Raw genomic sequence first — 141,192 nt, forward strand, 5'->3', positions numbered from 1 at the left:
CACCAGCCACCACGTCCTTCTCTGTAATTTTGCACATCCATGTGATTTCCTCACACTTTTTTTGGGAACATGGACAAAATAGTTGTTCTTATTGCTTGTGGATGCTTGAATATAGTACAGCATTTAAGTTGTACTATCGTCTTCTTGAATGGTGGTCCTGTGTTTAGCTGCATGCTGAATGTTTAGCAGGTCTATCTAGCAAAACCATTTACATCCCTGAATGGTGCCATTCCAAAGCATTCTGACATGACGTTTTCAAACCTCCCCCTATTTATTCTCTGTATCAGTGCTTCCTTACTCAGGTCCTGGAGGCCCACTGCTCTGCTTATTTTATGGATTTCTCTGCTCCCAACACACCTGATCTAACGAATCACCTCTTTAACAGATGCTTATTGGGCTAAATTGGGCAGGTTAAAGCAGAAAAGGCATTAAAATGTACAGGTCAGTGGGCCTCCAAGACCAGGGTTGGGAAATACTTTATACACTCTATACTTTACAATGTTTTTGGAATTCAGAGAGATAAAGTCATTACGTTTAATATTTTTGCTCTTGAATCTATAAGGCAGTTTTATCTGGTGCTCAGCTTGGATTTTCATGAAATAGCAATTTTCATTATTAATGTAAATTAGAAAATTTTCAATGTTTCTAACACATGATGGGTTATACTTAGTCTTCTATGAGGCCTTTTGTTTTATCAAAGAGTGTGTGTGTGTGTGCGTGTGCGTGTGCGTGTGCGTGTGCGTGTGCGTGTGCGTGTGTGTGTGTGTGTGTGTATGTGCATGTTTGTGGGAGGTATCTGCAATTTAGAATCTAGTGAAGAAAGCAATGCCACATGTGGTTTGGTTTTGCTGGGTTGAGATGTTAGCTGTGCATGCACTTGCGTGTGTGTGTGTGTGAGAAACTGTTCATTCTTGATGATCTGTGAGTCAGAGTGAAACCCGCTTTGCTTATCCAGAGCCTCCTGGCCCATCTTTCACCCATATGCCCCTTCTTCATCCATCAGTAAAACTCTGTGCACCATCACCACCAAAACACACATGTTCTCTGCACCTCACGCAAGCACAGCATCATCTGTTATTCAATTATGTTCGATTATGCCTCAACTTGAAAGTCGAAGCCTTTGAAACCTCTAAATCACCTCCATTTGTAGTGCATTACCTAAGTAGCTCACATGCTACAAATGCAGCATGTAGCAAGAGCACATTTTGTTCTTTAAACACAAGCAGGATTTGGCTTGGCCTTTCTCAGCTTCTTTGTATTTCTGACTTTGATCTCAGAGTCCCTCATCACTACATGATGTGTTTGTGTGTGTATTTGTGTTTGTTTGTGTATATGTGTGTGTGTGTGTGTGTGTGTGTGTGTGTGTGTGTGAGAGAGAGAGAGAGAGAGAGAGAGAGAGAGCGAGAGAGAGAGAGAAATGCGGTCTTATAGGCTGCATTTGAGGTCAGCAAGGCCATGGGATGTTGCTTTTTCTCATTTTACGATGAACGTCGTACTCATGTTCATTCTGTGTGCCCTCGGTGCAACTTGGCAAAGCTCACACTGATGCAGACCCTTCACAAAATTCCTTGTGATTCAGGCTATGACCAATTGCAGATATGGTTGTTTATACTTGACCAACATGCAGCGAAGATGATAAAGTGTTAAAATGCACTTCTTTATTAACCTCCTAAACCCAACTCTGGGGGCCAAGAGTTCATTTCTTCACTTACCGCTACATTACGTACATATTAGTTTGATAGTAGTTGCCAAATAATTCATAATAACACAATAACATAATAATTACCAAATAACACTTTATTGAAGAGCAGCATCCATAAGGCTACATGACACCATAACCCTTTCAACTCACATAAATCTACATAAATATTTATGAAGGCTTATTCCAACAAGTGTTAGTCGTTATAAAAGCTGCTTTTGTCATTTTGATGTCATTTAAGCTCGACGAGCTTTTTTGTGTAGGAATGAAGTAACAAGGTTAAATAGTAAATGTGATTTCAGGTTAACTTTAACCCCTTCAAATCTCAGGCTTATTAAATACAAAGGCTTATTATTTAGTAACTACAGGGACTTTAATGCAAACTGGTTGAGCTATTTTTAGGTTATAGAAGTGTACAATAAAACTTTGGGCCATTAAAGGGGGTTATTAAAGGGGTTAAATGTGATTTTCTTGGGTCATTTAATTAGGTCATCGGCAAATGCACTTGTATTGATACATTGATGCATTTGCATCTATGAAAGTCATCCATGGGATCACAAGACAGGAATCTGTTATATGATGCAGGTAGATCAGTCTTAAAATAGTGTATCTTGTTTGGCCAATTTAGCTCTCTCTTTTACTGCTGCCACAAATGACACATACGGTCGGTTGTCTTTCTGTTGTTGAAATGCTGGTTGAAACGTGGAGTCAGGGGCCACTGAGAATAGATGGGCTACAGATTGCTAGTATGTACAGTGTGTTTAAAGAAGGTCTTGTATACCGTAAGCTAATGAAGCGCTGCTTTGCTGTTCAGTGGCGCATATCGGAGAGCCTCAGAAAGACTGTATATGCTTTACGCTTGTTCTCGTGCAGACCGAGTTAGACCATTATCACTGAGATCTCAACGCGGTGTGTTGTATAAGATTTGGAAGAGTCAAGCTTCTCATGTCATCACTCAATGCTGGACAACATGTTTTACATTAAACTCCACTACCAACATGGGGGTAGCTTTACAGTCAAGCACACTGCATGACTTTTTCGCAAAATAAACTGTACTTAAAGTTTAAAACGTGCCCCAAAGTGAGTTTGTTTGTGTGTACATCCAAGAAAATCAGTTTCATGCTTAAAATGTGTTCCTTACTGCATGCACAAATCTAAACGACTGCACAAGACTCCACACTCAGGACATCAGGTCAACAAATCATACAATAAAATCATGCAAAATGGATGTTTTAGTGAATAATTTTCATTGTGGGGCTTTTTTCCTCTGAGACGCTTCCACCGCCTGCCACAAAGGAGCTGAAGCGTGCAATAGCAATGAGACAGAAACCAGAAACTCCTCAAAGCTCACAAGCAACTCCTACCTACACTCTGGTCTTTGCTGGGTGATGATGTTACACCCTCCTGAGCCGATGTTTCAATGGTCAATCAGGCTGTCATATCCATTACTCCCATGACAATTACTCTTACTTAAAGTTGGGGCTCTGGTGACGTCATGACCCCTGAACAAAGCTTGGAGTTCTTGTATGTAACTGGCCTGTGCCATGTGCAAATGATTTGCTGCTCTTTTTCAGTTTATGTAATGAGTAGAAAGTTTTGAACCTTGGGTCAAGCAACTGCTTTGGGAAAATTTGGACACAGAGGTATCAAGATGATGCAATATGAGAATAATCACTTGCAAGTTACATTCGTAGCTCACTGAAACAAACAAATTTTGTAAGAAGTCTGCATTGGAAATTTTCGATTAATACCACATTTGTTTTTTGTAGTAGGAGGTATTTTATTATGACTTAAATTTGATTAAACATCGCTATTGTGGATTTACTCTTGTACTGTGGTAAAAAAAACTGTTTCTGTCATTGTTTAACACTGAAAGAATTGTCAGAAGAAAAATCTAAACCAACTGAATGAGAATACAATGCATGACATTACTTATTATGTAATTAATTATGTCATTATATAATTACATACAAATAACTGTGTAATGCACATCAAAAAGCATCAAAAAGCAGTTTTGTTTTACATTTTTTGCATGCTTCCTTTTCAGTGCTTCACATAAATTCAAAATGGAATGGGTAAGTCTTCTAACAAGAGAAATTCTCTCATTTTCCCTCTCGGTGCCGCCCCACTGTGACCAGATGCTGTGGGTAGTACCCAGCATTCATCACTGCTACCAGCCTCATCTACATAAGCAAACAAACTCAAAGCTGCAAAAGATCACACGGTGGGAACAGCGATGCCGTCTCAAAGGCTGAATCACACGCTGGACCCTCTCGCTCTCTGAAGCCCTGATTTACGGCCCTCGTAAAGGAGCCCAGGCCGGACATGAAGAAAGGGAGCGAGAAAGAGGGAGGGGGCGATCCGGTGCGCTGGGAGGCCGCGGTCTTTCTCCCTCGCAGACACCTCTGTCATGCCAACTATTGTTTGTGGAGATTTACAGGCAGAGTGAGCGTCTGTTAGCGCTAAGTTCAGCACCACACACTCCCCTCCAGCTAAAGCACAATGAGCTCTGGAGATCCACGATTGGATTTGAGTGGTAGCAGAAGCAGGACAGCCAGCTGTTCAGCAGTGAATAGAAAGTGTTTTCAATGCATCTAGATCAACAGGTGTCATAGGCTTTTGTATTCATCACTGATTTGTGATAATCATAACTCCAAAGCCATTTTAACATCATTTATTGCTTTTTTTAGTAAGCAAACATGGATCAGTCATGGATTGGCTCTACATTATAAGAAAAATAAAGTCAGGTTTTGAAATTTTAGGTCAACTTTCTGCATAGATTTTTTTTTCTTTCTTTCTTTTAAGTTTAGTCAAAAATTCTCCTAATTTACATTTTAGTACTGCATCCAAGTTAGGGATAAAAATTACAGTTGAAGTTGAGCTTCCTAAAAAAAAAAACAGTGAATTGCCTCCTTAGAAGCTGAACTTGCATTGAATTTTTGGTGAATTTTTGCACTGGCTAGGATTCCCCCATATCACACTGCATCCTCAGCTTCGGGGGAGAATGCACCCCCTCTGACTGTGGAGGGCTGATGAGATTCGAATGCATGGTCTCTTGTCTCTATGACTAAGCAGTTAGACAGTCACATTACTCTGAAGCTGTAAAATTAATGGAACCGTCTAAGTGTTGCCCCATCATTGAGAGATCACAAGTTCAATTCACAGTGATGCCACTGCCATCTGTAGCCAGGAGTCCAAAAAAACATAAGTGGCCTCGCTGTCCCTGGGTGGGTAGGAAGGCGCTCTTTTCCCCCAGTCACCCAGCATGATGCTAGCCAATGCAAGTGTTTGGCAGTTTGGCATAGCTAAGTTGCAAGTTGAGACAGTACCTTCAGTGAATGGTGGTATTATAAGGGGGGAAGCTGTAATTAAGGGAGGACAGAGAGAACTCTGAGAACTGGGTTGGAGTTCTGGGCGGCTTGAAGCTAGAAGGCCGGACCACCCCTTTTGATGTATGAAGGTAGCAATGACAGAGGGCTGAGGAACAGGGAAGAGATGGAGTAGTGGTGGGCTGTGAAAACTTCAGCACAGCAAACAAATGGGAATTTATAGGCCAGTAGATTGGAAGAAGAACAGTTTTCAGGCATGGTCCACACCCCAAGCTCCAGTTATTGTACTCATAACTCCATATAATTACCATATCTGCTTTGTGAAGGATTATGCTAATTCAGCCCTCTATGTGTGATTGAATGTTTGAATTTGAAAACATTCAAAATGTGTAAATTAACTGCCAAATATGTATTATGGCAGAGAAGAACTGCAGTGAAATCTATCCAAGATCAACATTGTCTATTTTCCCTCATTGTCCTCCAATATGCACAAAATTGCTTTGGACCCTTAGTTGTTTTCTTGGAGAGTGATTTCTACAAAGCTAACATCTGCCAGAGGATATTAGTGAGGGAACCAGAAGGATTGAAGAACTATGTTTTAGATTTCCGAGCATCTGATATGTTATTTCAAGTTGTTCTTTTGGAGGAAATCTAGTGCCAGGTGAGATCATGCTAAATGGTCCACACTTCAAATACTGTAAGATGTATTATTTTGTGTAGAACATGCTGTGAACACAAGGCTTCAAGATTAATCACTGTGAGAGTGCAAGCCTGCCTGAGCTTTGCATGGTCCGTACACTGCTTGTCATATTTCAGAACACAATGTGGTTTCTGAGTTTCCTCTCGCCAACATCTCGCCGCACAAAAATTACGCTCAGTTTAGCTTATCATCATTCCCAGGAAAAAAAAAGAAGTAAGAAGATGAAAATGGTCAAGACCAAGGTTCTCAAAAACAATGTTCTTTGTACAGCTCTTCTGGAGAACTGGGCTAAGTGTTAGCTCTCCTCCCTGGGGGAGCTGAGCAAGTGAAGAAAAGAGGAAGAGAGAGAGAAAAAAAGTTGAATAAAGTTGAACAAAGCAGATGAAAGAATAATGATCTTGCTTTGTTGCAGGGGGTCTTAGCCGATCAGAACACTGGCTGCTTTGGATTACGGTGAAGGGTGTACGGACCACCTCGTTCCTCCGGAAAAACAATGAGGGGAGGCCAGTGTCCAAAAGCTCCAGCACCCCGCGTCCAGCAGGATGGCTGCAGCAGTGCCTCCCCACCTCGCTGTTTATCTGCCTGTGTGGGACATGGCATATCTCCAATCAACGGGCCTTGGCTCAAGCTCCAGAAGCTGCTGGAGGTGGTTTAGAAGCACAGGTCAGCTGCTTTTGGTTAGCGTGCAAAGCATCAGGAGTCTTCAACATCCCAGCATCCTCTCTGATAATCCAGCAGGTCCTGGCCTCAGGCTGTAACTGATGGAGAGCTACCCTGCTGCCCAGGAAGTAAGGAACCTCCTTAGTAGTTTGTTGTATGTATAAGAAAAAGAACATGAGAAGACACAATATTGCATTTTTTTGCTTTCATATAACAGTTCTGTAAGGTAAACAAGTGAAACAATGTCCCAAACATTGCTTTAAATATGGATTAAATAACTACTTCTGCAGCAGTGCCTCTGCACCATGACCACATCCTCTTATCCCCCCCTACATGCAGTCTATTATAGTTACCATGTGTGGATGCATGTTTTTGCGATGACTAGAAACACAGTTTATCTCTATAAAATACACTGAGGCTTAGCTGAGAACTGTAGTGACTGCAAGTTACCTAGCTAGTTAGCTAGCCAGTGTGTGATAGCATGTTAAAATGAAGCCAGCCATCTGTAGCCTTTGTGTGTAGCGCTGCTGTCGAAAGAAAACCTCGTATCTCCATTTTTATCGTTTTTCAGCTTTTGACATAATTTGAAAACGCCTGTTGGCCTTTACATTGTGTGTAAAATTCAAGATGAATGGATCAAAAGAAATGGCCCAAAATGCCTTGGACAAAAGTCTGGCTCCACTGACTTATATTAAAAGTAAAGTAGGTTTTTTCCTTCTCCTGTAAAGTTACCATTTTGCAGATATGAGGTTTTCTTCTGACAACAGCGATAGGTAAACTAAATAAACTTACCACTCCTGCATTTTGGCCCTGCAGTTTCTCACTCTGATATCCAATCAAATCCTGTATTTTCATTTCTGTATTTTTTTGCATCTTGTTTAAGTAACTTTCTGTTTTTTATCATGCACCCCCCTCCCCTGATTACACTTTTTTTATCTCCACCTCTCTCTATCTAGTCTTCTTGGTTTAACTTCCTGATTGCTATCATTATGCTTTGTTTTGGGGGTGGCGACATTGGCGTGATCGATGGACACTGAGAATGCAGTGGGCCACTAACGTATGTAGAAATGTACACTCCAGTATTTGCCCAGCACATACCATTTGTCCTGGGTGTTCTCTATTTATTTTTATAGGACTACCATAGAAACAACCATGCAATCTCACTCTTTTAGCATCCCACATAAATAGCTGCCCACCAAGAATTGTCCCGGTCCTCTCAGTGGCCCATCCAATAGCCAGTCCAATCTAAAGCATATGTTCAGATCACACTGTTCAAGTGGTCAAATCCTCCTGTCAGTGTGACCTTTAATACTGGCAAGTATGAAGTGAAATTATTGAGTGTTATAACAGAAGCGATTCACAGTTAACAAGCCTAAAGTTTCTAGTCTATTTTTTGCTTCTTACCATGAGCTGCATAGCACTAGAAACATACAAAGTACTCCCATTTATCATGCACAGCTGACCTTAAATAAATTCTGATCTAAATTTGAATAACTTTACAATAATAATGTCCAAAAAATGTCAATTAAATATTTTAATGTGTTCCACACTGAAGGTAAGAGCTGACTGAATCACATGTAAACATAGAACAAATACATGTTGTCATTATTTTACTATTATTCCTTTATTTTTATACTTTATGATTCCACAAAATGTGATAGTTAGTCCTGTGCAAGTTTCAGTGTTTTTATCATGGTACGCTATTGTGTTTGCTTACTGGATGAACAGTATATTGGTTGAAAGTGAGCTGAAAGCTTAATGACTGATGATGTTTATGTCTTCATAAAATATTTGATATGTCTTAGGACAACCTACCTCTACATGTAGCTACTACCTTTAATGACTTTTTCAACCTCTGGTGTAAATTTGCAATTTGTGGCCCACAAAATAATATAGATATATTTTTAAAAAATGCTATTATCAGAAATAACAACACAGCTAGAACACTTTTCAGATCGAGTGGTCGGACCTAAATATTAGTTGTATCGTTGGCTTCATCCTTCAAGAAGTAGAGATGAGTCTATCTGTTTTACCTTTATTGTATATTTTATTTTATTTCTATAGTTTGTATTTTTTTATTTTTTATGAATACATGAGTTTATGAATACATATCTTGTACTATATGTCTATAACTAAATGTTATCTGCTGCTGCTTGCCTTGGCCTGGATACTCCTGTGTCATTTCAGTGAAGTTTTCCTTGTGAGAAACAGTCAGTTGGATCAACAGCAGTTTCATTTACAAGATTTTTGAGATAGGGAGATTATTGAACCTCCACTGATCCATGTAACTTGGGAAGAATGCATATTTGATGTTGCTTTTAAACTTCACAAACAGAAGATCTTTGGCAAGAGTTCTGCTGGAGAAAGGAATTCACAGCCACGAGTCTGTGTCACAATCTAGTCTCAGCCAGCATTCTCAAAGTCTAATGGCCAAATACCAGCGGTCTAACCAGTGTCAGCAAGCCAAGTTACATGTGAGCAAGACACTTCAGCTTAAAAAGGTCCATAATGCTGGAATGGCTGCAAAGAGAATTAGCTTTGTGCTAAAAGCAAAGTATATTTCAGTTGATGAAATACATTCATTTTGGTCCCAATAAAACTACATTCAATGAAAGCTAAATAAATTGCACTAAAATGTTTCTATTTGGGGAACCAAAGTGCAACATTTGTGATGGGCTTAGGGCCAAAATACAAAATACTATACAAAAAGATTTCAAATTGAGCTTCAGATGACAATCTACAGATTAATATGAAGCAGATACGCACATCTGAGGTTATCTGTTAGATACCTGAGGATGTTTGTTGATCCTAACAGTACATTCCATCTCTCCTTCTTCAGGTCAGTGTGTTCCTCCTAAAAAAACACATTACCCCATCACATAAACACACATACACTGGGAACCTTTGATGCTCATAAGCATCATTTATCAATAGTAATTGTCTTGATCAACGAAAAAACCAGAAGACTGCAGGTTCTCTTTCACCACACTTCAGTACCTGTCTGTCTCTGAAGGGGAGCTCCTCCAATTTTTCAAAACTTGCGCATAATGAGACAGTTAAAATAAAGTCAGTCAAAGTAGTTTGATGTGAAATGGTTCAGTCTAGAGAAACTTACTGACTCAATGATGGTGATAGAAACCAGAAGCCGATGTCTGCAAAACAAATATAACCATTTTATTTACTATACAAAACCACCAATGAACCTACATTCTGAAAAAAGATGGTTCTTCAAGGGTTCTTTAGCAAAGACAGTAGTTCTACATAGAACCATGAACACTCAAAGAACAATTTGCATGCTAAAATGATTCTTTGCATGGTGAAATTGTTCTTTAGATTGATGGAGAAAGTGTTGTATGTGGTTCTACATAACACTGAAAAGGGTTCTGCTATTGTTACAATGTCAAGCTTTGAACAATAGAAGAACCCTTTTCAAAAAGGTTCTATATAGAATCGTATACAACATATTCTACATCAATCTGAAGAACGATGCAAAAAAACCCTTTACGCCTGCAAATGGCTCTTTGAGTGTGTGTGGTTCTGTAGGACCATTGTCTTTACAAAGAACCCTTGAAGAACCATCTTTTTAAGGGTGTACAAGTGAACCTACATGGGTTTTTTATATGTAATGTCAATAATGGTAAAATTGTGGGAAAACATATGTTTTCTTTGGAGACTACTGCCTTACAGCACCCTGCACGAACCTCTCCAATATCAATGAAATTAAAAATATGTTTTTAGGCCAAAAAACTTCTCAAAACTCTTCAGGCAGTGCATTCATGACCACTTCATATCATAACTTTCTGTGAGGGGGCTTTCAGAGGTTGACTTCTCGTTCCTATCACCATCACTGTGAATATTTCTGACTCAATAAAGTTGTTTTCAATGGTGTATTTCACATCAAACCACTCTGAATGACTTCGATTTCATCCTAACCATTTAATTATGAAGAAATTCTGAAAAATCATTGGATTTCCCCTTTAAGACACGCACATGCTCATCTTAGAAAACATTTTGGAAAGCCACATGTCTCTAGACTTTTGATGGGCAGTGTACATTTGCATAAGTTCAGACTTCATGGAGATCCGAGGCAGTCATGACTGATGTGTTCTAGAGCCGAGGGATGAAAGAGAGTGAGCGCAGAGCTCTGCTGAAACGTGTGCTTGTGTATTTGCGTGTCTGTGGTAAGGAGAATTACGGGAGAATTCCTGAGTTTCCTCCGGGAGCGCTTGACCCCGGCAGACCCCCAGAGACAGACAGTGTTGGGATAAATAAACACACATAAATCTGACTCCCTCAGGTCAGCCATGGGGCCATGCGTGTGTGTGCGTGTGTGCTGTGTATGTGCTGAATAACACACTGAACAGAGATAACAGATCGAGCATGCATTAATATTATTTTGACAGAAATAATATAATGTGTGTAAATTTGCAACAGTGCTGCATTAGGAAGAATACTAAAGCTCTCGCATTTTATCCCCTAGTTGTGATATAATCAGCTATGAAATCTAGTGGTTTATGGCCCTACAAGCTGCATTTTTTTGTATGCATGTTTATGTGGGTTTAAGTACCAAAAACACCGCTCCAAGCTATTTTCTAATTGAACTGTTTTTGATACTGTGCTTTTAAGGCTAATGTAAATGACCTCTATTCTCACCGGCTGCCCTGTATTGTGCCACATTCAAAAAACGGTCCAGGTCAAAATGCTCCTTATAACTTCAACAAGACTGCTGTAGACAAAATAGGTGGCTCACAAAACAATGAACTCAAAACTGTCTGTTTTTGCTGTTCAGTTGTCATGTATGGGCTGTGTGGGATGGAGAGTGAATGATGCATTTTGAGACTTATTTATAACCATATTTACATACTACATCAAACTGTTTAAAACCATGAGAAATTTGGTTACTTCTTCTTCCAAAATTATTAATCATTAGATACAATTATTAGTCATTAGATACTTTTTGTCCTGAGAGCAGCGATATAACATTTACTATGCATTTTCTATGGTCTGTTTAAGAAAACCATGCTGCAAAAATTATCCAGTTTTGAAAGCATTTTTTTTTGCTATTCTCCTGTTAAAAATCTTCAGCCGTGCAAGCGTACAGAGCTTTTTTTGGTCATATTTCGAGACATACATTTTCAATGGGAGACAGTTCTGGACGTGCAGGCAGGTCAGCCTATCTTCCACACTCTCTGATTATGTAGCCATGCTGTTGTCACACATGAAGAATGTGGCTTGGTGTTGTGATGTGAAAATAAGCATGGGTGTCCTTGAAAAAGACGGCACCTAGAAGGCAGCATATGTTGCTCCAAAATGTGCTCAGCATTAATAGTACTTTCACAGTTGTGCAGGTTACTACTAAAACCCCCTCATAATGTGACAGAGGCTGGCTTTTGAACTTATGGCAACGATTTGGATGGTCCTTTTCCTCTTTGGCCCAGAGAACACAATATCTATTATTTCCATAAACAATGTGAAAGGTTGACTTCTCAGACCACAACACACATTTCCGCTCTGCATCAGTCCATTTTAGATGAGCTCAAGCCCAGAGAAGGCAGCATTTATAGACGCTGTTGACATATGACTTCCACTGTGCGTAGTACAGTCTTGCATTTGGGAATGCAGCAACGGGTGTTTATTGATAACATGCCATCAGAGAGATCAAAGGTCATGGGCATTCACAAGGCTTTTGGCCTTTTCCTTTTGCACAGAGATTTCTCCACATTTCTCCTGTTATTATAAACTGTAGAGGCTGAAATGACTAAAATCCTTGCAATCCCTGCTGAGGAACATTATTTTGAAACTGTTGGATTTTTTACTGATGCCTTTTTAACAAAGTGGTGAGCCTTAACCTATTCTTGCTTATAAAGTATGAGGCGTTTCCTGGATGCTCCTTTTATACCCAAGCATGACTGTATCACCTGTTTAAGATGTTTTTGAACATTTGACAATGTTCCAAATTTGTCCTTGTCCCAACATTTTTTTGAAAATGTTATAAGCATCAATTTGAGAATGAACGTGATGAAGCTGATAATGTAAAACAATACATGTCACGTCTTTGTTCTGTATTTGTTCAAATACTGGTCAAAGTACATTCATAAACAACTTCTTTCTGGTTTTATTAGCATTTTACCTATTGTCCCAACGTCTTTGGCATCAGGTTTGTATTTAAAACCAGACAAATGTTATAAGTGGACTTTTAAAGTAAAAAGAAAAAAACATATACAAGAAACATGTAGGACTCTGAAGTGTTGGTTAGCTTTGTGTATAGTGTTTGCATGTGTGTGTGGGGGTTATTAGGCCCTTACAGGAGCAAAAAAGAGAAAAAAACAGATTGCACATTGCTCTCTGGAGGGTCAAGCGCAGAGGAGGTCTGTGGAGAAGGCTGTGACTGGAGAAATCATTGGAGGAGAGGAGAGGAGGATACAGATGGTAACACGCACTCACATACATAACATTCAGTTCACCCTGAATACTCGGTAGACTTGTTTCATATCAGGCAGTCACAGTGTAGAGACAGTTTGGATGAAGTTCATGAGAATTTGAGTTGGTCTCTCGATTGTGTTTGAGGTTTATGTGGGGCTTTGACTTTCTATGTGAGTGTTGGTGTGGGGTGAACAATGCCTGCTGTTTGTGTCAGGCTGATATAAAGGAGTCTAGTGAGCATTTATGGTTAAATCCTCCACATTCACATAAACTCTCACTCTTTTCCCACCAATTGTGGTCAGTTTCTTGCTCAATTCAAGAGAGCCTTGTTGTCTATGTGTTGTGGCCTTTTTCACCAATTCTGCAGACCCACTGGGAGTGTGTTCCTGGGAAAACTTGTGAGCATTAATTTTAGTATATATAATCACATCTAACTGTAACAGCAGTTCACACTAAAAACTAAACTAAGAACGAAACAAAAAACCCTAGAGAACTAGATATTAAGCTGAAAGAAAACAAATAACTGGGTAGAGCAGAGAAACTGAACATCCACCACAGCTCCAGGAAACAAAGCCTGTAAAACAAAAACACCAAGAAACCACAAGACAACAAGCAGGGGTATAAATATAGGGGAAAGGAAAATAAGAAACACCTGAGCACAATTACAGGGCGAGGTAACAGACAAGACACAGGTGAAGGGAAGGACGAAAGGGCGGAGCCAAGGAGAAGTAGGAAAACCAAAGCAAGAAGAAAACCACATTGCCAGAGACACTAGGGAGACTGTAAACAAGAAGGGAAAACAGACAATACTTGTAGTTTGTTTCTCTTGATCTGGACCAAAGCAGAAAATCATGCATTGTTGTGGTTTGTTTAGAGTTCACACTGACACATTTAACATCAAACCAAAAGAAGCAGAAACAGAAGTCATCAGAGGTAAAGATCACAGCCGATCGGCCAGATTTTATGATGTACAACAACTGTGATAGTGTCCACTAAACTTCATGCTATTCTCAGTTCTATCTGGGCTTGTTGGTTATATTTATGCTTTGTTTTACCTGTCTTTTGATATTAGAAAAAAAAGCTACAAGACTTCTGGCTCCCTGTAGTTTTTTGCATGACACAAAGCAGGGTGAATCCCTGTAACAGCTTTGAGTGGCTTACTGCTTTTGCAAAATGGAGAAAACTTGCCGCTTTTATACATAATTCATTTGTGCAGTCAAATGTGTATATCGAGTATTTTATAATGACATTAAACATGCATCAGCCTCATATAAAACCCAATCTATACATTCTAAAGCCTAATTACCAACTCAGAAAAAAATTCTGGAGAGAGTAAATGATGGTTCTGTCTTTGGTCTGTTTAGACATCTTGGTTTGTATTGCATTCACCCTTCAAAAAGAACCACACCAGAGGTAGTTTGAAACAAACTGCGACCGACCTGATGAGGGGGTATGTTTATTTGGTGTGCAGAATTTGAATGTCAGCGTTCTCACTTGCTCTGATTAACTGCACTTACACAGCAAACACACTGGGATTTGTTTTAATCTAACTAAAAGCTGTCAAGTCTAAATGCACCCTAAAATGGCTTAAAGAGATATTACTGAGGAGATTAGATACAAGATAATACACTTGAGTAAACAACTGTGTAAGGCCTGGTAGACTGGTCACCATCAGATAAACAGTACGTAAAGCTTTCATCTCTGAAAGAGAGGAGAAAATCAAGCTCCTCTTGCTTCAGATTTGAAAAAAATCCACAGGTGTTTCTGTCCATCCTTCCACTGTGAGAAAACAACTGAGCACTATGGCTCTGAAAGGATGTGCAGCTGTCATTAAGCCGTTACTGAAGAAAGCATCATTTGCACTAGAACACCAAAACTGGATATTTGAGATGTGGAGGTTTTATGGACTGATGAGTTTAAATTTGTGATGGGGACTGGGGACAAATAATGCAACCAACTTCTAGGACTACATTTTGGAGGTGTGACAAATATCATTGCAAATTTCTTTGAAACACTGAAAGCAAGACTCTCTAAAAGAATGGAGGCTGTAATAAAGGAAAAGGGTGGTAAAAATGGAAGATTTAGATATTATATCTAGTTATTGAGACTTGTAAAATGTAAAAAAAATAAATCCTGAAAAGGAATAACTTGTACTAAGTATCTGTTGTGACCAGAAATTAAATAAATGGAAGGGTGGTCTGTGACTTTTGCACAGTACTGCATGTCTCATATGTAAGCATCTATTGGTAATGAGAATGTTCTGAGCTGAACACTAACATTGACCTTGATCTTAGTAACCAAAATGTTTAGTAACCAAAATGTATTTTTTTTTTATTTTTGCCCTTTTAAGTTCTTTTTAATGAAATGTGTAGCTTTAGGAAGCACTTTACAAAGTCAAGATCATTTGCTGGTCCTTGCATTTTAGGTTAGCCCTGTTTTGTCATGACTTTTTTTTTTGTCCTGAAAATGTACAAAAACAAACACACACCACGAACAAATCTGTACTGGTCTTGGAGGCACAATATTTCCCCAGTAGTGCTGATTCTCAATAGTGCTAAGTTGTTTAGCATGAATGAACTCACTACCCTTCACTCATGTCTAATCACTGTACTTTAACCAGAAACTAAAGTGAGTTTATAATGAACACAGAAAGACCATGAACTTCTATACCACTCAGTTCAAAATCAAACCAGGTGGACTGACACAAGCCAGAAGAATCAAGCCAGATTAAACAATACAAGCATGACCATGGGGGGGCGTAAGTGGTAAGATATTGAATTGAGGCCTCTTAGCACTCACATCTCTGTGAGTGAGGCAGTGAGCCTGTTCCCCTCTGCTGCGTTTTCATTCCCTCTCAGTGTGTTGCACAACAGTATCACCAAGTAAATGCTGCATATGACATTTTGAACACTGGGTTCCTGGCTAATGCGTACAGGGAGACAGATGTATTGAGGTAATGGGAGTTCATGCATGTCACATTTGTGGTGCAGTAATATGTTTTCTGTGGCTGAAATGGCCAGCTGCCATTATCAATACTGAAACGCTTCTCTCACAGATACTCTGCTTCCCCCTAAATGTGTTTAAGGCATTCATAACCAAGAATTTGTACTGGCATTGAGGATCAAGGCCCCATGTGTGTTTTGAATGGAACGCACCACTCTTCAGTCTCTTTTCAGCATTAATCAGTGTCAGTGCCAGGTCTTTGGAATATGCGTGACTGTTGGAGTTCAGTTTTATCCTCATATTCGGGCCTAAATTGGACACAGGTACTTCAGTTCAGTATAAATGACTAACTGCTGCCTCAGTTGTATGCATGTATGTGCAGAGAATGAGTTTATGAAGCTTGAGTGATGCCAGAGACCATGTCCTGGTCTAGAGGAAAGTGAGGTGAGCTAGCAGTTAGCTGGCTTTAGTAAATGCCCTGAGGGCACAAAGAGCATTTAGTACCACTCGCCTATAATTACCTGATCTCACTGGACTGTGATTAGCCCTGTCAAAAACAGTGATTAGAGGAAGCCTACACACAAACACACAGCAAGAGTGTATCTGTGACCTGTGGCACCCTAGCCGAGGTTTGACCCCAAACTTCCAACTGTATGAATTCATGAGTGCATATGGGGAAATCTAATAAACGGTGCTGGCTGTCAAAAAAGGCACATAAACCAAACCCACTAGCCTGACCCCCTGCAAAAGGGTAAAGGTCAGTTTTTTCCTGCTGCAACATTATTAGATAAAAACCTTTAATAGATACAAAATTACAAGACAGAACCTCTGACCACTTGATGGACAGCTAGATATTTTTTTAATCCCAAAGGCAACTGGATAGTCACAGCCACATAATAAGAACCATACAAATCATACATATCACTATTAGAACGAAACATTTTAATAGAAACTTGCAAGATAAGGAAAATGTTAAATAGATGTTTGTTAATTTTGGACCACTTCTATTGGTCCGTTCATCATGAAATGTTTACACGGTGTAGAGGTCAGCTAGCATTTTCAAATGTAAGGAAAAAAGAAAAAAAATGAGATACATGGTACGAGTGCTGTTGGCACTGTCCTGTCTGTTTACTGTTTTTGCTGTCTGTTTAAATTATCGTATTGTATTGTTTCTAGTTTAATGTTTTGCACACTTACGTCTGCACGTTTGCACTTCGTACTATTTTGTTCCATGTTGCACCTTGTTGGTCTTGGAGGAACATAATTTCGCTCCACTGTGTACTTGTACATGGATGGAATGACAATAAAAGCCTCTTGACTTGACTTGGTTTTGATTCAACAAAAACAATATACTATGAAGAGCTCAAAAGTGTATACTGTGAAATAAACCAAACAAAAACAAAATAATAAGGAATCGGAAAAGGATTTTTTCAGCGAAAAAATAAATACAATTGTCCACTTATACTAGATGTAGGTGACCAGTGGAAACAGGTTTTGTTCTTTAGTTAGTGCTGAAGCTACAAGGCAGACATTGCTAACAAACGTCACCCAAATCTTTTCTGTAAATAGCTGCCTGCTGTGTTTAGCTACACAGAGGTTCTGTTCATTTTAAAGTTCACAGTAAGACACAGTGCTTCCTAAACCACACTGACAACTCTGCCTGACCTTAATCAAGACCTGGGTGTAGTTTGAGCAGGTTGAGAGAAGTTTTGGGCATGTACTTACAAAAGAAATTCAACATTAGTTTTGCAACTCTAGTGCTAAAAAAACCTTTTTTAGTGCTAGAGTGATACCATTTTGCTGTACTGTAGCCTCTGTACCTTTTCTTACGTGTTCTCTAATAGTGTGCAAGTTACAGTCTGGGGGTTTCAAGCAAAGCTAGTTTCTATACTTGCTCTTCTCTGCAATGAATGCTGAATGTTTGATAATCCAATAATTGTCAGCCAATTAGACCTTTGGATCTCTGGTTACTTGTGCAGGACAAGATCAAGCATGTGAGACAGAAAGACAAGTTGCCAGGTCATATGGCAACTTTATGATTGCCATAATGGACACTTGTGGTCTTGGCTTAATAGAGAGGTTTTTAAAAGCCTTTTTGACTATTGCAACAAAACCTGCAGTTTTCTCATGGCTGCTACCTGCCTGTGCAGTTTTGCAACAGCTAGAACTGTTATACAACCCCTTGAGGTTCAAGATGGGTTTATCTTGATTTGTTCTGTGCTCTAGAGGAAAGAGCTTTAACATGCCATGCATCCATATAGTCTCAGCGGTAGATAAGCACCTCACCATACATGGTTCTGAATTGCAGAGCACAGCTACCAGTCAAAACAAGGTGAAAGGTTGGGAGAAAAGTAGTGTAGGGCTTAGTCTGCCACCTCCTGGTGAGGTGTACAGTGCAAGAGAAGACACTTCTCATCTTAGTTTTAATGTTATTTTTTATTCTTCACAAAAATCAAAACAAGTGAGTGCTTTTTGAAAAAAAAAAAGAAATAAGCAACAACAAAAACAAACACAGAAATATTTGCACTTCTAGTCATAAAAAATGAACATCAGTCACTAATTTACAGCCTATTGAGGAATTTATAAATAGAAAATCAGACATTAGGTGAGCATTTAGTCATGCTTTATGAACCGACTATGCAGTCAATGACTGGGCTTGTTTTGTCACGACAGGTCTTTCTTATTCCTTCAGTATATCTGTCAACAGCAGGATCACAGCATGGCACTGATATGTGAACTTCAAACACTATATTCCATATTGTCCATGCTTTACATGGACCACTGTGGACACTGCTGTGGGCCCTTTCCACAAAACTTGTGAGCCAAAGCCAGAAACTGTGATAATCATCAAACTATATGTTTCAAAAGACCGTTAGTGGTTTGGTGCATTTTGGGCTCTTACTGTAAACCAACTAATGCTAGAAGCAGCAGCTTGCTGGGGAGCCTCCTAAAGCAGACAGGGCAGATGTGTTCTTTGTGGGCCTTCATTTCACCACAAACAATTCACCGCTTCTCTAGTTTCTTAAACTTGGCTTCTGTAAATAAAAACAAGAGACATGGAACACTGAAACAATCTGTTTGAAGAAATACTACTCAAATCTTCATTCATCTTCAATCATCATTAGAAAAATACATTGTATAAATAAGTTACAAACACTTTAATGATTTAATAATTAAATCGTATCAAACTGGAGATCATACAATGTGGTCATTATCCAGTCTGAGATCATATGTGAAGCATGACCAGAGTGCAATGTTTGGTCTCACTGCACCATCTAGTGGTACAATTTGATAAAGCAATTATTTCAGACAGAACCAGAAATCAACTCATGCGTGTGACATTTAACTAGATAAAAGTGGCAAATAAGGCACGTTAAACATGTATCTGCATTACTGAGACATTAACTTTAAATATGTAGGTCAATGCATCTCATTGCCCTTACCCAGTTTTTTGGAATATGTGTCCAGTTTATATGCTGCTTGCTCCAGAGCTGTAACCTGTTCCTCAATCTGGTTTATCTGATCTAGATATGGCTGCAAGCTAGCATCTACAAAAACAGAACAAAACCTGTGATCAAAACGCAGTCTAAATGGTGAACCATGGGTGATAAAATACCTAGAAAATACACGTTATAGCCAGTGTATATACACATCTTTTTGTTTTGATACTTGAAATTTGTTGCTGTTAAAGCAATGAAGTAGATGCCATTTGGTTTAATGCAGAATATAATAAATAGAAATAAAAAAATAAATAAAGAAGTCAAAGTCTCAATTAAAGGACTCACATTTCTGATTGAGGTCTTGTAGGTTGCGACTGATGTTGATTGATATGTCCTTCATCTCCATGTACTTTAGACTGGTGAGTTTGTTCATATTCTCCAGAAGTTTATAGTCCTCGCAGGTGGCTGGTAATAAAACAAACAAACAAATAGTTTTTTTTTAATTTTATTTTGTGAATTATGCAGAGAAGTGTACAATCTTGTGTTATTGTCACTGTGCAAAAAAAGTATAAATTTGTGTATAAATTGTGTAAAGAAATTTACGATGATTGGACCAATAGAAATGCTCCAAAATTGCTTGGAAAAAAATCTTCTTACATCAACTTACATTGAAGTAAAGAACGTTTTTGCCCTCTCCCGTAAAGTAATCATTTTGAGGATACTTGTTTTGCTTTGGGCGTTACGCTATGATTTAGGGATGCTCTGCTATGGGAATTCAGACAGATACTAATAACCAACACTTTTTATGCATCTATCTGTTGATGGGGACACTGATGCTGATATATAAACATTTTTAAAATGTAGAACTGGAGACTAGATCCATCTGGAGTAGCATCACAGAAAAACAGAAACACTTACTAAAATTAATAATTATATTAAATAAAATAAAATTTAGCATAGTAAATCAAGCATCACCTAAACATATAGAACATAAAATAAATCATCAAACGTAAAATATAAATATCTGTCCGATGCCAGTATTTTTTCAAACAAATATCTGCTGGTACTGTTAAAATTCCAGTATCTTCATGCGTCCCTACGATGAACCGATATCTATGCTACTGATTGACACCAAATATGCAGACTCTTCTGGTGCAGAATGTTTTTTGTTTTTTTAAGTTTTTAAATCTCACAGTTAGTAATCATGTAGTCTTCCTCATCATGAGAGGCCACATTTTATTGCTTTGCTTTCAAACCCTTATCAAGATGATTGGTGCAAATCATTAAGGTAACACAAACAAATCCTTGGATCCCTTGGAACTTCTCTTTCAATGAGTGCCTTTACATGCACTTAATAATCTGATCTTAATCAGGCTTTGGCAGTTATCTTATTGTTCAAGTAGTCATGTAAACAGCATAGTCTGATTTCTTAGATTGGATTAAGGCTGTTATTGGATTTCTAGAAATCCGATTAAGAGACCTGGATATTAGCTCAGTAATCAGGTAGGTTTTTAGTGCATGTATGCCGTCAATCTGATTTCTTGCATTTTTTCCAGTCTGCACAAGTGTGAAAACAAGGCGCTGTCTCGGAAACAGCAAGCAGTGTTTACACAGCACCCAAAAGATGGCAACAAAACACTTTTGGAGAGATGCAGAAACCACCTACAAGCCTGATGAAATTAAGAAGTTGAATATTCTTCATCTTCTAGATGACTTATATTTGTACTTTCTGGGAATGTATAAAAAAAAAAAGCTGCAGCATGACGAAGATTTATACACTGCATTTATGTCGTCTTCTTCTGTGACTTGGTGGGTTGCAAAGCAGAAATCTTATTACTGCCTGACTCACGTAGACCTGGAGTTACCCAATTATCAGATTACTTAAGTGCATGAAAACGCATTGAACGGATTACTGACAAAATCTGATTTTCTGCAGTTGTTAGACTAGGTGCATGTATATGCCCTCAGTTTGATGGACAGATGTTAAGGAAATGTAAACCTGTTGTAATTTACATTGCAAATGCAGTATCCCTTAATTACACAGCATACATATCATTACTGTGTACCTGTGAGCTCTCCTTGCAGAAAAACTGCCATTTTGTCGAACATGTCTCTGCAGAGTTCATTGATGTCAGGTTCAGCAGGCTCAGTAGCTTCTTCTGCTGTTTCCACACCACCGTCATCTGCAACAGACATTCACCAAAGGATCCAGCGTTAGTGAGTCAAGAGGCTTGGCTCTCATGGGGATTTGAAAAACATGTGGTTAGTAAATTGAGTAATGAAACACTACCTGCGTACATTCACATGTGTCTCGTTTCACAAAATTGAAGGCACTCTGAAGTTTACCACAAGGTCTACATGTACAGCCATGGTTCTCAAAGCTGTCCTCAGGGACGCCCCCTCGGTCTATGGTTTTGCTCTCCCTATGTTTTAGCAAATGTGTGGACCGTCTGGGGGGTCCCAGTGGACTGGTTTGAGAACCACTGACGTCTGTATGCAATCTCCACCCACAGACCTCAACAGTTCACTTCAGTTTTATTCATTGCCATTTGTAATTGTAAACATACCTACAATGGAACTTAAATGTATAGGTTACATCCTTCACATTAAAAATGCATCGTCAACAATGACCACATTAAATACTAAAAAACACAAAATGTGTTACGTTACATCGTATTTCACACAGACTCCAGTCACATCTGTCTAAAACAGCATGTAATTTTATATTGCAGACTGCCTCTATTAACTAGCTGATCACAACACACTATTTTAGGAAGCCTGTAAAATAAAGCTGCCTGCTAGCTAGCATGAAGCTAATCATTAAGGTGAAGCACTCACTGTTATTGGTGGGCTTTTTGGGTGCAGGCCCCACGTTTTCGCTCGCACCATCATGGCCCACGTCCTCCCTTTGGTCAGTGTCGGTTCTGAGGTTGAGCACCGCCGGAGGTGAAGCTACTCTAACAACACTGTCCAGCGCAGCTGCCTCCTCTCCTGCGGCCGCCATCTTCACTTCCACTATCACATGACTAGACTTGATCAGCACGTGACTCACCACATTCTTTCCTGCCACACCCTTATTTTATTACGGCTACATTCAATAAAATATACAACATATTTTAATACATATACACAATATGAAGAATAAAGAACATGAGAAAAAAAATATATTAATAACATTGCTGTTATAAATATATTTTAAATGATCGCCCGGCTTGTTTTAATGTCAAAATAACAAATATAATTTGAGGTCACTGTTACTGTTTTGCATCTTTTGTAACAACTGAAGGTGTGTATATATTTTTCTACCACAAGATGGGTGGGTTGGAGAGGCACAGACAGGTTAGACTTTGTGAAGTCAAGATTAGCAACACTGCTGATTCACGGCCTCAGTATTTTCAAAATAAAACTCCTCTCCCACTTTTATTTTTTAAAATGTACGGCATCAAATTCTGTATAAATTAAATTCGGTATAAATATAAATAATTTAATATTAAAATTAAGCATTTATTTTCGCCCTGACAGTCCATGCAACCTCTCCTAATAAAAATAAGATAATAATTGACATTGTAATAATTATCATAATTACATAATCATCTTATAAAAAGCTATTAATGCGAATAAATACATATATTTAAAATGTGCAATTTTGATCAATATATTTATAGAAACGTTTACGATTAATTGAGCTTTTTGCGACTTGTTGACTGCACGAAGATTCAGCAGTAACGGAATAAACCGGCAATTTCAGGTAACGTTAATGAAGGTTTAACATCAAGGAGACTTGAATGATTTTGAAAATGCAGATTCCTCTTTCATATAAAATGTTGACTTGTTGAGAAATTCACACATGTTGCTCTCTCTCTCTCTCCTCCGCTGTGTAGCGACGATGATGATGGGACTCCTCTCTCTCTCCATCGTGACAGGACACCACCGACTGTAAACATGGCGGCGTGCACAGCCAGCGGTCTGCGCGCTTCGCCTCCGTACTGAAGTCCGCAGAATCCACACAGTTTCATCATGGAGACCGAGGAAGAGCAACACATGACGACGCTCCTGTGCATGGGCTTTCCAGACCCCGTGGCCATTCGGAAAGCCCTTCGCCTGGCCAAAAACGACATCAACGAGGCTGTGGCTTTCCTCACGAACGAAAGCCCCGGACTCGGCTATGGCTATGAACCGATGGAGAGCGGCCCCAGCCCGGGTTCCGGCCCGGGGGGAGAAGGCGACAACAGCGGCAGGACCGGGACGGGCGGCTTCGACCCTCCGCCCGCTTATCACGACGTCGTGGAAAGCGAGGTAAGACCACAAAGCTAAAGCCTTACTGCGCATATTTATCGCCCTATTCTGAAAAAAGCGGGCTTTGCAGCTGAATCTCGCAGTGAGTTGAGTTAGCATGACTGCATGTCTAGCTTGGCTAACGTTAGCAGACTCGCAGTGGAGCGAACTGCTCAGAGTGGCTGTCAGAGTCTGGAGGGAAAGTGGCGGCATGCTGCTGCCGGCTGGCGTAGTGGTAGCTGCCCACCCGCCCAACATGTGGCAAATACAGCGCTTCAAGTGATTATAGCCGGCAGCAGGCCCCTGAAGTGTTAAAAGCAGTCATTAGGATTTAATTGTGCCAATAAATGTAGTGAGAAAACGAGTAGCAAGTTTCAGGACTGAAAAGGCGTTTAACGTTTGTAGTTAATAGTTGTAGGTTAGCTAACCAGTAAGGTTTTCGGGGAGGGGGTTCTCATGTTTGCTAGCGAGCAAATATCTACTGGATAAGCATTTTGCACCTGTTACAGTCGAGTAATTGCATTTTTTCGATCGTTGGCACTGTAGTAAGCTAGATAACCAGCTTGAATGTGAAGACCGCTGAAGCGACGGTATCAAGACCATCTAGCTAGCTAGCTATCTATAGGCCTATATGACTACTTAGCTAAGCTAGCTAACCTAGCTAGCTAGCTATCTGTCAAGCAGCAGTGGTGCGGCTCTGCCAAGGGGAGTTAGGTTAGCTAACTAATGATTTTTCTCCGTCTGGGTCAGTTTTGCTCAATATTCAGTGTTAGTCAGTGTGGGTTTAATTACAGAAGCCCGGTGGTCGTTTTAATGTTCTAGGCTGTCCATGTGAGACGTGTTCGGTGCGAGATAAGCTAACTGAAATCACACCAGCTGAGTCAAGTCTTATTTAAAACGTGCAAGTCTTAGGGTCGCTGCTGTGACAGCATTGTGGACGATAGTTCGGTCGTTAGATCTTAACTGTAGTTAGATCTTAAAATTGTAAGGATGATGTGTTCATTTTGTTTGCATAGCTTATTTCATTTACTGTCTAAAGGTTAACGTTATCTCCATCACTACAACTCGAACTCACTTAACCTAACACTTATATAGTTTCTCTGCAAGTCTGCATTTGGTTCTATGTCAGATTGTTAGCTCCAGTTTGTGCAATTAATATCTCCTACAGTATGTGGCAACCTTTAGTCTGACAATGTTCCTCATCATGGCATCTGCTGATTTCTATCATGCCCTGATCGCTGTCAGACCTTTTCTGAAAACGTCTGCTAGATTTTGTTCCCAGAGGACTTGACTTGGCCAGTGCCGTGTGGGTAGTCAGGTTGATTGAGTTAAGAAATACAAGACAGTTTTTCTTTAATTTCTTAAAAATTTAACCTCAAGAAAAATTGCCCATTGTTTCTCTCTGTTATATAGGTGCAGTGATATTAGGGTGCTTGTTAGGCAAAACAGGTTGATGAATGAAGTGTTGGTAATTGGATGAACGGTTGTCTAGGGAGTCCTTTGAAATGAGTGCTCTTAGAGCTTGACATTCTCAGTAGCTAGCCATGGAGTACAACTCTCTGGCCTGATTGATGTCACAGTGTTGGTCTGTTGCGTGAGGCCTTGTGGTTTCACTGCTCATGTTGAAGCACACTGAGATTGCAGTCTTGTCAGAGTGTCTCGTTTATTTCTTTTATACATGTGCAGCCTGTCATTGGTAGTGATCATCAGGCGTGCCAGAGAGCCTGTGCTGATAATCATGTATTGCTGTTCCCACACATTAGAACTATATGCTTCTGCGGTTAGTGAATCACAGAAGGCTGCAAGTCATGTGCTTCATGTAAGCTAGTATCACATCTGCCTGTATCAATGTAAATTCCTATCTGTAAGTAGTGTTGCATAGCAGGTAAAGCCCACTGACCTCTGAAATTTCCGTTCTCACATATTTGTGATGATATGTTTGTTAAGTGGTCTGATTAATGAATAATGTTCCAGCACAATTTGCTCTGACAAAGCAATTTGAAATAGTTATTGTCTCTGTTAGGGACACAATATTGGTTCAGAAAATCAGTGGTTTTTGTCTTAGTCTTATAGATTTGGCCTACCTAATGTTTATGGTTTACTTTAACACTCACACTTCAGCGCTTGACCTCCATACATGTAACTTTGCTCAATACCAATGACATGCTCAGTCACTCTTGCATATATGTAGCAGTATAGAATTACACCTGCTTGTGTTGGTGGTAAAAGGTTGGGCTGCTGTTGCTCGGACATTATTGCCTTTATCATTAGATACAAGCCTTAGGAAGGAAACAAATTAGACAGCTGTGACGTGAGCCGTTTAACATAATGATTAGTACCTCTTGAAATCATACCTACAGCAGACACCACATCGCTTATAGTCCAGGAACAACAACTCGTCTCTCTGCTGTTTATGTCTTGCTAACTATGTATGTTGCCCTTGATGCCAGTGGCCTGTGGGCTAGATTAGGCAATCCCCCCCATACAAGTAGCTTCTTTCATCCACTGCAGAGAATAAAGAAGTGAACTGCCGGAGTAGCCTTGACTGTCAGCTAATTTCAGTACAGTATTGACATGTTCCAAACAGCGTATTGTAAAACTATTGCCAGTGCACTACCATTGTCTTTTCTCAGGGTCTTACGTTTGCAGTATTTTGGGGACACCATTGTCAGTGATCAAAACTAAATGTCTGAATTGGCGCCCGTATCATTTGAACATTTTCAATACCAATTCGATACAATCTTCTTGAGCTTCCACATGAATCACTTCACATGGACGCTGAAGTAAAAATAAATGAATAAATGAATGAAAAAAAATTGAAATAATACATCTGACATTTCCTATGATGAGGTATAGTGTTAATCATTATCACTGATTTGATAATAACTTAACTGTAGAATCTGATAAGCTCTAAATATAGTCATGTAATAAAAAAAAAAAACCTGGCTAATTAGCCTACTAGCCCTACTTAAATCAAGGAGCTTAAACAGTTGAAAACACTGTAGTCATTATTAATGATAAATTAACATTATTAACTACTAGTGTAAAGCATTTACTGCATTTAGGAACTGTGTTCATCCAACAAGAACATACTTTTACAAAATACTGGCAGAACTTGCATTTCTGTGACTGTGCGTTACATTTGTACGTGATTTTTTTTTAGCTTGTTCCTTTTTTGCTCTCTGTGTATTAAGACATTGTCTGACTTTTTTTCTTTTCTTTTTCATTAAAAAAAAATAGTAATCCTTTGTCATATAATTTTGTCCAACGTGTTGAAAATAGGCACAGATTTTTATTTTTTGATTTTAACAGCAAAGTGGGAAGAAAGGGGCATTGGGCTTATGGTATACATGCACTCATGCTCAGTTAATTGGGCTTTTTTCCTAAAGCTGCTTATAAATTCTACAGGTTCTGATTTTGAGATTTATATTGTTTAAAAAAAAAAAGCTATGCTTAAAAGCTTTTATTTACCTGAACCAAATCAATATTATGTATAGTATGTGGCAGTGTTTTCCAGTCTGGAACTCAGGGCCCCCAGAAGGTCCACATTTTTGCTCCAGCCTAACTCAGAACATGCTGGGATGAAGGAAAAACTTGGACCCTCTGAGGGCCTTGAAGACCTGGTTGGGAAACACTGGTGTGTTTACAATGTAGTACGTAATTAGAGCTCTGAATGATCAAGACATTCTAAATGCACAAAATATGGATAAATATTTATCTAAATATGGATAAATATGGATAAAATATTTATCTAGGAATTGAAAATCAAACTTGACAATGTGTGTGCCATTACATCTTAATTATTAAAATATAAAATATGACTGGACAGTGACCAGTGATGCAGATATTCAGGTTTGTTGGTTGACTTTAGTTTTTTTTTTTAAAGGCTGTTCTTAGTTGCTATAGAAGTTTTCTACATATTCACATGCTGGACCATTATTTCTGCTCCTTGGCCCAAAACTCCTTGACATTTTCCTGAAATTTCCTGTAGATATGGAATATTGTACATTGACAAGGTATGAAAGCTTAGTGTTCCCTTAGCTGAGTAAAAGCCTTCCTTGTCTGCAGAGGTCAGGTGACGTTTCCTCTTCTTGTGTTGTGACCAGATGTATGAGTAGCTGTAAGAAAGTCATTTGTAGGCTAGGTAGGCTTCTTGTCTTGCAGTCATAGTTAACACATGAGCGCGTACAGCCATTAAAAAGGTGTGAGATTTCTCAAGTAAGGAAGGGTAGATCTCAGCTGTGCATCGGAACTTTGACAGCTTGTAAATCAGTACAGTTGAGGTCATCTGGGAGAGAGCAAGGCTTTTGTGATGGAGGAACTGGGTATTAGAACTGCGTTTAGTGTTTCGTCGGAGTTCACATTCTAGCAGGAACACGTAATGAGAATTTAAAGCAGTCTGCTTTTATTTTTCAGAAAAAAGCATTTAAACTCAGTTTTTAGATAATTACAGCAGTTCTTAAGTGCATTAATTAATTATAGTAGGGATCAGGAGGCTAGATGACTTCAATCACAGAAGGAAAACAAGATCGTTTTGAATTAGGCCTGCTTACCCAGAGAACTTTCTCTCCAGATCAGGCTTGCATTCGTTAGCATGCTGCGAGGTTCTCAGCATTCATGGCTGTTTTTCCATTTTCTCCCCATTCTGTTCTGTTACTGTTCACTGACCTCTATAATTAGCCATCTTTGTGGACTGCAGGCATGCAGAAAACATGAAGCAAACATGTGCATACATTAAAGTAAATGAGCTGTGTCAAAGTACGCAATGTAGTTCTATGCATGCCTAGTCTTTTTAAAGGGTAACAGTCATTTTTGGCAGTTTTTTAGTGTCAGAAGGTGCCATGTCATGCCAGAAGTTCGAAAGAAAGTGATGTTTTTTGCTGTCAAAACCAATTCAGTGAAAATAAAATGAAGAAAAAAGTTCCAGTGACCTTTCTGGGCATGTATCAAACAGAGAGAGGACTCCTCTCCCAAGAGTCACAGCAGCAGCATGACTCTCCCATTTAGTCACTACCATTCCCTCTCTTAACTCCTTCAAACTCACATACAACAGTACAGGCTTACCAACCAGGACTACAAGACTACGCACAGTAATAGTTGGAGTTAGAGCCTAGTGACGCCGTCACATTTTCGGAGTTGATTCTCAAGTGACCAGATCGAGAGACCTTTCAGTGATGTGTGATGAAGACTAGCTTTTTTTCCTGCACATCCTTAAACAGCGCAAGCCGGTATATTGACTGAATCAGACTTAAAAAAAAAAAAACAAAGGACTAATTTTAAACGAAATTGTAGCTTTGCCACTTCGTAAAGATTTAACTGACTGGCTGTAGGCAAGAGGGAGCAGTCATGCAGTTCAGTGCTGACATAGCTGTGCCCCCACCAGCTATAACAGTCCAAATGACCTCTGAGAGATGTTAGGATCAAGCTTCATAGATTCTTGAAGAATAAACTTTATCACAAAATGTTTTGATGTTTGTTCTGAGTGTTTAATTATAGAAGGCTGGAAAATTGATCAATGCTATTTGACACCACGACTGGTTCCCTTTCAGTATAGTATTACATTAACATATAAGCAGAAACCATATTTAATGTGAGATTTTTAATAGTTCTTGATATAATTCCTAGACATGGTTTTTCACAGCATTGGCTAGAAAGCCTGAGCAGACTGTTACAGCTGAGAGCGGAACTGTTGTAGAATGTCATGTTGTGAATTGGAGGTCAAATCGCTCACCCCTAGTAAATCAGCACCTTCCTAAGCAAAACAACAGCCTTGTAGTTTAGCTTTGAAAGTGCAGAGGGCAAGGAGAAACCTGTATGGGCGTCATTTAAGTCTGTTTCCAAAACACTGCCTTTTTCCATTTTCTTCTGACTCCTCTCAATCTTCCTGAATCTGTTGATGACAGTACAGTTTTGCATATAAGTGTTAGCCCACTCTGTTGTTCTTTCTGACCAGTATACTTTTGGCACTTATAACAGAAATTCTAACACATTTATAGTGTCTTTACGAATATTGCTAGGATCTGGACCAGGAGATGCTGCCTCAGAGATGTCAACTCATGGTAACTATTTTTTATGATAAGTTACGTCTGTAGAGCCGATCTCATTCATGTTAAGTTTGTTTTTCTGATAATTTAAATACAAATAAGAACTACAAATGGTTAAACTTGGAGGTGTTCCTATGCCTAAGCTCTAGTGTAGAGGCATAGAGAAGTTGCTATAATTTAATGGCAATTTAAAGACATATGAAATGTTTATTTGTAATGTTGAAGAAAAAAATTCTGGTAAATCTGAGGAATAAGTTATCTTTGGATGCTATTTTTGGTACTATTATTGGGTACAATGCCCTGCATGTACTTCTCTGCCATGAATGAATTATAAAAAATATATTTTAGACCAAAATGTTATCTCAGAACAATAAAAGCAAAACAGTGTCTCAGGCATTAAGTAGTGCGTATGTAACCATTTCATGTAATAACTTTGTGATGTAGCTTATAGAGGCATTAATGCTTCAGGTATCTGGGTCTTCAGTAAAGTTGGCTTGCATGGCTTTTAGATCTAATCACTCTAAATGACATTGTCTACATCTTAACAGTTTAAGTATGTAGGAATTTTTAAAAAGTGGTGGAATTCCCCTTTAAAGTGTTCTCTTAGGATTTGTTGGGATGCATAATCATTTACCACTCTCGAGGAGAGGAAACGGGGCAGAGAGGACATTCTAAATTGTCAGCACAAGGAACACAGTTAATTTGTTGCAGTGAAATGGTTATTATTCAGCCTGGTGCTTTCATAGTTGGCTGATTTTAGTCAGGTCAAGTGAAGACTGCTGTGGCGATTGAGGTGTAATAATGATTATCATAGTAAATAATTAGATGTTTTTCTGCTGGGTTTTGTGCCTTTTGTTTGCCTTTTGAATAAAAAATGCTTGCAAAGAAGTGAAATGACGCTAAATGACGTGACACTGGTGATAATGATAGTACCCATTCATCAAACCCTGGGGATGGTATTAATTTTCTCCTTTGGCGTCCATATTGGCAGGAGACTATTAGTCCTAAGTGCTTTGTGCAGAAGACTATAGCTGAATTTCTGCTGCTTTGTTGAGCTTAATATAACTACTCATCTTGTTTTCCTGTATCAGGCTGTGTTGTTTTCGTCTGGTTTTGCGTGTCGCAGGTTGCGAGTCTTGGGGCTATAAATAGTGCAGTGAGGAACACTGATCCCCAGGCCATGCTCTGGTCCAGAGAGGGCTGGTACACATAGTAACAGACTATGGCTGCTGTTACCCCACCACTCTGAACAAACACAGCAAAGAGCCCAGCAAACTGTTAGAAAACTCATTAGGACTGCACAGTGTTGCAAATACAATATAACTTACCTCTCTGTGGAGCTTTACAATGTCAGTATTACAAAGGCCATCATGTTACAGTTCATCATGGTGAGAACAAAACCTCATAGTTTTATTCATTTTGGTGCATTTTTTAATCATAATTTTAAAACACAGATGCCCTTTATGTTTTATGAACATTTCAAGATGAATGGACTTACAGAAATGGTCCAGACTTTTTACTTGAAATAAAGCAGGGGTACCGCTTTTGTCTGGTACCGCTGGTCACATTTCACAGTTTGACCTGTGGTCTCAGTGGACACCTTCCTTGGATATATTTTTTGCTTTCTTTTCCCTTTAAACAAACCTGTTTTGTCAGACACTGAACTAATTGGACAAATAAGATTTTGTTGTAATTAATTAACTGAAACTGCTGTGACAGTCAACATAGCACTGTGGTGACTGTGGTGGCCCCTCCTGTTGAGCTGGTCTGACTGCTGTCACAGATGCTATTTGCTGGCTAAAGTATGGTAATCTCGCTTTATGAAATAAGGTCTTAAATAAATAAGCTGGAGTTGCAAGAGGCTAACCAGCCTGACCATCATGGTCACTACATGGCCCCAGTGTTTGTATTAACCCCTTTCTGCAGGCCTCCAAGTGGCTATTTTGCGGCGGAATGGAAATCAGATTCTCTGATATTTTTATGTATAATCAAACAAAATAGTTTACTTCAAAATATAATTAAAAATTAATTTAAATGTTTTAAAAAATATTAATATGAATATTTCCTTTATTGAAGCAGCACTTGGCTGGTTTGTGTATATATAATATATGTACTGTAAACATGTTTCTGTTATTTTGGCCACAAGATAAATTGGCTTGGTGGCCCTAGGAGCCAGTGCAATGTTTTTGGTGTCTATTTACCCTGAAAGTTATATTTTGTTCATTTACATTAAACGCTGATTTTTTTTTTTTCTTCTCTTGAACAGTTCCTGTTTTGGAGATACAAAGTTTTGTTCTGTGATGAATGAACAAACAATATAATGTTCAGCCCTAGAGCAGTAACTGTTCACAAATACATGTGCAGCCCTAGCAACCTTACAAACCCCCCCGCAAGCACAGACAAATGAACAAATCATAATGATACAAAAAGAGGTTACAAACCCCTGAAACATGGCGATTTCACTTGTGCGCACACACACATGCATGCATCCACCCTGTTGCTGGAGGAGCGAGAAACACCCCAGAGATGAGAGCACTCCCTGAAGCCCAGGCCAGCTGTCTGACAGCAACCACAACCCTCAAACCACCCAAATACAGATTGCAGGATGCAGAACAAATTTGTGTAGATTTGCAGCTCCCCTCAAGTTCAGAACACTAGTCACTAGCATGTACTTTTCAATGCCTTTGACATTTAGACTCTCGGGGTGTTTTCACACCTGCAGATTATTCTGAGTTGGTTTGGGTCAGTTGTGAACGCCGGCTCAGTCCCTGTAGTCGCCCTAAGAAAACACACTGCATTTCCGTTCGTGTAGATAATGAGGATGTTGTTTTTACCTCGAGCCAGAGAATTATTATGAAAATATTTTGCGTCATAGACGTGGCAATTACATGAGGGGGGGGGTTGTAATTTGCACGTGATGACCATTGTGCTGTATGTAATCTCTGCCTGATTTGAAATTGCTCTTTGGCAGGTGAACAGTTTAGCAGCACAATAGCCTGTGTGGGAGGATTTCTTTGTACTACTGTCTGCTTCAGTATAGTGCTTTCAGACATGGCCGCATGGTTATGGCAGTGTATTATTGACAGTATTTTCTCTATATGTTCTAAGTAAGGGCGCCTGTTTGGGTCGCAGATTTCACGATACAATATGTGTGTATTGCTTTTCACATCACAATGTGAAACATTTTTAATACAGATTTAGAAAAGAATTTCTAAAACAACTTCAGCATTTATTTTTGTATTTATTTATTTTTTGGTTATTTCTGTTTTGTGATTTCCGCTGTTGTTGAGGAAATAACTGGCACAAGTTGTTTTCTCAAAAGACGTAAAACAAAAGTGCAATATCTTAATAAAAATAAACAAAAAGGTGAACTATAAGGTTACATCTCAATACTGAATAAACTGAGCTTGACAAGTTCATTTACAAACTGATCTTGCTTTTTTGTATAAAATGTTCTGTTCCACCTTAAATGAAGCAACAGTAACATGTAACTACTGCTCGATTTGAAGGAACAGAAAGTTTGAATAAGAAGTTGTCTAACTGTAGCGTCATGTTTTCTCCTCGCTCTGGTAACTGACACATTGAGGTGAAGTCTTCATAAATGTGGTATTAGCACAGGTGTCTGTTGTGGTGAGCAGTGGTGCTGCTTTGTCACGGTTCGATCTACCACTCTTCCCCATCATTATGGCACTCAACTTAGAAACTTCTCCATTTCAAAAAGCTAACCAGCCATCCAAGGTAGGCTAACCAAAGCAGTTTGTCAGTAAAAATTGAGTATTAGCGTGTGTATCTCGACACCCCGAGTGCCTAATGAACACCCCAAGACCTGAATTAGGGCCAAACTGATATGAACATTTTGTGACTGATACTAATTTTAAGGGGCTTAATTTAGATAACATATTTAATTTTTATAAGTATGTTTTTCTTTGTTTTTGTTTTAATATTTCTAATTTGAATTTTATAAATAAATATATACAGTTAAGGAGTGACTGTGATTGTCCATTGTCAGTTGTAACTTGTGAATTGATTGAAGTATCAGCAAATATAATGTAGCACAGGGCCCAGAGCTACTAATTTCTTTGGGTCCCATTTACCAATATCTTCCAAGGTTTTGAAAAAGGTCCTAAGAAAAAGTCTACGCCAAATTTTTTCTTAAGAATAGTCGGTGAATGAGGCCCATTGTTCTTATTTTTAATCGGTTATTTTCACAGTGTTATAACTCATGCTGAAGATTAGGTTTAGGTTTAAATTTACCAGTGGCTGTGTGTTACAGTGATTTTATCATGGTTAATGGGTGTTGTTAGGCACAACACAAAGCATCTTACTCTAACTAGACTATTGACTGTTAGGAGTTAAGCCACAGTCACACTGAACTGCCACCTCGCTAGTATGGGCAGTCCTGATGCGATGTGATTTTGGAGGGAATGTGTAGTTTGCTGTATGGTTAATGTTAGCTGGTTTACCATTGTTATTTTATTTCTTTATTTTTGTAAAGGGTTTTTGTTTAAATTATTATTACCAAGAATTATAATGAAGTAAGGTAACCTAGTAAAGAACAGAAAACATAGACATTGCCAAGATTACAAAAAAGGAGAAAAGGAAAAACACATACACATTACATTAAATACTTTGATTGCATTAAGTGTCTTTAGTCATTTCTTCTTTTTTGAATATTGACAAAATTTTGCTTGAAATCTTCTAAAAAGTGCATGAATACAGGGAGAAAGACTATTTTAATTTGTGTATATCAAACTTTCCTAGTATAAGAAACAAGTAAACTAGCTTGTTTTTTCCAACTGTGTGGGACAAGCAACATTATATTGACTGTGGTGTTTTGTTTTTTTTTTGTTTGTTTGTTTAATTTTATTTATTTATTTATTTTATTTTTCATTTGTTCGTGAAGATCACACAGCTCACCCTGTTGTCTTCTGTTGGCTCATGCCTCTGAGGTTTGTGAATTTGAGGGTTAAAGCTCACCTAAAGTTCACCTTTCATGTAAATCAGGACACTAGCATTCCCAAATGTGAATATAACTGAACTTTTAAAGATCTTAGGTGATGTGATATCCTACATTTATAATACATGTATTGTACCTAGCATGGATGAGATCTGGAAATGCGATTGTTGAGCTGTGCTGGTTGAGCATGTTCTAGAGCGTGGCATGATGTGCAGTTGTGGCAGACGGATCATGTTTGTACAAAAAGCTGCCTATAGTAGTGTACATTATTATTTTTAACATGTGCGTGTGCATTTTAAAAAGTGACTGGATGTGACAGATTTTTTTGGGGATGTGTAAACAGAATTTGTTTTTTTTACTCAGAAATCTGACTAATCTCTACTTTAAGCATATATCAAAATACAAAATTACAAAAGCGCCATTCACTATTGTCCAAAACAAAAAGAATTGACAGCTGCTTACATCAGAACCGCAAGCACATTTTTGTGCACTGAAGGGTTGGGAAACAGTCAGCATTACCTCAACAGGCTACAAAACAAATAAAGATATATTTATTTTTTATGTTTGCACACAAAATGGATATATACTTTTGTTTTATTTTTTGTTTAATTAATAGATATGTTTGTCGTGACAGCAGCCACTACTGCCTCACACAATTAAAACATAATACTGGGTGTGAGAACAATCCTGATGTTTGATGCGTTTTTAAAGGCTTGTAGTTTGGGAAGGAGTCTTTTTTGAGCTGTTTTGTCATCACAGCTCATCGTAATGATATGTTTATCATGGAAACTAATATCGCGATAGTAATACTGTGATTTATCGTGTGGCCATTTTTTTAAGCACATCCTCAGTCCATAGGTGAAGCTTTTTATACAAACCTGTTTGATTAGACACGGAACTACATGCATGAGAATTTGTTAACTCTAAGGACCATTAGTGTGAACCAGAGACCCTTCAGAAAAGCTCTCGTGGTCCATTGTTAACAGTTGTTTCAGTTTACAAATTGCAGCAAAATGTGATTTGTCTGATTAGTTCGTCTCATTTAGACATCTGTCTACCCCTGCCTATCTGTAACATAGATGTTTGAGTGTCATAGAAGACAAGCAGGTTTTCTGTAGTTACACAACAGAAACCCAGGGACTGTTTTATAAAGCAAAATTTAAGTTAACCAACAAACCCAAAGAAATGCCTTTCCCAATAGGAGGAGAGGTCAGGGATATTCCTACTGCAGATCCACTTTGAGCTTAAATTATTCTCCTGTACTGAGTATTTTCCTGCTTGGTGAAATACTCCTGATATCTGAAGTGTAGGGGGCTGTGGAAATCCTCAGAAGCAGCATACTGGGAAGTGAGCTGTGAGGGCCAGTCGTTTTGTATACCATGTGACATCCCGTCACCCATAAGGCCTGCTGCTTCCTAGCAACAAACACAGGAACCTCTATTTCTCTCTGTCACGTCAATAACAAGGCTGTCTTGGTCAGTTTGCATTCATTCTGTGGAAAGTCAACATTTAATGTCGACCACAAATTCTGATATGTGGTCAACTTTTAAATGACTAAGCAAATTTTCTCAGCTGCTGGAAGCGTGTGTGGTGGCTATGCTTATTATCGTATTCTACCAGTGCTCAGTTTAATGCATGTGTTGGTGTGAAGGTTTTTCTTTTCTTTTTTTTTTGTTTTTCAGGGATTAAAAAGTTTTATTTAGATTGACTTTTAACCCTGTGTGTTTAGTGTCTTGATCAGGGATTAAGCCTAGTTCTGGACTATACATCCCATTCAAAGGAAAATTTCCATTCAGAATGTTTAATCCACTCTTCTTCTGTGATAATGTGATGTCTCAGTAGGATGCCACATTTAGTTTGATACGTAAAAAGCACAAGCTAACAAAGCCGAAATGTTGTAGACTTTTATTTTGTTTAAGTTGCGAATGACCTATTCAAATAAGAAAGCATACAAACAGGTCACCTTTGGTTGTTACTCTAATGAAACAAATCAATAATAAGCCTTTAGCAAACTAAATCCTCTTCTGAATGTGTGTGAACACTCATTCAGAGCATCACAGTGCACCCAGCAATTAAGGCAGCAAAAACATAGCAGCACACAGAGAGCTCTACATGCTCATATGTTTTAATGTGTCTAACGAGGACATCATACATCTTCTGGTGGCAGATTTTAACGAGTTAAAGGAGATATTGCCAAATTATCTGAATGTATCGCCGAAAGCTGTTAATGGTTAAGACTGTCATTAAGAACTTATCTAATGCAAAGATATTTCTATTAATATTCTGTCGAACAATGCTGTTGTTTTAGACTGTTTAAATATTCAGAATTTTTCTTTCCTGTCCTCATACTGTATTTCTGTGAACTGACAGGACAGACTTGAGAGCTGGGCATGGTGAGCTTTCTCATATTTCAGAGCCCCGCAGCTAGTAGTTTGATTGACATCCCCTAAGAGAGGTTGAGACGAGCTGATGGTTCCACTGGGGGCTGGCATGGCACTATCCCACTCTGTCGTGTCAATGTATAATTAACAAGTCCTAAATATAGAGCATAAGTGATTATCATTTTTTCGGACTTAAACATGCAAATTTATGCTGCTTTATTCCACACATGTAGGCTGGGATTTAAATGCCCGCCCCTGTGGAAGGATAATTTGAGCAAATTCGTCAGCAAAGAGATAAGGACCGGTGATCATGTGTCTTTTGCATTAATTAACAATATTTGCTTACTGACAAAGAAGAAAGCAAGGTTTTGATTGTCAGCCACAGTTTTTGTAAAATAAGTGTGCCGTCTGTATGATCTATAGAAGTACGTGCTGCTGTTCCATTTCAGAAAACGGCAAGATGTTTATGTTGATCTAGAATGACTTCCAGCGAAGTTTTCTGAGAAGCCCCCCAACCATGTTTCAATATTTGTGTTGTTTAAGAGTTTAATAAATGTAATAGTTGAGAACTGACATTATATTTGTCATATTTTAATTGACGGTCAGTGCAGCACTACTTATCTAAAGCCATGGGAGGTTTATCTTCACCCCTGTTAAATTGTATCTACAATTTCTAGTTAACAATCACCAAGATATTGGTTAAGTTTAGTCCACACTATGGACTTCTTCACTGTGTTTACATGATGCCTCTACATCATAAACAACACCCTGAACGCCACATTAGAAGGAAAAGTTCTGCTGCACATCCTATGATTGCATAGTGGAGAACATAAACAATTTGTTGTATATGACAAGTAGAATAACTTCTGTTCAGCTGTGTGTTTGTAATCTAATAAATATGTAAATGATGAGAAAATGTAGATTTCTTGCAATGTTAAGCCATCTAACCATGTCTTCATGTGTATTGATGTAATCTGTACACCACTGCTTCTCAGTCCTAGTCTTTGGGTAGCCCTGCTCTGCACATTTGAGCATTTTCAGTTAAAACTAGCGCTAAGTGATATTTTTTCAGTTTTCAGTTTTAGCAATATTTTAAGTTATATATTTGATAATGAGAATTATGTCCATGATATAATTCCTGTAAAATAGCAGTGTCCCTGGTACCAAGCAATCAATCAGTCAAACAATCAATTAAACAATCAGTCAGTTCTTTTTTGGGCACTTCTGGCATCCAGTTAACTGCAGTGTGCGTCATTTACTGAATTTTTCAAAATTATTTTGAAAGCACAGTTTAAAATCCATAAATATTTCTGTTTGGTAAACATTTACAGTGCTGTGTAATATTTCCTTTGAAGGAATTTTAAGAAAAGAAAACAAAAAAAGTGCAGTCATCTTTATAGGATGTTTTTAGCACAGAATACCAGTGATCAGGAAGCACAGGCTTAACTTTATTCATGCTACGTTATTAATTTTATCATTGTGTACATAAATATACTATTATATTTGGAATTGTCCATAATGGATCTTTTATTTGTTTACACAAAGCGTTTACGTATTTTTCGTTGGTTTATATTGTGACGATTGCTAACACTGAAGCAGTTACAGGAACAAATACAATCTTAGTGAAGTAAGAGAACATAATATGCAACGCTGCACTATTAAAAGGTTTGTGTGTTTGTGAAAACAAGAGTCTTAATATGTTGTGCTTAAAATAAATCTGAATGAACAAGATTTTTTTTTTAACTGGCTGGGTTTTCCTGGAAACTCTGTTAGCCATCGCCACACACAGGCCTAGTCCATAATACTGAATTTTATGAGTAATGAGTTAAACACTAAAATGAGCTGGGCACTACAGGATCAGGACTGACGAGCAATGCTGCACAACACAGAAGACCGAAGAGCCGTCATAAAAATTTACAAGTGTATAAGTTTTACATGAGAACACTATTACATGACAGAACTGAGTGTTTATAGCTACCTTTACTGACGCTTAATTTTAAAGATACTACATGTGCTGCATTGTAATGAGTCTGGTATAAAAAGCAACAGGCCTGCCAGGTTCTTAGACATGCTCTTTAAATGGCTAACGTTATCTCTTGGAGTAAGCACCCGTCAAAGCTGAACTATTAATATGTCCGATTTGAAAATGCCACAAAGTGCTTCAGAGCAACTCAGAACCTCTCCTGTCTTTTTCTTGCCAAACAGAGAGATGTCCTTTCACTATAGTGTGAATATGTAAATAATTGAGTAGGCAGGATGCATGTGCTTCCTCAGAAATGTTGGCTTGGTCATTTATTTGCATGAGGAAACTCTCACTCACACACAAACGTACCCCACACAAACACACATTCATTTTACTCTGTCAGGGCTGTTCACAGTTAAGCTGCACGCAAAGTATTAGTGCACTCTCTGCAGTGCAGGTATACACGCACACAAGAGCCATAGCGAGCAGGAGGTTGTGGCAGCTTCTTTGCAGAGCAGAATAAGTAATTGGTCTTCTCTGTATTTCTTTCTCTCACGCTCTCTCTCTCATTCTTTCTTGCAGCACAGATTCTTTTGCAGAGATGGGGCTAGAAGGAGTCTTGTTAAAGGAAAAGTTGGGTGTATTGTCTAATGTTTCTCCTTGCCCCGATTTTGGTAAATCAACGAGAGAGATTTGGTGTCAGTCATTTGCCTTTTCAGTTTTGCACTGGAGTTACGAGGCCAATGCAGATAACAACTAATATACCCCAATTAGCATCGTGCAAACTGTATGCCTTAAGCACCACACACTTACTTCTGTGTTGTAACATGCAATAATAATAATTAATAATTAGTGTAACAGTTTTCTCAGTGCTTGCTTCCGGATGCATTGTTAGTAAAAGGAAAAAAGAATTTTGCTCAAAAATGATTTTGAAAACTGTGAATTGAATGAACCGTGCATTATAAATGAAACAAACTGTCATGTGCACAGGTACTTAAGTACTCTGGTAATAATATGAGGTGCCGAAATTCAAATACTGAAATCGCTATTCATAATTCAGTGAGACAATTTAGTGAAAAGTCAGTTTTTGCAAGCATTTGTGAGTAAGTGTATATATTGTATTGCACTTTGCTACTCTAGCACGAATGCCTCATTGGGAGCATATTGTCCAGGACATGTTTTTAAGGATGTGACTGTGAAGGCAGAGATGGCACAGCCGGCTCTGGTGTGGCTTTATCACTTTCTAGGCTAACTACTCTGTCTGATATTAGGTCCACAAACAGTGAAAAAATATATTTCTCTGACAAACATGTTGGTGCATCATTCACTTTGGAGAGAAGATCACCTGTAAGAACACGTGTCCTCATCTGCAATCAGCGTCATACCTGTTATCTGTTGATTTTGCTCATTAGCTCATCTGAGACCCCCTTTAAATGAAAATCTCGGCTATTAAAACATTTTCCAGTGTATATTTTCGCGTATCGCTATATTTTTGTGCAACGCCAGCCCTACATTAATACTGAAATGTTTTCTTGTGTTGTTTTTATACTTTCCATCTATCCTTGTATATCAAAATTATTACATCATTTTTTTTTTTTTTAATCAATACAGCCATTACAATTTATGTAAAAATACCATATGTTTAAAATATCACAAGTGGCCAGTGTAGGCTTCTCCTTTAGCAGCTGTAGCCAGTCAGCAGCCTGTCCATGTTGTCCACACACACACACAAAGCCACACTAACAGCAGGCCATGTAGGAGGAGAACAGAGTGGAGGGACACAGCACCTCCACACTGTTATTCCCCGCTGGTTCACCCCAACACCACATGTGTAATATAAATGTGTAGGGGGTGAACAGTGAGAAGTCATTAAAAATGTGTTATTTTATATGTTCTTTACAGAAAATGAGCAAAGGCCAAAACATCTGGGATGGAAATAATAAAAAATCACATAATATTTTCTTTTGTTAAACATTTTAAATGGGTCCCACAGACTTGAACAGCATACAAGAATTAATTTAGATTTATCAGACGTAGACAAACCCTCGCTCCATATGTGAATGTACAGTTAACTAATAATCATACAGTGCTGATGTACATAGAAGGTATTGAAGTTTTCTGAGAGCCCTGCTGCTTAGCTGTACTAGCAAAAGGCTTTTTTGCTGTAACAGTGTGCTCACGCCTTATCTCGCTCACCAGTCAGCCTCTGATTGCAAGGAATTGTAGAGATAATGGTAAAAAATGGAGGTGACACTGTAGTGAACCCAAACAAAGCTCTTCATTTGAAAAACAAAAACATGACACATTTTGATAAACTAATTTTATCATTACAGTAAAATTTTGCACACACATGTTCACTTGTTCACGATCTCATTTGTTCTAATAAACATTACTAAAGTATTTTGACTGAATTTGACTCTTAATTTTAATAACTGTTTAGTGTATCAAGTTGAATATTCCTAACTTACAAAAATTACTTTTCAATTGTACAGAAAACCAATGAATTGTGAATCAAATTGATTTGAATCGAATTTGATTCACACCCCTAAAGGTATTTATAACAAGACTCTGACACTATGTTGAAATTTCATTCAAGATTCAGCATGGCTGCCACTTACGTTCTTAGCCATGCATCTTGCTTTTGTACACTTATATCTTTAAATACACTTAGACATTTGCGTGTATGTGGCTTGTCTTCTATTTGTTCAAAGACACCAAGTCTTAACGCTGGCTCTTAGTGTGGTATTTCCCTTGAGACTGTGGTGTAGTTAACTAGAGTCCTTTGTCATCTTTCCACACCATTCACACCTTGTCCTACATTCAGACTAACTTAATTATACAAATTATCCAACTATCATTAGAAGTCTGAAAGGAAAGTTTCAGTAGGCCTCCTTTAAATAGGCCTAAGCCACCATAGCACTTGGGCTTTTTAAGTTAGGTGGAAAATAAAGGACATTTTACAGCGAATGCAAAGATATGTAGGTGTCTGCAGTTGAACATTTCTGAACCCGTAATTCAATTCCATGAACTTGTGATCAACAAGTCACGTTAACCCACATTCTTTAAAGGCTATTGCTGTATGTGCATGCCTGGAGCTCCGTTGTAAGCTGTTTTGACAGTGCTGTGTTTTGTCATGAACCGGGCAGCATGTCCTGGAGTCAGCAAGTTCTGATATGGAGCAACAGCTGTGTGCACACGAGCCACACACCTCCACAGAGCTCCACACAAGTGTTGCAACATTACACATACTCACTCAGACGTGCAGCTCTGGGCTTTCACTGTATTTCACATCAGGGTAGAATATTTTGGCTCTTCAGGCATGTTTGTGTTGAGTGTGTTGGTATCTTTTGTTTATGATTCCTGTTTAGCTCTGCTGTCTACCTCTCTCCATACTACCGGTCACTTGTATGGTGCCCTTGTTTTATTTATTGTTACATTTTGTCTGGTTGTATTTGTAGTTTCCCTCCTTTATTGGCCCCTGTGTCCTTATTTTTTATCTTTTTATCTGTAGGAACATGCTGCTGTAGTTTATACAGTTCACTGTACTTTTGAATTCTCTGTATTTTAAATACATATGACAATAAATCTACCCTTAAAGGTGAACTTATTGCTCAACTACATCTATTTTGCACCTTTTTAGAGTGATAGTTATGTGAGAAATTTACACAACATTGGAATGTTGTCGATCAGTCAAGATGTTTAGTGTTTGAAGGTTGCGTGTTTAGCTTTGCACTGGAGTTAATGGAGTGGTCAAAATTAGTTTTGGGGCACTTCTATCATCATTTGCTTTTGAAAAAATATTTAATTTATGCCTCTTGGAAATTGTGCTTTACCTTATTTGAAAGTACATAATCTCAGCTATATTATGAATCATCTGTCACCTAACTGCCTATTTTACTTCAAAACAAATGCTGGCACGCTAATATAAATGCATAGATTCAAACTTGAGACACCAGACATCTCCACCAGTGTACCATCCAACACAACACATCACCTCTATTTCATTCATTTTCCAAAAAAAAAGTCTTTTGGAAATAAAATGTCTGTGAGAAAGATTACCAATATGACAAATTCCAAAATCAGTAGTGGAAAATATACTAATCAGAAACAGAATCAAGCTTTATTGGCCAGGTATGCTTACACATACAAGGAATTTGGCTTTGGTTACAGGAGCTCACAGTGCACAGTATCAGACAGACATTAACATGTAGTGAATAAAATAAATATAAAATAAAATACAATAAAATACAATAAAATACAAAACAGAAAAATAAAATAAAACATGCATTTCTACCATCACTCACTCGTACACACACACACACAGTCATACCTGTAACATTTACATTGTGCAAAGTATGGGTCTAAAGTTAAAGTGCTGAGTGCAGCAGCGGTTAAAGGGTGTATAGTAGCAAAGAAAGGGATCAATGAGGTGACAGTCAGATAAGTGAGGTAATATGGCAGGTACGTAAGATGCTAGAATAAACACTGGTCTGAGGTGGTATTTTCAGAGGATGGAGTTGAGTTTGATACTATATACTAGTATTTTAGAAGTGCAGTAAATTGATGGAAAGAGACAGGACTTGTTCAAAACCACAAAAAAAAAGAAAAATCCAACAAACTTGGTTGAGCATCACTTGTAGAAACTCATGTACTCCATGCCTAGATGCCTTCTAGCTGTCATCCAAATGAAGGGATATGCTCTAAAATCCTAAACTAAATACAATAATAAATACTAACCTACAGGAAAAAGACACTAATGTTTATCCCACTAATGTATTTGTACTTTACTTGCCTTACTTAGGTTTTCAGTTAATTACATGAAGTTTGAGTAAACCTGGTTGTTATTGCTGCTTGTTTCAACTTTTCTGATGGATATGAATGAATAAATGATAGTAAGAAATAGTAAGAAATAAACAAGATAGAAGTTTTCTCAGAGAGTGTCCCAAAGCTACTTTTAAGCACCCTAGCTAACAAGCTCTGCAGGCTTGTACTTCACCAGTCAGCATCGTGCAAACCACATGCATAAATCATCAAACCAGGTTGAATTGTAAGTGAATCTTGCTTATGTGGTTTCTCAAACTGTATGACATAGTATAACATAAAAGTACTCAAAACTGTAGACAAAACAACCATCTTGAAGCATGAATTGTCTGTTCTTTTGTTCGTTTTTTTGTACGTTTGGTGAAACCAGAAAATTTTATATGTTTGTCATTTATTCCCTGTTTCACTTGTACCCACAATCGAAGATCATATTCTTTCCACTTGTTTGGAAAAAGTGGTCCCTCTTAAGTACATTAAGCTTTGCGTTGAGCTTCATAGGTGACTTTTCTCATTTGCCCCTAAATGCTCCCTACCTCTCTTAACGTTCACATTGACTCAGAAGCCCACATTCAGGTTGCATTAGAAATCACTCAGTGCCTAGTGCAGTAAAGCCGCTTCACACTTCATTTGAATTCAGTTTTTCAGGGTGACTTTCACTCGGTGACTTCGAAAATCACTGACTGCAGGAGCTTTGGAAGGCTGCGACATGCACTATGCCCTTAAGCACAGCGAGAGAGAGAGAGCGAGAGAGAGAGACTTCATTTGCTCAGACCCTGCTCTTGCTTTCCAATCTGGCCTTTAAAGAACCTGATTATACATTCATATACTGCAGCCAGCCAAGGGCAAACATATGTTTTGTATAGCCTACTAATTTCCTCCTACCAGGCTTGTTTCCTCTCTGCAGTGGTTCTGTAGTGCTCTAACTGTAATCTGAGACTGCACGCTGACCATAGCACAGCTGTCTGCAGGTGAGAGCCCTACATGCACGTCTTGTTTACGACATCTCAAAGAAAAGCAAACGTAAGAGTTGTGAAGGAGAAGAACAAACAGCACCACTCAGACCTTTTGTTTTTATCTTGATTTGACAGACTCCGATTGACCTGATGTAGCACTTTTCTGCATGTTAATATTGCGTCAGGTGTTTTAGAGCAAAGAAAACACTAATGAGCTATTTAACAAGTCTTTCCTGAGTTGAAGTGGAAGTGTAGGAGCAGAGAAAACACCAAAATGATCACAGCAGGGAACCTCTGATCTAGTACACCTAGGCTGAGCACTGTGGCGTTCTCTTTTTTGCCCACTCTGACTGTGGTAGAACTTTTTATCGTAAGAGAAACATTGCTCAAGAATTGTACTCGTTATCAGCGTTGTTGACATTTCAGTTTGAATGCTGGTGTTGTAATAGAAGTTGAAAGGAGGCAGCTTCTGGCAGCTCTTGCAGTATGGCAGTCAAATTAATCTGCATTTGCCTGCCTGTTACATAACACATACACTGCTGTGCTGTAATTTAAATTTAATGCTACAAATAAGATTTGGCAAAATAATAATATGCAGCATATCATATGAAGTCAGATTTTGTCAGGAATTTTGAGTTAAAGAGTTGCCAGTGTAGGGAAATCACTTTAGTGCTACAGTGTTCAGGGACCGCTTGCACGAGCTGTATGTAAATTCAGATATAGGCTAGTTATAACGTAGGCATTTGCTAAGTTCAAGTTTATGCTTTGCTAAATCAAAACAGGTTGCCCATCACAAACTAGTTTTTATACTGAGCTTAGTAGTTACTGTATATTTACATAAGCAGCTTTAAGGGTTAGACAAGCCAAAGGAAACCACCTAGATAGTGCAAAAAAGATCAAAAACAGGACCTGATATTATATTATTATTTATTTATATTTTTTTTTGGTCCACTAAACTAAAAATGCTAAATGCTGTAGGCTATAATTTTGCTTACAGCTCTTGACCCTGGTTTTAACTCAAAACATGAAGTGGACATCCATAACTCTAGTTCAGTGAGACTCAACCTGGTGCTGCTGTTGTCGGCTGTTCAGAAAACGTTACTTAAAAAAAGCCTTACATTCAGTTGGTGCTTCACATTCAGTTGATGGTGCAAAATTTATTAAACAATGGCTTAAAACTAACTTAGTTAACCAGGGTAAACTGAGGACTTAGTAAAGACAAACTTTGGTACAAACTTATGCAAAACTAGTGCAACCCAATCCAGATGTTTTCTGCAAGGTACAGGTTGTATTGATGTTGCAAGCAGCTGTGTGATGTGTCATTTGATAAGCAGGGAGTAAGAAATAGGTGACAGCTGTGGAAAATGTATGAGTGTAGTGTATAAGACGCGTGCCTGAAGAATGGAGTATGACATTATTGCTTTCATTTCCTCTTTTATACCCACAAATGAGTGAGTTATGCTGAATGCTTTGACTAGGCCTCAACTTTCAACTATAGTGAAATTCACTTTTCTGTAACATTGTCCCTCTCTGTCTCTCTTCCAGAGGAGTAATGATGAGAATGGGAACTGTTCTGGGGGCAGTATGGAGTTTCCCACCACTAACCTGTATGAGCTTGAGAGCAGGGTGTTCACTGACCACTGGTCAATCCCTTACAAGAGAGAGGAGTCACTCGGCAAGTGCCTCATCGCCTCCACCAGCCTCGCCCGACTCGGTAAGAATGCACTCAGGAGTGTGCGCGTGTGTGTATGTATTTGCACATTTTTAAGGCAAAAAGTTTGGAGAAACTAGGCAAGACATCAAGTCAAACTAAATTTTTAAAAGTACTATATATGGTGCATATGGGACATATATTTCACCTCAAGTCCCGATTTTGTATGAAAACAAGTGAGTCTGTGTGTGGGTGTGTCTGATCTTTTCTCTTTCTTTGTTTGCAGGCCTGGCTGATGCAGATGAGAACTGTAAGAGGTTCATGGACCGATGCATGCCTGAGGCCTTCAAAAAGGTATGCACATAGGTCTAAGACCTGGTACAGATCTTAGGAAATTTTTGTTTATTTGTTGTGTGTTTTTGCGTGTGGGTTGGACGGTCTGAGAAGCTCCTCTGTTCCTACCGAGAGGGCGTTCCTAACCCTAAACTACATACTTTGCCTCTTATTTATGTTTGCATCACTTTGCTTCAATAACCAGTTTCAGCACAACAAATAATGTGGCAATGCCACAGCAGAGCCTCCTTAAACTAGAGAAAATAAACCTGTGTTTCTGATCAGAAACACAAATTTTCACATTGTTTTGTAACATTATTTATCATTAGATCTCAAATACAAACTGGCACATACAGTAACCCAGATGAGTTTTACCTTGGAGCAAATGGTAAGCTTGTTAACTTACACTAGTTTTGTCATTAAACTACGAGTGCGCTCTTAGCTTAATCCTAAACTTTTTTCAGCTTCAGGATGGAAATAAACACACCACCACCTTCTGTGTGATCAGTGTGTGTCTGATTTATATAGTTCAGATTGAACCACTGGCATTGCCGTTTTCATGGCAAGTTTGTTCTGCTGTGTTTTGCTGTGGTTATTCATTCGCTTGACAGAAGAAGTGCTTAGAAACGATTGTGATTGGCGGAGAGGCAATTTTTTTTGCAGTCAGTTGTTAGCAGCAGCCCTAGTTCAGACCTCCTTTTCTTTTGGTTGTTTTTCTCACTCTTCCACTCTTTGACCCCCTCTGTTCTCTTCTGTCCTGTAGTTGTTGACGTCAAGTGCAGTGCATAAGTGGGGGACAGAGATTCATGAGGGCATCTACAACATGTTGATGCTGCTGGTGGAGCTGGTGGCAGAGAGAGTCAAACAGGACCCTATTCCTATTGGCCTCATGGGAGTATTGACTATGGTGAGAGAGAGACACACACACACACACACACACACACACACACACACACAGAGCAAAAGGGTCTCAGTCGATGTGGAAAAAAGTAGGAAAAAAAGGCCAGAAAAGCTGCCCACCGAGAGAGGGGGTGTTGCAGTTTTTCAGCAATGTTGGATCACTTAACAGTCACAAAGTAAAAGCATTCTTAATGTTTAAACAGAATGTGGAAGGTTTGAATTTCTCTGTTGTGGCTCTATTACTGCACATATATCTTATATCTTATGTGTGCAGAAATGTATAATTTAGATTTGTACTTGAATGAAGAGTGGTCATTTAACAGGAACTTTGCTTCTTAAGCAGTGTTGGGGTAAAGTGATCTCTCTTCCTGTAACATTGTGCAGTTTATATTTGTCACATTACAGTTACTGAATTACATTACTTACTCATAAGTCTCTAAGAGAACGTAATAAATTCTGTGAGATTAATTAAAATAATAACTTTCCTATATAGATTATTAGTGCCTGTCCTTGTACATGACTTGTGTGCAGCTGTGTTACCTACTACATCTAACTATGTGACTTTGATTATGAATGTGAACAGCTCAGCACAAGCATGGGAACAATCTGTCAAAACATCTAATCACACTAACGTGAAACTGATGGCTACAGACCCCTGTGCTGAGGAATAGAGAGATCCAACCTCACCTAAACAAACCAGTCTTTGGAAACATCTCTGAAAACTTTCTTATATTCATTCAAATTTTATTTCAGGGCAGCTATTTTTGAATTGTTTCTTGTGGCTGGTTTTTTGGTTTTCAACAGCATCAGCTGTTCAAAGGCAGGCAAAGTGATGGGTATTTTAAATGATGTTTATTGTGTGCTGTTTCTAGATAAATAACTGAAAAGGATTGGTGGGTTTTCTCTTGTATAGTTGGTACATGTGGGTAGGAATAAAGTAATGGAGTAGTTAGATTACTTAAGTAAGATTAAGTAACATAATCTCATTATAGTTTGAAAAAAGTAATTAGTAACTTGTAATAGATTACTTTTTGAGACACTATCCTGACACTTTATTGCACGTTAGCTACATGACTAACATTTACTAGTAAATAGTGAAAGATGCTGTTCACTTATTCATGATTTTGTCATTTCTGCTATATTTCATATTTTTTTGTAACATGCTGCATTCTTAATATTTTTACATTTATATTTATTTTTATATGTATTTCCTTTTTTTCGAATTGTGAAAAGTGAACCTTATTAAAATGTCAGATGGTTTGTGGTTGCAGATATTCATTTGGTAATCATTTGGCAGACATTTGGTACTGCCATTGTTTAGCACTAGAATTCCTAGTTTTACATTATACTGATCTAACTCTGATATTGCTGCTGTATAAAATTATCACCGTCATAGTGTTTTTGATGAGACTTGTGCTTCTGATTATATTAACCATGCGTACACCTCTAATGGATGCCTGTGCACCATGCACGTACTACAGGTTTGTACAGTTGAACATATAACACACAGTATTGAACTAATGCATGTGTTGAACGATCTCTCTCTCTCTCTTGTTTCTCTCTCTCTCTCTCTCTCTTGTTTCTCTCTCTCTGCCAGGCGTTTAACCCTGATAATGAGTATCACTTTAAGAACCGTATGAAGGCGAGCCAAAGGAACTGGGCCGAGGTGTTTGGGGAAGACAGCATGTTTGCCGTCTCTCCCAGCTCCAGCTACCAGAAGGTGATCTATGCTCTTCACACCTTTCGCATTTTACCCAGCTGTGTGCTGCCTGTGGGTGTGTTTGCCTTTGTCTCTTGATCAGATGATAAATCCATTCTGTCAGAGGTCAGAAAAACTGGTTTCATAGGTTCCATCGTGCATAGGTATGGTATGTGTAATGGAGGGAGTATGACTGGGCAGTGATGCCGACTGACAGGAAGCAGCAGTGTCTGTGTCTTCCGTATGTGTGTGTATGTGTGCGTGTGGACATGGGACACCTGCTTTGCTGCTTGTTTTCTGTGTCTGCACTATTTCACTTTCACTTCTTGCATTTCTATGAGTCATTCACAGAAATAATGACTCAAAAAGGGTATCCGGTTAAACATAACTACCAGAGTACTGAGTTCAGAAACTTCAGTGGAACTTTGTTGTGTCTCTAGCATCTATCAGCATAAGAACTGGAGTTCAGGCTCTATGCTTTTCTTTTTGGGATCATTTTGGTCTAAAATACAAAGCTAAAGTTTGGTAGTATGAACAAGTATTTATGCCACTAACATAACATAATGGAAAAAAGTAAAAGAATTATTATTCAAAGATACTCAGAACTATAAATCCAGAAAGATTTCAATTAAGTACATATAACTGAGTACATTGAATGAATTGCTACTCAATTCTAGTTTGTACAATTTTATATTGAAACTGTTTAATACAGTGAATTGCAGTGATTTGGTGTTCGTTGTACACCCATGTGGATTTTTATTTTTTTGCAATTTGCTTTTGTTTTGTGTTTGCAGGAGCCTCATGGCTGGCTGGTAGACCTTGTGAATCGGGTAAGCACCTTTTTAAATCATGTTCATACGTATTGCTGTTAAATAATGATTTATGTTTGATTTTAGTATAGTTATTAAAAAATGATAGTGAATTATGTCTTGTGATGTGTTTGTCAGACACTTTGAGATTAACTGTTTGTTTTGGAAAAAGCTTTTTTTTACATAGCTTTTCAGAACACTGAAATTGTTTCATAAGCATTGTTGTGATAATTGAGAATTGATTAGACAATCCATCAGTATGTCCAGTCAGGAACACAAACAACACAAGCCCCAGGAAAAGAAGGAGATGAGCCACTCTGATTTGCTGCCAAGTGTCAGATTTAGGCCTATAAAAACAATGTAGATCAATAAAAATTGTTAATATATCACTGTGCAATGTGTTAGTAGTATAATAACTCTTATAAAACGGATAGTTCTGGTCCTAAAATCTGATTTGCTGAGCCGCATTCAAACCCGTTGTAAAATCCACGATATACCGCGGCAATGACCGCCTCACAACAGCTGAACTCTGTATCACTGCGCCACGGCACGGAAAACCCTTCTGCTCTCAATAGATTAATCTTTGACTCTAACGCTGATTACATGGAGCACCGAATGTACTGATGACGTAAGAACCCGTTTTTGTTTAAACTGAGGGGCTGAAAACTTATTTTGTTATCTAGAACTAGGCTGGTCAGCTAGCCAACAGGCTAAAAGATAGCAAACATGCTAAACAACTCTATCACAGGCTTGAATTAAAGTACTCACGATATGATTCACTGAAAAACAGCAATATAAAAGTCTAAAGAATGTCACCTGAATGTCTTACATGCTTCAAATGTCTCCGTACTAGCTAAATAGTGTGCTGTATAACATTAAGTTCAGAAATTCTAGCTTCTGCTGTCAAACAGTACACTGCCTGCAGAGTATGTATGTGGATGAATCCCAAATGACCATTTTTAGCGATATTTTGCGTTTTTGGGGTGCAGGAATATTTAAATCCCTACGTAGTGCACTATGTAGGGAACAGGGAGCTGTTTGAGATTCAGCCCCAGTGTGAGAAAAGTGATATCGTCAGACTGGCAGAAGACTCGCTGTGTTAATTTGGTGACCAAAAAGTACTTATAAACTGAAAGTATTTGCATTAAACAGTGCAACGTTATGTATGTTCACTGTTATACGGAAAAAGCTTTAAAAAAATCATGAAATGTCCGCAGTTTACAGTGATTGGCGACCAAACGTTCTTCTCCTCATTCAGGAGTTAATGGTTGCTTAGCAATGATACTGTACTCTAAAGGAACTACTTTCTTGAAGGAATGATTATTATTAATAATAACTTACACAATGTTTTAGATAATTATTTATTTTACTATATATTTATGTTGGCTGACGTTTTATAAAAGCAATAAGCCACTCGAGGCAGTAGATTTTATCACGGGGAAGGAAGTTTTAGGCACTCCACTTCACGTCATGCCAAAACACCCTTCCCTGTGATAAAATCACAGTAACCCACAGCCTCTCATGGCTTATTGCTTTATTAAGCCGATTTCACACCAGATGCAACGTGATGCGAGGGTTAATCTGGAACCACTCTTTGATGCTTGTTACTTCCCACCGGATGCGTTGCAAAAGCAGTTGCTGTTACTGTTGTAACAGCAAAATGTAATACAAGTGGCTGTATTGTTAGTTTATCGCTTAGATAAGTTTTATGTAGGTGATATAAAGAGATCAACAATAAACATCTTACTTCCTGGCATGACTGTCACTAGCTTTCCGTATGATGTATAGCTATACGAAGAGGGAGAGATGCATGTAGGTTTACAACATTAAGCTACACAAAGGATTTCTGTCACCTTCTCACAGAGTTAAAACTACATTTGTTGACTTGTTAGCCTTTATTATAGCATAAACACTGCATTTCTTCACTGTTTCTGCCTATCAGCTGTTGACAGGCTGTGCTTGGCAACAACAAAAATAGATTAGAGTATTTTTGCATTTCACGTGCGCTGCTGCCACACGCACAGCCAGTGTGTAAGGCTATATTGAGTAATATAAAAGAATATTTTGAGTGGCGTGGTTACCATGTGTGATGTGAAATGATGTAAGATATATATATTTTTTTTATTTATTTATTTTTTCTCTCTCTCTCTCTCTCTCTCTCTCTCTCGCTCTCTCTCTCTCTGCAGTTTGGAGAGATGGGTGGCTTCACAGCCATTCAGAGCAAGCTGAACCAGGAGGAGATGGAGATTGGGGTAAGGATGGCTGGGATAGCACCGATCTAATAACATGTATTGGTATTGGGCAGAAGCGAGCAGAAAATACCGGGTCGGATTTTGTGTGGGGGTTTAGTGGTTTCCAGTTCCACCCACTAGTTAGGACTCCCCTAGTCACATGGTACCACCAGCGCTAGGAGGGCGAAGGCTAGCACAGGCTTCCTCCGAGACCTGTGAAGTGCCGCCGCATCTTTTCGAACTGCCGCTCGCGCAACGTCATTGGACAGCACTCGGAGGAAAAGCGCCAATCACCAAATCTGTCATGTCAGCTAACAGACGCCTGCGCTGACTAGCATCGCGTTTTTGGGTGATGGGGGAGGGGGGCTCCTACCCACCCAGAGAGTGAGACCAATTGGGCACTCTTGGACTCCCAGCCAGGGTTGGCTGTAGTATCACCAGGGCTTGACCTCCAATTTGCTGATGATAGAGCCAATGCTTAGACGCTTGCGTCACTTGGGAGCCAAAAACTCACCAGTTTATTAAGACAGAACATTGGATCAGTGATGGTTTTGACTGTTACTCAAGGTTTTAATATCACTGTTGTAAAAGAAAAGTGCTTTTCTACATCTTTACACTGAGGGACAGATGTACTAAGTCTTGTTTGTTGCGTGAGTTTTAGGCACAAGTAGGACATCTGCCTGCATGTCATCTGTAAACCTGGCGGTGCAGTCCTAAATGCACTATTTAAGTGCCGTGAACCTAGAAAATGCATATTGTTTCTTTCCCTTATGTGTATGCGTGTGGGTGAATCATGCTAAAAATGGGTGGAGATATAAGAAATGTTAGAGATTACATTTTGCGTTCAGTGTACTAGTTTGAGCAATTTTCGGTGGTGAATTTTCGGTGGTGCGTCAGATGCGTATTATGCCTGTACAGGGAATATATTTACCAACTTGAACGAATTTTTCAGCACTAAACGCCAGATTTACATACATTAGTAAAATGCAGTGCAGAATGTGCCTTGAATCACATACCTGTAGAACGTTTTGATGAGAGAAAATGTATTCACACTGCTATCTCTTCATCACTGAACTTTCCTTTTCTTTTGTCTTGAGCTTGTTGGTGGCTCCACCATTTCACTGCCCATCTTAACCATCTTATAGGCATGTCATAATTAGTAAGTAGTCCTATGTGCATTTTGCGTGCTTAGCTATTGCTTTAGTGAACTAAACATTTAATTTTAGGCACATAGAGTGGCCACATCAAGTCACATGTACACTCTCAGGTATGTTTCTGGTCCTAGTTTTGCACAAGTTTTTCAAATGAATTTACACCTTCCACATCTTGGACTAGGGCTTAATACATTTTGCTACTTCATTCTAGACAACCATATCGTGATGTAAGCAAATCTGGCTGGCAGAGTTTTGAATGAATGATTCAGTAACCATAGTGCTTTAGAGAGAGGGAGAGAGAAAGGGGAGGGGTGGAGGATGGAGAGAGAGAGAGAGTAGAGAGTGCAGGAAGAGTTCACTGAGGGCAGAGATTCAATTATGGTGTGTGTGCTAAATATCTTAAAAGGTGTTTATCCCTGCCAATGAGAGCATCCTCTTCTAAATAGAGAGAGAAATGGGGAGAAGAGAGGAAGCGACTGGAAGATAAACAACATCAAAGCCAGTTATTAGTGCCTTCACAAATCCATATTGCGTTACACAGACACAAGAAGTTATGGATGTTTAATTTTTGATAATAAGTAGGGAAGAGAGGGGAATTGAAAGACAGGTGTCAAAAAAATCTCATGCTTGTTTCATAATATTGTCTTGGAATAGGCCTGTGTCAAAGATTTTAATGTAGAGACTTTCTGATTTAGGGTTTGACGATACGGCAAAAATATAACTTTTTTGTGATATGCGATAATTACATTTTTCTGAGGTTTGATAAGTTGGAAAAAAAAAAACACAAGGAGTGCTGCATTATACAAACAAAAACTATGAACACAGTGATTTTTATTCAACAATTCCTGTACTACACTGCTCTAAATCCAGTCATACACAATTAAACATAATTTATCAACAAGAAGTATTGTAATTTTGCCCTCCTCTACTTTGATTAGTTGCTGATTGAAATCTTCAGATTTTTTTTCTCCAGATGACTCCGATATCTTATACTGATTATACGTGACACAAAATCCATGTGCCAAATTTCCATTCCATGAACACAGCAACTTGTCTTCACCAGTAAGGAAGTTTTACTGACAAAGATATGTTGCAAACATTGAAGTTGCTTGTGTGGTTTCATCAGCTAAAACATTCAACACCATGCAGCTTATTAGACAGTAATATGTGTTGCATGAAAGGCTAGCAAGGCTTGGGCCTCTAGCAAACTGAATCTTGCTTAGCTGTCAATAGCAAATCAATATCATCAAAAATCGAGACTTCTTTTTAAGTAAGAATCCACCCTTGCTGCATAGACATCAGGATTGTTAGGCTGACGTGCTTCTTTCTTTTTCAGTCTTCCAATTAAATATCTTGTTGAGCATTTTATTTGTTTAGAAATATGGGTTATTATTAAGGATGCACTGATATAGGAATTGTGGGCTGACGCCGGTATCAAATATTTTTCATGCATATATCTGTCAAGGTGGATGCCAATATATAAACATTTAAAACGTAGAATTTTTGACTACATTTACTTGTATTGACATTATGGTCAATTAAAACATATATTTCTATTATAAACGCAATAAAATGAACAAAATGCAGATATTTTACTATTGAAATCCAGAGTTACCTAAATATTCTGCTTTTCCAAACTACAATAAATTCGCAGCGTATAGATTCACATATTGGAAAAAGTAAAGCAGAAAATATAATTCTATAATATGTCCACAGGCCACAATTTGTTATGTATTAATTATGTTATATATTAAGTTCAACAAATAAACAGTGATTATGCATTAAAATGTGCAGCAGTGTGTTCTCTGTAGAGGATGTGTACTTATTTTCACTTAGCAAAACAACAAAACATGTAATCTGACCCCCATATGTATATGACTGTATCAGCTGATACTGATATGATTCTGATGTCATCATGTGTCCTGGTCATAATAAGGACATACCCTTTGGTTTTATCTTTAAAAGGCTGATTCTAAAGACTTGTTATTGCCAGTCAGCATTGGGACCTCCCTATTTTGTCGAGTTAAATGACTGGTGTAAGTATGGCAGCAGCCCACTTCATGTCCTGTGAGGATCCCAAAGAGGTTCAGACAGGCTGGGGTCGCCCCCCTCTGTGCGTTGCCCTAAATGCACCCCCTTGTTAGCGGCCTTTAAAGCCGCCTTGTCTCGGGTTCCGCCTGCTCGCTTTTTGAAGGCGCGCATTAGCATGTGCTGAGCGCCGCGGCGGGGAGATAGCGCAGTGACAGGGAAAAGATGCTTTGATTTAAGATTTGCATGTGAATGAATGTGACACAGGAACAGGATGTAGGAGGCGAGCTTTTGGAGGGAGGACGTTTTCTACTGCTACACCTGACCTGCTGTAGCCACGCTACTATGCTGCTGGCTCACTGCCAAGCCCACTGAGCGAGCAGGAGGTTTTCTTCCAAAGTGAAGCCCACAGGCAGGAGCTGCAGTGCTGAAGGGAATGAAGGGGATGGAGGAGAATAGAAGGAGGAAGCTCCCTTTTCTCCTCCCCCCTGTGCTCCTTTATTCATTCGTACTCTGCGAGCGGAAGAGGGGTCATTTAATCCAGAACAGAGAAGTGATTCATCCCGGCTCTGTGTCTCTGCTTCTGCTGTTGCTGCCTGCCGTTAGAGTGTGTGTGCGTGTTAGCAAAGGTGTGTGTCATCATGAGGACGTGACCCTGTTTGATTTGGGTGTGAAAGCACGTATTTCGAAAGGGTGGTTGTTTTAATATTACACTGCCTGTGAAAAAGTGGTCTAAAGTTAGGATAAAAAAAAAAAATGTTTTAAATGTTTTAGTATAAATAAGCATCTTTTCATTATTAGTTTGCAATAATTGAACATATTAAACGTTAACCAGGTTTATGTTGAGGGAAACTGTATCACACTGTTTGTGGCACTATTTGTGACCATACTGCTTTGGGAATAATCGCACAAATTTTATCCCCTTTTTGTGCTCTCAGCAGCGCTCAAACCTTTCAGCTGTTTAAACCTCTGAGCCAAAAGATGTTTAGTATCTGTTTTTAACCATAGTTTGGAAAACAAAACTAACAAATCAAATGTAAGCAAAACCTTCTCTTGAACTCAATGGAAGACACTTTAAAGAAAATCAAGCATGAGCAAAAACGAGAAAGTTCATAATTTTTGATAAGCGTTATGTTTTCTCTTAAGTTAGTGGGCTCATTTGTTTCACACACGTAGTCCGACTTCTTCATGCAGGGTTGCAAATTACAATGACATGAAGCAGCGGTGAGCAGTATTCCAGTAACCGGTCACTGTAAAGCTTGGCCAGCTGCACATTTCATTAAAAAAGATTTAACAGGGCCTCACAAGCAGCTTAGATGTATAAAGTTTCACCCTATGGAGAAAATTGTTTATATCGATACCAGGAGTTCAAGAAAGTATAATTTGCCCTGCTCAATTGGATGTTGCGTGGCACAGAATATACTATTAATATGCAATGTGGCACAACTGGTGCATTGTGTCTGGGTCTAAAAGACGCAGTATTGCGTCATGCATTGTTTATCTTGAAAAAGTCATATCGGACATGTGGAGGTAGGAGGTATACTGGTATAAAAGTGCTGCTTGTCACTTGTGAAGCGTTTTGAAGACTTTCCCTTTGCAGGCCGCACTGTCTGTTGTTCACGCTGGTTATTACTTTGTGATGGTTCCCATTTTTGCTGTTTAGAACTGAGGATGCTACTAGAGAGGAAAATTCTCAGTTGCAAACGGTCTTAGTGTTTTATTTATTTTTTTAAAGACTGTACCTTGTGTTATTTTTTTTTTTTTATACAACAGGTAGTTCCGGCCACGCAAGTTGATTGATTGAGAAGCGTTTTAACTGTGCTGTTATTTCTCCATAACATCACGTTTTTTTCATGAATACTGTATCACTCCGCTGAGATGCCGTTGCTAAGTAACGACTTTGACAGCTGTAGGAGACACTCAAGCCATTTGAACGTTTTTACTTCTTACTTTGCACACAAACAGAAAATGCATACTTTTAGGATCGCATTTGACTGACAGCTGATTCAGACTCTGAAGATGAGACTACACTAAATTCTGAAACTGTCATCACCACTTTTCAGTCGGCAGCTGTGACAGAAGAACACCTAAACAACCTGGAATTAGCCAGAAATGAACCGAATACCATTCGCCAAACAAAGTGGGCTGTAAAATGCTTTACAGTCTAGCTGGAACAAAACAACAAAAACATTGATTTAGCAAAAATTTACGAAACTGAGCTAAACTTGATATTGCGGCAGTTTTATGGCTCAGTCCGATTTGGTCAGACTCTGAAGATGAGACTACACGTTTGGCGAATGGTATTCGGTTAATTTCTGGCTAATTCCAGGTTGTTTAAGTGTTCTTCTGTCACAGCTGCTGACTGAAAAGCTTGCTCAGTGGTAATAACAGTTTCAGAATTTACTATAAGGAGCTGGAGAACGAACTGCCGGCTGTGCAGCTAGTGAGCGGAGTTCGTTACTCTGATGTAGCAAAAAGCTGCTTGTCAAGGAACTATAATTTGGCGGAAGGATTTGCTAACATTAAAACATATTAAATGCCACGTTCACTGCCCAATTTATTACTTTCTTACTTTATTTATTTAACTGTTGTATAAAAGCAGTAGAACACTCGAGGTTGTGAGTTATCACACATAACCTCATGCCTTCGGCTTGTGCCTGCGGCCGGGATGTTATTTTGCGATAGCACACTCCCTCTCATGTTCTCTTGCTTAAGTTTAACTTGGAAGGGCTTATAAGAATTGCTATAATATAATAATAATAATAATAATAAAAGTAATTTGGGTTAATTTCACCCCCATTCCTATTATGAAGTTGTTCACAAGGCTAACAGCCTCACAAAGCAGCTACGTGATATTTGCCATGATGTTTTAGACACTGACCAAGACGTCTAGCGTATCTCTCCCTAAAACCCCCAAAGAAAACTTGCTTTAATCGTCTTGGCACTCTGTAATTTGATCACTTCAGAGTGTGAAGAACTCTTAGTTTGTATAGATTTTCATTATTGTTTTCGCTCTTCATTTCCTCAGTGTGTGTCTGCACTGGTGCAGCCGCTTGGTGTGTGTGCAGAGTACCTCAACTCCAGCCTGGTCCAGGTTAGTGTCCATTTGTCCATGTCAACAAATACATCATACATCCATACATCTATTCACTTATTGTTCTTTATCCGCAGGAACTAGAAGCATCATCTCCACCATGTTGATAGATATCTAATTCATTTTTTATGCGCATGCCTGAAAATACAAAATTCCTTGTGGCAATAAAAAGCAACAGATGTTGGATGAGTCAGCTGTGCATCATTAGGCTTTTGAGAGAAATAGACTGCATAAGTAAAAGGAGAATATTAATAAATCGTAGACACATTATAGACACTATAGAAAAAGTGCAGTGAGGCTGAAAATGTTTATTTAAATGATGTAGGATTACATAAATTCAGCTTAAGTTTGTCTTGCAGCCCATGCTGGACCCGGTCATCCACAAGATGATCACGTATGTGCAGAATCTTGAAGAGAAAGACTTGAAGGACAAGGTACAGATATACATATACAGTGCTTTAGATTTTTCCCCTTATTTTAATTTTTAAGTCATCCCTTTATTGCCATTTATAAGTGTATAAACTCGAATACACCTATGAAACAAAGGTTTTGGACTGATTTGTTTGAAGTCTTTCAATGTTTAGTCCTCTATCTCTCATTTCACAGAGGTTAGTGAGCATTCCAGACCTACTGTCCGCTATTAAGCTGCTCTGCATGAGGTTCCAGCAGGAGCTGGTGAACGTGGTGGACGACCTCAGGCTGGACATCCTCCTGCGGATGCTCAAGACCCCTCACTTTAGCGCCAAGATGAACTCCCTCAAAGAGGTCAGATTGTTAGCATGCAGTTTCTGTGCTGTACATAGCATGTCTGATTTATGGTTTTAACCCAACACGGCATGGATGTCTGCTATGCTCTGTTCTAGGTGACAAAGTTGATAGAGGAGAGCACAGTCTCCAAGACAGTGAAGAATGCTATAGACACTGACAGGCTGCTGGACTGGCTGGTGGAAAACTCAGTCCTCTCGATAGCACTGGAAGGTAAGCAGCTCTGTCCTGTTCACATGGGCCAGAAATTGTAGAATTAAGCTCTTATTCACCAGAGTATATTTTGGTTTTTCCATCTGAATTTACATGACCAAATCATAATGCAAATTATTCAGTAACTGCATGAAATAAATGTACATTTTTATTTTATTTATTTATTTATATGTAAAAGTTCCCAGTCAGTTTAACAGAAAATGTGTTTTATGATCATACACACTTTGCTATATGCTTACAATTTACTGCTGAAAGCCAAAAATCTTAGACGCTCTTTGTATTTTTTTGTAAAAATAATTTTTACAGAGCAGATCACTGTAGAGACACCATCTGTTTATAGTTTATAGCCCAGATTTGTGGAAAAATAGGTTAACTTTCAGTAGACAAAAAAATTGTGAGTTCAGCTTCTTTTATTATAAAGTTTAAAAATTACATTACCCATCTATTTGACTGAAAAGAAGACAGTTAGAGCTCTCATATGACACCCACCTTTTGAATGTAGCTTATGAAATATGAAAGTTATGAAGATTATGACAAAGTGCGTTTTGGAACCACCGGTGGTCTCAAGGAGTTAAAAAGGTTACAAATCAGTAAATTGTCTGTGAAGTATCCAAATGCAATGTGACCTTAAGATGCTCACACTTCAGTTTTTTTTACCCGCAAATGCTTGTCAGTTTGTCATGTGACTCACAGAAAAAGAATGACTTGGGCTATTCAGAGTTTAATAGGCTGCATCCAGGCATAGCAAAAATTACGTTATAAGACAGTTTTCCGGTTCTGCAGTCTGATTGGCTGAGCCACATTCAAAAGCCAGCGTACAATATTTGATATATAGAAGTGGTGACCCATGACTGTAAGTACTGGACCATGAAGGATAAAACAGTTAGAAACCAATGATAATGCAATTTCTGCTAGCACCCCTATGAGTCAAATCAAATCCAAACATCACTGGTTAATTCCAGTGTCAGTTTCTAATTGCTGTTGATAGTGATTCTAACATGCTCCTAAAATCCTAATGCTGCCTTCACATGTGCAGCAGACAGACGACGGCATGTCAGATATTCCATTGTTTTCAGTGAAGCCGCACGTGACGGCGTTCCTCAGACCTGTGCGGTAAGCGGAGCGATCCGTCAAGAGTTGAATTTTCCCAACTTTTTCCGTCGACTGCAGCAGTGTAATAAACCAGATGTTTTGTTGGGAGCCATGGATGCTAAAGTATTGTTATTGAAGTCCAGACAAGCCCAGTATTATACACAACGCAAAAAAGTACGAAGCGTCCTCCAGCCTTTTTCCACCTTAAATGAGCAATCTACACTGCTAAAGCTCTCTTCTGTTAATCATCCATTTATGCCACCAACACTGTCACCCTGGCAACATTGGCACGACTTCATGCCGCCGGCAGCCACGCAGCACTATGAGGTGCGGAATTAAGTTTTCAACACAATGCATGCGAACGCAGCATAACCAGTGGGAGAGGTGGCTTGACTGTGTCTTTTAAACATTTGTTTCCAACCAAAATTTAACAATGCATAAGTATTATTACAGTACTTGCAAAAATAAGTTTGCAGAAATAATTAGGTGTTCTTTAAAGGTCTAGAAGGTCCTGATTGTTCCCCTCTGATTTAGATACATAAAACTGCCTGTATCAGTTAAATTCTGTATTAGGGTGCGTTGTTATTTAAAACAATTGTGCGGAGTTAAATTATTTATTGTTGTATTTTGTTACAGTATATTGTATTCTGCTGTGTGCCATGCCTAACACCCCTTAACCATGGTTAAATCAAGCACAACCTTGAGTGGTCTGTTGCTTTATTAAATGCTTTTGCTTTATTGATGTAGGTTTGTTAAAGCAGTTATTATCTAGAATCTTAACATTTTAGATTGTGGAGAGCTTGGGGTGTAAGTGTGAATGGTGTGATCACACTCTGCTCTCACATGCCAAGAGATGTCTCTGTCTGTTGTCTTACTTCATGGACAGATGGACACCCCAGTATGGCTTTGTTGTTATTTTGTGCCTGAAATTACCTGCCCTTTAGCTTGGGTTCCACTTGTTACATCCTTATTTTCTGCTCTCACTGTAATATTCTCTGTTCACTCTTGTGTGTTGTCTCCTTCACACTCTGTCAACTATCTGTGCTTTCTCACTTTATTTTGTGTCCCACTCCTCACTTTCACTTTGGAGCCTCTTTCACTTTGCCGTCTTCTTTCCCTTTTACTTATACCTCCTTACTTTTGCTTTCACTTTGTTACTTTCTCTTTCTCTTACTGCCACACTTTCAGTCGCCAATATCCTGGATGTCTCCAGTGCGCCTGTCCTTACCCTTTTTCCCCTCACATTTGTCCTATTTCTGGAAATCTGGAATCATATGGGTACACTTTTAGATTTAGACTTTTAGACTCTAGAAATCTGTAGGAAATTTTAGTACTGAGCTCTTTTGCTTTTGATATTTAACAAACATATTAGAGGGCTAGCTTGTAGGGTGTTAGAACAACTTGACTTCAGATACATCAAGAATTAAAAAACATTACTGAACATTAATAAAACTGGCCTCATTCTGCCCTGTTTGCATTCATTGGAGTCTTCCTTTGGGGTCTTAATAAAGCTGTACATGTTTTGCAAAATATCTGGTGCCATAGATCTCTCTCTCTCTCTCTCTCTCTCTCTCTCTCTCTCTCTCTCTCTCTCTCTCTCTCTCTCTCTCTCTCTCTCTCTCTCTCTCTCTCTCTCTCTCTCTGTAATGTTATTATAGGGAATATTGACCAGGCGCAGTACTGTGATAGGATAAAGGGAATCATTGAGCTGTTGGGCAGTAAACTCTCACTGGACGAACTCTCCAAAATTTGGAGAATACAAGTGAGTCAGTCATCTTATTTTCCTCTCTTCTTACCCTGAAGTTGTTTAGTGCTGGGAGAGTTGTTCTCTCTGACACTGTGCAAGGTTATGTGTTCATAAGTTGTATAAACCTACGTATTTAAACTTACTTATATAATGTACATTTAAATACAGTTGTATGTGTTCTGTTGATATGCTGTAGATGTTTCTTTGAGAAGCCATCTGTAGTTGTATAGTGTATTAGACCCTCTCTGACTCCTCTCTTTTTTTTCTGCTCTCTGTCCAGTCTGGCCAGTCGTCAACAGTCATAGAGAACATACACACCATCATCGCCGCCGCGGCTGTCAAGTTCAATTTTGAGCAGCTTAGCCACCTCTTTGTCCTCATACAGAAAGTAAGACTCAAGGCTTGACTTGATGCTGTCATTTCATTAAACATTCCCCTTATCGTTTCTTTGTTATGTCTTTTTTAGTTTCTTTTTGTTGGCATTATATAATCCACTACATTGATTAAAAAATATCGATGTGGATTTACTTGAAAGAGTAGATGTCAGTACACTCTGTACACATGGAGCAATGTGACCTCTGTCATTTCATCATAAGAAGAAATCATTTGTGTCACAGAAAGAACTTTGAATCACAGCAAAAATCACAGCGTGTTCAAGATGCAAAGCAGTGGTAACGTTTCACAGGGGCATGACAATGAAACACAAACAAAATCCAAAGCACCCAAGTTTAAACGTGTTTTCTGCTCCTGCTGAATGTGTGAAACTAACTAGCGTAAGTGGCTAATGTCAGCAAAGGTAATGTCAGACTACATGTTGGAAAACATTTCCTTCGTCACACAGAGGATAAAAATGCACACAGGATGATGCTAAATCTGTAATGTGTCAGTTCTTCATGCCAGCCTTAAACATAGAACTGTTTAATGCAGAAAATGTTAGCCAAGGAGGTATGATGTCACATGAGCAGACATGACCTACTCAGAGAACAGAAAAGGTAATAAGTTAAAAAAAAAAAGAAAAAGTCAGTACATGAAAATTTATGAAATACTATGACTGTTTTATATTAGATGTATTTTATGAACTGCTTGGAGATATTGGAGAAACGTAATATTTCTTGCATTTGATCATGCTTTTGATTGAGCAGGTAACCTATTTCTGACATTTGTACATTTTGAGATCGGGCAAGAATTTCAACTGGACTACAAAGGAATGCAGCTTAATATTTGGAATTATGAATTTTCAAATTTAGGTTTCTGTATTATTATTTCTCCCTAAAACAGAAACATAAATTGTTAGATTAATAAAAAAAAATTTGATTATGGATTAAAGAAGTAATCATTTGTTGCAGCCCTACATATGACTAAATTCCGATAGTAATTGTAGACAAATTGTAGTAACTGTAGAAACGTAGTTGTCAGTATGCCATTTCTGCTTACTTTAATTCATTAATGCACATATTTATTGATTGATTATATTATTATGTTCTGTAGAGCTGGGAGGTTGAAAGTGATCGAGTCAGACAGAAGCTATTGAGTCTTATCGGGAGGATTGGTAGAGAGGCTCGCTCAGAAGCAACAACAGGAAAGGTATGCATTTATGTGTGTGCTGCACAGTTCACTGTAAAATAAATTGGTTAAATAAAGGTAATAATCATAAAAACTACTACTAACTCATTGTTATTTGTTTACTCCTGAAAAATAGGTCTGATATGGCAAATCATTATGCTCACCACCATCAAAGCTTTATTGGTGATGTATTATGTGATTTTTGCCTGTTGATTGACTGGTTCTCAGGTGTTGGAGGTGCTGTGGGACTTGGCCCATCTCCCCACTCTCCCCACCACTCTGGTCCAGCAGGCTCTGGAAGAGCACCTGACCATCCTGAGCGATGCCTACGCTGTCAAGGAAACTGTCAAGAGAAACTACATAATTAAGTGCATTGAGGACATTAAGAAGGTGAGCTATGGCCAACCAAGGTTTTCACACTGAGAAATTTACTAGCTTATGTTTCCCAGTAGCCCTGTTCCAAAAGGTTTAGGATTGTGAGTAGAGCTTTTTGGATGGCTGTTAACTAATTTGACCGTTAACTCATTCAAATAATGTTGAGATGTTGACCTAATAGTATTTACTGTTTTCACCCTGATCCTGTTCTGTTGTAAGTCTAAACTTTGATTTGCTGTTATGAGTTATTTGTTGTTTGCTGCTGCTGGCTTGCTGCTGGTGAACATGAGCTGATAAAGTGAAAAGTCTTTCACTCTTTCAGACATACCCTTTGTTTTCCTCTTGCTTTTTCGCTCTTTTACTTACTTTGCAGTGAGCTGCAAAGTAACTTGCAACAGCAGACAGAAAGCAGAGTCCCCAACGCAACGACTAGTATCCTGCAGTGAGCTAAGAGCTATATTAAGAGCTGAGCTGGGTGTTCAAAGGTGTCATTCTATCTCTGATGCCAGACAGATATTTGGCCAGTCGCTTACCCTCCCACATACACACACTCACACACTCACACTTGCATACTCCTTCCCGCTCCCATTCTGTGCTTCAGGCTCTATTCCAAGGTGATTTGGTTGCTGCTAACTCACGGATACTAAAGATTCATTAACGATTAGTCGAGCTGACTGAATGCAACTGCAGTTTATGTCTTTAGATACAAATACAGGAGGAATCAAAGTCTACCAGCGAGACACAGGTCTCTTTTTTTACTGGCTCCTGGGGAAGGAAGAAACCAAGCTCATGGGCTAAAGTAAGAGAAGCACTCGGGCCTACAAAGACCCTCCCCTTATGTTTAACACTGACCAATCACAACTCACCTTCAATCTCATGGCAGCCTATCACAGCCCAAGCAGATGGGGTTTGGTTACAACGAGGGGAATAAAATTTGTGAAATGATGATTCTGAGTTGATTCTTGGGGAAGCTGTGCAACTTGTATGCAATATCTTTGATTTAAATATGCACATTCAGAGCCCGTTGAATGTCAGATGTACAGTATTTGATAGGTTTCAATAAGTCCTTTCTCAGCACTAGGCTGTGAGTGTGTTCATTTAAAATCAAAAGTTTATTGAGTCTCTGGGCATTTGTTAGAGTTGGGCGATTTAACACATCGATGTTATTATTTATAAGGCATATTTTAAATAGTTTCATGTTGCTTGAACACTCCATAGCCATTAACACTGCACTCCATTGTACTTACTCCCATTCCATGGCTGATAGCTGTACAAACATTCAAGTTCTAGTGTTTGCACAGAAGTTTATTTCATTGTAGTATGGATGTATATCATAATACATTTATCACTTAAAAATATACTGAGGTTTAATTTTTATGCTGTATCGCCCACCCCTAACACTGGTAATGTTGGAAATACACACATAGATGTTCTAAAAAAAAACTTTCCTTGTATGTATTCAGTTTGAAATAAATGTTTGAAATTCAGTTTTTATTCCACAGTTCTTCATAATAATTAGTAATGCACCAATCTGATATACTGGACCAATAAAGGCACCAACACTGACCTTATTAAATGGGTCGAGTATCATTCAGACATGTAGGGCTTTTTTATTCTATTGTGGTTTATTCCAGCTTCATGAGCAAATAACTATTTCAAACTTTTGCATTTATATCAATTTAATGTCAGCTAAACGATTAAAGCTGTCAGATCTTTGTGGGTGATTTTGAGATCATAAAGTGATAGTTAAGAGGTGATATGTGAGTTACTGGTTCAGTGTACCTGGTTTTAAAAATCCTTAATATGTAATACAATCATAAAAAAATATACAATATAACATGCTTTGGAATGAATTGTTCACTTATGATCACATCGTATAAGTACAGCTTTTAAACTGCAGATTATCAGATTGGTGCTCTGTGTTAGTAAATATCCTGAGTATCCTGGTATCAGGAGAGAAAAAGTCAGATTGGTGCATCCCTAATAATAATTCTGTTTTACCTCAATGTTAGAATTTACAACAGTTATGACTTTAAGGTGTAATGAACTTGATTCACTGTTTCCTGTGCATATATGTGTTATAGTCATCCCAGCTGAGTAACCCTCAAGCAGTATGGGTTGTTCCTGCCCTACGACAGCTCCATGAAATCACTCGTTCCTTCATCAAACAGACCTACCAGAAACAAGACAAGGTAATACACACAGACGTGCACTCGAGGCCATGAGCACTTGAGTCTGGTATGTAATCTCAAACTGTGCCTGTTTAATTAATGGACACAGATGTAATTTCTCTATTTGTTTGTCTTTCTCAGAGCATAATCCAGGACCTGAAGAAGAACTTTGAGATAGTGAAGCTAATCACAGGTTCTCTAGTGTCATGTCATCGTCTAGCTGTATCAGTTGCTGGCTCCAATGGCCTGTCTGGGTCCACTCTGGTAGATGGCCGATACTCTTATCAAGAGGTAAAAAAATGGGTGACATTTTATTCTTTTAGTTGTTCCAATTCAGTTTAACCATTAGGATTTATTAAAGCAATAAGCCATGACAGGCTGCCCATCACTGCGATTTTATCTTGAGTAAGGGTGTTCTTAGGCATGACGCGAATCGAATTTTATAATCGTAGTAACACACAACATAAAATAGAATAAAACACAAATGTTTCAGAAAATCAACTTAAACAAGTATTTTGCCAAGAAATATAGTTCTTTAGAGTATGATATCATTGCCAAGCAACCATGGACTGCTGAATTACTGTATATTGCCATCATTTCATGATCTTTAACTTTTGTCATATAATAGTGAACATAACATAACATAGCCCTGTTTAATGCAAAAACCATTGTTTAATACATACTTTTTGGTGACCACATTACCACTGCCAATCTTACATAGCACAAATCCAGTGATGCCCATCTTACCATGCTAGGGCTGAATCTCAAACAACTCCCTGCTCCCTATGTAGGAATTCAAATACTGGCTCCTGCACCACAACAGTGCCTAATATAGCTAAACGATAGTCATTTGGGATTCAGTTTCATCCATACTTGAGTCATCAGCACCTCAGTTTAAACTGGGTCCTACTTCATCAGTTTGCTTGGTGGTCCATGCAAACAGCATTAGAGTCAAAGATTAATTCATTAACAGCACAAGGATTTTTTTTATGGCACAGTAATACAGAATTTAGTTGTTGTGAAGTGGTTAGAGGTCTGCAGATATCATCTGTTTTACAACAGCTTCGAACACGGATTAGCCAGTCAGATTTTAGGACCGGAATGAATCAGTTTAATAAAAATGTATTTAGCTTAATTAATAATTAGCTTATCAAGAGTGTCATTATTTTTATACTAATGATTTTAAGCAAGACAAAGCATATTTATTTACATAGTACTTTTCATACACTGTGGTCATTCAAAGTGTTTTTTAAATAAGAAAATATAGAGATATTTATTTATTTATTTATTTATTTATTTATTTATTTATTCATTCATTCATTCATTCAAATTATTCACCCCTGCGGAACCTCTATATCTTTACAGTATTTGGAAGGGCATCTGAAGTTTTTAGCGTTCTTTCTACAAGAGGCCAGTCTGTACTTGGTGTGGAACAGAGCTAAAGAGATCTGGGAGTGCCTGGTGTCTGGCATGGATGTATGCGAGCTGGACAGAGAGGTACAGCACCAACATATATATATATATATATATATATATATATATATATATTTTTTTTTTTAAAAAGTCTAATTCAGATGGATTACTGGTGTACCCTTTTTTTCAGTATGAAGGGGCTGTTGAATGTGATGTAGTAATCGTCTAGTTTCCTCCTCTCTGTAGATGTGTTTTGAGTGGTTCACTAAAGGGCAGCATGATCTCGAGAGTGATGTTCAGCAGCAGCTCTTCAAAGAGAAGATCCTCAAACTTGAGCCTTATGAGATTACAATGAACGGTATGATTTGTAATCCCAGCATTTACACATTATTGCCTCAGACCATCACAAATGATCTCAATGATACACACACAGCTTGAGCTAAGCTTGTCTGTATTATGTGATTTTTCATTATATCATAACTTTACCTTATTGGTTGTCCCGATAATAATGGGCATCATACACCAATATCTTATAAAGTTTTTTCTTAAATTTGTTCTTGAGAAAGGCCCTGTTAAAAAGTCTACATCAGATTTATGACTATGTTCTTAAACTGCAGAATTGTTCACACCTTTTGTGCTCTTGAGTGTGTGTAGATTCTGTTCTTACCCAAGAACAAATCCCACATAAGAAAACACTGCGTAAGTGGGTTTTAGGAAGAAATTTCTTCTAAAGAACGGATGGTGAATGAGGCCCGTTGTGCTTTATCATCAGTGTTTAGATGCTTGTATTTCGTGCATTAAAATAATCATAATGTCTATATTTTCCTCCAGGGTTTAATCTTTTTAAGACTTTCTTTGAGAATGTGAATCTCTGTGACCATCGTCTCAAACGGCAGGGAACTCAACTGGTAAGAGAGCCATTTTTACACCAATTAGCATTTTCCCATGTCATTATGTATGTGACCCAAAGAGGGTAATGGAAGAGCATTTCTTTAAAATGAGATTTACACTTGCACTTTTGGAAAAAATAAGTGTAAATTTAGTTCCTTAAATTTCTCATTTCCAGAATGTGTCTTTTAGCTAAGGCTCTTTCTTAGAGACTTTGCGTTAATGAATTTGGTCATTCTTTCCTATTACGTGGGCAGTGTGTGGAGCGCTTGGACCTAATTGGGATGGACTTCATATGGAGAATCGCCATGGAGTCGCCTGATGAGGACATCGCCAACGAGGCCATTCAGCTTATCATCACCTACAGTTACATAAACCTCAACCCCAAAATGAAGAAGGTCTGTACACACGCACACACACACACACACACAGCACACACTCCCACAAGGTTTCTTTTCCTCTTTCTCTTTCAGTTCAGGTCTTAATAATGCAGTGCTTATGTTTTTCTCCCACCCAGGACTCAGTGTCTTTACATAAGAAGTTCATAGCTGATTGTTATAAGAGGTTGGAGGTAGGTATCAAAATCTAAGGCTGTGGCATGGATTTTTTTGTCTACTCTCTCTTTGGTCACACAACAGTATAACATCTCTTCCCTCTTTTTCAAGGCTGCCAGCTCGGCCTTGGGTGGCCCAACCTTGACACATGCTGTTACTCGAGCAACCAAGATGCTGACGGCCACTGCCATGCCTACAGTTGCCACATCAGTGCAATCACCTTCCAGGTAGATCAGTGCTTTAGGATTTGGTTGATATTGATCCAATATATTGGTGAGGGGCATTGATAGCTATTATTGTACTTTAACGTTTCCCCCACAGGTCTACAAAGTTGGTGATCATTGAGAGGCTCCTGTTATTGGCAGAGCGATATGTTATTACTATTGAGGTAGGTTAAGAATCTGATTTGCATGACTTTTTACAGATTTTGTCTTGCACACACATCTCGAGTGCACTTTATGTGGCACACATTCAAGCCTAGTGCACTGTAGAAGTCATTATATTGACTGTTTACTACAAATTGTTACTGGAGTGGTCACCTAAACAATGGCTGCACTCATAGCCAGAGACAGCTTGGAAAGTGGTCTTCACAATGTAGTCCTTCTTAGCATCTGGCTTGGCAATAGCAGCAGTGTTCTGAGCATGATCACTTGTGTGTTGTTTTTAGAAGCAGTATGTTTTCAGGGGATGAATTAACTTTCTGCAAGCTTAATAATTAGATGACAATATGAAGTATAGTATGGGTGTAATGATGGCTAAATCAGACTTGAGAATTAAAGAACTCGCACAGAAACAACTGCACATTACTAGGGCGGTCAATTGCGCCATTATAATTGATTACTCAATATTAAAAATAAGCGATTAAAATTTACGTTTTAAATGTACCTAGTATGTACAGTGGACTAAGTGAATCTATTTTGTTTGTTTGTTTTTTAGGATCTGTACTCTGTTCCTCGGACCATTCTACCTCATGGAGCTTCTTTCAATGGCCACCCTATGACGCTACACATAACCTACGAATCTACCAAAGACACTTTTACCCTGGAGGTACTCAAATTATAACACAACCAATGATCTGTGTGTAATATCTCTCTCAAACACACACACACGCACACACACTAAGAGCAGGCTTTAACCAGTACCTTACATGGTGCTGGTGCACACACCTCTGTGTCCATAAATGGAGAGGGAAACTGCATTGACAAATTGAAGGTGGACAAGGCATGAGTCACAGACACCCTGTTCTGTGTTACTGATTTATGCTGCACGTTTAGATTGACTGTCTTATACAAAAGAACACCAGAACCATACACAGAAACTTGTGTGTGTGTGTGTGTGTGTGTGTGTAGGCTCACAGCAACGAGACGATTGGAAGTATCAGATGGAAGATTGCAGAGCAACTCAGCTGTCCAGTGGACAATGTGCAGATATTTGCCAACGACAGCATGGTAAGACAGTCACACATACACACAGTGGTCGAGATAAGTCATTTCTTAGTCGGAGCTCCATGTGTTAACGATGCCCACGCAACAAAAGTAGACTGTCCATGTAAGCCAGTTTATTTTTATTATTTGAACCATACAAGTCAGAGCAATGAATAGTTTGTTCTATCACTGATCAGATGCTAGCAGGTGTACAAGGAAAAGTATTTAAAATATTAATAAAGAAAATTACTCAGTTTAAGACTGTTAAACACCGACCAAGAAACCCACACGGAAAAAAGTCATGTTTTATGTGCATAGTTTGTTTTTTTTTGTTTTTTTTTGTTTTTTTTTATTTCGACCTTTTTTTAGTTGTGTGAATTAGCAAACAGACAGTCTTGAAGCGCTAAAAGATATCATTTGCTCCTCACAAAATGGGCAAAAAGTGAAAATGGGTGAGCTACTTTCTATTCTTGAAAAACGAAAGGAACACAGAGTTTCGTTCCCTCATTCAGGAACTGAGAGTGTTTTTCATACATAGCTCAAAAGTCTGAAAATGAGCTGCTTTTGGAGATGTTAGCACACATGATAAAGCCAAGCACAGACTATGTTTGTCAAAAAGCTGCTGGGACACAGGTAATCTGTCATCTTGGTGGTTGCTGTGCCAACGCCAGAGACAGCAGTGATTGTTTGCATGTGTTCATGTTGCCTGTAAAAGTTCTTAAAAGTCATACAGAGGACGAATACAGTGTCACTTTTTTGCTGTCCAAAAAATCACATTTGAGGTGCAAGATGTTAGTTTGGATAAAAATCCTACATTATGCAAGATTTGGGAATTTGGAGACCTCTCTGGTGAAAATGTGTAATTGCACACAACATGCATTTTGTAAGAACTGTGCTTCAGACCGCTTCACTGAATGGGTTGTATTTAATGTTTGCAAGCGTGTCGAAGGAGTACACTTAGTGAAGGACATGTCCGCTGGGTGTAAAAGTGAATTATCTACAGTTGTCATCATATCTTCATCACTATACTGTTAATTTTGCATTTGAAACATAAACATCGAACTGGACCTTCTTTTTGAGCCTGTGTGTGTGATGTTAGTATGTAAGGATGCATGATAGGTTTGTAAAAACTCTCATGAAATATGACTCAACACACTTCTGACTTTTAAATTATTATTTCAGGCTTGACAGGGTGACTCTCAGCAGCACAAAGACAACATATTTTAGCATGTATTTTCCTTCTGACAGTTATGATACAGTTTTCATTTTTTAACAAAAAATACGCTGCAGCTTAAATTTATTGGCCTCTGAATAAATTGCACAAATTAATGTGCTCGATGTGTGAAGGCCTTACGGAAAATAAATTGTTTATGGAAAAACTGCTTGAGCAAATACTTTCAATTACTTTTTGTACGCCTATGATCACAGCACGAACATATTACCGGTAATGTATAAACACATCTAACCACATGGACATTACAACTGTAGGATCTAAGTACAGTATGTTCTGCTAGTGTGGATAAATTGTCTAGTGATCTGTTCTAACAATCACCATCCAACTAATCTGCGAATAAGCCCTTCCTGAGGTGAGGTGGGTGTGTTACAGCAGAGAGATCTGCAGGGTAATTCCCAGACTAAGCTTGAAAACCACTTCTCTTAACCACTTAATAATTTCACTATTTGTTGTTTGATTGCGGTCCTAATATGTGTTTTATTGTGTGTCTAGCTGACGATGAACCGGGATCAGAAGCTGTTGAACCAACTGGGTTTCTCTGATGAACAGAGTCTGACAGTGAAGAGTTCAGGGACAGGCACTCCTTCTGGCAGTTCTGCAGACAGCTCTGCCTCGGCCAGCTCCAGCAGCAGTGGAGTCTTCAACTCCGCATATGCACTGGAACAGGTACAGATACGCGCACACACACACACACACACACACACACACGCACAGAGTACACATTCTTACTTGCTCTGTCTGCACTTTTTTTCACCTATATGTCTAGAGAACAGATCGGAGCGCAGCACTCGTATACAAAATATACACAATTTTTATATATACGTATATAAAATACGTGTGTATATATATATATATATATATATATATATATATATATATATATATATATAAATTGTATATATTTTGTATACGAGTGCTGCGCTCCGATCTGTTCTCTAGACATGCCACCAGAAGCAGTATTTTTCATTCTTAATGTTATTTTAATGTTAAGTCATCATGAGGTCTTTTCACACAGATGATTTTTACAGATAAAAAGCAGATTTGATTTTTAACGCACTACAACTTTTGCTCTAATGCAATATTTATTAAAAAATCTGTAATCATTGAGTAGTAACAGTGACAGAATTATCATTTTTCTTTCAGCCAGTGTGACTCAGACACAGACACTGGGTAATAGCCCATTCTGCTAAAAAAAAACACTCACAGCTGAGCTGAGACTCTTCAAAGCTGTGTGTGATGGAGCTTGAGGCTCTTAAGCAGAGAAAAGGAGTGAAAAAAAACTTCAGGAGCAACCATGAGCTCTGATGTGAAAGATGGCATTAGCGTTAATGTATGTTTTCAAAATGTGTTTGTTCGGGTCTGTAAAACTCTTAAGTGTGAAAATGCCTTTAGTATTTTTATTATCAATGAAAACTGTCCAAGAAATATACTGAATATGTCAATGTAAAATACCCATAGTATCTAATTAAATTTATTCAATGAAAATATTCAGTACATGTTTGACAAAAACCAAAGACCGGCATGGTGTCATGATTTACAAAGTGATATCAGTGAAGATGATTGTAAATATAGTTGCCTGTACACTCATAATTTATCTATAAATGCATGTCTCAAATTGATTCAGAATAATTTGTTGATGAGACCTTATTTTACTCCAGAGAAATTGTGTAAAATGAACTCAGATATCCCGGATACAGGTGTAAAATGTGCAGGACAAAAGGGAATGTTATTTCATTGTGTATGGGATAATACAGAACTTTTGAAGACAAGTAATGGGAATTATTTCTAGGATTCTCTCTAAAGAAATACCCATCTGTCCAAAACTTTGTTTTCTCGGTCTGTACCCAGAGAGCTTATCACTTAAAAAACATGAAAGCAGAATGGTAGACCTCTGTCTAATACACGCTCAAAGCCTGATTAGCACACATTGGAAAAGTATGTATGCACCTTCACTGAAAGTTATCTTCATGTCTGTGAAGATTACATATAGAATTTGTTTCTGAAATTTTTGGAGGAAGTAGATATTGAGTCAGCACCTTAACATTCCACCTGTGAATATGTTGAATACAATTATTTATTTATTTATTTATTTATTTATTTATTTATTTATTCATTTATTCTATTATTATCAGCAACATCATTGTTATCATTGTTGTTTATTTTTTCTTCTATTATTTTTAATTTAAAAGTGAATCACGCTGTGTTCCATGACATTTGCATCTGTAAAGCATGGGACAGTTGTACATTTTGCAATAATGCCATTCTGAGCTGATGTTTTGTATTACAAGATGGCGGGAATTTTAGGGAAGGGGTGAGGTGTTCAAATGTAATTTGATTTGAATGTACAAATACTTTTTAATAAACATAAGTTTAAACAATATCCATCAATGAATGGTTCAAAAGAAAGAAATTGAGGGTTATGTAAGGGTGAAAGCCTAAATCCCATTTAGTCAAAATCCCATTGAAATGCTGTGGATACTATAAAACATTATCACCTGTCTGTAAAGCACTTTGAGCTGCCACTGGTATGAAAAGTGCTTTCTAAATTAAAATATTATTGTTATTATTGTCATTATTTGAAACAGGCTGTACACAAAAAAAACATTGCGCAGTTGAAAGGATTCTGCAAGGAAGAGTGGGCAGACATTTCTCCCAGTAGATGTCAGAAACTTGTAGACAGGGGTGTACTTACTTTGTCAACTGCCAAAAATGACATCTTAGTTAATTTTTCACTAATAAATGATTGCAAAGTCAAGTATCCATTGTTTTTCGTTCTGTTACATAATGTTTATCTACGCATTCTGTTTAACTGAAGATCAAATACTAGTATGTCCAAATATGTCAAAAAAGAGGTATACTTACTACTTCACATGACTATAACCCTACACCTGTGGATGTGAACATACAAATGCATGTCCTATCTCGTTCTGTTTCGCTCCCTTTCTCACTTCTTTTTCCGCCTATTTCTTTCTTTCTTTTTTTCTCACTCTGACTGTTATCTCAATTGCAGTGTTTTTGACCTCTACCCGTGTGCATGTGTGTGTTGTAGGAGAAGTCTCTGCCCGGTGTGGTGATGGCATTAGTGTGTAACGTGTTTGAAATGTTGTATCAATTGGCCAACCTGGAGGAGCCAAGGTAAGACTACAGCACCGGAATTAAGAAGTGTCATCAGAACCTTTATATACCTGTACAGCCGATTTGCAACATGCTGTTGGTAAAGAATTATCTTTCTTTTAATGAAGTATGTATGTGTGTGTGTTACAGGATAACACTGCGCGTTAGGAAGTTGTTGCTTCTCATCCCGACTGATCCAGAGGTGCAGGACGCCCTGGATAACTTTGTGCCAAAGGAGTCCAGCGTCTGGAGCCACCAGGTGCCAAAAGAGAACACTTCACAATTTTACATATACTCTGTCTACAGTTAGCACTGCGCTGAAGCCCCCCCTCATGGTAACTGGTGACGTGGAGGATGACTCACCGTGTAGACAAAGCCATGTGACTCACAGCACTTTTTGAAAGGCTCAGTTTGTTTATCACTTTGATAAATACCAGTATGTGAGAGAACAGCATGTGCCTAACACCCTACCCTTCTCTCTCTCTTGTGCTTGCTCTCTCTCTCTTTTTTTTCTCTCTCTCTCTCTTTCTCTGTATGTCTAGAAAACTCTGTTCACTTTGGGTTCTGGCTCTCAGGCCTCAAAGTCCCCATCACTGTCCAGCAAACAGCAGCATCAGCAGAGTGCAGCATCCATCCTGGAGTCATTGTTCCGCTCCTCTGCCCCGGGCATGTCCACCTTCAGAGTGCTCTACAATCTAGAGGTACGCACACACACACACACACACACACACACACACACACACACGCGTACACACACACGCGTACACCAGTTCTGAGCCAAATTTTTTGGGGAAGCACAATACCTTCCATTAGTCTGATCCATATCTTCATGCAAAAATGCAGACAAAGATAGCAGAAGCAAAGTACGCTTGGCATATTAGCTAGCTTAGTTTGCTAATGTTAATAGCAGTAAGGCTAAGCTACCTTAACTAGCCAGCACTTGCTCTTGCAAAAGATTCAAGAGGTTCCAGTATGAAGTATATACTATAGACACGTAATAAAAGTAGATTAAGCAGATGCAAAATTTAGATGATGCTTAAATGTTGGAGACAGGCTACTATTTAAAATTAGACAAACAAAACGCCCTTGAATATGAAATAACTAAGTTTAAAAAAGGCCCCTCCGCCTATACCGTGCCAATGTATTTAAAATGATTCAAAGCCTCCTAACAACAAAAATATTCAGAAATAATAGGCTACTGCACATTAATTGACAGTTGTTATCAATAAATGTAATGCATTTACATTTTAAAAGTAAGTTTGTGTGATGTTTTTTTTTTCTTTTTCTTCTTTGGTGAAGCACTGCTACTCATTTCTTAGACCTGATCCCATTTCACTCCTTGCCCCTACCACTTAGCCCTACCCCTCCGTTTTACACATTCACGCCTAGGGGTAGGGTGTCCTGATTCTTGTTGGTATAAAGGGGTAGTGATTACATGGCCCTTCAAATTGAGGTTTTTCAGAGGCACAATCCAAACAGAGTGTTATGAGAAACCTGCACACAAATCAATAAACACGTTACGTGTGCATCACAAACGGATTCTTTACAATATTAACGGAATCCGAAGTCGCTAACATTATATGCGCTAGCTAGCATGTTGTGTAGCTAGGCTAACTACAACAAAACATGTTTGCAATCTGTCCAAGATACCACAGACAAATCCACCAGCATTCCCAGGCTTTGAAGACATCTTCGTTTTCTATCATTTCTCTGATTTGCTGCAGACAGCCGCACAAGGATGTCTGTTGACCTATTGGAAATATCCAGTAAAACTCGTCACGTCTGTTTACATAAACGCCGTCAGTGACTACTAAAGATGTGTTGGGTTCTTCAAGGATTGTCCTATTTCGTAGGGGAAAATTTCAACCACTACCCCTCGTAACTCCGTTCCAAAGGACAGGGTGACACTCAAAAATAAGAAGTAGGGATAAAAATAAGAAATGGGATTGGTTCTTAGAGAATCATATGACATATATAGGCATATAACATAGTGTGTAACATGCTGAGTCTTTATTCTGCTCATTCGCACTGAACAACTCTTGTCACTGTTGTATAATCTAGATTGATACACACACACACACACACATACACACAAACACAAACACTAGAGTGCAATCAGACTGTCAAACACACACAGATATTTTTCTGTCATCCTATGACAGGTGTTGAGCTCCAAATTGATGCCCACTTCTGATGACGAGATGGCAAAGACCAGCGTCAAGTCTTTCTGTGAAAACTTCCTCAAAGCTGGAGGCCTCAGGTAACAGTCTGCTCTGCCTGACTCCTATAATAGTAGAAGTGTGGTCTGCATCACTGACTGTACTGCAGAAGGCAAAATGTGTTCCAAACAAAAAAAAATCTTACCTGAACCTATTCCTCACAATGAGTGTGTGTGTGTGTGTGTGTGTGTGTGTGTGTGTGTGTCCTCAGTCTGGTAGTTAACGTTATGCAGAGAGACTCCATCCCCTCTGAGGTGGACTATGAGACCAGACAGGGTGTCTACTCCATCTGTCTGCAACTTGCCAGGTATGTCTGTGTGTGTGTTTGTGTGTGTGTATGTGTCTCTCTCTCTCTCCCTCTCCATCTCCCTCTCCTTCTTTCTGTGTCTATCTCTTATTTATCTTCCTTTCTTTCTATGTTTCTAGATGTTTGTGCTTTCAGTGTTCAGTGAACTCTCTCCAGTAGTCTCACTGTCTGGCTCATGGTCTCCCCCTGCAGGTTTTTGCTGGTAGGACAGACTATGCCAAGCATCCTGGATGAGGAGCTGAGTAAGGAGGGTCTGGACACTCTGTCCTCGCGACCCTTCCGTAATGCGGGCAGGCAGAGTGGACGGCAGCTGTCCCTCTGTGGAACCCCAGAGAAATCCTCCTACAGGCAGATGTCTATGTCTGACAGGTCCTCCATTAGAGTGGAAGAGATCATACCGGCAGCACGAGTTGCCATTCAGGTGTGTGTTTGTGTGTGTGCACACGGCAGTGTGAAGTGGTAACTTCAACATAGATTTGCACTGATAGTTAAATAAATATTTCTGCAAAAAGAAAATAGTCTTTAGCTACCCCAAATGTGTTGGCTGTGAGGCTACTGTAGCTATGAGAAAATGGAAGCTTGTTCTTTGGAAATTAGCATAATGCCCACTGTATGCCTAAATCATCACACATTTGCCTTAGACATAATCTCAAATATGTGGCTATATGGTACATTTTATATAGGAAATGGAAAGACGTATGGACAAAATTCAGGCTTCAAAATTACTGCTGCTGCTGTTTTTAGATAGACAATGTACATTTGTCCTTTTCTGTAGATAACAGACTTGCTTATGTGGTTTCTGACACTGTATGACATACTCTTTGAGATTACATAACAACTTGATGCAGCCTGAGGCAAATATCTGATGATTTAGATATGCACTTTGCAAAATGTGTAGGATATAACTCTCATTGCTTGTTAGCTACATTAGTCTTGCTTCAGCGCAAAACTAAAGAAACTACTTTAGACATCAGACCTGTCTTGGCTGACCTACATTTGGGGTGGGGGAAAATTGTGCAAAAGTAGTTGACAAACTGTTAGCAAGAGCTTATACATATTTTACGAAACAGGAGAAATAAGCATCATCATTTGTGTTATTACATGCCAGTTAATCTGTTTTTTTCTGTGTTTTTTGTCTGTAGACAATGGAGGTGGGGGACTTCACTTCCACAGTGGCCTGCTTTATGCGGCTCACCTGGGCTGCTGCCGCCGGCCGATTGGACCTTGTGGGAAGCAGTCAGCCAATCAGAGAGAGCACTAATTCACTGCTGCCTCTGGGTGTCCGCAGCCGAGTCAGCAGCACAGGTGAACATATGTACACGTGACCTTGCATAATGTTGTTCTAATACACATACATACATTTAATACTCAGCAACTGATGATAGTAGTTATTAATATTGATAATAGTGGTGATTTGTTGATGATTCCCCTCTTTAATGGTAGACATTGAACCCCTAACTGTCTTAAATTCCTTGTCAGAAACACTAGAGAAAAAAATCACATTTCCATGTCCTGCGAATACCTCTATTGTAATTAACCGTGTTTGTGTGTTGCCCTCTATGGGTCACAGGCAGTAACTGCAGCTCCAGCAGTGAGGGAGAGGCCACCACTCTTCAGGCTGGTATCTGTGTCAAACAGCAGTGTGTGTCCATTAAAGACACCATCATCGCCCGAGAAGCGCTCTCTCTTCTGGTCACCTGCCTGCAGCTCCGCTGCCAGCAGCTCTGTAAGCACGCACACAAACATGCAGATACGTTCTCTCGATCGCTTAGAGATCTGCTACCAGACCAGAGTATGACAGGACCCAATGAAATATTGGGTTTTGCGCCAGATTTGGACTGATTTTTCACATATATGATCGATGCCAGGCTCAGGTTTGTTTTCTGCATGGTGTTTGTTTTACATGTATTCCAATTATAATATAAATATTGTACACTGCCACATATATTCACTTTTGCACGCTCTATCTCTCTGGTATAGTCTAGTAGAGTTTAGTTCCATAGCTAATAAGCTGCCCTGCCCCTTACTTGACTTCAATACGCCTGATCCAGCCTGATCAGGGACTTGGGAAGAGGTTGATTAACTGAAGCAGGTGTGGCAAATTGTGGTTGGAATGAAACTCTGCAGGAGGGTAGCTCTCCAGGACCAGGGTTTCAGACCACTGGGATAGTCCACCTCAGTGCATGCAATGGGGTTCAGGTCAGGGTCCAGTTTTAAGTTTAGCGGTTCCAGTCATGGGTACAGGTTTGGGCTCCAGGTTATGCTGTGCAGACCTCTACATACACTCTCTCATGCACACACTGCCTGGATAGGTCTGCACAAGTAAACAAAATGGTGCATTGCTAAATATTGTGATTCTGAAATTAATCACAAAATACTAAAATATATTGAAAGCACATGGTCAGAGAGTAGACAGTATTATTGTACAGCAACCATTACAATATAGTAATCGTTTAGAGGGCTCCTCTGCATAATTCAGTCTTCTTCAATATCAGTATTGCACATACCAGCATCACATTACTGATTAACAAAAGACTTGTGGTGCAGGCCTGCTCGAGAATCAGACACATTTATATGCTGCAGGATCATTTTCAAAATTGTTCCTCTGTGTCTCTGCAGCGTCTTTTTATAATCTGCCCTGTGTGAACGATTTCATTATCGACATCCTACTGGGATCACCCAGTGCAGAGGTCAGTGAGGTCTTTCATTTTTACATTTTGAAAGAGTTTTAAGTTGTGCAACTGTTAAAATAGGGTATTTAACTCAGCTTGGCCTTCTTTACTCTGACAGCTATTAATCTCACTTTTCACTCCCCCTCCACTCAAATACACACACAGATCCGGCGGGTGGCCTGTGATCAGCTGTACACTCTGAGTCAGAGTGATACGTCGGCGTACCCAGAGCTGCAGAAGCCCAACCTCTTTCTGCTGAAGGTGGTGCTGACCGCCCAGCTCCCTCTGTGGTCTCCTACCAGCGTCATGAGGGGCATCAACCAGAGGTCAAAGCAAAACATTCTGTTTGAGGAGCAAATGTACTGTTACTTACCATAATAACAAAACAGACATTTGTTAGAAATGTTAGCAACGGCCAGAGAGCTGATGGCTAAGATATAATAAGTGTAGTTGTGATTGATTTTGGCATTGCTGAAGTTTTACTGTTTGTATCTGTAGGTTGCTTTCGCAGTGCACAGAGTATTTTGACCTGCGATGCCAACTCCTGGATGACCTGACCAGTAAGAATGCTATTTCACAGTCAGTTTTTTTTTATCTGTTAAAACAATGATGGGAATTTAGAGCAGTGAGAAAGTAAAGATCTTGTTTTCAAGAGTTCACCATCTTATCAGCATGAAACATTCTACTTGATTTGAGTTTCAGTGTTCTGGTGAAGTTGCAAGTAGATTTTAGATTTCCCTCATCCACTATCTCTTTGTCTGTCTGCAGGCACAGAGATGGAGCAGCTGCAGATCAGCCCAGCAGTCATGTTGGAGGATGAGATCAGTTGGCTGGATAACTTTGAGCCCACGTGGACCAGCGAGTTGGAGACCAGCGAGGCCGACAATATACTGCAGGCCGGCCATCTGCGCCTCATTAAAACTCTGCTCTCCCTTTGTGGCAACGAGAAGGAGCAGTTTGGTTAGTCTGTTACGAAAATGTACTGAGGATTTGTACAAGTAGTCAAGTACTCAATTAACCGTTTAAGATGCTGTTGTTCAATACTAAAATCACTGTTCGGGTATTAATTGCGTTTTATCACAGGAAGTGAAAATACAATTTTCTCTTCACAATTTATGTTTTAACAGACTTATAAAATGTGTGAGTGTGTATACATTGTATTACACTGCAAGTATGAAATGTGAGTGCCTTAATGTGAGCTTGTTGCCAAGGGCAGAGCTTGTTGAGAGGGCACAGATCTGGTGCAGCAATTTAAAAAATTGTGCACCAACTGCATGTTGTCAGATGCATCTGATTGCTCATATGTTGTCTATGCTTTCGAATGCACATACTTATAGTCTTTTAGGTGGAAGTTGTAAACGCATTTTTGTTTTTGTCCAGGACCCTCTCTTATCCAGCAGCTGCTGGATGACTTCCTGTTTCGAGCATCACGCATTATCCTGAACAGCAATAACCCTTCCAGCACTACAGCTCCTCTCCACGACTTCCACCCAAAGTGAGTATACACAAACACCCCTTCCAAGCACGATTTTATGTACAGTACATATCTCACATAAACATAATTTTAAATCAAAATACATTTCACACTTATAATGTACATGTTCACTAACACATGCATTCTCTCTCTCTCTCTCTCTCACACACATTTTTTCTCAGGTGCAGTACAGTGAGCAGTCGGTTGGCAGCTTATGAGGTGTTGGTGATGCTGGCTGATAGCTCTCTCACCAACCTGCAGCTCATCACTCGAGAGCTGCTATCTATGCACCACCAGTCCGACCCCTCCCTCACTAAGGAATTTGATGTGAGTCTTTTTGCCTTTCTCTGTGTCTTGTTGTGTTTTTATTTAGGGAAGCTTCTCTTTTTATCTTCACCTTCTTGTTTTGCTTTATTTGGAACATACAAGAACTATTTCTGGTGCCTCACAAAGATATCTTGATAAATGCTGCACTGAAGCAAATGGCAATATGACAGTGTGACTATATGCACTATGAGTGACTTATGTGTTTGTGTTTGTTGGCCTCAGTACCTTCCTCCAGTGGACAGCCGCTCTGTGTCAGGGTTTGTGGGACTGAAGAATGGAGGAGCGACTTGCTACATGAATGCTGTTTTCCAACAACTCTACATGCAGCCTGGCTTACCTGAGGTAGGTGGTACAGCAGAAGAAAACCCTCCTCAGTTTTTGTTGTAATATGGCAGTTAGGGATGCACCAAGATGGGAATTTTGGACCGATGGTTATATTTCATATTTTTTATGAACATATCTGCCAATGACAGTAGATAACAGGGTTCAACAGTAATGATAGCCCCAATACCCGGGGCAAGTAAAACGCAACATCGGGACAGCAGCACGAAAAATTACTTGCCCGGTTGGACGATTTCATGTTGGGGTTGGGGGGTGGGGGGGGGGTGGGGCATGATGTGTTAACAGAACAGTGGAACTAAGGCCAAACTCAATTCAATTGAATATTTAACCCCTCACCATGCAAAAAAAGATCTTATCCATTCATGTGTCTGGTCAAAACAAACCAATGCATTATTTGTTGACAAACAATGTCAGAGCGAGGCGCGCAGGAAAAGTCGGCAAAGCACGAACACAAAGCGAAACCAGTCTGCAGCTTCATTCCTTCACAGAAAACTCTGTTTTCATGGGTTGATTTTGATCCTTCTGTATCTGAGATGTTCTGCAAAGTTTATAGGGAATATCCTAACAAGCAGATAAAAGTGGTCCTTTTTAGGACATTTTCACTCGATTGTCACGGCAAGTCTTTCACATTGCGTTTATAACAGTGAAAAAGACCCTAGTACATCTAGACCGCTGGACATGTGCATACAACACATGAACAGTGAAGCAGATTCCAAGTTGGGCAAGTTAGTGACAGCATATCACATGGTTAGAAGAGAAAAAATTATTAGCTTATTGTGTGTTCATTTATATTTGAATCATGCTTTAAAATACAAAGATTTGTTTGGGAAAGTAGAAATTTGGTTTGGGTCAGTGAATATCCTGGTTGCTTGTTGGAAAAAAGGTTTTTTTTCTTTTTAATTGAAATTCATCTATCACAGTATCATTGTGCATCCCTAATGACAATTTGCTGATTTTTGCCATGCAGATTTGGTCCATTTATAAATAGTACACTGACCTGAATTTTTGAAGATGTTTGAAGTTATTTATTTGTTTGTTTATCTTATTAAATTGTTGGTCGTGAACGACGATGTGTGGCCGTTTGGTTTGTGGTATGTGATCATCTTAGTATTCTTAGCCCTCTACTTCCACAAGATGGGGCTGAAGAAAAGTGTTGAAAAAATTACTGTGTTTGCTTGTTATTTGAAAGTGGAAAGTTATTTTGAAAGTAGGCACTGTTACAGGAATAGCCCAGCTCTAATAGCAGATGTCTAAAAGTGTTTCTTTCTGTGTGTATTAGTCTATCCTGTCTATAGAAGATGACACAGAGAACCCGGAGGAGAGTGTTTTCTGTCAGGTGCAGTCTCTATTTGGCCACCTGATGGAGAGCAAGCTGCAGTACTATGTACCTGAGAACTTCTGGAAGGTGAGTGTAATGTTTGGTCATTGAGCCAGTACACATTCTGTTCAGCTGACGCGTGTTAACACATAGCGTCCTACCTTACATAATATTGGAAGATGTTGTAATTGAGGGTTGCATGTGATGCTAAATATGACGTTTCTGTGCAGATCTTTAAGATGTGGAATAAGGAACTGTATGTGCGAGAGCAGCAGGATGCCTATGAGTTTTTCACCAGCCTGGTGGACCAGCTAGATGAGCATCTAAAGGTACACCATCACAACATTAACCACTGGTTTTCCAGACAGAGATTAAAGGTGTGCTCTTTTAGAACAAGAAGTGGCAGGCTTGACCGTTGTTTTGTGAAGAAGGTGATTTACAGGGCCTGAGAGATGTTACTTTTCAGATATATATAGCAATTGTAGATGCAACCAATATTCAGTAAACTAAAAAAGGTTTCTAAACATTTTCAACTGTGAAATCATAATGCTGCCATACATTGGGTCATGATGACTTAGAAATATATTTTGAGCTCTTAATACAGCTAAAAGGATTTGCTTTCAATATATCCTAATGTTCATGTGAATACATTGGCCTAAGAATCACAGGGTGTGGCTGGTTATACGCTGAATTACACTGGAGATTACATCGGAACTCCTGATGTAATGAGCATCTGGAAAGAAGGTCTTTCTGAGACATTTGTGTTAGGTGTCTTGGCTGTGTTCTTTATTTTAGAAATTTACCACTAAACTGTTTTTCTTTCATTCAGAAAATCGGAAGAGAGCAGATCTTTAAGAACACATTCCAGGGCATTTTCTCTGACCAGAAGATATGCAAAGACTGTCCACACAGGTCAGTTGTAACATATAAGAGAGCAGCCTTTCTTTGAATTACAGAATGCGTAAATATTGATTTCCTTTAGCTTTATCAGCATTTGTTTTAACTTGAAGGGAAATCCACTGAGTTTTTAAATTAACCCATGGTGTGCTGTTTGGGTCAGTGGGGCCCATTTTCAACCTCAGATTCCAGGCTTTTGCTCGTTTTCTGTGACGAACATATAAAATAACACATTTTCAATGACTTCACACTGTTCACCCCCCCACAATTTTTATATTACACATGTGGTGTTGGGGTGAACCCACTGGGAATGAACGTGTGGAGGTGCTGTGTCCCTTCACTCTGTTCTCCTCTTGCATGGCCTGCTGTTAGTCTGTGTGTCTGTGTGTTTTGATAATTTAAACATCTGGTGTTTTTACATAAATTGTTATGGTTGTATTGATTTAAAAAAAACAATGCGGTGGGTCCACCAGACCACTGAGTAATGAAAACATGAACACCACACCAGGGTTAAATGGTTGAGATGTAAACAGAGTCCATCAGAGTGGTTTGATGTAAAATAATTCATTGTAGAGAAACTTAATGACTCGGATTTCTTTACAGTAGTGATGACTGGAACCAGGGGTCCCGCTGCCCTGCAACACAAATCTAGCCATTTAATATACTATGCAAAACCACCGGTGTATCTACAGATGTCCTCTGAGTTTTTACATGTAACGTTGATTTTATATGTTACTGTTTTGCCGTACAGTAACCTGCATATACCCCTTATTGATGGATTTTAAAGTTGTATTTTAGGTCAAAATCTGATCTCAAATTATCGTAAAATAATGTCTCAGAAATCAGGCAACTTATTCATTACTCATTCATGTAATAACTTTCTCTGATGGAGCTTTTCGTAGTGAACATCTGGTTCCTCTCCGCACCACCTTGAACAGTTCTGACTCTGTAAAGAGCATTTCATATCAAACCACTCTGAATAACTTAGTTTACATCTTAAGCATTTAATTATGCAGAACAATCTGTGGAATTCCCCCGTAAGTGGCCCTGATTTATTTGCTTGATTGGGCTTAACTGCCTCTTGTGACTCTATGACTGTTATAAGCATTTACAGGGTTTCTCTTTTTGTCTCTCTCTGTCTCACTCTCATTCTCTCTCTCTCTCTCATTCTCTCTCTCTCGCTCTCTGGCGCTCTCTCTCTTGCTCTCTCCCTCTCTCTCTCCCCCCTCCCTCTCCCTCTCTCTCTTTCTGTCTGTGTCACAGGTATGAGCGTGAAGAAACCTTCATGGCACTGAACCTAGGGGTGACGTCGTGTCAGAGTCTGGAGATTTCTCTGGATCAGTTTGTCAGAGGAGAGGTGCTAGAAGGCAGCAATGCCTACTACTGTGAGAAATGCAAAGAGAAGGTGAAGATGTCAGTTTCACCCTAATTGAGACTGTGAGATGATTAGGTGAAATGATTAGGTTTTATGTGCTGCAGCTGAGGTATAGCTCTGTGTATTTTCAGTTAGCCATGGTGGAACACCGTAAATCCCAGTATATGTGCCTGACTAGCTGTGCTTATTTGTTGCATTGATTCATGTACTTTGTATGTTGAAGTCCAAAGGCTCATGTCTGTTAATAGTCAGTGTGTTTTCTGTTTTAGAGGACCACAGTGAAGCGCACGTGTATTAAATCATTGCCCAGTGTGTTGGTTATCCATCTCATGCGCTTTGGCTTTGATTGGGAGAGTGGACGCTCCATCAAATACGATGAACAGATCAGGGTAAGACCTTCACTCTTGGTCCTGGTAACTTGAAACGTGGCAAACAAATTACCTTAAAAACAGATCTCACATATTGTTGGGTATCTGGGTGACAGTGCCAAATAGTAATCACACTTCTGTTAAGTGATAAAAACGCTGTACGCTTTGTTATATATCTGTCCTGCTAGTTCCCATGGGTGCTGAACATGGAGCCGTACACAGTGTCCGGCATGGCTCGGCAGGACTCCAGTGCTGACCATGGTGAGAACGGCAGGGGCGGAGAGGCTGGGCCTGGAGGATCTCCTCGTAAGAAAGTCACAATCTCTGAAAACTATGAGCTGGTGGGAGTGGTGGTCCACAGTGGCCAGGCACACGCAGGGCACTACTACTCCTTCATCAAAGACCGCAGGCAAGTGTAGTTAGAGATTGATGGCTGACCTTACTGTGTGTGCACTAACTTTCAAAAGTTTGTATTTGCTTGTTATAATAATAATATCATTTTATTCAGTCGTAACAATATAGATTTAAATAGTAAAAAAACATCTACAGATCTACTGGCCCCATCACAACATCTAATAAGTATTTTGGTTGTTTTATTCAATATTTCAAATATTTTGAGAACAGAAAGAAGTAAATAAGTTGTAAACAGTCTCTAGTTGTCTGCATACAATAGTTTTAGAAAAAACAGGTCCATTTTGTTCCTAAAATATCTTATACAGCTTTCTGCTAAGTATTGATATATATGACATTGCAGAGTACTAGGATCAACTTTGAAGACATTTTATGCATGTATCTTTAATAGTTTTACATTATTGAAAAACTCTGATTCCAAATTATTGAACAGTAGCGTAGATACTGTATAAACCACTGCTAATTTTAAAAGGCTTCAGGTGGCCTTTATATTTAATATAGGAAAATAGTACCATAGCGACTTTCAATAAAGTACACAGCCCATGTATACCATGTGCTTTTACTTTACCGACAACCACATGTTAAATATTTGGCGCCTAGATCTGAGGTATATAGGGTGGTCTGTGTGTCTCCGTTTCTGTCCAGCACCTTTTACCAGTGGTTCTTGCATGGTCTGATGTCTTAAGCAGGTCCAGATGCCTGGCACAGCCATGCCCCTTTAAACTGGATCAGGCAACCAGGGAATGTGGGAATGCAGAAACAACCACACTGAGCTAACCCATGCTCTTCTTTTTCTGTCCTTCTCTTGTTTCTTCTTTAGGGGCAGTTCGCGAGGCCGGTGGTATAAGTTTAATGATAACGTTGTGGAGGAGTTTGACATGAACGACGAGACTCTAGAGTATGAATGCTTTGGAGGAGAATACAGACCCAAAGTTTATGATCAGTGTAAGTCACCCTCCCTCCTGATAGAGAGCTGAGCACACAGTGTCCAACTCAACGATGTAATTCCTACTGACGTTCATGTGTCTAACCACTAATATATGCAGATGATGTAATTAGCAACTAAAATACTTATTAACTGTATGGTGTCTTCTCTATAGCTAACCCCTATCCGGATGTGCGGAGACGCTACTGGAACGCCTACATGCTCTTCTACCAGCGCATCAGTGACCAAAATTCGCCTGTGCTACCCAAAAAGAGCCGTGTCAGCGTCATGAGGCAGGAAGCCGAGGACCTGTCTCTGTGAGTTACATATTATAGCATTTTCCTTGCTGTTCTTTTTTTGTTTGTTTAGAGATTCTAATTAGGTTTTGTGAAAATATTTTTATTGAACATTTTCAGTACAAAAATAAACAACCCAACAGACAAAGATACTTAATAAAACAAAATAAATTAAACTAGACAAGGTCCTGTCCCAAACTTTTCTGACAAAATCAGCTGCCACAGACCAAGCAACCACAGTGTCAGCCTTTGCGCAGTTCAGTTTGGCAGTGGTCCGTTACAGTACCAGGACTTCCATAAAATAGAGCAAAAATGGAAATCTTAAGTGCACAATCGGTTCTGCAAGCAATTTCCAAATTGCTTTCTTTACTGCAGTCAGAAAAGCCATTACTCTTATATATACATTTATTATATTACTAATACACAGACTAACTAAAGTTTCTCAGTGGAAAGTTTCATTTGGACTTGCTCTGCTGCCATTCTAAACACTTTTTTTTAATTAGATTTAATTACTGTATTGCTGAAGTACAAGTAAATTATAATCAGTCACATTTTAAGGGGCTCATATCCAGTCCATGCAGTTCATATGTGAAAACTAAGCTGCAGAAACGGCTGAATAGTGACTATTTTTGGTACATAAAACCACACATACACTTAGAATTCTAAAACAGCAACTCTGAACTTGATAGATCTACACATGATGTGTCTTAGTTTCTCTTTGTGATGGTGCTACATTACGTCTCTAGTCTACATTTTGTGTGTAGAGGTTGTGTTTCCTTTATTTACACTTTAACAACATTATTCTTCTTGCCAGCAAAGTTACAAATCTTTTATCATAGTTTGATATTCCAGACATCTTGACAATAGTCAGTCATATTTTCTGTTCTATCTGTCTCTCAGGTCAGCCCCTTCCTCCCCTGAGATCTCTCCACAGTCATCCCCACGGCCTCCGAGGGCCAACAACGATCGGCTCACCCTGCTTACCCGCCTGGTTAGGAAAGGAGAGAAAAAGGGCTTGTTTGTGGAGAAGATGCCTGCCAGGATCTACCAGGTGCCATCAATTCACTTATCAGAGAGTCTCAGGAAGAGTGCTGATGTAGGATCAGCCACATTATTCATGATAGTCTTATTCATTTTGGCATGTTGGGCAAAAACGATCCTGTATCACCACTCTTTTGGTAAATGACACACTTATTTTGACAGACAGCTGAGATCCAGTTCTGAATATGCAGCCTATGCGTCTCAAACATTATACAAAGTGTACTTCACTTTTAATGCTCAGTTGTGTATGTTTTCGTTGTAGATGGTGAGGGATGAGAACCTGAAGTTCATGAAGAACAGAGATGTGTACAACAGTGATTACTTTAACTTCACCCTGTCCCTGGCCTCTGTCAATGCGGTGAGACACCACCATGTATCTACAAGTGTTAAATCTTAGTCAATCTGAAATCAGAATTGTTTGTTAATTAGTTCATGTCCCTGGTCATATTAAGCACAATTTGTCATAAAGATATACATAATTGTGTTCTTATATTCTTCCATCAAAATGTAATCACTTTTGCCCACCTCTGAAACATCTGAGGTTTGATTATATCCGTATGCACCAGTGGTAAATAATACATAAACAGGGAAAAATAATGTTTCACCTCCCACTTTTACCACCCCCACCTATCATTGTGTGAAAACACTCAGCTAGCTCAGACACCCTCCCTGATACTGTGTTTTACTCAGAAATATGTCACTGACTTGTGCTGCTTTTGTAACTAGTTGTTTTTTTTAAACGTGCAGACGAAGCTGAAGCATCCATCCTATCAGGCCATGGCAAAGACCAGCCTGCAGCTGGCTGTGCAGTTTCTCTTCCACACCTACCTGCGCACCAAGAAGAAGCTCAGGTGCAGAAGCTCATTTGAAACAGTGCTAAATATCAAGCAGTCGTAAAATCAGATGGGATGGAAGACTGACTAAGTGAAATATCCTGCAATCAATTGATGACATCCTCATGACACTCTCTCTCTCTCTCTCTCTCTCTCTCTCTCTCTCTCTCTCTCTCTCTCTCTCTCTCTCTCTCTCTCTCTCTCTCTCACTCACACTCACAGGGTAGACACAGAGGAGTGGATAGCCACAGTTGAGATGCTGTTGTCTAAGAGCAGTGAGGCATGTCAGTGGATGGTCCAGTACCTGGTGGTCACTGAGGGTCGGGAGATCATCAAGTGAGTGAGAATTCATACACATGAGGATCTGCACATGTCCCACTGACTGACAGTTCCTGTCATTGTAGGCAGCATTTTATAAGACATTATGGATGTAATCAATTGCAAAGACACAAATACAGAAAAACCCAAACATAACAGCTTTTGATGCTTTTTTGTTGTTGTTGTTCTGGCTGATGCTTTTCTCTGTTGACCTTATCGCCAGAGGCTGCATACTAGTTAAGGCACTGAACACAAAATTATTAGCATGTGTCTCTGAGTGTGAGATTTTACCAGTGTCTAAATGACTTGCACCTGTTTCTGTTGTGGGTGTGACTACTTTCCTGCAACATGATTGGCTAAGAGCACTCAGAAAGAAGACCCTGGCCACAGAATGTAAACATCTAGAGCTAGAGGCATGCTGATAGGTTCTTAATGGGAGGTGACGAAGGCCTTTCTGTATGTGTGTACGGGTGTGAAGCAGTGTGGGAGTGTTTTGTTGGGATCGTAATGCCCTCCTTGAGGATTGGCTGGTTTGTATCGGACGGTGGGGTTGTCCTGAGATCACGCCACAGCTCTGTCAAGGCCACAGAATGTGCTGGACTGGTTTACAATCCTCAGGGCTCATCACACTAAACTCTTACTGATTTCGCTTGCATCCAGAGGGGCCACAGTGGAATACTGGCATTTCTATTTACAAAAGTCCAACAAGGTTCAGAGCCATGTTTTCACTCAAGTGGAGGTTTCAGCTGTAGCTGGTTGTTCCACCAGACTCCTCTTCTTGGCCAGAGAATCTGATACCAACGATACTTGGCTCTATTGCAATAACCAGAATACACGTGATGTATAAAGTGCAGAAAAACGTACTGAACAATAAACAAGCAAAATATACACTGTGTTTCTATGCATGGTCTAACAGCAATCACATTATACTCTATGTGCGGCTGCTCCAGAGTGTCCTATTCTGTTGGCGGTGCTTTTCTGTGGAGACTATAGAAGCTGTGTGTATGCAGTTGAACACCTGTGTCAACAATAGATGCACATCCAGTAACTGAATTCACTATTGAGAATGCATGTCTGGATACCTTTAGACATATAGTGTATTTATCTCGCCTTCTCTTTATAGAAATTGCCTGTTGGAATGCAGTGTTCGAGAGGTGCGTGTGGTGGTGGCATCCATCTTGGAGAAGACTCTGGAGAGTGCACTGTATTTCCAGGACTCTGGGCTAGACTGCCTCCTGGACATGCTGCTCTCACTGCTGGACAAGGATGTGCCAGAAAACTGCAAGAATTGTTCACAGTACTTCAGCCTGTTCAGCAGCTTTGCACAAAGGGTGAGAGACACTAAATAAATAAAGTTTTGTTGATTTTCTTTATTTTTTATTAAACAAATAAACACATAAAATTACATTTTCTAATGAAACATGTCCAACCACAGGGATTTGGGCCTTGTCAGTTGTTGTTGAAACATGCTGCTTATCGACGGATGCTCATCTTCCTCTTGGGTCCTAACCGACAGAATAATCAGGTATGACTGAATGGACCGTATATGACGAAACCTCTTTTGAACAGACAATAGTAAATCATGATTTTGAATACATTTTCTGTGTAAGCCATGCTGTCAATACTTCTTGATCAGTTATAATGGCTCTGGAGGTTTTCTTCAGCCTTGTCTTGGCTGAACTCCTGCAGCAGTGGAAATTAGTTGTTTGCTGTATTTGAAGGTCTTTGTCACTTTGTTTGCTTCAGAATCGTCGGTGGAGTTCAGCTCAGGCACGAGAGTTTTTGCACCTGCATAACACGCTGGCTCTGGTGGTGTTACACACAGACCTCACATCTCAGAGGACAGAGGGTGAGCACACATGCAGAACTCACTGCATTGAATGCAGATCTCACCTGTAGATTGATAAGCAGGAGTGGAAAATACTTCATTAATTGTACTTTATTGCAGTACTTAACTATTATTTCGGAAGATGAATGCTTTTATTTTCATTTTCAGTTAGACTTTCAGAAATTTTCAACAAAAATGTTAGAACATTATAAAGTTAAGGGAAAAAAAACAAGGCATCAGTGAAAAATTCATTTCGAAGCAGTGTTTTAAAATTGACTAAAAACTGTAGTCATAAGGTAAATGATGCCTTATTTTATAGTGTGTAAATTAGATAGTGTATGATTTGGCCTTATGAAAGTGATCCCTTTTTCTCTGTGCATGTCCAGCTCCTGGCATGTTCAAACACAGCTCCTCTGGCCTTGTGGCTCCATCCTCACCTCTTTTGCCACTACACCCAGATGTCAACACGCTGCTCTTTAAACCTGAGGGACAGCCTTACCTTATGGAGGTAACACACAGACACTGATTAGGCTCTCAAAGACACTCCTTAATAAATGTTATAGACACCAATGTGTGTGAATGTTGTTTTCACAGAGTTGTGTGTTTTGCAGGTAATGCTTGCCATGCGTGAGCTGTCCGGGCCTTTGTCCTTCCTTATAGAGATGGTGACATACTGCTGCTTCTGTAACGAGCCCTTCTCTCTGGGAGTGCTGCATCTGCTCAAGGTTAGACATGCCTGTCACATACTTTTAGATACCCACACTCAAGAAACACAGAACTACTTTACTGTATTTTGAAAACTATAAATCCACCACTAAAGCCTGATCTCACTCAGGTTTTCGCCATCCTTTACAGAAGGGTAGCCAAATGTATGTTTTTTTTTAACCATTTTCACAGTATTTACCTTTTTTTCAAATAAGCCTCTAAACAATCACTGAATGCTTTTTTGTACTATGAGCTAACTGATCAATCATGGACATTCTTTGGGTGAATGAAGGAATTCACATGATCTGACATATAAATAATTTTGATTAATGACTGATCTGGATAGTTTTTTTAATCAACAAGGGTTCACCAGTGTGTTTTAATATACTGAAAGGCATTTTGAAATTACAACATTTAACGGTGTAATTGCATCATAGTATTTTTTTTCTATATCATAAAGCCCTGCTTTACAGCAGTACTGATGCCCACATGCTCTCTGTCTGTGGTTTCAGAATCAGCTGGAGACGGCTCCTCCTCATGAGCTAAAGAACGTCTTCCAAATGCTTCTGGAGATTCTGGTGAGTGATGTTTTATAGATCAGTATTTGGAGTGAAGTTACATGTAAACTAAATAATATCGTACATTGTTTATAATAATAGGAAAGGCTTACTGAACTTGTACTCAGTAATGTCTGGTTATTGAAAACTGTCTGTTGATGTGCAGTCTACCAGAGATGTGTTAAAAGGAGAAATGTGAGAAACCGTATTTGTGACGTGGTTATTTTTTCTTGATTTTTCAGATGGTAGAGGATCCTCTACAGTCCCAAAGACTGAAATATGCATTTGAGTCAGAGAAAGGGCTTCTGGGTAGATACCATTCCTCTCTCCCTGTTATAATGAATCTGCATGTGTTTTTTAATTTGACTGTGAGTGGTTTTATTTTTTATTGCCCTTTTCCAGCTTTGATGCATCAGAGCAACAACGTGGACAGCAGCCGCTGCTACCAGTGTGTGAAGTTCCTGGTCACTCTGGCTCAGAAGTGAGTGTGCAGGAAATCTTAGCTCTCCTCTAGTTGCTTTTGGCTCTTTTACATGCTCTCAAATTGTAAAAAAAACAAAAAAAACAAGCCACCAGAGACATGACATCATGATTTTGGTACGTGAGTTTTCACACAAAGATGAAACTAATGTCTGTGTTCGCCAGGTGTGCTCCTGCTAAAGACTACTTCAAAGAGCTCTCAGGCCACTGGAGCTGGGCAGTGCAGTGGCTGCAGAAAAAGGCAAGTTACACCATTAAGCAAACCCTGTTTACTCAAGTAATGAATTCGGATTATCCAGATACAAGTACACAGTGTAATGAAGCAACGTTTCTCAAGAGCCTTGGTGCGTCTTACAAGAGCCTTCTCAAAGGGCTTAGTGCGTCCAGTCTTTACTGGACCACACAGTACAAGCTGACCGAGACAGTGCAATAAAATGTGCTGCATTGCAATAAATATGTTACACAACAGAGCTTAATGAGCCTTAGGCTTTTATTCATATGTGATTTCGGCTCTCTTAGATGTCTGAGCATTACTGGACGCCTCAGAGCAACGTGTCCAATGAGACGTCCACGGCTAAGACCTTCCAGCGAACCATCTCAGCACAGGTATTGTACTTCTCTGCAGTGGTGATGGTCTTCATTAGTAATGCAATATCTTGCTTCTGGTGTTTTTGTTATCCAGTAATCATTAGGAAAGTGTTGCTTAACCTATCACCTGATGTGTTTTGTGATTTTTGATGTTTAGGACACACTGGCCTATGCTACAGCTCTATTGAATGAGAAGGAGCAGTCTGGGAGCAGTAATGGCTCTGACGGCAGCCCAGCCAATGAGAACTCTGACCGCAGCCTCAGACAGGTTACACACAACACCACCTCATTTCCCCTTCATGTATACTACTGGTCTTGTAGAGCCAGACATGATTTCAAAACAAGAATACACTCGTACAACTTGTAAAACTTTTAATTGCTGAATTGCAGTGATATTAGCTGCAAACAGAGTATGTCCTCTCTAGTCCATACTCCTTACCTTGTAGAGTACAGTCAATAATACATGCAATCAAGCAAACAAAATTGTTAGCTAACAGAAGTTTTTTCCCTTGCAAGAAGGTAAGTTTTTTTTTGTGTTGATGAGTGATGAATCATCACCCCCTACTTTGTGCTCTGCCTTTGTGAGATGTTTGATAGGATTAGAAATTTAACACTCAGTTTGTTCCCACCATACTAAGTTCACACCCCACCAGATGCTCCCGTTATAAGATTTCACATGGCCTCACAAGACTAGTGCATTACAGACCAAAAGTTAATTTAACATGAAAAATGAATATTTGAATCAAGAAAATAGAGTAAAAAGAATTAATACTAAATGTTTGCAGCAATTGCATACAGCAAATATAGATCTAGATGTCAATAAACATGTGTTGTGCTGGTTGTTCGCAAATTAAAATAAAAAAAATTAAATCTCTGCTTGCTTTCATAATTTGACCTTTTCCAAGGATGGGTTTTTGGTGGGTTATTGATTATGGCCATGTCTCTCTCTTTGTTTCAGGGCTCAGAGTCTCCTATGATGTTGGGTGACTCGAAGAGTGATTTAGAAGATGTTGACCCCTAACTCTCTTCATCAGCAGCAGGGGCACTTTTTTACACTAGCAAAAAAAATCCCTCCAATGGAGAGACATTGTGGCTCCAAGCAGCCAATCAAAAGACTGCATTTGCCCTCCTATGGGCAGGAAACGGATCTCCGGGAAACACAAGGCAGCAACGCATCCAGTCAGAATGCTGAGTCCCATACTGCAAGCGGGGCTCAGTAGAACGTGGAGGAGGTTTTTTTTTCTTAAAACTTTTCACACAGAACTACACGATTCAGTGGTGCCGAGGGAGGGGTGGGAGTTTTAAAACAAAGGAAAAAATGAAGTGCTGTTTTGTGGATATTTGCCAATATAATGAGAGAGATACTATTCATGAAAACTTAAAGCTGTGTTCAATAGGTGTAATTTCAAATGTACAGTAATATTTTTAAGAATCCTATACTTTTCCATCTGTTTGAGTGGTGCCTCATAATCAGCTCTAAGAGGAACTTGCAAGCCTCGGCTAGTTAAATAATGGCTGAGCCTTTTTTTCACCCCTCTCTTTCTCTTGCTGATATTTTTTTAAATGCACTTTATATATGAGTTCAGTTTGTCGGAGGGGGGCAGGTGACGTTTGACAAGTTCCTCATTTAGGGGCGATTGAATGGCCATATCTCTTGCTGCTTTGCTTTCTTTCTTGTTCTTTCTTTTCTTTTCTTTTCTTTTTTCTGGCGCTGCCTGGGAAGAGAGTGTGAAATCTGAGTGCATTGTGGGATGGGTCTCGGAACGCTGCCTCTTTCTTCAGCCTCACCACAACCATGGTAACCGGTGCGGTGTCCATGGCAATTGAGATGGCCCCCCCATGGTGTCTGCTCATACTGCAGGATTTCTTGGACTTGCAGAGTTCATTCAGATATGCAAAGGGGAGCGTTGTGGTCAGTTAGTCTTTTAAACCTGTAGTCTAGTTCCTCAGAAATCACAGTGGAAAAGATTTTGTGCAAGAAAAGGAAAAGTAGGAACAAATCATCTCTCTGGTCTTCACATCTCTCCATAAGAACCTTCCTGGAATAAGTGCCAGAAGCAGCCAACTGACCTCTTATGGTGGAAGTGTTGTTTTTTTTTTTGCATTATTTTCTGTATCTGATGTTTTTCTGTTTTGCTGTGACTTTGTCTCAGGCCTGCTGTTAAGTCTCATCCGGATGCCAACTCAAACCACGCCTACACATGCTGTCTTTCACTCCTGGTTCCCTCTCTTGGCTCAGTTTTGCCACTCTGTGGCTGTTCAGTCGGAGCAGATGTTTTTCGTCAGCATGCAGCCTGACGTCTGACTGTTCTTGCTCAGAACTCTATTCATCTAATCATTCAGTGGCCACACGCACACTCAAAAACTACAACCCAGCTGTAATTCTTAAAATCTTCTTGCTGGATGAACACACGTTGTGTACAAAGAGTCTGGAGGCTTAATAGGACAAGAGCTAGTCATATCACACGATCAACCTCATGCGCGACGCTTTTGAGCTTTAACTTTTGATGCTTGTTCAGGGGTTTTACTTTGCCAACAGCCGTTTTATGATTATTTGCTTGTATGTGTTTACTTCTATCACTTCTGTCTGCCTTATAGCACACGTACATGGTGGAAAGTGGAGGACAGGGAAGGAGGAGTGGGGGAAAAAGATAGCAAGAGAGAACTGGAGAATAGTGCAGAGGTGACACGGTTCAGTTTGTGGAGCCCGCAAGTGCCTTTACCCCAGTCCTCCTTTACAACTCTTTCAGTTTCCCTCAGTTATGATTTACAAATCACACAGCGATGGCACTGCTGCGCTCATCGTCGAGTGCCAAAAGAAGAAAAGGAGTGCTTTGCAGGGTGCCAAGGTCAGTGTGGTACTCGTATTGACCCCTGGCTTTGATTATGCTGACCGGATTCTTCACTCTTGTCCATTTCACTTGGAAGCTTTTTGTCTCTTTCTGTCTTTTTCTGGGCCAGAGTGGAATCAGAAGCTTAGCAAGAGCAGAGTCAGGGAGAGTGTGTTGCTTATTTTGTACTTAGACTAGACTAGAGCGCTTAGATACTTTCACACAATGTTTACAAACAGACCTATCTCAACACTGCACCGCGTGATGCCGTTTGCTTTTCAGAAAGGAACGTTGCATGAAACGTCTTTCACTTGCCAATTATAAGGTTCATCTCTCAGCTGTTATAAAACTTCAATCGAATGATGAGGATCGGCTCGTGCAAGTTCCTGAACAATCATCCTTAAACAGTGAAGAGAAATGCTGTCGTTTACCTCAGTGTCACCTGCTGTTCATATGTCTGCACCTGAGTGTCATAGTTACTGTGCTTCTTTGCTTATGCATGTCTGTCAGTGAATGTAAGTGTGAAAGCTTGACTTTGATGTCTTTTGTTAAAGCTGTTTATGGGTCACTAGAACCGCCTACAGAGCAAACCGAGGGTCTTCGTGCCCACAATACCGTTTTAGCCTCTTCTTCTGCTTCTCAGCAATCAAACAGCTACAGCCATCCACTGTAGTTTTAATCTGTTTCATTTAAAAGTGTGTGGTCAGGTAAATGAAATGGTTTTTAGGATAATCAGATGCTGAAGTCCACATGTTGCCGTGTTGTTGTTTTATGGTTTCCCATAAGCCCAGGCCTGGTATCGCTAGGGTTTCCGCTCTAGCGCAGGCTAGTTCAGGCTTGGTTCAGGAGGGCACAGTTCACCAGACCAGTGCCTTGACCCAAGGAAGATCTCTCAGAGGGGCACTTTCACTCACAAACCTCAGAACAACCTCCTTTATCAGTTCATCACATGCAGGAAAGAGCTTGCAACAGCCCTGTATTTGGACAGATGCTTGAACTTCACTCAATACTGAACTTCTCCCCGGAAAGGCAGAAGCTGAACAGGTAGCTCAGCTCTTGATGAAAGGTGGACAACTTTAAGTAGAGAAAGCGCACTAAACGCTTTGAATTCAGCCTCCATTTTTTTTCCATCCCCTTTGCGATTGTCGTGTTCCCCTCTCTCGAGCGTTTTTAAATGGCAGGTGATTGGCCGGGGCTGGAGACACTTAAAGGGTTTTATTTACTGATTCGGTCATGCACCTCTCCCGAGGACGTGTGACTTGTCAAAATTCAAAAATGCATGTTAAAACCACATTTTAATTTGTACATCAGAGTTTGATTATGGGAACTATTTGATATAAAACAATGAATAAAACTGGAATGCACAACCTTTTATAAACTGTGTAACTTTTGTCTTCGTGCATCTCTTACAATGAAAAGTACAAGGAAGACTTTGAAGCTGAATAATTTTATTCTTACAAAACACAGGAAAACACATTTACAAAAAGAGTTAGCAGAATACATTCAGTGCATGCAAAAAGGGTTGAGAATGGAGTCAGATGTCCAGAAGTATTAGGATTCGGCAAATAAAAAATGGAGCATAGTGAACACAGGAATGAGAAGGAAAAGTACACTGCAGATAAAGGCTGAACAATAACTGTACATGAACAGTGACTTGTATTTCACTGAGACAAGTGACAGTGTATTAAGCATGGCTGATGGTCCTATAAATGGTTAACTGAAATGCTTTGCCAAGCATTTCTTTATTCCAAGACCACAGTTTTAGTAGCTGAGAGAAAACCAAGAGGAAACTTTTTGTGCTGGCTTTCTGATAGAGGCGCGCTTTGAAACTGAGAGGTAATGATCCCCATACACACGTGCCAAAAGGTTTCTTTGGAGCGATGCCTTTCATAGGCTAATTCTTTAAAAGACAAACAAATTTAAACTTTCAGAAATTTCAAAACTGAAATCAAACAAAAGTGGTTAATTTATGGCATCACTTCAAAGAACCCTTTATTAACTTATTTCTTGACAGGCATGTGTATTGGTTACAGAATATACCAGAATGAAACGTCATGAAAAATGTCACTGTGGAGTGTTGAAGACTTTGAATCTCGCCCTCTAACTGGTCTTAATAAAGCAATCTTTCTGTAAAAAGTCAAATTGACACAATGTTCCATACTTGTGTCCACTTTTATATATAACAGTATGCTATACAGTGTCAGAAGCATAGGAACAAGTCTGAGGTTACTTAACAACTAGATGTTTGCGACGTGATACACCTTGCACACTTCGTAGTAGCACCTTGAAGACATAAGCCTTTTAATTCCAGTACTAAACTAAAGGAAAGTCTTCAGACACCAAACATGTCTTGGCCGATAAACTAAATTAAGGACAGTGAGGAAAATTGTCAATTTTTCTTGCCAAACTATCCCTTCAACTCTGTTCCCCCCTTCTCTTTTTGTGAAAGCAGGACTGTACAGTGCAATGGACAATGCAGGTCACTCCACACAACTCGCAACTCAAAAACAAAGTTGAGGGGATGTGGAGTGGACAGCTGGTTGATAATAGCTCATATGAAGCAGTGCGCGTTAGTGGTTGTTTTGCTCATGGCTGTGTTTCCTGGACTCTCGCTCAAGTGGCCGGTACCTGCAGCAGATGGCGGTGGCAGCGGCTCCTCTGCCCTCTCCAGACACCCGGACCACACAGGTATTGCCCCGGGCATACGCCCCATGAGTGATTGAACCATGTGACACAGAGTTACATCCTGTCAGCGTCCACGAGTCCTCACACGACACCTCCGCCTGAGAAAGACGGAGGAGTCAAGGTTTATTGTCACAGAAACACCAACTTTGGTATCTGTATTTCTCAATATGGTAAAGAAGTGCATTTACGCGAATTCAAGCAAGAGGTATTTTTTTTGAAGGAACAGCAACAATTTACAGTTTTCCACTCAGCTCAAAAGTTGTCAGTTAGCCAAGACATGGCAAGTGTGCTGCTTTAATTTTGCGCTGGAGCTATAAGGACAATGTCAGCTTACAGCCGTCATTTAGCATGTTGCAAACGGCATGACTTGTGATATTTATAGTGAGTGTGAGTGTTCTCTTACTACAATACCCAGCATGCATTATCAAATATCTGCCCCCACATTGATAAAGAAATGTATTAATGTATCGATCATGTAGAGGCTAATAAATACAGACATGACTTTTCATTTCTTAGCAGTAATGTTAGCTGTCTGGCTAAAAAAACGTTCCACCCATCTTCAAGATCATTAGGTGGGTGTTCTCCTAGTCTTTAAACTGGAAAATCCCACTCTTGAGACTACTGTGGCATTACAGTAGGAGGCGATCATGTGTGTTTACAACAGATAACAGATGTATCAGTGGTTAAAATTTTCATGTTGGCCAGAGTGCCACTTTGAGTAATCTCAAATAGACTCGTGGTTTAACATTTTTGGCACACTGTTATCTACAAATGGAGGAAGCATGAATCAGAGCTTAAAACCAGTAGCAGCTCTCTTAAGCCTGAATTTTGTCCATACTTTTGAACATTTTTTATAGACAACCGTATTTCATATGAATATATCATGTGGCTAAATTAGCTGCATAGTTCCAGTGCAAAACTCAAGTGCAAACTTCAAGCACATGTTAAACATGTCTTGGCTGAGTGACCACATTTGGGGCAGGGGAAAAACGGCTAATGTGAGTTTTGCTGAACTGTTCCTTTAAGGCTGGTCATCTATGTGATAAAACGCTATTTGGACTTGCACATGATGCATTTGTGTTGTGTTGTATGAAAAGTTTAGGTGGGAGCTCACCTGCTCCGTAAAGCCAGAGGGGTGATGCTCATTCAACCTGCACTCCAGACTGGGGGCGTGGCAACAGGAAGCATGTGATGTCATACCAGCTCTGGGAGGACACGCCTTACGGTTGCCGTGGAGAGGCCGCATGGGGTCAGCCACGCCTCCGGACTCAAAGTGAGAGCTGCAGCCTGCAGGAAGAAATAACAGCTGTTACCCAGCATGCAGGCACACACACAGACAGAGGGATGGACCAACAAATGCAGACACACAGACATGCAGCTACAGCTCTGGCTACAAGTCAAGTTAATGTGGACTTCCTGGCTACATTGAAGATAGTAGCACAACACTGACAGATACTGTGGGCACCTAAACATGCAAGTCCAACAGCATGGCTGCATCCAAAACCACATTCTGCTATATTATACTATACAAACTGTACTAACAATTGCACTAGCATTGGTGGTGTAGTATTTTGACATATCATGCTAGTATGTGTTAGATGTAGCCTATTTTGTATGTATCGTATGTAAATAGTAGTCTTGTAAACACATCGCTGTGTAAACAAAGTGAAAAAGGTTCTTAACTCCTAATGTAAGTTAATGTAATGAAATTTTATTCCAAGCAATTTTGGATCATTGCTGTTGGTCTATTCATCATGACATTTTCCACAACTTTACCACTGATAGAGAAGATGTGGAAGTGGAGCACAGCTTTTGCCTACTGGGATCAATTATTGATATCAAAGATCCATTAAAGAGCTTAAAAAATATCTTCAGATGCAACAATTTGTCTCTATAGACAAACATCAGAATTGTCAAGGCTTTGCTCTTCTCTGTGGTTCTGATGGATGTGAAAGCTGGATCATAAACAACCAAGACAAAAAAAATATTGATGATTTTGAACTTGTGTTGGCAAAGACTTTTGAGAGTACCTAGGATGGCAAGGAAAGCAAACAAATGTATCCTCAACCAAATCAAATCTCACCTCTCACTCAAAGCCTAGTTAACCATACTAAATCTAACCCGATTTTCTCCCCAATTTAGTCGTCTCCAATTCCACCCGCTAGTTAGGACTCCCCCAATCACACGATGCTATTAACGCTAGGAGGGTGAAGCCTAAAACACAGGCTTCCTCCGAGACCTGTGAAGTCAACCACCGCTTCTTTTCAAACTGCCGTTCACGTAACATCACTGGACAGCCAAACGCGCTTGGAGGAAAGCGCCAACCGCCAGATCTGTTACGTCAGCTAACAGACTAACAGCTAACGCGTGAGTGATGGGGGGAGAAGGTGGGGCCATCCTACCCACCCAGAGAGAGTGAGGCCAATTGTGCTCTCTCGGACTCCCAGCTACGGATGGCTGTAGCATCACCAGGGATCAAACTCGCGATCTCCTGATGATAGGGCAACGCTTAGACGGTTGCGCCACTCGGGAGCCCAGAACCATACTAAATCTTATTTTGGACATAATCTGAGAAGAACCAGTTCACTGGAAAAGACCATTATGTTTGGGATAGCTGAATGTAACAGAGGAATCACGAACCAGCCAATTAAAAGCCTAAAGACCCAAACAGAAGACGGGACAGGATACGGTCGCCAGGAGTCGGAATCAACTTGACAACACTTAATATTAATAAAATCATAATAAAAATGTCAAGCTGTCATTTTCAAATATTGTACAGAAAGAATAGAGGTTCTGATCTGACAAAGACAATTGCTGTTCCCTTCTCTGGACCTTGTAGGAGTGATAGAGGTGTCTGACTAAAGTGAAAAATAGTCACAAGACTTCTAAATAAATAAATAAAGTCACAAGTTTACAGATCCACTCTTACCTGTGAGCTGATGCTCTGGGCTGGGGCATTCTGCATCCATGCCTGTCTGAGGGCTGGCATGGGCCTGGCACTGCACACTGTTCCCTGTGCAACAGCGGGCTATGGCATATACACCCTCTCCTCCGATGCCATTATGGGCCACACACTGCTTTTGCCCATCCCGCATCTGACATCAGACAAAAGCCAGTCAAGCAGTGATCTAATGTGTAAATGAGATTTTTTGCCTATAACTATTCATTATACAGTGTGTTAGAAAGCTGGTTTATAGCAATTCTATTTGCACTGAATGTAAGTAATTTGAGAGATATAACACTGCAGAGTTTCAGACCAATAATAAGTGTACAAACACCAAATGCGTAGTGAAAGTGAGTTCAGTGTGATAGACTCTCTTTCTCACCTCTATTCTCTCCCCAGCTCGGGCTCCGTTTGGTGAATAGCTGGAGCAGCTGAACATCTCTTCACCCTGACGACAGCGAGCCACTACCGTATCGATGACTGCGACCCCTGACTTCTCAGACCAAACAGAGCGACACAGCAGAGCATCACCTAGAGACACAATCAAATTTAGGGCTTAAAATTATAGTCTGACCGTGAAACCTGTAAGAAATGTGTCCAAGCAAGAGTGTTAATCACGGAGTAAATCAAGTCCAATTCATCTTGCCGTCTGTATGATTACATAATGGGATAAAATTTTAACACTTGTAGGGACTGACCTGAGGGTGCCGAGGTAGTTTTGGGCAGGGCAGCCACCATGTTGGGGGTAGTGAGGCGGTGTTCTGCAGGGAGAGAGTCTGGATTCATCACCTGGTGGACTGAGTGATGACGCAGCAGCTGGAGCACTTCAGCAGGGCTGGCGTTGGGGTTTGCGTTCAGAAGCACCGCAGCTATACCTGATCTCACACACACAAAATAGCAGGTAAAAAATAAAATCAGATGTTAATGCATTTACATTATTTAATAATGCCAACTTATTACACATAACTTAAAAGTTAGGAAGGTTTTTTTTTCTTTTTTCTATTAAGTTACCACTTAAGTGATATAATGTTCTGTTACAACAAAGACAGTTTCTCAGCTTATAATTTTGGTTTTCCCAATGTTTCTTGTGTGTGACCTGCATTCATTGTGTGCTAACCGGCGACGTGTGCAGCTGCCTGTGAAGTGCCGCTCTTGGTGGTAAAACAGGTGGCGCAGTCACTGGAGGCACTGATGATGTCATCACCAGGGGCAAACAGATCCACACAGCGGCCTACGTTGGTGCCTGTGGTCCCGGCACTCAGCGGCTGGTCAGCAGCGTTGGTGGCACCCACTGTTATTACCTACACAAATTAAGGGTAATAATAATTGGAATACATGTCCTTATTTTGTACCTACTTCATAGTTCCACCTCCACTGGCTACTTTATGGGGTCTACCTTCACTTTGTAGCAGGGGTGGACGAAGTACAGTACTTCAGTGCTTGAGTAAAAATGTTCTTAAGCATCAAAAGTAAAATTACTTTGAGTTATAATATTGTTTTAATGAACAATTTATATTAAGGAGAACTGTGAGCCACACAGGTCTTCGTAACAGAACTTGTTCATTAAAAATGAAATTATACAAGATCTATAATCTCAAAAGTACTTTTATTTTTGATACTTAAGCACATTGACATGTAAGTACTTTTGTATTTCTACTGAAGTATATCGATAGAATACCTGTACTTTTACTCAAATAGCAATTTAATGAGAGGATTTCTGTATTTACTCGTACAGATATAATGTACTTCGTCCACCCCTGTTTTGTAGATGCCCAATTTGTCAGCCACCCCTAGCCCATTTATCACTGGTCAGTTTGTGACTACAGGATTGCTGTTGACCAGATATTACCTAGAAGATAGACGATTCTCAACACCATAGTGACACTGACATGGTAGCATGCGATATTGCGGGGGTCTTTACACAAGGTGCTGAGGTTTAGAGTGGTCAACTACCCAAAAACATCCAGCCATTGACAGTTCTACGGTCAGTTACGGAAGTTACCTCTGATGAAGAGCTAGAGGATGGCTAATATAAACCATGCAAGACAAAAGCTATCTATTCATATCTATCTAAAAGTGTATGTATTTAAGTGGCCAGCTTTATGTAAAGCAGTGGTTCTCAAATCAGTCCACAGGAACAACATGATCCACATTTTTCCTCTATTCCTATATGTTGGAAGTTGGGATCGAGCAAAAAATGTGGGGGGTCCCTGAGAACCAGTTTGAGAACCACTGGTTTAAACATGGTTGACTTTGTGCAATCTAATTCATCTGAGTCTGAAAATGCAGAATAGTCAGAGGTACCTCAGGCTCTGAGGCTGGTGAGTACAGACAGGCATCATCCTGGTAGTTTCCTGCTGCAGCTATAAGAACTGCACCAGACCGTACCATCTCACGACAAGCAGTGTTCAGAGTCCGACTGAACCCCCCCGCAAATGGTAGCAGTATGATCACAGGACTGATGGGCTGAACCTGCAGAGATGCACGGATGTACTCCAGACCTGTGGGAAAATGACAGTTTTTCTTAGGGGCTGCACAATACATCATTTGCTACTCATTATCACCAGTGTTGTAGTAATAGACTCCATGATTTCTGTATTGGCTTGGCTACATTGTAAATGAGGGTCTCCCTCAAAGTACTCTGAGCTTAAATAAAGGTTGATTGAAGTAATCTGTATTATGTAATTAGACTACAAAACTCAAATACTTGTAATTAGCATAGGGCACCTTAGAAATAGGCATGATTTGATTACAGTTACTTGTATTGGGTCCTTTTTATAAAGATTACATTTTTTGATTAGGGAATGTCCAATAATTCTTAGGGATGTAACTTTAGATGGTTCAAACAGTCAGTATATGAACATTGGCGTACTGTATAAAATTACATTTTGAAAGAAGATATAAAACAAGAAGCAGTCTGTGTCAAAAGTAGCAAGGTGTGCTGCAATCCTAATATGTAGTGGTAAAAACACAGTACTAGTATTTATCTTCAAACCAGCAAGAGCAGAATAAATACTACTATAAGGCAGAAAGAGGGATGAAAGCTTTCAACACAACACAAAACAAATCTTAATTTTCTCTTAATAGTAACTTATACATTACATATTCAGCTTTTACCTTTTTATTTTTTTTTCATGTGTAAACAGAAGCCATAAAAGCATACTGTCAAGAACAACACAATTGTTCACCAAGTTTTGTTTCTGTTTACCTGCCAGAACTCCTGATACTGTGCCTTTGCCCTGGCAGTTGAGCACTCGCACGCTGTTCACACTGACGCCACGTGCCACGCCCGAGTCTCGCCCACTTACCACCCCTGCCGTGTGTGTGCCATGACTGTCACACTGATTGGCCTGCAGTAGATACAGAGAGGGATGGATGTAGAGACAGAAGTGTAGTACTGTTTGTTTACTTGCATTTAACGATATTTGGTACTCAAGTCCACTGAACAGTAAAGCCCCGCCATACATTACAGTGATTTAAGGGCATTTACAATGATTAAAGGGTAGACATAAATTGAAGTGTAGACAAAATACTATATGATATGTTGACATTCAAAAAACATATATTAATACGTAAACAATTCATCTGCCAAGTATTATAGTTTCTTAACATGGCTATGGTTGCCAAGCAACATAACAGTCAAAGATTATCAACGTTCATAGAGAATTCAGTTGACGTGTGCAGTCAAATGTATATGATATCATGTATTTTACGACTTTGAGTGTGGCTCAGCCAATCAGATTTTAGCCAGGGATATCCGTTATAAAGGTATTATTGCTTATTGCGCAGCACATTGTGATTGCAATGATGTCCCAATGATGTCTTGCAATGATATCCTCTCAATTATGCCTTGCATAATAAAGATAGGAACCTAATTTGGTCATTCTGATGATAAGCATGATTAGAACAAATGCCTGTAGACATTAAAACCCTGGATGGCCTTACTTGAGCAGTCACAGGTTTTTGGCTTACTAATCAATGACAGGACATAGGGTAAGGCACATCATTTAATGACTATAGAACAGGGGGGCCCAATCCTAGTCCTGGAGATCTAACACACCTGATTCAGATAATAAAGGCCTTTAAGGGCAACTGAAAATCAGAAACAGGTGTGCTGGATCTGAACTCTTCAGGGTGGAGGCAATAGAATAATTAAAGCATGCTATCTGATAGAGAGACAGCGACACTCTGATGTAATGCTAATGATCATTATAGAAAGACAGAAAGATGGACAACTTTCTTGTGAATTCCTAGAAATTGTCCATGGCTTCATGATGGCTGCATCAAATATAAAACACACTTCCTGTGGCAAATGGCATGCTACATAATCTCTATTACCACCTGTTCTTTCTAACCTTGAACTGCAAGACTTAGTTATAATACAGTACAATAAGCACAGCCTTCATATATTGAATGTGCAATATTCAATTATGAATAGAGAGTATAGTTTACTGTTGACTATTTAAAGCAGTTTCTTTCGTGTTGCTTGTCTCTCTCAATGGTAAAATCTGACCCATCTACTTCTCAGGTCACTGACCTGTCTGTGAACTCTGACCCCATCCTCCTCTGGCACGCTGTTGAAGTCTGTCACCATCACTCTGCCCTCGATCTCACGATGACTGGTCTGCACGCTGGTGTCCATGAGGTACAGCCCCACCAGAGCTCCATCATCTACACATGCACATACAGTTCTCAGACACACTCATGTACTGTTTTCAGAAGTGGTGCAAAAACAGTCCCCCAAACCTACATCATTCCGGCCCTGGAGGACCAGCACAGTTTGGTCATTTCCTTGCTCAAACACGCCTAATTAAACTCATCTGTTAAATGGCAGGTTTAGTAGCTGTGTTTGCACACAGAAATCACCAAGCTGTACTGGACTCTGGCCATCCAGGAAAAAGCAAAGGAAAACAGCTTACAGAGAAGACATAAAGACGAACTGCCTGAGAAGAGTTCTTTTTTATGGGTTCAAATGTGGCCATGTATTTACCTCTTTAATTTAATAATGGACACATGTGGAGACATATGGCTGATCCCCATGAAGGAAAAACTTTTATGTGGAAAAAATGAAAGAGTCAGATAATTTGCTTTTGTTTGCTTAGGTTTGTTTAGGTGTAGCACAGCAGCATTAATTACTCTGATGCAGAAGTTGCCATAGAAATATCCCATATGACCTGAAATTAGGGCTGAGTGATATTGATATAGTTCAGTGTCATGATAAATTAATTACACTATCATGGCATCAGTTGATAGTTAAGCTAGCACTGATAAAGTTTATGAGCCCAGGCTTCCTGGGTTTTGCTGTGCAGTAATAAAGGAAATGTCTTACAAACATGACAAAGTTTTTTGTTCTGTTCTCTCTTTTTAAAGTACAAAAGGAGGCTTACATTGTGCTGTAACACAGACACCTTCTAAAAATGTCCTAAAAAAGTCCCCAGTAAGTGGTATTAATTGCAGTTGCTAACTGTCAGGTCATTGATCCTCTGAGTAAAGCACACAAAGTAACAGGAACAGTTATTTGTGGCAGCGGGAACATTGCTACTTTATGGGCATCATATTGTTTATTATATAATGTGTGTGTAATACTCCTGTGCTGAATCCAAACTGACCCCATAGCTACCAGATCAGGTGGAATCTAGAAACGCAGATAAGAAAGGAAGTCTAATTCAACTATTCACACTCAGCCAGCGAATGAACAGAGGATACAATTCAACTTATAACAGTGCACAACAGCACCACAGCCGAACCCAATCAGGGAAAACTTTTGTGGTGGCGGTAGCCGTAGGTGAGAAACGGATTTCAGGAGTGACAAACTCTACAGTAAACACAAAGTGAAATATCAATAAACTTTATAAAGACATAAATAATATGATGTTTCTTGATTCTTTCACTTTTTTTTCCAAAACTTTGTGTCTTAAGATTTTATGTTTGTTCTTAAATGTAACAAAATTCCCTGTCATCAGTGCCCATTGCCGTCACCTCTCTACAACTGGAAAGTGATATCACACCACGGCAATATCACGGTATACTGTTGTGCGTGCGTGCGTGTGTGGTGTGTGTGTGTGTGTGTGTTCTCACTGGGTGGTGTGTATTTTCCGCTCTTGTTCTTGGTCTGCACGATGCGCTCCAGGTTCCATGGCAAGCCCTGCGCGAACACCGTCGAGTCCTCTTCGATATAATCCACATGAGGCAGTTTTAGCGCCTACACACACACACACACACACACACACACACACAGAGCAATGATGCTGTGAGGCTTCTCTCAACTCACGCTGTTACAGTGAGGCGCGTGGAGGGGGAGGAGGGAATGGGGGGTTACCATGTGTAGGACATCGCTGCTCATCTTCACCAGGAACCCGCGCACAGCTCCGGAGTAAGTGCGCGTTATCTCCGTCAGATAGCCGCGCCTCGCCGCTTTGGCTCTCAGCGCGCGCATAGTGCGCGCTACCTGGTTCTCGTGCGTCCCGCTCCGCAGCACCACGATGTAGTGACCGGGCACGCGCCACGCGGCCTGCAGATGAACAGCCGGAGAGAAGAGTGAGAAGAGAGAAGAAACGAGCAAAACAGCGCAGAGACGGAGAGGCGCGAGCGTCTTTCGGCGCTTGGAGCTGCGCGCGCGCTACAGCACCGGAGCGCACGTGGAGCTCAATGCTGACGCACGACGCCATGTCTTTATTCATATCCGGACCTAATTACCATAACAGCTAGATATGTACATTTATCCAGACATCATCAGAGACCTTTATACATCAGCTAAAAGAAAGTATGATAAGAGATCATTTACATATCAGATGAATTAGAGTTCTACCTAAAATATACATTTTAAATGAAAAAACAACGATAATGTAAGAGTATTTATATATCGCTGTTGTTGGAACAAAACCTTGTGTCTCCAAAAACTTTACAGGAGAAGGAAAAGCATTATCAACTTTTAATGGAAGTGAATGGGTAATTTTTTATTACTTATATACGCTACTTATGTAAACTGTATATATATATATATGTACATATATACATGTTTATACATATATACATATTATATATATATATATATATATATATATATACATATATACACATATATATGCACACACAGTTTACATAAGTAGCGTATAAGTACAAAATAATCAAACAAAATAATCAGCTAAAATATTGTCAATTTTCTCTTCTCAAACAAATCTGATTACCTGATCGACTCTCTAACAGCAGCTTTCACCTCTAATCTTTAACAGTCTCGTATAACCACACACTGTACACTAAATACTGTACATACATTCCTGAAAAATAAAAGCAGGTATGATTATTAGATACACTCTGCGTTCAAAGGTTTGTAGACACCTGCTCAATACTAACAGGGAGTTTGTCCTCCCTTTGCTGCAGTAACAGTCTCTACTCTTCTGGGAAGGCTTTACACTATATGTTGGAGGATTGCTGTGAGGATTTGATTGCATTCAACCAGAAGAGCATTAGTGAGGTCAGGCACTGATGTTGGATGATTAGTTCTGGATCATAAACGCCTCTCCAGCTCTTCTCAGTGATGCTCCATCACTCCAAAACAGTCCCACTGCTCCACAGCCCAGTGCTGGGGGGCTTTACAGGCATGGTGACCTCAGATTCAGGTGCGGCTGCTCCAGAGCGCCCCATTCTATTGCCAATGCTTTTCTATGGAGATTGTTCAAGCTGCGCGTGCGCAATTGAGTAATGCAGCTTAAAGCAGGTGAATTCAGGTGTCCGGATATTTTTGGACTGTCTCCTCTCAGCTGGGGTCTTACCTTGGTGCACCTGAGGAACTGGGCGGACGGCGCCGACTCGAGCTCAGGCTGGGAGTCGTCCTTGCGGATCAGGGACAGGATCATCTCGTCCTCCTCGGTGTAGTCTTCCTCGTGAACCTCCATCGCCGCCGCACGCAGCAGCAGCAGCGCGAGAGCTAGCAGACGCCTCATTCCTGCACAGCTATGGTCAGCCAGACTGGCTCAGGTCAGCAGCAGCGCGTGTCTGTGGGAGTTTGAAGTCTAGTGCATGTGGGGGTCACTGGCGGAGGGACTGATTCGAACCTCTGATTGGCTCTCCGCTTTAAGGCGGGGTCATGACGTATTCACGGCTCACGCCACCGCGCTCAGATCGCACCATCTCTGCGTATATAAACTCACCTGCAGTCTGGAGTCAGGTTACAGCGCCGTGCCCAGCGCGCGGGAAAGCCCCCCGGAGCTGGAGGGCAACTTTCTCACACCTGTAGGATTCGACCTGTTGTCCTGGACCTGCCTGCCGTTTAGAGTTCTAGATGAGCTGTAATGTTAGAACCAGGCTTTATACATTTAAAGTGACCGGACATGAAACATGTCCAGCTTTTTTTCTCTCAAACACAACGAAGAATAAACACTTTTGGAGTTGTTTACCTGTTAATTTCCATATCTGAAAAAGTTCTCTGAGCACAAATGCGGGGGAAGAAAATGGCAAGAAGCTTAGAGTTTTTAATCATTTAATTTATCAAATCAAGTGTAGTCTTTTCATCTAACTGGACAACAGATTTTTATGAAGACAACAAAAAATCCAAAATCCAAATTTGGTTGTAAATAAAAGTCTGAAAATTGCACGTAATCAAAAAGTTATGATAAGATCTGGCAGATGTTTGTCTAAGGTGTAACTATAAAGCATTTCATCACCTTAGACCAATCAGAACAGGTTCTGTGGCCTTTTTCCTTTTCTTACTAAATTTAGTTGTTAAACTCGAATATGGGTTAATTTTTTTTTTTTTTTTTTTTCCAAGAACGATTTTTCCAGAAGTGCTTCGAAAGTGATTCAAGTAAACAGACAAAAAAACAGTACCTCTCAGGGTCCATGTTGTCGCTAGGGTGGTACACCAGAGCCTTTAGTTGGGGAACATAACTGTGACGTATTCCATTGCAGTGCTATATTTTAAAGTTGCATCAGCTTCATACATCCAACTCCAGGGACTTTTATTATTTATAGTTTTATTTTATTATTTATATTCTACTTTTCTATGTTATAAAAAGTTACAAATATGCCGCTTTCCTCAGAGATTGTGAGTGTGCCTCTAAACCCCTTTACAGCTCACAGCTGGACCTTAAGGATCATATTTTTTTAAAGGGTATTTTCACATGATTTTTCTATGGAGAACTAAAGTTTACTGTGACTGCGCTTTTTCTGACAGCGTGTGTTGAAAACGTATCCATATTACAATTTATAAAAGCACATTTTTCTCTTTGTTGTGGTTATTCTGCGCAGTATCTTGATACGAACACAGCTCAGCCTAAAAAACGTAATTAACGTAAATGTAAAAACAAACAAACAAACACAAACAAACAAACAAACAAAAACAATGTAAAGGAACAATCAGGGCTCCCTTCATTAGATAAAAGCCAAACAACCTCTCAACGTGTTTCGGCTCGTTGTGCTTTCAGCAACTAGAGTCTAATTTTGTTGAAAAATGATGTAAAATTGTAATGCTAAAAAAAGTTCCGGTATCTCAGCACATCCGGGTTTTCCTGTCTCCGGTAGCTGTGAATGATGGTTAATTATTCGCCTGGTTGGTACACGCTGCCTTCGCGTGACTGACCCAGTGCGTTGGCTGTTGGACTGAGTTTAATGAGCTGAATAATCCTTATTGTTATTACAGGTGACACGTAAAAGAAAGAGAGCTTAAAGGGGAGCTCCACCATTGTTTCCAAATTTCTGCATAATTAAATGGTAAAGAAAGTCATTCAGAGCGGTTTGGTGTGAAATGCTTAGCTCTAGAGAAACTGACTGAGTCAAATGTTCACACGAGCTTATTGCCTCTAAACCCCATGTGTCAAACACAAGGCCTGCGGGCCAAGTCATGCCCGTGAAATTATTTCCATTTTCTGTTCTTATTAGCCCGTTTCATACTGAGATGCACTACAGTCCCCAACATGCACTGCAACATAGTGTGCGTTCTGATCCCCCAACAACAATCTATAGGCCAGCGGTTACACAAAAAGAAAAGATGACTGGTGTCCTGGTGTCTAGTTCAAGCAAAAAAAAAAAAAAAAAACACCTGGAACAATTTATTTTTATTTAGAATTATTTTTGATTAAGCATTAAATGCATATTATGCTGTTGACGTTTTGGCATATTTTGAATAAACAATGGCTCACAGATTTGCTGAGGTTTTTTAATACGGCCCTTTTAGTGGTTGAGTTTGACGCCCTGCTCTAAAAGCTCCCTCACGGAAAGTTATTATACACAATGGTTATAAATACGCCAATACGTCTGAGACATTGTTTTGTGATAAGGTTTTGGCCTAAAATGCATTGTTAACCCATATTTTAATCCATTCATGGCTGAGGGGTACATGTGGAAAGAAAACTTTTTTTTCAGATTTTCCACTATTTTACCTTTATCAGCATTACACGTAAACACTCAGTGTAGGCTCACTGTTGGTTTTAAATAAAATGGCTATATTTGTGTTGTGGACATCGCCACCTCTGGTTCCTATCAGCAGCACTATAAAGAAATCTGAGTCTGTAAGTTTCTATACGATGAACCGTTTTACACCAAAACACTCTGAATGACTCTACACCTCAGCGACGGATTTATGGGAAAGATCTGAAAAATGTGTGAACTTGCCCCTTAGGAGAAGTCCTGCCAGAAATGCAGATTTAGAAGCGTGCTGCCCCCTGCCGGTGTGTTGTAGGTATTGCACCGTTATTACTGCGCGTCTCTTTTGTAGGTCTTTGCATTAACACTCATATTATACATTCCAGGCTCGCTTTGACGGGGGGTGCGAGGACTGTCTTTAAAAAAAAATTACATTATCCATTGAGAGATGTCAAAATTGGAGTTTATAAACTTTGGAGATTGTTTTGATATTTAATGAAATAAAAGGTAAAAATTAAATATAAAGAGAAATTATGTAACTTCTGACACATAACTACCAGCAGTCTTTAATGCTAAAGTGATGGGTGCAAATATTTACAGTGATTGCTGTGGAGAGTTTTGTGAGAGGGATTAAAATGCTGATTAGAGATCTAACAAGAGGCACCCATACATTACCATCCAGCATCCATTGGGCATGTAGTGTGTGCACTTTGAGTGTGTGCTGAATATTTGCCGCTTCCTGTTATTACAGCTGAAAATATAAACTCTATCCAAACCTTCATGGCACCAGTGGAGAAGAGCAAGAGCATTTTCTGTTTGCTGTTTCAGTTAAACATGGAGAAAATGTCTGGAGGAAAATTGCTGTGTAATGTGCACTTGGACGGTGTACTAAGCAAATGAAGTACACCTGTGACTGAGTGATTAGATTTCACTGAGTTGCACCATTCAGCAGTGGATGGGTTGCCAGGGGTGACGAGCATGTTCTGGTGTGCGGTCTAATCGGTTACCGGCAGTGACTCAAAGTAAACCCTGTTTGCCTGTGTGTGTATCTGTGTATGTGTGCAGTAGTCTTTACAGGGCTTTTATGTACGTGCACAGGCTCAGAGGAAAAAGCACAGTCGAACCTGAAAACTAAGCTCCACTTTATAACAATTAAGGCACGTACACTCACTTTATTAGGTACTCCTACTGTGAACCTACACTTATTGTGCATTTCATCAGACCCACTAACTATACAGGCACAGGTTGCAGTTCTACATAGACTTCAGTCCATATAGTTCATTTGTTTCATATGATTTATTCACTCTGTTCATCAACAGCCAGGATCCCCACAGGACCACCACATGGGATCAATCATTCTCAACACTGCAGTGACACTGACATGGTGGTGTGACATTGAGGTGTTTAAAAACTGCAGCAGCACTGGAGTCATTCTGCAATTAGGGGTACATCTGATTTCATGCAAAAGGTACCAAAAATTATTTATTTTTTTCCAATCAGTTTTCTAAGTACTATATTTCTTGACCATAATATATTCACTAATGGTCAAGCTTGAACTAAAATGCTTTAAAATATTTTCAAGGAAACTCTAGAAGATAAATTTGTCAGTTATATAGAGATGTATGTTATTTCAGACTCTGCTGAAGAGCTACACTTCAATTAAAACACAGCTTTAAAAGTTTCTAAGTACAGACAGCTTTGTATCAGTTTGTTTAATATCAGGTAAAAATGTGGCTTTTGTAGGAACACAGGCTGTGCAAGTGTAACATAGTTGACAGGTGCTGTAACCTTGTTGACATGAGTAACACAGTTGACATATTAACAAAAAACCTTACTGGCTAACATAGTCGACATTTTTCCTATTTTGTGCATAATTTCTAGGGCTGTCCTTGCACGTCTCCACAAGGCCTGATTCCTATCAGGCTAATATACGTTTTGACATTTATTATGGTCATTTACAAATAGGACAAAAAATTACATAACTTAGTTGACTGTTAATTACAACCACGTTTCCAAAAAAGTTGGGATGCTGTGCAAAATGTAAATAAAAGCTAAATGCAAAGATGTGCAAACCATTTAAACCCTATATTTTATTGAAAATAGTACAAAGACAACACATCAAATGTTGAAACTAAAAAAATTTATTGTTTTTTGGAAAATACTTGCCCATTTTGAATTTGATGCCAACAACATGTTCCAACAATAAAGTTGAGATGGGGGCAACAAAAGGCTGGTAAAGTGTAATGCTAAAAAAAAAAAACACCTGGTGGTTAATTAGCAACAGGTCAGTAACATGACTGGGTATAAAAAGAGCATCTCAGAGAGGCTGAGTGTTTCAGAAATAAAGATGAGGAGGTGTGAAAGACTGTGAGGGCAAATAGTGCAACAATTCAAAAATAACGTTTCTCAACATAAAATAGCAAAAAACCTTTGCTTTTCATCATCTACGGTACATAATATCATTAAAAGATTCAGAGAATCTGGAGAAATCTCTGTAAGCAAGGGACAAGACCAAAAACCAGTATTGGCTGGCTGTGACATTTTTTTTGGAAATTATGGACACTGTGTCCTCCGGGCAGAAGACCACTCAGCTTGTTATCAGCACACAATTCAAAAGCCACTATTTCTGATGGCATAGGGGTGCATTAGTGCACATGGCATGGGTGACGTACACATCTGTGGAGGCACCATTAATGCTGAACGGTATATACATGTTTTGGCAACATATGCTGTCATCTAGGCGTTGTCTTTTTCAGGGAAGGGCTTGATTATTTCAGCAAGACAATGCTAAACCACATTTTGCTTGTATTACAGCAGCATTGCTCCATATTAAGAGTCTTAAACTGACCTGCCTGCAGTCCAGACCTGTCATCACTGAAAACATCTGGTGCATTATGAACAAAAAGTACAACAAATGAGCCCCTGAACTGTTGAGCAGCTGAAAGCCTTTATCAAGCAAGAATGGAAAAACATTTCACTTTCAAAACTTCAGAAGTGTCTCCTCAGTTCCCAAACGCTTACAGAGTGTTGTTAAAAGAAGAGGTGATGAAACACAGTGGTAAATATGCTCCTGTCCCAACTTTTTGGAACATGTTGTTGGCATCTAATTCAACATGGGCATATATTTTTCATAAAACAATCAAATTTCTCAGTTTCAACTTTTGATATGTTGTCTTTGTAGTATTTTCCTTTAAAAATATGGTTTACATGATTTCAATATCATTGCATTCTATTTTTATTTACAATTTGCAGAGTGTCCCAACTTTTTTGGAAATGGGGTTGTAATATACTTTTTGACTATGGAATATGATTTATAAAATGTTAAAGAAGTTGAAAGGCGATTCACCAAAATAGGCTGAAAATGTTTGCCACATCAGCTGTCTTTGGTCACTTTTTTGGGACAAACCATTGGCTTGTGTGGGCAGACACTTCATTGCTGACGTAGATTTATCTGAAATACTTTAAATTGAGAATTTCATCAACTTTAATATGTTGCATTGCTTAAGGAAGGCCTATTTGCATATGTGTTTACTATTTTGAAATAATATCATTTAAAATAATGCAACATTGCATTCTTTGTAATGTTTGAATCCAAACTGTTTTCATACTAATGAAAAATAAATCAAGCACAGCTTGTGGTATATTACACTCTCAGAAATGAAGGTAAGAAACTGTCATTGAGGCAGTGCCCCTCTTGTCACTGGGGTGGTACCATCAAGAGTACATAATTGTACCGTAATGCATTGAAATTATATTTTCTTAGTTGTATTGACTCCACACACCCCGTCATTTTATTGTTCTGTTCTAAAATATTAGGTTATGAAAAAGTAGAAATTTGTACTTTTACACTGGAAAAACTTATTTAAAGTACAAAATTAGACCTTAAAACTGTTGTACCTTTGAGGGAACATTTACTTGAATGACAATGTACCTGTGCAGTACCTTTCTAACAGTGCACAACATGTTTAAATAGTAGAAAGATGAAAATTTGAAGAAAATATTTAGAACAAAATATGAATACCATCACTGCACATCAACTATCACCCAGTCATAGATAGACCCACTGATAGAGCACACACACCACACACACACACACACACACACACACACACAAGTGAAAATGAAAGTTAACACATCATCTACCTCTAAAGGGAACAAACTTAAATATGGCATTTTCCTGCTAATGTCTGCTTTTTTCTTTTTTTTTTTTAGTTTAACTTGTTGGAAAAATAAAACAATATAAAAAATGTGCTTCTTGACTAAGTTTTATTTTTCTCCCAAAATGTTACATTAACGGTGCATATGCAAATAAACAGTAATTGTGCATTAAATGTGCAGGAGTGTGTTCTCTGTGGAGGACGTGTCCTATTCTCACTTATAAAATCAACAAAACCTGTAATTTGACCAGTGTGCTCAAACCTTTGCATTCGACTGTATGTCTGTTTAACCTTTTGTTTCATCACGCTGGTTACCTTCCTCTGTGTCCTCTCCAGCTGTCTCAATTGTGGTTTTGCTGATTGAGAAAATGTGAAAATACACTGGAACCTGCCGGGAGGATGAGGCTGCTGATTACAGTATAAAGAGACATTTATAAACCCAGCTTAAGCACCTCGTCTCAATTTGCTCTGTCTCTGTCTCCACATCCCCCCACCAACTGCACTCCTGTCTCCATGGAAATGTGAACCAAGGTCGTGTGTGTGCGTGTGTGTGTCTGTCTTATCCAATGTATAATCCACCCAGTGCACTGTTTTGACTTCAGTGAGTCTGGAGAACTACAACAGTGTCATTTTGCATTGACCGTATTAATCTCAAGCCATTGCACGTACAAAGCAAAAGCACAGGAGCTCTCACGAGAAGAAAGGCAAAGAAAAAAGAAAGAAAGAAAAAACATAAAGTAAAAATTCTGTTTATCTCCAACTTAGCCAGTCAGCTAAGTCATAGTGTGCTCCTTTACTTTTGAACTGGAAATGAGTGAATCATCACAAACCATGTTCAGAAACCTGCTTATATGATTTCTGTATAACATACTGCTATTTATAACAAAGTAAAAGTACATCATACAGAAACACAGCAAAAGCATGAACAATAGCAGCTAGAATTCAGACTTCAAGAACGCCGCTACTACTGTTACAGGCTGACATGTGTTTTTATGGTTAACAGAATGTTATGAAATGTCAGAAACCTCATAATACATTTGTTTTTAAATTATGGAAGAAGTTAAAGGAGTAGTGTGTAAGATTTAGTGCAGTCTAGTGGTGAGGTTGCACATTGCAACCACCTGAATACCCTTCCCTTTCCAAGTGTGTCGTAGAACCTACGTGGCTACCTACATCATGTTTTTGCTTCTTTGATGATGGGGACTCACCCTCCCTTGCTTTTTCCTTGCTAAATAATAAGTATGATCCTCCATTTGTCAACACTGGGTTCTCAAACTTCTCACAACACATAATGGTTAGCCAGCACCAGCAGCAAAATGCTAAATGTTACGAAGAGCCATTTTGTCAAGTTTCAACAAAAATCGAACCACTTTGGGAGCCACAATATTTCATGTCCATTTTATTGAAGTGACGTTTCACCATCTTGACTGTAAATATGTCTCAGTATGTGCTAATGTTCTAGTATAGTCTAAAAAATATAATATAAACAAAAACGCAGACTTTTCTCTACTTTAAGCCGTAGCTCAGCTATAGCCACTTTTCTCACATCTCCAGCAGAAAACTTTTCCACAAAAGTAGAACAGTTTCTTGTAAAATGTCTCTTAACGTTTGGTCTTTTACGAGGCTGAACTCAACTTCTCGTTCACAAGCTTTTCGTTTGAATTTTCCCATTCCACCTTAAATGGTGCCTGAGGTGCCAGAATGTAGCTAACTGTTGCACAATTTAAGGTGGAATGTGAAAATTTAAACAAGAACCTGAAGTGAATGAGAAACTGACTTCAGCCTTGCGACTTTTTAGTGTTTGACAGTTTCTTGTTGCAGAATAAACGTATCAGTAAACCAGCCGAAGTGATTATAAATGAAAATAAGTCCATTTGTCAAAAATGATCAATGTTTGTCTTAAATCTTTCTCTTTGCTGTTTCGTTAGCTACTAGCTAGGCAAGATTGTTGTCTTTGTCGCTATGGCAGTCTGCGTGCCAATCTTCAGAGTTAAAGGGTGAATTAGCAGTTATATGTACAACTCCAGCGTTTAAGACCATGTATTGTTAAAACTGTGTTAGAACAGTGTGTTAAAACGATCAGCAGGGCTTTACAGTAAAGGAGGATTATTTTATTTTCTGCTGTGGAGCCACAACAGGGCAGCAAAAGAGCCACGTGTGGCTCTGGAGCAGTGTGTTGCTGACCCCTGATTTAAGCCAAGCGTGTGATGATTTAGGTGTGCACTATGCACAATGCTAACTGGTAGGATATTCCAGGACTAGCTACATTAGCACCACAGCTCCAAAATAAACTTCAGACATTTAACATGTGTAGCTGTGAATTTGCAGTTCGTACATGATATTTTTATCATATTTTTGTCAAACTACAGTTTTAAGGGGCTTATTCACTGTCGAGCTCTGATGTGAAGTAGCAGGAATCATCCACCTTGCCGTAGTAGAGCTCAGGCTCAGAGCTCGGCTTTGCAGTCCCACTGGTTAGGAGAGGGGTGCTAGAGCGGGCCTGGTGCATGCTGGGAGAGCTGTAGAGGACACCTTTGGGCTCAGGAGGTTTGCTGTCTATCTGGGTGAGGGAGAATACTTCATCCTCTTCTCCTTCCTCTTCCATATAGAAACAGGCCAGAGGAGCCTTGAGTGGTTCTGTCGGACTGTCATAATAAAAAAAGATAGAAAATGTAACCAGTAACGTCTTTTAGATTACTTAAAAAATATAATCTGATCTGATTACTTTTGGCCTCTTTCTGATCTAATTACTTTATTTGCTTTCTCAACTGGATAACTGGTTTCATAAAGTTCAAACTATCTGAAGATACAGTTCTAATATCCCTTCTTCTTTCTTTTTCTCCAAAAACTACATGTAGCTGTTATTATCAGTCATAGTGAGACAGCTATTGTGCAGTTTACGGATCCTCTCAGTAAAGAACAGTGAGAATGAATAGACTGATGTATTACAGACAAATCTGTTAATGAGTGCTTTCCAGCCTAAATGTATGAGTCATTAAAGTGTTATTAACGTAGTGTATTATTTATTGCAAGTGGATGAGGTATTTTTTACACATCCATAATAACAGTTGAAATTTTGTCAATTATTGACTAAATAAAGGTTGTATTAACATCAAACCTTTGCTATGCTCAAATGCACATTTGTTTCCACAACAGTACGTCAGTACATTTGTCATAAAAGCATTAACTTAACAATTAAAAAATAGAATCATTTATCTGTGTTCTTAATCATTTATCTGTGTTCTTAATCATTTATCTGTGTTCTTAAGTTGTGCTTTTCACCCTGTCACACCAACTTATTGAACTATAAATATGATGTTCTATCAGGTTAAATTATATGATGAAGAGGAAGTGACATCATTTAAGTCTTTAGAAGAGCCTGGTAAGTTTTGCTTTTATTCAACATTAATAATTGTTGTTTTCTTCATGCTTGAACAGGGCCTGTTAAGCACAACATACAAAAAATAGACAGTAAAAAAACATTTTTTATGATTTTTGTTTTTTGCAATGTTCACAGGACAGTTATGTAATGTAAAAATGGAAAGTCTGAGTTTGATAACAAGCAGCATGGCAGCCAGTTTAGCTTGAAATATTCCACCTCTTCACTTTTCACTCCATCACAAGTTCAGTGTGATGTAGCTATCATTACCATTTATTTTGCACAAAAGCATAACAAAGGTTCCTGAGGCGGGAAAACCTGTTTTTAGGAAAGAGGAAGATGTAATTGAATGTATGGAGGACAAATACTGTGATTTCTTACCATTAAAAAAATAATAATAATAAGTGGCATGTCCATTTGGCACTGATCTTGTGGAATGACTCAGAAATCCTTTAAAAATCACTGTAATATAAGCTTATTTTCAAAGATAGCCTACTTTAATAACAAGTACTTGATTTTTATAATCAGATTATGTAATGAACAGACCAAATGAAATGCCCCAAAAAAACATCTTTATCAGTGTCATCAAATCACATTAGAACCTAATATCACTTTTGCTTTCTCCTGTAAAGTTACTCTCTCTCTCTATGTGTGTATATATACATATATTTGATGGAGACCATGCAGTCATATAGTCTGTTACTAGCACTACATATCCTAATTATATCAGCAAAATCAGAAAAAAATTAGTCATACTTTTGGAGTCTTTGTAAAACTTTTCCCTGCAAACCCTACAGTCATTTGCACACTTTACAAAACATTTCAAACAAGCAATTTGAATCGCTCAGTACTATTGATGAAATATTGTATTCGCTATTGCAAATTTACTTCAATCTACCATTGCTGTACCTGTAGTTTCTGTGTAATGATTAAACTGAAATCCAGTTGATCACACTGAACAGAAGGCCTTTAGAAGACCTATCTGAATCCACTTGTTTATATTCCATTAATAAACTAAGCCACGTTCTGCAGTCACACTACAAGCACCTGATTATGTCTAGTTCTTTCTCTCTCTCTCGGTTCTTCGGGCCTTCATCCCATCAATATTACCATGAAGATAATCTCGTCACAGACCCTATAACTGCATTTGCTGTCTGGCAAGATTCAATTGGCCAGTGACGGGGCCTCATTATTGCAAGACTGATTGGAGAACTCGTGGATGATGAGTGTTAATAGATTATCCATAATCACACGAAGACACAAAAAGCCTTCTTATCTGCCACAATAAATGAGATTAAGTTACTCAGAACACATGATTGGGGGTTGTTTTTAATACGTCCTTTTGACCTTGTTGTCTAGTTGGTAAACTCTGTGTTTTTTTCCACATTCAAAATTTGATGTTGTTTATAAGGAAATATCCATTCCTATGTCTACAATGAAGTAAATAATAGGTAAAGATTTGAGAACTGTAGGCCGTCACCCTGCCATAGCCATAGACTTCATATATATATATAAAATGTACAAACCACTTAAACCCTGAATCCTATATGGACTCACACTAGTTTCTCATTCTCTTAACGACATAACGTACACATTATTTTAGTATCTTATCATATTTTTTTAGATAAAACCAACAATAAATACCATATCCCAAATCACGGAATAACTAAATTTCTTCACTTTTTCAAATAGTCCTTTTTACATTAATTTATATTAGCCCTGCAATTGACTGGTGACCTGTCCAGGGTGTATCCTGCCTTCCGCCCAATGACCGATGGGATAGGCTCCAGCACCCCCTTGCACCCCAGAAGGATAAGTGGTTTAGAAAATGTGTGTGTGAGTGTAATTTATTTTAAAAGTAAAGAACATTATTGCCCTCTCCTGTAAAGTTGCTGTTTTAGAAATTGGACAGTGACGAGATGGAAACTTTGCTGCAAAAACAGTCTGTTTTGAATTCATTGTAGTTGTGATGTCACAACCATGAATACATTTACATGTGGTTACCCATTCACACTGAAGCAGATTGCTCTTTAACCGAGGCACTGTAGAGGACGACCAAACAGAACAGTCTTCAAGGCACAGTAACGAAAATATTATAAGGGATAAAGAGAGTCTGAAAATGGTCATGTGAAAATTATTCATGACTGCTTTTTGTGCACAAAAGCACATATTTTATAAGTGGACTATAAGTCGGGGGCAGGTGGGACTACACGACCATACCTTAACATCTGCAGAAAGCTGTGCACAGCTGTTCAAGATACAATGTTGGCCTCAAGTTATTGTGGTGTCCTACCTGACCTGGAGGACCTCAGCTCCAGCACACAGCTCCTGTTTGTCAGCACTCTCCAGCACTTCCTGGTGTGGCAGTATAAGTGTGACCTGCAGGACACAGCGACAGGCCTCATGAAATGCTGAGCAGTGATGTGAAACCCAAGTCTGAATTTAATGCTTTACTGCTATGTATTGGGTGACCTGGTCACCACCACATTTTAGGATAACTAAAACAGGCTGCACTCAGACAGGCAGGCAGATCTAACAGGCATTTTACTATAATTCAGATTTGGGCCATATTAGCACTGATGAACTACATTAAGCAAATAACTATGTAAGTAGCCTCTACAAGCTAAATAAGAATAATCTGATCTGAGCATTTCACTCTGCAGTCTGCCAGCATGAACAGACAATGAAACTCTCCCAGGAACACAGCAAAAAGGGTTCTGGGTTCAATTCACCTGGCTGGGCAACCAGAATACTCTCTGTGTGGAGTTTGTATGTTCTTCCTGTGTCTGCAGGTGCTCCGGTTTCCTCCCACAGTCCAGAAACATGCAGTCAGGCAAACTGAAGATGCTAATTTGCCCCTAGGTGTGAGTCTGTGTGTCTGTCCTGTGGTGGCATGGCAGCCTGTCCAGGGTACTTCCTGCCTTCGACCCAATGACCGCTAGTCTCCAGGACCCAGCCCCCCAGTGTGTGTGTGCGTGTGTGTGTGTGTGTACGTGTGTGTGTGTGTGTGTACGTGTGTGTTTGACATATAACACAAAATGCAATACTGCAGAATTCATTAAACTCACCTTTTACAATGGTGTGCAAAAGTCAGGGACCACCATTTTTTATTTCAGTGTCAAAACAGCTATTAAGTACACTTTTTAGGAGACATTTCTGAGAAGAATAGATGTGAAATAATCAATTTATATAAAGAAGGGAAAAGCCAAAAGAAAATAAGTGGAAAAAACAGGACCAACTTCTAAGACTGAACTTTGGTCTTTTGGACTTTCGTTTCCCGAGTCTCCCGAAAAGAATAGGCTGTAATGAAGACAAAGTTGGTCACACTAAAGATTGATTTAATTAATCAGTGGTGCTCCCTGACTTTTGCAACGTACTGAACATACCATGCCAGTCTCCCAGACTCAGATTAAGCCTCTAGACTAAAACTTTTTAATTGCATCATTATAGTTTAGCCTAAGGCTAAGCTGAATTCTTGTTTGCAAAACTGTCCCCTCTTTTATATGTCTTCTGTAATATAAAATGTGAAGCTGATCATTCTCTGCACAACTGAGCCAATTAAAGTTTATGTATATCTTTCTACTCACCCTTGGATAGCACTGGCACATACTCCACACTGTCCCTACGCCCACCATCAGCGCTCCCATGGTGCAGAAAGTGGCAAACACCTGTGGCTCCTCCACGGCCATCAAGAAGACACCAAGTGCCACCAGCACCAGCCCCAGGACGATGAGCCCGTAGCGGTAAGGCTTGTTCTCCGCCATATGGGTGAGTGTGGAGGTCTGCTGTGATTAAACTAGTAGTTTGTATGTTTGAAAGAGCCCTAAGGAGTGGTTCAATGACTTTGTCCCTAAGGAGGTGAAGGTGAGACCATGTAGGAGGGTCAGATGTGACTGAACTTCCTGGATCATTGCCACATTAATGGGCCTTGACCAGGTGACCTTCCCTCAGGCTGCATCTGTGCTATGCCTAAGCAATTTTGCTAAACCTCTCCAACACAACACAGTGTTTTGTGTCCAGGGCTGAGCTCATAAAAACTAATGGAGAAAAACTAAGCAAGTCTGCACTGTGTATTCCAGATGTCATCTGGACAAGCTGTCAACATGATGCAGCAAAGTTTAATCAGTTAAATTATGTACATTAATACCAACTGCATCTACACCAGCTGATGAAATCTGGATTTTAATGTTCAGCATGTCCAGATCTTGCATAAATCATACAATGAGGTGTATTGTTTTTGTATGGCAATAGTTAATAAGCGAGTGCTGCCCACTCACCATTTAGTAAACACATTCCTTGCTAATACATGATACTGGGGTCAATATGATTCAAACACAGCAGCTAATAATTCACCGACAATTTGGTTCTAAATCATGTGCGGCCTATTTATCAGTTATACCCAGTAGGACTGCAATCTGCTGGCGACCTACATGCAGTCATATCAGCAGACCACTCGCTTCAATCAGTCAAACAACACTGATTACTATATTACTGCTTTGCATCGTGACTCATATCAATGACTTTCCAGTGCTGAAGTGATGAAAATTGGCTCTTGATTTATTCAAATAATCCTTTATTTGAAGGTGGCTTAAACAAACAGTAAACCGCTGAAGAACAGGAAACACAAACAGTGATATACATTAACAAGTGAAGCTCACGTAGTATGAAACAAGTGCTTCCCTCAAAATTCCTGATGCACGGATTCCCATAGAAAAATACAAAGCATGGAAAATAAGTGTTTAAAGTAAGTGCATTACCCCCACCCCCTTTTCTGTCTTACACGTCACAAAAAAAATAAAACAAAAGTAAAAAGTAAAACTGATATATGCCAGTCCACAACACAGACGTGTAGAAGTCATTAAACTGATTAATGGTCCAAGGCACTACTCAGTGTTTAAATTCATGTTTTCAAAAATAGGCACTGTCCAGGTATAACAGCAGACGCTTTCAGCTAGCAAAGCAAGTGATTACCTGCTATATCAAACATACAAGCACTGACATTTTCAATTATCATCTGGCCCGTCAATTAGTGGCCATCTAGCGGATTCTCAAAAGGCCCTTCCCTGGTCAAGTAGTGGTATTTTCATATATGCATTGTAGTGGCATCATTATTATCATTGTCAACTGTCTCTAACAGTTAAGACAATCTTTATAAGTTCACAATGTAATGGCTAGAGAGACAAAACCAACTAACCTGCTTTTGGACTTATCTATCATTCATTATTAATATAATCATTGCTAGACTATACAGGGACATTATCTAGATACTGTTTTACTTCCTGGCTCATGTTTTGACAGTTTTCATGTTGGGTTTCATATTACGGTGCAGAAGTGCACATTTCCCAAGTCTCCTGTTAGCATTCGATTAGAGCCAGTTTTTCCAAACTCCACCTCACGCACAATGATTGTCAAAACCAAGTGCAAACACATATAAATAACCAAACCAGATCTTCCTCTTTTTACTGTCAAAATGAGTATTATAAAACTATGAACTATAAAAAAGGAGATTTTTTTAGGCATTCAAACTCATTGTCAATGTCAAACTCCTGACCTACATTAGCCAACACATGATCTTTATTAGTTGTATTTATTAAAGGGGAATTCCAGAGATTTAAAAACTATTCTGCATAATTCAATTGTTGAGATATAAACAAAGTTATTCAGAGTGGTTTGATGTGAAACAGTGCACTGTAGAGAAACTTGTCAACTTCGATTTCTTTACAGTGGTCACAGGAACCAGTGATTACAATTTCTACAATGCAAATATGGCCATTTAATTTGCTATTCAAAATGACCAGTGTGTAATGTAATGATGATTATGGTAAATTTTCAACAAATAAACTTTCTTTGGGTACTAGTGTGCTTTGCAACTGCAGAATTATGCAAAATTTTGAAATATAGGTGGAATTCCCCTTTAATGGGAATTCATCCATGGCTCTGCCCTTACGAAGGGTTCCCCCAAGCTTGGTGTATGAAGCCTTTACTTAACCATTCCCTACTGAGTGAACTATGTCTTCAAACCATTTGTACTAATTTCTTTAAATATATATATATATATATATATACATATATATATTTGTTGACCTAGTAATTCTACTGCAAGTTTATCAACTGTGATTTTAAGACATCAAAGAGCAAAAACGCCTGTAAATTGTGTGCTTGGAAAAAGTCTTGGAAATTGTATGCTTAACATGAATACCAGCCATGTTTTTCTCATATTTTGTCATAAAACTCTCTTTCTGCGTCCTGATTAATGAGATTTTGTACTGACTCTAAAAAAGAGTTACACTCAGCCAGTATATAAAAACCACAGCTGTGCAGCTCTAAGAACTAATGACTCCTTTGTGGTCTTGAACACGTCCTTACAAGAAAGGAAACCAAAAACCACAGTTTCCTGCAGTGGCTGGATTAAATTTGCACTTTACTTGGTGTTTTGATGCCATTAAAAGCCATGTGACTAGCAGTAAGCAAATAATATGTTACTGAAGAGGAATACATTACATGGCCAAAGTCAGTGGTCACTTATGGTACTCATTCAGCCTGAGTGGTTTGAAAACAATACAAATGCTGAATACTTACAGGCCACTTTTGGCTATCTGGCTAACCATTTAGCTAGCATTAGCACCTAGCTCTTAATCCTGGTTAGCATCACCCTCACATGGCCATGAGGGCACAGCAGTGATCATAGCTGGTTGAGGGATGTGGTGGTCTTCATGACTGTCTCATAGGATGGTGGGGGCTCCATGTCCCACGGCGGTGGGGGTACCGGGCAGGCTGTGGAGACTGGTGTGTGTCGTAGCTGAGCGCTGAACTGAACGCCGCTCTTCTGCTGAAGCTCTGCGGATTCTGTCCAGCCTCCTGCAGAAAAAAAAAGGTTTACAGAAGATGCTCAGTCCTAAAACAAATAGCAATACTGTCACAAGAGTTTTATTTTTCAAAACAATGACGTTTCACAAGAAGAACTTTCTTGGAATGCTTTTTAAATACAGCACTGTGCAAAAAGTAGAGAATAGAGAACACCATTCATTTATTTCATTTCCACCTGATCATTAAAAACCAATTATTTATTTTTAGTACCAGAGAAAAAAATAAAAAAACAGAAAATTACACAGCAGCAATATAATATATATTTTCTGTATTTAGGGTGTCCACTCCTTGCTTTTATTACAGCTTCCACTCCTTTCGAGAGACTTGCCATTTTTCAAAGAAATCTGCAGGGATATTTTTCCACACCTCCAAAGATCAGTCTTAGAAGTTGGTTGCATTTTCTGTTTCTCACAATCCAAGTAATCCCAAACACATTTAGTGATGTTGAGGTCTGGTCTTCTCACACAAGCAGCTTTTTTTGGTTCATCTGCCAAATTTCATTCTAATTATATAAATAAAAATGCATCTACAGTGTAAGTGGATCTGGTAAAATGGAGTGTAGATGCAAGAAACTGTACTTAATAAAGCGGCCAGTCTGTGTATGTTGCTACTTGGTCATATTAGGAACAAATACGGCATCAATTTTCATAGCTAAGCAGACGATGCCCAGCTTTACATATCTGTTGAGCCAAACAGCACTACTGTTTCAAACACTCTGACAGACTGAAAAGCTGATATCATTAAGTAGAAGAACAGAAATTTCCTTAAACATAATGAGGAAAAAACAGAAATTCTTCTTATTGGGATCAATGTTAAATGAGATACAATCATGAGAAAATTAGGAAGTCTGTCCACACAGGTAAATCCAGCAGTGAAGAATCTGGCTGTACTGATTTATTTTTTTATTTTAAAGCACACAGCCTTTTTTCACTTAACACTGCTCATGGTAGACTATATATTAGACTGCATTATGCTGAGAAATTTACACATTTTTGTTTTTCCATGACTTTACCGTAACTCGTTGTTTACTGGTTTGCGAAAAAAGGCGATTGTTAAAGTTACAGCTAATCCAGAATGCTGCAAATGCTTACAGCAACATGCAAGAGACAACATATCACACTAATTGTGACTTCATTACACTGGCTTCCAGTCTCTTTTAGGATAGGTTTTAAAGTATTGCTACTGGCACCATCACACAAAATGGACTGCTTGTCTCTGTATGTTCCAAATCATTCTTTAAGGTCAAATAATGCAGGCCTGCTTAAAGTACCAAAAGTTAACAAAAAAAGAAGTGGTGAGGCAGCCTTTTGTTTTTATGCACCAAAAACATGGAACAATTTACCAAGAGAGATTAGACAGGCACCATCAGTACATGACTTCAAGAAGCAGCTGAAAACATTTACCAACTGTTTTTCATGATTCCATTGTTTTTTACTTTTTTCAATTTTTTCATTTACTTATTTAACATTATTATTATTGTTATTATTAGTTTATATTACTACTATACATACTTTTCATATTGTTTTTTTGTTTAATTGTTCTTTTGTACTGTTTTTCTATTTATATTTTTGCATTTATGTTGTGATATTTAAATGTATGCTATCTGTTTTGTCTCCTAACCCTCTGTGAAGCGCTTATGCATTTATGTATGATATGTGCTATACATACATACATACATGCATACATCATCTAAACCGCTTAATCCTTCTGGGTCGAGGTAGGTGCTATACAAATAAAGCTTAATATATTTTTTTTTTTACTGTTACTTTTCAATTCAGTAAAAACAAGAACCTACAGTGTCACTGATGTGAAGCACCAAAAGCTACATGAGTGCCATTCATCAATACTCACATTCTGACCACAGGATCACTGTTGGCTGGATGTTTTTGGTTGCACATAGTGAGCCAGACTGACAGTAAATTGTGGTTGTGTTGTCATGTATACAGCACACAGGTGTCTGGCTGCTTCTGATTGCTGAAACTTATGTGATGTGTGTGAAACCCTCTTAAACAGCATATGTATGAATGTACTTGAAATGTTCGTATCAGAGCCAAGCACACTATCCTGTTGGTGTCACTGTCGCCCAAAAAATATCTGGCAATTTCAATTACAGCCTATATCGTCATTGACGTGGTCTTATGTTTTTTAATTTAGCATAACAACATGGAGCTTGTGAACCACTTTGTAGATAACCTTGACCAATCAAAAGCAGCCAAACACCTGTTACACAAATACATAACAACACAACTGGACAAGTTGTCAGCATTCAAGCCTCAAGTCAAAAAAAGTGGATATTCTCGTCTTCTTGATCAAAATAACACGCTTAGACATTCAATTATGAAAAATAATCACAATTGAAATGACAGTCACAATATTGGTCAGAAAAATCCCAATTAGATGTTTTCTCCAAATCGTCCAACCCTAGCAGAGGATGGCTGATAAACACGCAACAACAGATGGGCTATGGTCAGTAACAGTAAACCTACAAAGTGCATCTGTATAGTAAGTGTAATGGCCAACGAGTGTAAGTATTTCTTGTGGTGTTTTGGTTATTTTGTACAGCCCATCTATCTTTATAGAGATCTCTGACAATCATATTTCACATACCGTGTTAAGCTTTAGCAGAAGATGAAAACGCACATTATCCTTTCATAAATTTATCTGCACTGTCCTCTCTGGCCTTCCTCTTAAGAAAGACATGACATAGTGCTGTCTTTAACTCAAGTGGACACAGAGCAGGTTGTGCTCACTGTTCTGTCAGAGTTGGAATGCATGCAGAAAGACCTTTCACTCATAGATCCTAGTACATTAGAGTAGCTTTGAGTTTATACAGCCAGCTGGAGTGTTTACTGCTCTCATACAAACAGCCTTTATTCCAGACAGAGACAGAGAGGGGGGGTAAAGAGACCCCCTAGCACTCTTGTGATGATGGCAGCATTTTACAAGCCACACAAAATCTCTCTAGTGCTCTGTCTCATTTGGATATGTACATATGGCTGACTCTGGTTTCTGTTAGCGTTTGTTTTCCTAATCATGCCATCAGTACTAGCTAGAACAGCTCTAGCGACAAATCCCGCTTTCTGCCATGACTCCCCGTCTCTTGTCTTCTCCAGCCCAGCCCTCAGACACAACCCTATCATTGTCTCTTGAGTAGGGTCCAGCACGAGGCCGCTTTGATGACATACCAGCAGCTCTGAAGAATCTGACTGGCGACTGGCCCTCTTTTTCTCTCCGTCAGACATGGAACGAATCAAGAGAGATGGAGCCACTAACTATTCAGGTTTCTCAGGGACTGTGAAGAACAGTTTGTTTTAAAATCCCCCTTTTTTCACAAATGAATTTTGTAGTATTCTACTAAAAGGCATTCGGTAGTAAACTGAAACTAGAAAGGCCTACTGAGCTCACCACATTACTAGAGGGGGACTAACATCATGTCAAATATTCACAATAGAATAATGCAACAGTAAAGCTACAGTACTACCAACTCCAGCTCCACTGATCTTTCCTCATGTCCTACAGTAGCTAATGCTTACTACAATTATGCCCAACTCATTGCAGTTAAAAGCAAGTATGGCAAATAACTCCACCTCCACTGTTTTAACTTTTGCCAGTAAACTTTCCAATGAATATTACCCTTATGCTCAACTCCAACACCAAGCCTTCACAAATCAGCATAAGGAAGTGCTGAGGGTTTCTCAGAGTTCGTTTCCCCTCTAGTTTTGCACTAAACTGAGCTTAAACTGGATCGAAGAACAGAGCTACACACAGGCCAAAGCTGGGGCACAGACCCATCATGTCTGTCATCATCGTGTCTGGGGGAAACTCTGCAGTTTCGCCTCTCTTTGTTTTCCCTGTGACCTACTTCTACACTGTAATCAGAGCATTTATGACTATTTTTCTTAGGCTTTTTTAACTGAGAGGTCAGTGACTAAACACAAATGCTATGAAACAAAGTTCCAAATGGAAAATCTGATAGCCCAAATCTGGCACAAGCATCTGTTATGCAATTATCTCAGTTAATTTGCTGTTTTTGAGCCTCGTGGCAAACTCAAGGGATAGGACTGTTTCTCATTTTAATGGCATTCTGTAGTCCAGTTGTATTCAGAAGAACTGGCACCTTTGGCCAAATTACATATGTTGTCGACTTTTACAGTGAAAGAAGTAAACACAACCTCTACAGCTAACCATTTAAAAAAAATAATATGACATTTCTGCAAATGTTAATGCATATGTTAATTTATATTTGACCAACATAAAAAAATATTTATTGATGCGCCAAATGTTTGGACACCCTTCTAGTAGCAGACTCGGTAGGCCTTAATTGACTTGTTAGGATTCGTTAAGCAGGTCAAGAAATTAGGAATTGTCAGCTAGTGAGCATAATAATTCTCTGACTCTTCAAACTTTGTGCTAACATTCGACAACCATGGGCTCCTCTAAGCAGCTGGTAGTTTTAGTGATGTGTATTAGTGCTGTTTAAATTATGGCCCATATTATATATTTTCCTCACATTCATAAATAAAAGAGTTTATGTAGTATGCAAACATTATTAAAGTTTAAAAATCTACCATTGACTCCCCAGTTCAAATCGTTCATTGAGGAAACTAAGCTGCAAAACATCCTATTTTGAAATGATCAATTCTGTGATATCACAAAAATCAGTGAATTATATCTGCATATTTAGCCTACAGTAGTTCAGCCCCACTCATTATAAGCCAGTTTGTCACAATTATTACATATTACATACATACCACATATTATTACATTGCAATTATTTGAGATGATCAAAAATCGAACCTCCAAATACTTTCAGTATATGTCACCAATGCTGTGAAAATACCAAAAAACATGACATTCATGATATTTTCATGTCAACCTAATATCGTAAAATTTCCCAGCCCTATTTTGCAACGTGCCTCTTACCTCTGCAGAGCGATGGCCTGCTCGTAGGTGTAGCGGGTGCCGGTGCGCGGGTGGAGCAGGAAGTGACCTGGGATGGTCATGTGACTGCTGGACTTCATCACTTGGCAGAAGCAGTAGATGAGGATGCAGAAGCCCAGGCCACCCAGGAGCATTCCAATGATGCCTGTGTATATGGTAGAGAACATGATGAGGATGACCCCGACCGCCACCAGCAGCACCCCCACGCTCACCAGCCCTCTGTGGGGCTGCGACATCCTGCCTCCCTCCGCTGAGCCATCACACGGAGCCTCACCGCCCGCCACTCTGCCAACAACACAGTGTGTGTGTATTTATCTCTGTGTTCGAGGTGAGGGAGGGGAGATTGGCTCTGAGAGTACAAGGGGGTTGTGTTGCACAGAGCACAGCACAAAAGCCAGGCCAGCCTGGTGTCAGCTCATGTCCCCAGAGATCACAGTGAAAGACTGCAGAACAACCTGCACAGAGGGCAGAGGAAAAAAAAACGCCCACCAAGAAAATGCCAGTTAGATCAACAACGTAAGCTCAACAACACTTTTTCATGTACTGACGTGGAATCAACACTGGATATAAACTGTCATATTTCACTTCCAGACATTTTTAGTACACGTATAGGAAAAGGAACTTTACTAGTGCTCAGGGAATTCTTGTAAGAATCTTATTGTAAATTAGGACAATCACTATTAGAGATGGCACAGTATCACCTTGAGCACTGCCTGATACTGATATAGATGCGGTATTTCTTCATAAAAAACTACTAAGCATTAAAGAGTTTTAATTGAAGAACATCACTTAATATGCGCATCTAAAAGGAGGCACACCTGTAGTAACTTTTCCAACACTCTACTATCCCACAGAAAGATTTACAGCTAACAACATCACATCACACAACGTGGTATTTCAGGCTAGACTTGTTACAGGATTTGATTACACTTCTTCTTTTCTTCCCTCTGATACATCAGCCTGATACCAGTATCCATCAGTAGTGATGTCAACTCTAATTGCTCTAATTGGTTTACTGTAATATTATACTGCATTACTGTAGCGTATTGTAGTATTATAAGGTTAATAGATTATTGTAACACAGTACTGCAGGAACATTGTATAGATTAAAATATCCCTCATAGCAAGAGGATAGTGGACCACTGTTGGCCCACTGATAGCAGTCCACAGGCATTTTGCTCAAGTGTTTTCCGGGCGGCCCACCGGTGGTTAAGCAGCGTAATATTTTTCCACTCATTGTCCAATTTACTTATTTTTCCTTCCTTACTTTCTTTAGGTTACTTTAGAAATTAGTTTAGTAATTAATTTTAATGTAGCACAGACACCTACAGCAATTTATATAAAATCATTTTACATTAGGCCTAGTCATTAAATAAAGGCTAAAATTAAGGCTATGTGCGTTTAAAATCTGTATGGGGAGATTAAAAGAGCTTGTATACAGGACAATAATCTAGGTGGTCCAAGGGTGGACCAGCAGTGGCAAACAGCCAGGGGACCAATATATGCTTGATATCTCGGATATTATACATACATACACGTACATACATACACGTACATATATATATATATATATATACACATATATATATATATATATACACACACACATACATATATATATATATATATATATATATATATAGAGAGAGAGAGAGAGAGAGAGAGAGGTGTGTATATATATATAAGTATTATTCAATACTATCAAAATCCTAAAGTCTGTAAAGTATTACAGTACTTTTTCCATAAAGTTGTCAGCCAAATACAAAAGTAGGCCAAATGTAGACTATTTCTCGGCTTAACTGAATCACATTTGTTCTTCTTAAGCGCTTATCTAATATCTTAATCTATACATGCTGATAGTGATCTGGAGTTAAACTCCTGTAAAAGCAAAAGCACTCGCCACTTGTTGATAGAGCCTCGCTAACAGTGCGATTCACAAAGAAAGATGAGCTGAACATCTTAATCATTTCTCCCGTAACACATCATATAAAGCGCACAGCCGCAGCAGCCGTAGATTACAGAACAGAGCACATTTAACCTACAACATTATAAACACGAGTCAGTTCTCCTCAGCAGTGGTTCTCGGTCTAATCACAGCCTACCTACCTTAGTCCTGCTGGAGAGCTTCATCTGTTCCCGCGACTACAGAAAAGCCAAATTTGTGGGCCAGATTATGAATGTTGGCGGTGCTCGACAATAAAAAAGCTTTTATGGACTCCGTTCACAGAAGGGAAAGAGTGATAAACCGAGCTGAGGTGCAGTCCGGGTCTCCGAGCCCTGTGCTCATTTCCTGTGGGCTAAAATCGCGCTGCATCCAGTGGAAAAGCCCCCCAAACGGGAAAATCACGGTCGTTTCGTCCAAGAACAGGATTCCTGTTTTTGAGGGCGACCCCGTTCACACGCCTCGTTGTTCAAGCTTGAAGCTGCGATCTGGTTTCGAATCCGCAGGACCCGCCTTCCGGGCTGGCGTTCACAGCCATCCCTTCCCATTTACGTCCCACCACCACAACGCTGCTGACTCCGGACTGGGGAAGAGCACATGGAGAGAAATCGTACGACTACAGAGAGAACATGGCAGAGTTAGTGGGCTACAACGCATCTTCCCTGAGAATCTCTCCTACATTGTGTCTGTTGGACATGCCTACCTGTTTGGGGGAAGGTAGTTGTTTCCCTGAGCCACAGGAGGGAGATATTTCACACGTATTTCCCAGTCTGTCAGACAACTTAAGCCGTATAGTACCCCCAGAGAGAGGAGAGGAAAGCGACATTCCTATTGGTCAACCTTCGCTTTAATTACCCGGTTCTCAGCCCTGATGAGCGAATCCCTGCCTGAAGACCTTTTACATTTTATTCAGTTACATATCGCTGCCACATCTATCTGAAAACGACTAAAATGTCTATTTACATTTCAGTCGTTTTCAGTTTTTCACATAATTTGAAAACGCCTGTTGCTCTTTACATTGTGTGTAAATTTCATGATAGATGGACCAAAAGAAGTGGCCTAAATTTACTTGGAAATACGTCTGGTTCCATTGACTTACACTGAAAGTAAAGTATGTTTTTTCCCCTCTCCAGTAAAATTAGCATTTTGGAGATATGTTTTGTTCCGACAACAGCGGTATGTAAGTTTCTCTACAATTAACCATTTTACATCAAACTATTTCATTCACCATGCGGTTCTCTTCACTGAATCTTTTGACTGAGTCTAGTAACACATAATTTTACCAAAATGTATTTATGGTCTTAAATAAATTGTCCTGCTAATGCAGAGGTTCCCATCCCGGTCCTGAGGGCCCCTCAGATAGTCCATATTTTACCTTCACCCCTATTTGTTGTGAGTTGGGTTGAAGCAAAATGTGACTGTGGACCCTCTGAGAACCAGGTTGGGAAACACTAATGTCTTTTACACTCTTTCAAAATGTCCAATAATTTTATTTCTGGATATGTTTAATGGCCGAGATGGTGAACCTGAGCTCTCTCTTCTCTGGTGGGAAGTCGTCCTAAATGACCCTCCAACACATATGTAGTGTGAAACCCACATGCCAATAAAATGTTGAGTTCTTGACTTACATAAACAGCTGAAAATACTGTGTTTGTAATTAGACGTTACACAGAAGATAGTCGACTGGAACCACTTATCAATTTGTCAATAAATTGATGACATCAGTAATGTTGATAATCTAACGATGTCATGTGATACTGTCTGACTTCAAGCAGCCAGTTCACTGTAATGAAGGGGTGCCCAATGTTTCACAAGGGTCAGTTTGACTATGGGTTTTCATTAAAAAAAAACAGAAGCACATCTTATCAGTTGTTTGATGGATAGAGTCAGGTGGCCTGCTTGTCTAGAATGAAAACCTGCAGCCACACCAGCACCTTTCACACCAGACACCCCTGTTGTGATGCATCAAAGCCAGCGGTGGATGTGCAAGGAGTCCTGAGTGGCTGCAGACATGAACAGCTAACTCAGTTTTTAGCCTTTCAGGGTCTCCCATGGCAGAAAGGTCTTAGCAGAGGTGCCAGACTAAACCTACCACCTAGGCTCACTGACCACTTTATCAAGTACACCTACCTTGTATCTACATTTATTTACCATTTTGTCAGCTCCACTTGCCATAGGTGCACTTTGTAGTTTTACAATAACAGACTGTAGTCCGTCTGGTCATCCTCTAGTCTTTCATCAGTGGTCATAGGTGTCAGAACATAACTGCTGCACCATTTGAGGAGGAACGGAAAATTGGAATAAGAAGATGGCGAACAAAAAGTCAGCTTTATACACTCACCATCATTTTGCTGTCTTTTCTGTAAACTTTGTTCAGCTCAGTCGTTTCAGTTTCTGTTGTGGTCTGAATTCTATTCAAACTAGCAGTTGTTTTTAGTTTGCTGAGCTCGTTTTAATGCTTTTGTATTTATTTGGAAGGTCGAAAAAATGATAAAAAAAATAATATACAACCATATGCTAACATACTGTCATTAAAAGGCTGTACTACTGTTACCATTATTTTTGGTGTTCACTATTGAAATAGCTTTAAATTAGCTGAAGAATGCAGACTGACTCGTTTAGGACTCGAAGACTAGGATTTAGGACTTGAGGCTTGCCTGTGCTGACTTGAATCAAGACTCGGCTGTTTTGACTTGAGACTTGATTCGGGACTCAAGTGTCAAGACTTGAGACTTGCTTGTTACTTGCAACCTAGTGACTTGTTCCCAAGTACAAGCAAACATTCTGATGTGGAGCCATACCTCTCTTCATACTACAACCTATAATGCAACATGGAAAAGCAGCTTGTAGCAGTTGCTGATTGGAGAACAAAGAAAAGGAAGCGGGTCATTGCTGTGATCTGATTGGCTCAGCTCCTGATGTTAGTAGAATCTAGTCAAGCCTTTGCCCTGTAGCACTGTGAGATGCTAGATCAGGGGTGTCCAATCTTATCTGCAAAGGGCTGGTGTGGCTGCAGGTTTTCATTGCAACAAAGCAGGAGCTCACATGATCAGTTGTTTAAAGACAGACCGACTGATTAAACAAGTGAAATCAGGTATGTTCTTGTTTGGAACGAAAACCTGCACCCACACCAGCACTTTGTGGATAAGATTGGACACCCCTGTACTAGATACAATACCAAACACTGATACAAAGAGTAGCATGCATTGTATTGTATCTACTCATGCAGTATACAGTATACAGTACACAGTGTGCTATTTGACCACAGCCATGGAGAGTCCAGTAGCTACTTTTCAGGAGCAAAAAATCAAATTTGTAGGAAGTAAAGGCTTCATAACAGCAAAAAGCAATGTTGTCACTGTTGTCAATGTATTAACTGTGGTGTTTTTGCTGTCGTAATAACAGCTTTATATTTCTCTTCTTGAACTTCTTGTTCCTCCACTGAAAAATTATCATTTTCACTTGATTGGCTGTTTGACCCAAACATCATAAAGGGGTTGGTAAAGGAAAATTCCACTGAATTCCATCTGAAAAAAGTTTTTTGCTATTTTTGCTATTTTTCCTTCCTGCTTGTACCGCTTCACCACAAATGGATTAAAAAAGTCAGAACCTCATCTCAAAACTCTGTTGACCAATATCTCACGCAGCAGGTGACATATTTGTAACCATTTTGTGTTAGAACTTTGTGATGAAGCTTTTAATGCAGGGGATCCAGTCCCAGTCCTGGGGAACCACACTGTGCACATTGTGGTGCCTTCCTCCTTCAAATACATCTGATTAAGCTCATAAACTAGTTAACAAGCTCCTGATGTGCTAGGCCAGATGTGGTAGAGACCAGAAAACAAAAATGTACAGAGCATTTGATCCCCAGGACTGAGTTTGGGAACCCTTGTTTTAGAGGCATTAAAAGCCTGATAGGTTTTGCAAGAACAGCACATTTCATACCAAACCACTCTGAATGACTTTGTTTACATCTTAACCATTTGACTGTGCAGAAATTTGAAAAATCTGTGGAATTTTCTTTAAGTGGTTGCTGTGGCATTCTTTTTTTATTATGTTAATTGCATGTGTAGTATAAAAAATGATGTCGTTGATGACTTCCAGCAAGTCACAAAGAAAACAAAGTGATCTAAAAAAGATCTGAGTGTGGAGGCAGGGGGATGGGGGGGGCTACACCTCCCTCAGAAGTTCGCCCTTATTGGCCTAAAAGCTGTTTATGGTGAGTAATCATGAACTTAACCTGCCCCACAGTAGGTTAGGTGTTTAGCATAGGTTGCCATGGCGATGTATCCCATAAAAAGTAAAAGAAATCCAGGGTTACATTAAAGTTTAAAGTTAACTGACTAAGCAAGAAATCCTGCCTAATGAGCCAGGCCACTGGACCACAGTTTTTCCAAACATGTGGTTTTATAACATCAGTTCAACAATTATTTTTTACATGTTTTTCTAATTTTTTAATATAGTAATTTTAGGGTGTTTTTTGGATTGTTGGCTAGCTAAAAACATGATCTAGACCAAGGGCGGTGATTTTGCTGCTCTTACCATGTAAAATAAACCCTTCAAATGATGAGTTGAATCAAGTGTGTTTAAGTAGGAAAATCACCAAACTGTGCTGGACTCCAGTCCTCCAGGACTTGAGTTCGCCACCCCTGATCTCAACACTGATAGAAATCCAACAGCTCTGTGTTAAGTGACAGAAGAATTACTGCTGACCTAAAGCACTTCTGGGACACTAGGTGGCTAAAGTCTATGGCAGCATATCAGTATCAGAATTAAAATGAAAATGTAATCTGTAAAATGGCAATGGCCTTTGGTGGCCTTTTGGTGGACCATTATTGATTTTTATTATTTATTATTGATTGATTTTATTTACACAGAGATTTAGGTGCTTTATGAGTTTTTATTTAAATTAAAATGTACTTCTGTACAAATCACATAGCATATTAGCAGATGAGCTGATGGCAGAGCAATATATCCATCTCTGATGCTCACTTTGTAGAAGATATGCCTGCATGGCATCAACTAGAATCTCTATGTCTGGCCTCACTTTTAGCCACTGTTCCCAGTTTATGAAGTGAAACTGAAGTTTCTTTTTTTTGAGTTTTCCATTCCATCTTAAATGGAGCTGCAGTAACATTCGGGCGCATTGAGGCACCAGAATGTAACTCCTGCACTGTTTAAGGTTAACTGGAAAATTTAAAAAATAGAAGCTGGCCGAGAAGGAAGTCAAGTTCAGCCTCGTATTTATCAGTTACATTGAAAAACCAGATTAACTGTTCAATGAAACTCTTTCTCATGGGGTTTTGTATAAAGCCTCACAAGTGGCTACATTTCTCTTCTTCACCTCATCTGCTAATGTATGAGTAGCTATGAACTCTTTGGCCTCCATATTTTAAGATAAAACCTTTTCCGCTGATCATGCTGTTGGCCCTGCCCTGACGGCATGAGTGACAGTTTGGGAAGAAGACCATGAAAATGAAAATGCAATCTGGTCAAATGCTTTTTCAAAGGCATTTTGACACAGAATGACTGCAGTAGGCGAAAAATATGTAATTGCAAAGAGGTTTCCCATTTACGTCTTTACGTCGGAATTTAGCCATATTTCTAGCTTGGTCTTCTCTTTGATAAGCAATTTAAATGCATTATTTGAGAGTGAAAATGCATGTAGGGTAAATGACATTTTAATTATCATTTTGCTACAATTATTGCATAATCACATTAAGCATAAATATGCAATTCTAGAAATACATTTTAATTTAAAAAGCTACGCATAAAGCATCTAAATCTCTTTGTAAATGAAATGTCAATAATACTATACCAAATGGCAAATTAAAATTGCAGTATTAAATTTGAATTTTCATTTTGAGCTCAATGTTGCCTATGAGTGGGAAATGTAAATGCAAACATACAAATGAACTGCCATTTTACATATTACACTTTCATTTTAATTTTCATACTGATATACTTCCATAAGCATTAAGTGTTCTGTAAGGATATGTAAATAACAACGTTAGCTAATCTAGCTAATTTACATCTGTCACTCTCTGGCCTTGTTACTGCCAAGAGCTCAGAGGCTCCAAACCAGATGTAGCTCAAAGGATCTTTTCTTCTCTCTCATTTTATTTGTTGGCCCAGATATTTTAGAACCAAGTGGTTTTCTTGAGGACATAGTTGTAATGTAATGTAGAACTAAGCTGTGCTGGACAAACTGTTGCAAAAATTTTTGGGCTCAAACCTCATGCTGTCTTTGCCCTGTGTGTACATCCTGCAGCACGTCTGTTTCAGGCCAATATTTATTTGTTTTTGGCAAATGCACTACAAAAGTATGTGGACGTCCAAACATCCTAAACCATGGGCATTAATGTGGAGTTGGCCCCCCGTTGCTGCTACCACATCCACTCTTCTGGGACGGCTTTCTACTAGATTTTGGAACATGGCTGTGGGGTTTGCTTCTAGTGGTTATTAGTGCAGGCTAGTGAAGTTCTTCCAAACAAATGGACCACAGGGGGCTCTGTCATGAAACAGGAAAGGGCCTTTGAAGCATACAGTTCTCTAGAATGTTACTGTATGGTGTAGCATTAAGATTTCCTTTCACTAGAACAAAGCAGCCCAAACCATGAAAAACAGCTTCAGACCATTAACCCTCCTCCTAAGCTCTGCATTCGGGTGTACTGTTCTCCTGGGATCCTCCACACCCAGACCTGTCCGTCAGACTGTAACTGAAGCGTGATTAATCGCTCTAGAGAACGCATTTCAACTGATCTAG

At 39.3% G+C, this 141,192-nt stretch overlaps 5 protein-coding genes across 7 annotated transcripts; 1 reads left to right on the plus strand and 4 right to left on the minus strand.

The window, feature by feature from the left end:
• Positions 1-18,226: 18,226 nt before the first annotated feature.
• bloc1s2 (biogenesis of lysosomal organelles complex-1, subunit 2) lies at positions 18,227-22,241 on the minus strand. Its single transcript, XM_036581591.1, has 5 exons — positions 22,033-22,241; positions 21,261-21,377; positions 19,540-19,659; positions 19,198-19,302; positions 18,227-18,789 (listed from the first exon to the last, which is right to left on the minus strand). The coding sequence occupies exons 1-5, from the start codon at positions 22,196-22,198 to the stop codon at positions 18,758-18,760; spliced, it is 540 nt and encodes a 179-aa protein (XP_036437484.1). The 5' UTR covers positions 22,199-22,241; the 3' UTR covers positions 18,227-18,757.
• Positions 22,242-23,095: 854 nt separating this feature from the next.
• Positions 23,096-95,761, plus strand: usp24 (ubiquitin specific peptidase 24). Of its 3 annotated transcripts, none has more exons than XM_036581586.1 (67): positions 23,096-23,490; positions 46,134-46,302; positions 46,526-46,593; positions 47,336-47,479; positions 49,070-49,192; positions 49,966-50,001; positions 52,167-52,232; positions 58,422-58,487; positions 58,847-58,921; positions 59,094-59,252; positions 59,351-59,465; positions 62,216-62,319; positions 62,585-62,692; positions 63,793-63,888; positions 64,096-64,257; positions 64,946-65,041; positions 66,327-66,434; positions 66,555-66,704; positions 67,779-67,910; positions 68,073-68,184; positions 68,658-68,734; positions 68,972-69,112; positions 69,232-69,285; positions 69,380-69,495; positions 69,590-69,656; positions 70,205-70,315; positions 70,618-70,716; positions 72,419-72,592; positions 74,976-75,061; positions 75,191-75,299; positions 75,583-75,741; positions 77,203-77,300; positions 77,471-77,566; positions 77,759-77,987; positions 78,709-78,871; positions 79,137-79,292; positions 80,186-80,256; positions 80,404-80,564; positions 80,737-80,798; positions 81,007-81,198; positions 81,619-81,733; positions 81,895-82,039; positions 82,262-82,381; positions 83,661-83,786; positions 83,930-84,028; positions 84,529-84,611; positions 85,860-86,001; positions 86,241-86,360; positions 86,528-86,748; positions 87,571-87,695; positions 87,851-87,992; positions 88,872-89,022; positions 89,275-89,370; positions 89,760-89,863; positions 90,068-90,181; positions 91,287-91,494; positions 91,599-91,688; positions 91,910-92,012; positions 92,378-92,499; positions 92,603-92,716; positions 93,209-93,274; positions 93,496-93,562; positions 93,656-93,734; positions 93,899-93,974; positions 94,253-94,339; positions 94,479-94,589; positions 95,280-95,761. In XM_036581586.1, exons 1-67 carry the CDS (start codon positions 23,212-23,214, stop codon positions 95,340-95,342), a joined length of 7,878 nt encoding a protein of 2,625 aa, XP_036437479.1. In that variant the 5' UTR covers positions 23,096-23,211; the 3' UTR covers positions 95,343-95,761. The 3 variants fall into 3 exon arrangements, with proteins under 3 accessions (XP_036437479.1, XP_036437480.1, XP_036437481.1); XM_036581588.1 differs by lacking the exon at positions 23,096-23,490 and adding an exon at positions 28,935-29,528; XM_036581587.1 differs by lacking the exon at positions 64,946-65,041.
• Positions 95,762-98,583: 2,822 nt separating this feature from the next.
• Positions 98,584-110,724, minus strand: pcsk9 (proprotein convertase subtilisin/kexin type 9). Its single transcript, XM_036581589.1, has 12 exons — positions 110,554-110,724; positions 109,101-109,292; positions 108,860-108,983; positions 107,319-107,452; positions 105,990-106,131; positions 105,086-105,282; positions 103,899-104,082; positions 103,480-103,656; positions 103,164-103,312; positions 102,767-102,932; positions 100,952-101,124; positions 98,584-99,935 (listed from the first exon to the last, which is right to left on the minus strand). Exons 1-12 carry the CDS (start codon positions 110,722-110,724, stop codon positions 99,723-99,725), a joined length of 2,022 nt encoding a protein of 673 aa, XP_036437482.1. The 3' UTR covers positions 98,584-99,722.
• Positions 110,725-119,271: 8,547 nt separating this feature from the next.
• bsnd (barttin CLCNK type accessory subunit beta) lies at positions 119,272-124,514 on the minus strand. The gene is made up of 3 exons (XM_036582659.1): positions 124,264-124,514; positions 122,970-123,055; positions 119,272-119,942 (listed from the first exon to the last, which is right to left on the minus strand). Exons 1-3 carry the CDS (start codon positions 124,438-124,440, stop codon positions 119,678-119,680), a joined length of 528 nt encoding a protein of 175 aa, XP_036438552.1. The 5' UTR covers positions 124,441-124,514; the 3' UTR covers positions 119,272-119,677.
• Positions 124,515-126,769: 2,255 nt separating this feature from the next.
• Positions 126,770-135,239, minus strand: si:dkeyp-51f12.3 (uncharacterized protein LOC107988041 homolog). The gene is given in 5 exon segments (XM_036582660.1): positions 126,770-127,436; positions 127,438-127,534; positions 132,467-132,939; positions 134,591-135,042; positions 135,130-135,239. Coding segments are annotated over 3 exon segments (429 nt in total). The 5' UTR covers positions 132,721-132,939; positions 134,591-135,042; positions 135,130-135,239; the 3' UTR covers positions 126,770-127,358.
• Between the last annotated feature and the right edge of the window lie 5,953 nt (positions 135,240-141,192).

The sequence above is a fragment of the Colossoma macropomum genome, unplaced genomic scaffold (assembly GCF_904425465.1).
Source record: "Colossoma macropomum unplaced genomic scaffold, Colossoma_macropomum, whole genome shotgun sequence".
NCBI lineage: Eukaryota > Metazoa > Chordata > Actinopteri > Characiformes > Serrasalmidae > Colossoma > Colossoma macropomum.

What these genes read in the sequence shown, in the direction of transcription:
- bloc1s2 (XM_036581591.1), bottom strand. Translation starts at nt 22,198, where the DNA reads ATGGCGGCCGCAGGAGAGGAGGCAGCTGCGCTGGACAGTGTTGTTAGA. An exon ending in TCTGCAAGGAGAGCTCACAG is followed by an intron (nt 19,660 to 21,260) that starts GTACACAGTAAT and finishes TTTTATTACCAG; the next exon opens with CCACCTGCGAGGACTATAAA. An exon ending in CACATATTCCAAAAAACTGG is followed by an intron (nt 18,790 to 19,197) that starts GTAAGGGCAATG and finishes TTTTATTTACAG; the next exon opens with AAGCCAAGTTTAAGAAACTA.
- usp24 (XM_036581586.1), top strand. Translation starts at nt 23,212, where the DNA reads ATGGAGACCGAGGAAGAGCAACACATGACGACGCTCCTGTGCATGGGC. An exon ending in AACGGCAGGGAACTCAACTG is followed by an intron (nt 68,735 to 68,971) that starts GTAAGAGAGCCA and finishes TTACGTGGGCAG; the next exon opens with TGTGTGGAGCGCTTGGACCT. An exon ending in GCCAACCTGGAGGAGCCAAG is followed by an intron (nt 75,062 to 75,190) that starts GTAAGACTACAG and finishes TGTGTGTTACAG; the next exon opens with GATAACACTGCGCGTTAGGA.
- pcsk9 (XM_036581589.1), bottom strand. Translation starts at nt 110,724, where the DNA reads ATGAGGCGTCTGCTAGCTCTCGCGCTGCTGCTGCTGCGTGCGGCGGCG. An exon ending in AGTATCAGGAGTTCTGGCAG is followed by an intron (nt 105,283 to 105,989) that starts GTAAACAGAAAC and finishes ATTTTCCCACAG; the next exon opens with GTCTGGAGTACATCCGTGCA. An exon ending in CCCAGAGCATCAGCTCACAG is followed by an intron (nt 101,125 to 102,766) that starts GTAAGAGTGGAT and finishes TTCTTCCTGCAG; the next exon opens with GCTGCAGCTCTCACTTTGAG.
- bsnd (XM_036582659.1), bottom strand. Translation starts at nt 124,440, where the DNA reads ATGGCGGAGAACAAGCCTTACCGCTACGGGCTCATCGTCCTGGGGCTG. An exon ending in TGTGCCAGTGCTATCCAAGG is followed by an intron (nt 123,056 to 124,263) that starts GTGAGTAGAAAG and finishes TGTGTCCTGCAG; the next exon opens with GTCACACTTATACTGCCACA. An exon ending in GCTGAGGTCCTCCAGGTCAG is followed by an intron (nt 119,943 to 122,969) that starts GTAGGACACCAC and finishes TTATTATGACAG; the next exon opens with TCCGACAGAACCACTCAAGG.